At 46.6% G+C, this 144,179-nt stretch overlaps 1 protein-coding gene and 1 long non-coding RNA gene across 2 annotated transcripts; one reads left to right on the top strand and one right to left on the bottom strand.

Moving 5' to 3' along the window:
- Nucleotides 1-54,194: 54,194 nt before the first annotated feature.
- Nucleotides 54,195-142,267, bottom strand: LOC142774759 (uncharacterized). The gene is made up of 2 exons (XR_012886541.1): nucleotides 141,891-142,267; nucleotides 54,195-54,717 (listed from the first exon to the last, which is right to left on the bottom strand). It is a non-coding gene; the product is annotated as an uncharacterized LOC142774759 (long non-coding RNA).
- On the top strand, nucleotides 54,407-71,836 carry LOC119186782 (dehydrodolichyl diphosphate synthase complex subunit DHDDS). Its single transcript, XM_037435195.2, has 6 exons — nucleotides 54,407-54,649; nucleotides 55,782-55,924; nucleotides 58,594-58,716; nucleotides 60,346-60,450; nucleotides 69,440-69,662; nucleotides 71,656-71,836. Exons 2-6 carry the CDS (start codon nucleotides 55,830-55,832, stop codon nucleotides 71,809-71,811), a joined length of 702 nt encoding a protein of 233 aa, XP_037291092.2. The 5' UTR covers nucleotides 54,407-54,649; nucleotides 55,782-55,829; the 3' UTR covers nucleotides 71,812-71,836.
- Nucleotides 142,268-144,179: the final 1,912 nt, after the last annotated feature.

Genomic DNA, 144,179 nt, shown 5'->3' with positions numbered 1-144,179 from the left:
CGTAGAACCTCCATCAACAATTATTATTTCCGTCCCTACGGCTTATCATTCATCATAAAAAAAACGCAACGAACACTGTCAAGTGTGAGCGAATGAACTAGGTGATTGCAGTCAACGGGACAAGTTGCTGTGGTCCCCGTGTGCTCAGATTTGGGTGCACGTTAAAGAACCCCAGGTGGTCGAAATTTCCGGAGCCCTCCACCACGGCGTCTCTCATCATCATAGCGTGGTTTTGGGACGTTAAACCCCACAAATCAATCAAGCAATCAATCAATCAATCAAGTTGCAGTGGTCACTGGTCTTGCAGGCTCAAATCCTCTGGAAGTCACTCCGTCTTCCTTTTTCATTTAGTTTTTTTTAATATTCACAGCTTCATTGCTAAAAAAAACTAAAACAAGACTGATTTAGAATACTGGACATACTTTACCGTCAAACAGCGGTAAGCTAACCCTGCTTGATATCACGTGTTCGAGAAAGCGTGTTAAGTGGTGTTCAGAAAAAAAACTTTACACTATATACAGAAAACAAAACTTTCATCACATTCCATTAACAAGGACACATACACATCGGCACATCTATGTGCCACGAAAAACATTACTATGTTGCAGGCAAGAAATTATTGCTATTATATACTTGACAATGTTGGCATACATGTACAAAATGGGGGTGGGAGTTTAGAAAAATGGGTTAACGATGCAGAGTACTTGGCAGTCTACAATGTGAGAGAACAAAGCCTCCCGATGCCGACTCATCACCAGTACGAATACGTGCATGTTTAAAAAAAATGCTCGACTATTTAGTGTACGTGTATTTAGTAGAGAGAGCAATAACCTGTCTCGGTAATGAAGGCATCAAACGATGATCATTGTTCCGCAGTTAAGAATACGTGTGTTTTGAAAAAGTGGTTAACGATTTAGAGTACTTGGTACTCTACTACATAGGAGAGCTGAAAGCCGTCTGTTGTGACTTCCTTTATTCATCCCTCGCAGCAGAATAGCAGTAATCATCATTATTGAGCCTCCTCACGAGACGCTTGGCCTCGTGGCAGCGCCGGCTCACCCTTGTCTTTTTTTTCTTCTTTAGTTCCATTAAAGCCTTTTATCTGGCAAGACGTGTTTTGCTTGATGTAAGCCGCTCCGCAGCAGAAAGGCTCAGAGGTCCAACACATGGTGCCGAAACCTGGGACCTTTGACGACGCCCACATCATTGACGTTAGGAGCCGCAACACCTCGGAAGACGGCACCTGCGATCTTGGCGAGATACATCGACTGTGGGCGGCAGAATGGAACGACATCTTAGACGACGCCACAGCCTGCGTTCCCAACTAGATGTCCTGTTGTCCGAGGCGGAAGACCACTTGCGAGGAAATCAAGCCGTCACGGCAGCAGCAGTAAGTGTATTCCTCGACCGAATGAGCTCATTTTATGGTCAGATAGAGAAAGTGGATGAGGGAATTTTCGAGGAGGCGCCAGACGACCTGTTGGACAGCGAGACGTTAGACGCTGGAGAATACCGCGACAAGGTTGTTACTCTCACAGCGAATCTACGAGTCAAGCTGAATGAATTTCTGGCTCCTCCAGCCCAACTACTTACGAACGTTCACCCGTTATCATCTAGCAAAAGCAAGCTTCCCCAAGTAGAACTCGTAAAATTTGATGGTAACCGCAGACTATGGCCGAGATTTTGGACGCAGTTTACATCAGCAGTCCACAACAACAGCGAGTTAAGCACAACTGACAAGTTCAACTACTTGAACAGTTTGGTTACCGGAGCGGCCGCATCGGCCATATCGAAATTACAAGCTACCGAAGAGTGAGACGCTATTGAAATTTTAAAGAAGCGTTTCGGAGATGAACAGATGATTGTGCACGACCATTTCAAAAGTTTGCTGGATCTAAAGCCGGTGTCGTCATCAGCAGACGTTCGTAAGCTGAGGCAACTTTACGACAAGGTACAGGTTCATATTCGAAGCCTCAAGGCGCTTGGCACAAACTCGAAAACTTATTGCTCCATGCTTCGGGAAATCCTGCTAAGACTTCTACCGATGGACATGGTGCTGCGTTTTCACGAGATGCACAAGGCATCCTCGTCGGCTGCATTCTCTTCGAATACGCAAGGCAATTCAAACCGTGTAATGGTTCCAGAAGATAACAATCTTCGAATGCTTCTGGAATTCTTCGAACTTCAACTCACTTGTCGGGAAGCTGTTGCTGAACAAGACGTCACAGAAACTCGTCGAGCCCCAGATAAGGGAGGACTAAAACACAATCATTCACGTAACGTTTCCACGACTGCTGCTTTACAAAGCTCAACAAAAAGTCCACAACAATCCCTGTTCTGCCGGTCTGAAAAGCATTCTGCCGAAGCCTGTGAAACGAAGAACATCGCCTTCTCAAACAAAAGGGAGATGCTCATCAAAGCTGGAGGATGCTTTCGTTGCCTAAAGCAGGGCCACATGGCAAAAGATTGCAGAAGCCAGTTAAAATGCGGCAAGTGCGCAAGAAGGCACGGAACATCTGTTTGCGTATCCGACGACATCAAAAACGACAAGAAGGTGATATCTGCATCGGTCAATCTGGTGTACAAGCAGGCAAGGTCAGTCGTAATGCTCCGGAGTCTGACATCCACCGTATTGGGCACCAAATCATCCGGTCGCTACCGAGTCCTTTTTGATGGCGGAAATCAGCGAAGCTTCATTACAACTAAAGCTTATGGAAGACTTGGATGCGAACTAATAGAAGAGGAAACGTTAGCCATCGGTGTGTTCGGGGGTGATAACATACGGAAAACCATAAAGAAGGTACGTGTATCGATTCTCCCTGTGAACCAGAAGCTTCCGATTTCAATAGAGGCGCTGGTGGTGAACACGATATGCACTGAATGCATTCCGGTACCAGAAGAAAACGTTATAAGAGAAATGAACAAGATGCACTTGGATACGCGAGCTCTCTCTTTACAAGGAGTTGAAGACAAACAGATTGCGGTCCTTATCGGATCAGACTATTATTGGGATATAGTAACGGGTACTGTGAAGCCTGTGTTCGAAAAGTTGAAAGCTGTCAAGACGAAACTGGGATGGACTGTGCAAGGACCATTGTCTACTGCAGCCGATGTTACACAGCGTGCCAGTATTGCAGTCCTACGATCCACAGTGACCGAGCAAGATATCTCGAAATTTTGACTCGTTTCTGGGATATAGAGAGCACTGGTATTCAGGCCGAAAATGAAGAAATGACGGTCGCTGAATCGGTGCTGGCAAATTTTGAGAACAACATCAATAAGAAAAGCAATCGATATGAAGTGGCGCTAGCGTGAAGGAAAGGGTTGATCTGAGTGAAAACTACGCAGTTGCACTCAAACGTCTGCACAGTTTGACGAAGAAGCTTAACAAAGACAGTGAGCTCTTAAAACAATACGAAGCAACTATTCGAATGTACCTCGAAGAGGGAATGCTGAAAAAGTACCTCCAAAAGAATACCAATCAATTGGACCCTGGTATTATACGCCACACCGAGCCGTCATACGAGAGGACCGATCTACTACGAAGGTACGCATCGTGTTCGACGCTTCGTCTCACGAATCCGAGATAAGTCCTTAAACGACAATCTAGAAGCCGGCCCAAATCTATATTCCGACGTTATGACGCTACTGCTTTGTTTTCGACGCTACAAGATAGCAATGAATGCTGATGTTGAGAAGGCGTTCCTTCAAATTGGCCTGCAAGAACACGACAGAGATGCACTTCGCTTCTTGTGGTTCAAGACTTCACCTCAAGTGGACAGCGCACTGCCGGAAACAGAAGTTTAGAGAATGACAAGAGTGCCCTTTGGAGCTACTTCAAGTCCTTTCCTATTGACTGCAACCTTAAAGTACCACTTCAGGTCAGAAGAAAATCGCTTTCCTTCGAAAGCCCGGCTATTGCAAGACTCCATATATATGGAAGATCTCTTTACTGGCGCTGACACCATTGAACAAGCTATTCAAATGCATAAAGAGATAATTGAAATCTTCAAAGATGCTCCAATGAAGATTCGTAAATGGGCCAGCAACGACTCCGTTGTATCTGCCGTCTTCGTACAAGGAATCACTTCTGCCGGAAAATCACTTTTTTCACCTTCTGGACCTCTGAAAGTCCTGGGACTTCATTGAAACAAACAGACGGATACCTTTTCGTTTAGGCCCCAGGATATTCTACAGTTTATGAAGGAGCATCGAATTACCAAACGCTTTGTGCTCCAAGCTGTTGCAAGGATCTACGACCCTTTGAGTTTCTGTCACCCTTTATAGTAAGGGCGAAGATCTTCCTACAAGATCTCTGGAGGGAAAACCTCGGCCGGGATGACACCATGCTAATGAAGCTGTGAGCTGTCTGGAAAAAATGGAGCAAGGAGGTAGCCATGCTACATGAGATCAGTATTCCCCGGTTCCTCGCAGCAGGCAGCGAAGGCGCTTATCAAAAGGCAGAACTGCACATATTTTCCGACGCTACTGAGTCAGCATACGGTGCTGTAGCCTACCTTCGCACCGTCGACTCAAGTGGTACCGTCCACACTATACTATTAATGGCAAAGACAAGAATTGCACCGTTAAAGACGGTTACCTTGACGAGGCTGGAATTAATGTCAGCTTTGCTTGCAGCCGACTTATATGCCTACATCATCAAGAACTGCGACCTGGGCATTGGTGAAGTAACATTTTGGTCAGATTCCCAGATTACCCTTTGCTGGATTTACAAGGTCCCCGTTTTTGGAAGGCATTCGTACGGAACAGGACGCAGGAGATCAGAAATTTGACAGGAATTCTAGATGGCGATTTTGTCCCGGAAAAGAAAACCCTGCAGATTTTCTCACTCGAGGCTTGACTGTACACAAACTGAGTAAATCACAGTTGTGGTGGTATGGACCCGGATTGCTTGCCATGTCTCATACATTCTGGTCTGAATTCAGGGGAAACCTTGACCTCGAAAACGGGAAAACTCGAGGCAGCTGAGACGGGGCCAAAAATCAATATCCACGCTGTTAACACGAGAACGTCGATACCAACGCTGATTGACAACGAACGATTCAGCAGCCTCACAAAACTTGTTAAAGTAACGCCATGAGTTTTCCTTTATGTTAAAATTTGAAGAAGGAAAGCGATGGGTTCGAGGAGCTGTCTGCTGAAGAAATTCAACAGGCGGAGTGCTACTTGTTTCGCATAGAACAGAGAGCTCACTTTGGTAATGAAGGCAACTGCGTCGCAAATGAGAATCCGATTCCTTCCCAAAGTCCAGTTGGACAATTAAGATTGTTCCTCGACAACAACAGGCTGCTTCGGGTACAAGAAAAGTTTCAGATTACGGACGACTCGTACGGTTCTCGCCATCCAATCCTCCTACCGAAAGACTGTCACCTCGTTACTTTAATCATCAATCATGCCCACGAAAAAGTCTCCCACGGAGGAGTACGAGACACACTGACTCAAATAAAGGAACAATGCTGGATTCCACAATTACGACAGCTGGTGAAAAAAACAATACGACAGTCTGTAATCTGCCAACGCCTACAGTCTAAACCAGTTGAACAAGTTTCACCTTGTATGCCCCGTTATAAACAAACGCCTCCGTTTTTTGTAAGTGGAGTAGATTTTGCGGGTCCACTTTACATCAAAGGGCATCTTCACCAGCGCTCTTACATCGCTCTTTTTACTTGTGCTGTAACGAGAGCTGTCCACTTGGAACTTGTTGAAGATTTGACGACGGTGGCTTTCCTTTGTGCACTTCGGAGATTCATATCACGTCGAGGCTTCTGCCACACAATGTACAGCGACAATGCCCGAACCTTCGTCAAAACTTCCAAAGATCTAGAGATGCTCTGGCGAACAATTCGGCATCCTAATGTACTTGCATATTTCTCTTCCTCGAAGATTCAGTGGAAATTCATTTGCCCGAGTGCTCCTTGGTGGGGCGGGTTTTACGAGAGACTCATACGTTCTGTGAAGACCTGCTTGAAGAAAATGCTTGGTCGACGTTTGGTAAATCAGACAGAGTTGGTCACTTTACTAACGGAAGTGGAAGCAGTAATGAATTCTCGGCCTTTAACATATGTGTACAATGATGTGGATGAGCCGTGCCCCCTATCTCCAGCAGATTTTCTCGTTGGAAGAAGACTGACAACGCTACCACCTTACGACCTCAAAATAAAAACTGAGTCGACCAACGATCAACTGAAGAAACTTTGGAGTAAGAGAAAAGAGGATCTGCAAACTTTCTGGTCTCGTTGGTTAAAGGAGTACCTCAATGAACTCGATAATTACACATTCAACCAAGCAAAAAGAAATCACATATTGAAGGAAGGCAATGTAGTTCTACTCGGAGAAAAACTTTGTCCCAGGCAACTGTGGACCTTCGTTCGCATAGAAGAACTGATCGGTGGACGTGACGGCATCGTGAGGACTTGCTTTCTACGCTTGCCCGACGACGCTGTTGTGAAGCATCCTGTGCAGCTACTGTACCCATTGGAAGCCACCTAGCGTCATCTGTCGGCGCGGGAGACTGTTGTGACTTCCTTTATTCATCCCTCACAGCAGAATAGCAGTCATCATCATTATTGAGCCTCCTCACGAGCTGACGCTTGGCCTCGTGGCAGCGTCGGCTCACCCTTGTCTTTTTCTTTCTTTAGTTTCATTGAAGCCTTTCATCTGGCAAGACGTGTTTTGCTTGATGTGAGCCGCGCCGCAGCAGAAAGGCTCAGAGGTCCAACACCGTCCCTTAGGCCTTACACTTTAAAAGGCCGTCTACTCGGTGTGTTTAAAAAAAGTTCATTCTATCGTGAGACGCAACAAACATATGGAACAAGCGTCTATACAACAAGCAAAATAACAAACAAATTACAAAGCACAACATCCATGACACATTTTAAAAAATGACCAAATCCCTAGGGTGTCCCTAACACATGTTACTAATGACTACATACACTACATATATACACTAATCATAATATGGACAATGTACATGATGCTATATGTAAAGATTTTACAAGACTTGGTGAAGATGTTAGCAAGTGTATACAACAGGTATCATGATTCGCGAAATTTACATAATTCACAGCGTTAAAATCAAGTGCATATGTGCATGAACTCACACCCATACGGGCCACACACAAACACATAGAAATAGCAAAACACATACAGATTGCATGCACTAATCAGACACTGAGAGGTGACTTGGCTATAGGAACCAGGCCAGGTGGAAAACTAGTCGAACACGTCTGTGAACTACGGACAGAAGGCGGCATGACCATTGTCGTAGAAATTGTTCCTCCCTAAGGAAGAACAATATCTCCGACAGAAACGATAAAAGTTCAGAGTATAAGCCTTCCAGAATCGGAAAGAAAGCACAACGACGATGACCTGCCGCAACAGCCTCGCACCTATAACGCCACAAACAAAAAGTTCCCGCAGCTATTAAAAGGCGTGAAAAGCGACCGCGCAAGCAGCGACCAGATGTGACAAAGCGATTAACACCTAGGCCACGGAAACCAGTGTTAATGGCCTTCCAACACACATTTGCAATGACACATTGCTGCAGCATATGCTGGTTAGACTCATGTAACGGGCAGTTAGGACAAGGGGAAGATGGGACCATGCCCCACTTCTCCAGTGTGTTCCGTGTTGGGAGTACTCTCCATTCAAGACGCCACATGAAGTCACGGAGGTGACCAGGCAAAAACGATGCCGTTATCGTGCTCCACGAGACATAACTAGATCGTGCTAGACGGGCTGGAGGAACCAGAAGAAGCAGACGAACCGCCGTTGTGTTTACAATGCGGCTTTCGAGAATGCCCACATCAGGACAAACCTGCTGCGCGTGTCGATAAAATGCTACTGCCGTTGAGTAAAATGCAGGCACGTTAAGTGTTTGCGGTGCAGAATTAAGTCATGCATCTGGCTGTAAATGGCGTATCTTGGTGCATAAAAAATAGCTGGCAAGCTCAAGCGCGGGACACTGATCACCGTGCAACAACCGAAGTAAGAACCGTAGGGCAAGCTGCCGGCAGCGAACAGATACGGATGGGAATGCTAATCCACTGCAGTTTCTGGGTTGCCAGAGTGCTGCTCGGCAAACCAGCTCTGTTCCACCTGACCAGAAAAATCAGCCAATGAGGGATTGCAACGACCTATAGTGATTCGTAGTAGGGGCTGTACGACATGAGATATGTACTATGCACGGCCGTAAAACACCGTCTGTGCTAAATACCTTCTTTCGAGCATCGGTAAATCATACTCTTGTCAGAAGACATTGCAACAGAAGGCGACAAAAGCTTTGTTGGAATTCCTATGCGACATGGACTTGAACAAGCGGCTGTAACAGCAATGTCACACACCGCGAAAGACAAGACTGGACTATGACTGAGTGTGCGCGCGCGTGCTGCCAAATATGCTGTGTTTATCTCTCTTCCCTCTTTCCTCTCTACCTTCCATCTCCCCCATCCCCCTGCCATTCGAATGGTAGCAAACCGGCTGCCTATAGGCTGGTTAGCCTATAGCCTTTTAGCCTTTTCCTCCTATTTTCCTTGCTTCATACTCTTGCGCTTCCCGGACGTGTCGTTTTACAACTTCGACCACTGAAACTCACAAAGAGGCTGATATCCCGTTGCAAGTATAATCAAGCCCCAGAATGTGACTCGAGTCACTTATTTGAAGACCGAAAAAAAACAAGGACTTAGGCAGGCGCCTGGGGAACCAATGAATGAATATCGAAATTTTGAAAATTTTTACGCAGCGTCTAAAATCGTGCCATATTCAGCCAAAAGTTGTAGGCTACGGGATAAACTGTCCTCATTCTTCAAATACAACGTGATGTCATCAGTAAATGCCGTCACCGTCACGGCACCACTACTTGGAAGAGGAAGGCCTCGGACGTATGGATCAGCAATTAGTGAGCAATGGTTCGAGGCTGAGTACAAAAAGTGCAGGAGATAAAGGACAACCCTGGTGAACCCCACGGGTAACAGGAAATGGCGCAGTCTCTAAACCATCAAGAAACAACGTGCTGCGTATATTTCGATACGCGCTTCTGAGAATCTCAATGAAGTTTTGGGAAGAACCAAATGCTGCCATTACGCTAAATATAAATCTATGTTCTAGGTGATCGAATGCCCTTTTTTGGTCAAGTGAAACCAAGAGTCCCCTTGCTGATCTTGCTAACGTGTCTGCAATTATATCACTCGTAACAAAGAGAAGCTGTCGATTTCTCTTCCAGGAATAGAGCATGCCTAATGATGAGCTCTTAAGGAAGGCATCAGGCTTCTCAAACGTCGATTGATATATAACTGCTGCGAAAGTTTTATAATCAACGTTCAGGGGCGTTATTGGTCTCCACTCCTCTGGGTGAACTCATGAGTCGTGTTTAGGTATTAAAACAATTCGACCATCGCAAAAGCTGCCAGAAAAATTTAAGTTCTCAAAACAGCGGAAAATAACAGAGGTGAAAAGAGTGCCAATGTCGTCTCAAAACTACAAATAAAACTCAACAGGCAAGCCCTCCGGCCCGGGGGCCGAGCCACGCTTTATGGAAGACAGTGCCTCTTTCAGTTCGTCAGCGACGGACTTGTGCAAAGTTGTTCAGCTACTTATAAATTTGAGAGAGCCTACTTAACATTGCGGCTATCTCGGTGGTACCGCGATGTTTTGAAGTTGTCGTACGAGCCATGTTAGCAAAGTGAGCTAGGAAAGCTGATTGATCACGTGCCGGCGGCAACGCAGTTGGTAAGGATCTGGCGGCCTGAGTTCCCAGTGGGCTCGACGGGTTGAGAAGCGAGCTTTTCGCAAAGCGCAGAACCTCAGGGTGAGAACATGGATTACGTCTGCAACGCCAAGCAACAGCCGTCAACGACGACGATGCAATAAGGCATTGAAAACCACCCCGTAACTCTCGATGCCATGCGCGCATCTATAGGGCGTTAGCCGATCAACCCGCAGAGCCATACGCAGCTTTCTGGCAGTGTACGCTAGTTCTTCGGACGTGCGGCGTCTAAGGGCACGCCCTGCTACTGAGCAGCGTAAACGCCACTGTGTCTTGAGCGCATCCCTCGGGATCGGACCCCAAAATAAAGGCACGCAAGCTTCTAGATTAACTGGATCGTGAACGCGCGCCGTGCAGAATGCGAATGTCAAGACGCCAAGGTCTCACTGACGATAAAAAGTTGGCAGATCCCACGTACAGTGGGATTCGATGATATGCGAAGCATGAATGAGAAATGTTGATATGCCACTTTGAAATCAGCACAACGTTACGAGGTGGAGGTAAATGATGCCCTACATGACTACCGTGTCATAATTATCACTTTCGGGTGTGTCGTGTACCTTTGTCACCTATTCCCGTTACGTGATACCAAATTTAGTATATGTGGAGCTAGCTAACTGGCCGCGAGCACGCTATGAGCGTGGTATGTTGTCATGTTCTTACATGACACGCTTGTCAGGATTATCATGTTTGCACCAGTCATATACTTTGTCATCCATTGACATGACGTAACACCAAATTTGCTACATGTGGAGCTACCCATAACGGCCGCGAGTGCATAATGAAGGGCCCAACATACTCCAATGTAGCGTTGACGTACGCGCACGTTGGGCACAGCGACGCTACGTTAGCAAAACGCGAGCACTCTATAGTCTGACGCTAGGCGCGACCAGCGTCCGTCGGCGCGGCCCAACGGCAACCAGCGTGAAATGCGGCATGCTGCATTTCGCGCCGATGCCATAGAGTAACATTACTCTATGCTGATGCACTACCCAGACGACACTGCGTCTCCTTCTTTTCGTGAAGGAGGGACGCCGGATGCGCTGAAACGCGCATGCGTCAAAGCAACCCAGCGCTGCGCGCGCCTGCGAGTATATGGCAGGACCGGCGCCTGGCACGGCAACGCCGGCGTGACGCGACGAAATGAATGCCGGCGAGAACGCGCACCGCGTCATGTTGAAATGTATTGGTGCCTGGACCGTGGCATGTAGTCATGTTCTCACCTGAAACGCATCACATAATGATTATGTTTGCACCAGTCACATACCTTCATCATTCATTGGCGTCACGTAATGCCGAATTTGGCATATGTGAAGCTAGTGAAACGGCCGCTAGTGCATGAGTGTGGCATGTAGTCATGTTGTTATATGACACGCATGTCGTGATTATCATGTTTGGATGTGTCATTTACCTATGCTGTCCGTTCGCGTCGCGTAAGACAGACTTTGAAATGGCCGCAAGCGCATCATGAGCGTGGAATGTAGTCATGTTGTTATATGACACGCGTCTCATGTTTATTATGTTTGCACCCGTGTCATACCTTCGTCATCCATTAACGTTCCGTAATACCAAATTTGCTATAAGGGAAGCTAGCGAGACGGCCACCAGCACATCCTGAGCGTGGCATGTAGTCATGTTGTTACATTACATGCATCTCATGATTATCATGTTTGCACCAGTCACACACCTTCGTCATCCATTCACCTACTATAATACCAAATTTAGTATATGTGACAAGCGAAACGGCCGCGAGCGCATCATGAGCGTGGCATGTAGTCATGTTGTTACATTACATGCATCTCATGATTATCATGTTTGCACCAGTCACACACCTTCGTCATCCATTCACCTATTATAATACCAAATTTGGTATATGTGACTGGCGAAACGGTCGCGAGCGCATCATGAGCGTGGCATGTAGTTATGTTGTTACATTAAACGCATGTCATATTTCTCATGTTGGGGTCTGTCACTTGTTTTCGCCATGCAATTATGCCATACCATACCAGTTTTGCAACATGCTATGTGAACGAAACCACCGCAAGAGCAGCGGGACCATGACACGTAAATGCATGTCATGATTTTCATGTTATGACTAGTCAAATATGTTCTTCATATAGTCATGTTACGACCCAGTTTGGGATCGATACCGTTATCGAAAGGTCAGGAGAGCTAAAAGTCGTAGGCGGCTAGATAGATAGATAGATAGATAGATAGATAGATAGATAGACAGACAGACAGACAGACAGACAGACAGACAGACAGACAGACAGACAGACAGATAGACAGACAGACAGACAGACAGACAGATAGATAGATAGATAGATAGATAGATAGATAGATAGATAGATAGATAGATAGATAGATAGATAGATACGCTCAAAGTTGCCGAAGTTCGCTAAGAAATGCTTCGCTTTAAAAAGGGAAAGCAAGCCTCGAGCGTCACTGGTCGGTGGTTCAACATAATTATTTATCTATTTAGAAAATACTGTGGTCACTGAAGACCAGGCAGGTGGGAAACATTACCAAGAAGAATGTATGGAAACATCGAAAAAAATTGAGATAAACAAATTTGCAAGAATACAAAATGGGTGATACAAGAATGGTAACAAAAATATAGGAATTTCTATATAGGAGTAAATAGTGGCAAAAACGAAGTGATGCCTTAAAGCACGAAGAAGAATAATATACGCAGCCAAATTTATACATAGAAACGCCTGAAGTATTACAAGCATAAACAGGGGATGATGGTAATGTTACTACATCGGAGTGCGATACGTAAGAAGCTAGCGCGCTCGGCACATAGAAACGATCCAACCAACTAGACGACGTGCTACGCCGCCAAGTCAAGGCCTATTTTGGTCCATGCACTAGTCTGTTCGTATCTATCAAAGAGAAATGTTGCACCAGGCGACGCAGCTCTCGCGCGTTCCAATCAGAGCGACCCCATCCTGGACCTTGCATGTCAGCTCGTGTGTCTAATACACAATTAAAGTCTCCAGTGAGTATGACATGACGACCGTCTAAAAAATACACGTCCAGGTCACGGAAAAAATCGTTAGGCATTGTTGCTCGAGCTGGCCCGTAAATACAAAAAACACGCATCTTGAAGAATGATAGGATGCAGTCAAAAGCCAATACAAGTCCAATCCCGTCATAGAAAATATGAAGATTCCACAGAAGAGCAAGGTTAAATAAAATTCCAACTCCACTGAAGCGAGATGTCACGAAAAAAAGTAGCAGTCTTAATTAAATGCGCGTTTGAATGCACGAACGTGGCCAATAGTTTAAAAAAAAACGGTTTCTTGTAAAAACAGAATATCAAAATGTTCTGCTCGGGCTAGGCTGATAACTTGGGCAAGCTGTACTGGGTTACGGAACCCTTGAACATTTAAAGAAATTATTTTCAGGGTGTGAGCCATATTGAAATGTTTGTGAGTGACTGACTTGTTCGTGTTTTTCGATTCAGCACCCCGGGGATCTGTCCGGGAGAAGTGCAGTGTAGACACTACACAGCACATTACGACCTTCTAGAAGAGGGTCGAGGTTTCTTCGGTTGCTGGGACTCGGAGTGGCTATCCTCCACGGTTTCCGTCCGAGCTGGTGCCAGACTTGTGAGCGCGCTTGACATCTCGCGGGGCTTGCATTTTGACGTCACATCCGTCTAGGCTAGAAGAGAGTCCAATACTACTGTCGACTCCGAGGCTGAAGCTGCTGTCTGACGAATCAGACAGTGGTAGGGCTGCAGCGTCAACGTTGTCGAAGTTACCTTGATCACGGATTGCTTGTCGAGACGCGTCAGTTAAGAGCTCCGATGGCGTCTTGCTACTTGTTCAAGGAAGTCGCGAGCCTGGCTTTCGGAAGGAGCCAATGGGCTTTGCTCATTCGATTTCGATTCTGTCCCTGGCGAAACACTGGTGCCCGTAGACCTCATAACATCGGCGTCTATTGAGCACACAGCTGCTAGATTTAGCGACGAGTCCGGTGTGTCGGTGCAACAAGCGTTTCTTTCTCGGCTTGAGCCAACGTCGAACATGGCAGGCCATGTTTGCCTGGGACAGACACGAGGTCAACCACGGCGGCTTTTCTTATCGGTGAGATTGGCAAACATGGCGCGCTTGGGTTGGCCAAGCTGCGCACTTTTTTGTCACTTATAGTGGCTTTCAGAAGCGAGTCCTGGAGTGCTTCTTGTACAGCTCCGGGTTCTCAATCATCTGCTGCCGTTGGTGACGCGGATGCTAAAGTATACAGGAAAGGTCCCCGCAGCAGCATCTGAATATGAACGACGCACCGGTGGTAGGTTCATCATCTCCACAACGTCGGCAGGGGCGGTCGCGACCTTCGCCATCCTTGGCTTTCGTGTCCGTGCACACCACAGCGAGCACAGAATGGTGCGGCGCACTGTGCTCGATAATGACCCCTAGAGCCCATGTTTAGAAAAAAGTGGTTAACGATTTTGAATACTCGGTACTCTACTATGGGAGAGCATAAAGCCATCCCGTGTCCAGCCAGAGGAAATCGCTTAAGTGTAGCGCTTACTGCTGGAGCTGGGTTTACAAAATAAATGCTTAATGATTTTGGGTACTTGGCACTCAACTAAGGGAGAGCAGTAAGCCATCCCTAAATAAGAATACGTATGAGTTGCTACTGCCGGAGAGGGGAGGGGGGTAGAAAATGTAGGTAATGATTTAGATATACTAAGTATACTATGGGAGAGCTTAACGCCATCCCGTGGGAGTATGCAACATGGAAATTGTCAAAGACTAACGAGGCGAGTTCTTCATCTTTCACGCAAATAATTACGGACACTCGCTCTACACACGTTTACTTAAGCAGGCTTATCTTGCACGACCGTTCCAGCAGCTCAACCTTATCATTCAAATTATGACTAGTTATTTTACCGACAACACGTTATTGTCGAGCCATTTTTCCACAAGGACATAACATGTTTCCGACATCGTGCTTCCTCTAACCAAGATCGTTAAGTGTGACAAATATTCCGCACAAAGTACAATTCTTTTTTCTAACAGAGCATGAAACGCCAAGTCTTCCTCTCAGAATAATCGCTCTGTCTCCAGGAACTATGGTATGTTACAAGTAGGCAAATACTGGAGATCCTAGTTTTCTCATATTAGCTAGAGGCGGCTCTGGCACTCTGGCACTACTATCGTTAAAGGAGGATTCACACGAGGGCACGGAGGAGGAATTTTCTCAGCGGACGGTGCATCACGTGACGTGCGCGTCATCGAAACTTGCCGTCCTCGCTTTATCCGCTCTCGTCCGCCGCAGCACGGATGAAAAAGTATCGCCCCTATTTCGTTTCGTCCGTTTGACGATCAACTGCCCTCGATCGAGAGAATTCAGCGTCAAATCTGTCAACATTGATTGGATTGGCACGGCTAGAAAGCAAGCTGCCAGCTTAAAAAAGTACGTGTTTTAGTTTTTTGGACACGAGCAAATGTGTTTTCGTGTGACACTGGAAGAAGCGGGTGGTTTTTGGTCGCATCAGCCCGCTGCGGAAGCATAGGAGTCGAGAGTATGTACGAGGATTCTGCGAGCGTATACCTCCGGCTGTGTGCGTGCGACGTCTTGCTGCTGCGCTGGATCAGACTAATCACGTGACTATTCGGTCCGCGGAGCAGAGCGAGTTTGCCCTCGCGTGTGAATCCAGCTTAAGCGATCGTGGCTAGAGCACGGATTTGCCTAGTATTCGCGCTTTCAGGCTTCGAACGCATTTGTGACTTCGGCAGGCCCCCTGTACCTTGTGAATTGGCGTTACGCGAAGCATGCGAAGGGGAAGGGACCGTGTTGTAGTTTTTTGTGCAGCGATACCTCATGATATGACAAAAGATGTATGTATAAATGTTACACGCACATACGTATGTTGAAGAGTAGCAGATTTCTTTCCCCTTGGAAAATGATGCTAACGGGAACATGAGTATTAGCAGCTCCAGAAGGGATAAGCAGGTATGAAGCGTTGTGCTCGCGAGGGTCGCAGCCCTTGACACTGCTACATAAATCACCTTTAACACATGGCATCTAACTACATTTTACGTTAGCCCGACGTGACGGCTGTATCATATCAGTGCATATGTAATGTTTATAAAATTGGACAACTAGCCTTGCGACCGTAATTGACGTTTCACGACCATAATTAAGGGTCCATCTCGAAGGTAGTTCCGACACCTGCCATGGCTCTGAGGTAGAACACTTAATTACCAACCATGCAGAAAACTTGCGTTCAATTCCAGCTGGGACCTGACATTTATTCTTTGCATTCGTTGGGTCAACACTGCCGATGTCGGGTTTTTCTTAACGCCCGCGTGTTAAAATTGCCCATTACAGTTCGAGCCGGGAAACAGGGGACAAGGGTTAATCTTCTCTTCCCCCACCCTGCCTAGAAGCAACTGCCAGACTTAAAATAAAGTTTATTTGATCATTTCTCGTCACTCCTGCAGCTGGGTAGATACTAAGTGTCAATCACTTATGGCACATACCCGCATACTAGTGACACATACCCGCTAGCGGGTATGTGTCACTCTCTGGGGGGAATGTTTGACGACGTACGTGACGGGATTATGACATTATTCATGTCTTGACCACGGCGTCATATCTATCAGACCAGCTTATACCCTTTCATACTAACTTTGGTTCACTCCAAGTTAAAGGGGTGGTCACAAGAGCACCCAGATGTAAGCGGATATATATATATATATATATATATATATATATATATATAGGCAGGCATAGTGGTTGAGTGGCCGTAGCGTTGCATATAGTCCAGTAGATCCTCCGTGAGTGGTCACAACGTGGTTTATTTCGACGTTTCGGCCTAGAGTCTGGCCTTCATATATCAGGAAGGCCAGACTCTAGGCCGAAACGTCGAAATAAACCACGTTGTGACCACTCACGGAGGATCTACTGGACTATATATATATATATATATATATATATATATATATATATATATATATATATATATATATATATATATATATATATATATATATATATATATATATATATATATATATATATATATATATATATATAAGTAGATCCTCCGTGGGCGGTCACAACATGATTTACTTAGATGTTTCGGGCCTAGAGTCTGGCCTTCCTGATATATATATATATATATATATATAAATATATATATATATATATATATATATATATATATATATATATATATATATATATATATATATATATATGCGATAAGTGCTTGCAGTTAACGAAGAAATGCTTCGCATTTGAGAGAACAGACCGTTGTGAACTTCGTGGCCCGATACGAATGGTCGAGCCTAAAAAATTCGGATGTTGAAGCGTAACGGCTAAACTTTTGTTCATTGTCATCTGGTGACAAAGCGGCTCCACGCCAGGTGAAGCTAAACGGAGCCGAAAGCATGAAAATCAGACAAATCCATTTACGACCCATTATTCATATGCTCAGTGAAGCACCACGCGTTGCAGCCCCCGTAGACACTAACGCTAAAGTTCCTTGAAAGCGTGGCTGTTTGGACTAGTTGGTATGACGTGACGGTAGAAATAGCGCGAGAACAGAACGACGACAAAGGGACAACAGCAGATAGCGCTCGTCTCCTTGTTGTCCCTTTGTTGTCGTTCTGTTCTCGCGCTATATCTACCGGTGCTGGAGTTCCGTCCAGTGTATTATAAGAATGCTGGAGATATTGCCATAATTAACTACCCTGAACATGGCAACAGAGCTGGGGCGTGCCCGACATTTCTTTTTTTTTAGATGCGAAGCAGCCTTTGGTTGGGGCTTGTTCCTTGACCGTCGTCTTAGCAACGCTATAGTACGCGGAGCGCACACTAGATGACTCTATGGTAGACCACTTGCTTTCAGATTCAGATTCAGTAAGGAAAAATCAGTAGTCGTGGTTTTTAATTATAATGAAGGTAGTGAGCTTAGAACACAGCAGGTCACGCTTGAGATAAAAGATAAATACAAATATCTGAGCGTATGGATAAGCAATGGGGCCAAGTACCTAAGGAACACGAAATATACGTGACGACTAAAGGTAACAGGAATGCAGCGTTGATGAAAAACAGGGCACTGTGGAATTACAATAGGTATGATGTTGTGAGAGGAATATGGAAAAGGGTCATAGTTCCTGGTTTTACGTTCGGAAATGCGGTCTTGTGCATGAGATCAGAAGATCAAGCAAAATTAGAAATTAAGCAACGTGGAATAGGTAGGCTTGCCTTATAGGAGCTCACGGGAATACACCAAATCAGGGAGTACAAGGCGATGGAGATCATTTGAGGGCAGGGAAGCTAGCAGCAAGATAAAACTTGGGAAGCGATTGATAGAAACGGGGGAGGAGCGTTGGGCTAGGATGGTATTCAGCTACTTGTACATGAAGAATGTCGATACAAAATGGCGGAAGCGAACCAGAAAATTGACTGGTAAATACTTGGAAAAGAGCAGGGGGTCAAACCAAAAAGAATTATCGGTTAAGAAGAAGTTGAAGGAAACTGAGACCGATAGGTGGAGAATTGGCATGATTAAGAAGTCCGCACAAGAGATCTATTGATAAGCACCTAAGCAGGAAACTGACAAGGAAGAGAGAGAGAGAGAGAGATAAAGATGCAAGGAAAGGTGCACTGGGGAAGGGATAAAGGGGACAAAAGAGGTTGCAGAAAGATGAGAAGGTACACACTATCACGAGCACACTCAGGGAGCACACAAGGAAAGAATCTATGATAATACTGGGGGTAGTTCTCTACTGTTTGAGGCTAGGACGGGACTCCCGAACCAAGAAATATCGGGCCAAATACGAAGGGGTACACACGGTATGCAGTGCATGTGGAAAGGAGGAAGAAACTGTTGAATACTTGAATATGTTCTATGAAGGGCTTCACCCTCTAGTTTAGGATGATGGCGCAGAGTTTTTCAAAGCACTGGGTTTTAAGGACAGGGAGGGCAAAATAGACCTTAAGTGGGTAGAATTCAATAGGAGGTTATCTGATTGGTGGCTAAAGTCAAGGCGCGAGTGAAAATTAAACCCTTCACTTCAAAGTACCAGTCCTCAACCTCACTATTTAAAGGGGGCAGAAAAGATAAATCTAGTTTTTGGTTCACTAAGTATTACGGCTTGGTGGCACTAACCACCGCCCATTTTAAAGGGTACAGCCATATCAATCCATCCTTCCATCCATCGCTCGACTCCATCGCGTGCTCTGGTATTAGTGGAGACCGGTAGTGGCGCTGCACTGATCTGCATGATAAAAGTGCTTACTCCTCCTGGATGGCTCTAAGGTTTCTAAAGTGCGCAGCAGAGATTCCAACCTATGACCCCCCGCTCCATGGCGAGCTGCGTTAGACAGGTCTGTCACGTGCCACTCGTTGTTTTTGTTTCGTTTTGTCTTTCATAATAACACGAAGCATTTACCAAGGTGGTTAAGCGTTTACTTCTGACCATCCGCAGATCTCGGAGGCGGCTCAGCGTGTACCTCCGGCAAGACGTACGGGTGCGAAAGGCGCGCAATAAAGCAACGTTTCTTTTTGTTACAACTAACGTTGAAACGCCCACTTATAAGTGGCCCATTGCTGTACCAAGGCTTTACGCAATCGTGACGTGGAACGCCGGCCAAGCAAGATTTCGGAAGCCATCGCAGTGCAGGATGAGTAGAAAGGGCACTCCATGCATGCACCCCAGTGTTCAACAAAAAAATCACAGCATATCCACGGAGTAAATGATGATGAGTGGGGCGAAGCGTCCGCCAGCCCGTCCGTGCGACCATCCGTGCGTTCATCTGTCCATGCGTCCGTCCGTGCGTCCGTCCATTCATCCTTCTGTCTGTCTGATCGTTTGTCCATCCGACCGTACGTCCGCGCGTCTATCCATCCTTCCGTCTGTCTGCTAGTCTGTCTGTCCGTCCATCCGTTTGTGCGTCCATGTAGTGAACACTCCAAGTACCGCCCTTTCCCATCTCGCATCCCCTGTGGCATCCCCTCTGCGCACACACACACACACACACACACACACATGCACGCACGCACGCACACACACACACGCACACACACACACACGCGCACACACACACACACACACACACACACACACACACACACACACACACACACACACACACACACATGCGCGCGCGCATCGAACGAAACAACGCACGCTTCATTCTACAAGGCTTTGCAGACGACGACGTCGCCATCTAGTGAACACTGCAAGAACTAAACTAGAGGTGGCTACATACAGGCTACAGGGGACGCACAGCCCACGCCCTAAGGAGCTTCGCCCCTAAAAGGCGCTGGCACTGCAGTCGACACATGTAGCGGGCTGATCAAACACAAAAAAGTAACAAGTTTGACAGTTGTCAGTTCGCGTCCGTCCTGTGTATACCCGTGCCTTACTTCCGAGCGTACATCTTTGTTTTTCAGCAGCTTGGAGCAAGTGTTGAACTATGACAGTTGCTCGTGCTCCTCTGGCATATGTTCTTTCCGTGCGTCCTTTGCGCTTGAGCGGCGCGCAGCAGGTATAGAGTTGCTTACCGTTCATGGTGTGACATTCTAATTTGTTGTTATCGCATTCATTGTTTCGCCCTTGTAGCCGAACTATCCTTCTTTAAATACGTCCAACAACTGCTGCGGAAATAAAACAGCGCATTTGCCTCAAGTATTACTGTGCCGTGACCGACAACATACTGTATCTGTAACCACCACCCGTTTCCCTATTTAAGAGAAAAATATTTAGAGTGGCACTGACACGAATTTTTCAAGGTGAGCTTACTCTGCCATAAAAATCACCTGTATGCAGAGCCGCATCTACACAAGTGTGAAGCTCTTTAAATGCGGATCACTTTACACATTGCGATATTTTATTTCAGCATCCACTGATGCCATTTTCACATGACGCACCCACTGAAAACACGAGGATCACGCCTTGCAGTTTTTAGTACCAAGTCTTGTAACTTAATTTTCTGGTATGGCTATTGCGATGACGTTACAGGTATAATTAGGCTGCTGTATAACAGCTCCCACTGCAAAGATAAAAGGGGGGGGGGTAAGTCAGTGAACAGGATATAATTATATAGGAGATATCTAATCCCCACAGGAGACACGACGCATAGCGGTTCCACAGCATAGCTTTTGTGCATTAACCGAACAATTCGATAAGTACACCGACGAAGGCGAAAAATCGAAAGGTTTTAATTGAGAAAAGAAAAGCAAATGAATGCAATAATGTTAGGAGAACTTCGCGGGTGTACTAGCATGATCCTAATTTCCTTTCTTTTTTTTTTCGTCAGAGCGCCATTGTTCGAGACGCAAGTTTTCACCATCGAAAGTTACAAGCAAGAGGAGGTTGGACGCTCTGCTTCGTTGCCCGTAAGTGACTTCAAAAGATGCATTCCTAGAGGTGGCTTATAAAGATGTATGGAAGGGAGCATATGGAAGGAGTGTCGAGGAAAGGGTAGTGCAATCTCACCGCGATCAAAGTGGCTTTTGGTGAAACTCGTTCCCTATCTGGAACAGATGGGAAGCACCTCAAAGGGAGCAAAGAAGGGGAAGTGAACCAAGGGAAGGGCATCGGGAAGAAGGAAACAAGAAAGGCGTGTGCAGGCGAATTCCCAGATCTCCATTAGGGCGTAATTAATGGAGCCCCTCTCTGCACCGTCACCGGAGGGCGCTAACGAGCATCCCTAAAGAGGGACGCCACAGAGCTGTCTTTCACTCTCTCCTTTTTTCTGCCCCCAATCGACGACACACGAGCCGAGCCGTATAGCTCGGTCAGTGTCGAAGACGGTCGGGGCTTCGATTGTGTCCGGTGGGTAGCCTTGATTAATGGCGCCGAAGGCGACGGCTCTGACACCTTTTTCTTTTTTTCCCTGGCTATGTTTATGTGGACGGGTATAGTTGGCACCGCTATCTGATGGCGTTGCTCTGAATACCGTGTGGTCTGTCTATATGTTAACTTACTGTGAGGCTTACAGAAAGGGTGAAGCTGTTACTACTCCGCGATGAGTGATTGAGTTCATGTGTGTATGTGTGTGTGTTTGCATGTGTGTTTGTGCGTGCGTGTGTAAGTGTGTGCGTGCGTGCGTGTGTACGCGCGTTCGAGGGTGTGTGCGTGCGTGTATGTGTGTGTGTGTGCGTGCGTGCGTGTGTGTACGCGCGTTCGAGGGTGTGTGTGTGTGTGTGTGTGTGTGTGTGTGCGTGTGTGTGTACGCGCATTCGAGGGTATGTGTGTGTGTGTGTTTGTGTGTGTACGCGCATTCGAGGGTATGTGTGTGTGTGTGTGTGCGTGTGTGTGTGTGTACGCGCGTTCGAGGGTATGTGTATTAGTGAGATGTGCGAGTAAGCTAGTGTTTCGCAAACTGTATGGCATTTAAGGGCAACCCTATGAATGAAAGGGAGCTTAATTACGCTGCACGGATCCCTTGAAACAACCGTCTTTTCAAGTCATATACTGCGACATGCGGAACAAGGATCCTTTCTTTGATTGGTTAAGACATCATCAGAAGCTGAAGCGCTTGCCAAACTTTCCGTGAACATGCTTCGGCAGTGCCTGCGCTGACAACGGTCACTGTTACTGAATTCTATACAAGGAGAGAAAAAAATGTAAATATGCCCTGTAAGTATGAACACGCTTTGAATACTCCTCAATCTTTGCGCACAAACCAACGACTTCGTCGACAGCATTCAGATTTCCTCTCGCGTTGACACAACCTAATAACGCATTTTCCTTCGCAGCGCAACCGTCCATCCCGTCTCACATCAAAGCGTGCATTTATTCGATCCAAACGCCCGCGCACGGCACAACAAACCACTTTTTAAGAGCGCGCCTACGCCCTTAAAACGCGCGCGGCATTCCCATCTTCCCCTCCGACCCTCCATTTTCCCGCTTCTCTCCCAACGTGCCCCCTCCGATGCACCGGGCGTTCTTCTCGTCTCGTCCCTGTCGTGTACATTATCGAACACGTCGGCAGGGTCGTTCCGGCAGCGCCGCAGGGGAGAGCTTCGGTGACACAACCTCCGCACGTAAAGAGCACCATGACGACTCCCGCGCGTCCTCGTGTGGCTTCCCGGAGATCGCGGTTCTTCTCTTTTCCTTTTTCGAAGCTTGGAACGCGCGCGTACGCAAAGCGCAGGGAAAGAACACCGGTGCTGGTGGCGGCGGCTTCTTGGCCCGACGGCGCAGCTCCGGGCGACGTCGAGAGACGCGTGCTTGTATGCATGGATGCGCGCCTCCTCGTGCTGCCTGCATGCTTCACGCGACGCTTCCCGCTGCGCGATGGGATGGAGATGTCGTTCAAACGGCACCCTCCATCACCGACTCCTCCCCACCCAGTCAACGGCTCCCTCGTGCCCTCCCGGCTGTCTTTCCGACGCCTGACAGTGACGCGACTGCTTTATATCAGGGCCTTAAAATGGCCTCCCTTTTTACTGTACACCGTTATCATCTCTCTGTCGTCGCGTTGTTCAGCGATAGGCTCGTATCGCGGCTGCATGTACACTTGCGGCGTATAGAACATGCACTCCTTCGCTTTCTCCAAATCTTCCCCTGCTTCATTTTCTTTTCCTCGCCGAGGGTTTTTCTCGCGCCATCAGCAAGTTCGACGAAGCCTTCTCGTTCACTCGTGTCTTACGATGTGTGGGGTGAGAACGCTGCCCCCCCCCTTATTATGATCGCTTTCAGTTCGTGTCTGTTGTATTAGACGCTACTCTCTGATGTACATAGGGAATAAAAGAATGGAGACTCATTTATGTCGTAAGTGTCAAAGTGACCTGAACCGAGTGGGAGTCAAACCGGGAGACAAACGGGGAGATATCTCGAAAAAGCTTCTGTGGGTGTACTTCAGTATTTTTCCCCTCTGCGGGTGTACTTCTGCGGATGTAATTCAGTTGTTTGTTTTTATTCTTCTTCGTGTTCTTTCTGCTTCTTTTTGTACCCATTGGGCTGTACTAACGCAGCAGTCAAGTGCTGAGTGCAATAGCAAGACAACTTTGCTTTGTTTTCCAGAAATTTTGCATCTCAATCACCAATCAGGAGGCCACTAAATTCTCCTGAAGCTAAAGGCAGAGATAACGGTCTAAGTGTATATATACCTGTCAACACCCATTTTCGAACAGAACGCCAAAAAGAGAACGTCACCAACATCATCATCACTTTATCTATTGCGTGTCCTCAGGCATGCCACCCTTTTTTTCTATTCCCACCTTTCACTGCGAACTGAACTGAAGCCTGAACCACGTGTGTGATAAAGCTCGACAAAGCAGTTCACTTGGTTATCTATTAAGTCAATACTCTGCTGCCACAACGAATGTTCGAATACTACTCTATTCTGACATTAGTTTCTTTTTTCGCTTTTGTTTCTCTTATTTCAATAGATAGTGGTTAGGGACACCAGTAGCGGTGGCAACAACTATGCAGTGCACCACTGGTCCACAGAGGCGGACTGTCTGGTGGGAGATATACGTATATTTCATTGCTTTCCACATATCGGTCTTTTGCCCCGCCGCGTTGGTCTTGTGGCTAAGGTACTCGGCTGCTGACCTGCAGGTCGCGGGATCGAATCCTGGCTGCGGCGGCTGCATTATCGATGGAGGCGGAAATACTGTGGGCCCGTGTGCTCAGATCTGTGTGCTCCTTAAAGAACCCCAAGGGGTCGAAATTTTTGGAGCCCTCTATTACGGCGTCTCTCATAATCATGTGGTGGCTTTGAAACGTTAAACCCTGCATATCAATCAAATCAAATAGTCTATCAGTTGTCTGTATGAGCTCGTCATTGCTTCCCCAGCTTCCTCTGCAGTTTCTTGTTTGTATTTAATGTACTCGAAAATACTCGTTAACGGGTGGGGGCCCGACCAATCGGAGAGCCGCACATCTTGCCCGCGACTATCCGAATCCAGCAACCCTACTCTCAAATGAGGTCGAGTCCCGAGTTTCCCTTCTAGGCCGTGGACGAAGTCGTCTCGCTGCGGTGGTGCTTGTGAAGAGGGAAGTGGCACTAGGGGGGGGGGTCGCACCGTGGGGCGCGGCCCGCAGAGCTATTGACTTCCGTCCACCCCCTTGGTATACGGTGCACTCACGGACCGCGCTCCCCACTGCTTCCCTTCGCGAACGCTTTCATTTTTTCCCCTACGACGGCGCGGCGACCAATCGGGATTCTCGGGGAGACCCCCCCGGTGGGAGGGGCCCCGCTGAGTGCAGGCCACGCCCACAGCGGGGTCCAGCCGCCGGTGGCACTCGCAGAGTTCCGCGCGGGACGGAAGGAACGGCTATTTTTTGCTGGCCCGGCCATGGACGCATCGCCGGGCTTGGTCGGCCCCATGGCGCTCGAGTTTGCCCAGGCGAGTCCGGCTCCGCTAGCACGCTTTGAACGCAGAACTTCCTAAGGCACCGTACATGACGTTACATGACGTCATCTTTTACACGGTCACGCTAAGGCGATCGCGTGACAAGTTCTGTCACACTCGGTACTTATACGCTTATATGACGTAGAACAAGTTGACAGGGCTTATATCGTAAAGTCATGCCATTGTACTATGCATAATTGGATGGCTCGAGCTAAATGATTGCGTTAATCAAGCGGATTCGGTATCTTGCTTCGTCAGACGCAATGAGAGCAGGACTTATGCATCGGTTAACTGTGCTGTTATAATCTTAACCTTTCCAAGGAATAAGCTGAAAGTTTCTATAAAGGTGGAGTGAATAGTTTATATATGCACCTAATGTAACAATGTAACCCAAGTGATGTTTGCCCAGCAGGACTGACGTGTATAACGTAAGTCCGCTTCGATCGCTATACAAGTGTTGCCTGGAGTATCATCAACGTGTGTGCTGCAACTCGACACGGTCCTCTGAAGACGGCTACGGATATCGACAACTGCCATCGATGCGTCCACGTGTATACAACGACGTACATCTTCAAAGACCGAGTGTGACAGCGTCTCACGTCGAAGTGTCACTGCACTGCATCTGTATTCTTCACCATCGCCAGCAGCAAGGTCAATCAATCCCAAGGATATTTGAAGACACCCTCGTTAAGACGTCCACCACAGAAACAGGACGCCGTGGGAGGTTGTTAATCAAGGACCTTATCAAAGTATTGTATCATCAAAGTATTGCGTGGTTTCGAACACGATAGCTTCTGGTCGCCAAGACGACCATATACGTGCGCACGTCTTTGTTTCACAACCAGAGCGTGAGCCCCGGGAAGGATTTGTTGTGCTTATAACGAATGAAATGTTCCACCGAGAACTACCACATGATGTTTGGACAGGTTCAATGGCAGCGAGCGGCAAGGACTATATGCGAAACTCAATATCGCCTTGACCACGAAACTGTGATGCACCACCTAAGTACTATACCTGTAGACCATGCATGTTCAAGAAACATAATGGGTCCATGGAAGTGCTTCTTGGCAGCATCTAACACTATGCGTCGAAGGACCCGCAGCGAACTTGAGCTAATTGTCCCTGTTTCACCTGAATGAAAATTTCAGCTTTCTTGTGCAGCAGCCTATACGTATGCTGTGCGACAATGCCTGGTTCCTATAGCCGTATAGGTGATTGTGCGACTTGAACAGGAGTTTCAGCTTCGTTCGGCTGGAACGCACAGGCATGAATCTAGATCAAGCCGGACCCAGCACGACGAGCTTGAGGATTTCATGCAGTTTCATGATTCTTAACACCAAACCCCGTCATGAGAACGTCGTTTTTCGGATTGTGCCACTGGACAATTATATGAGCAATCTTCGATGACGTTATACGTGCAGATCGGGGACAAATGTTTGGAAACCATGACTGTTGCAAGAAAGAAGAGTTTATTCCATAACTTTATACTGGAGATATAAAAATAACCTGGAAAAGAGTGCATGTATAAGCGTGTGCTATCCGACGAATGAAGTGATTGCCCTAATTCCAAGTCTAAAAACCGGTGTCTCATTAGCCTGTTTATCGCTGTGAATGACTGCAGTTCGGTCAACGATCTTTATAAAAACAGGAGCCGTTGAGACGTACCGTGCACTTTGCAAGAAATGTACGATTGTGCTAAATTAATAAACGATAAATAATTGCAAAAAAATGGGTACGAGAGATACAGGAGAAGTCAACCAGATCTGCAAATTAAAATCTCGTGCACTTTCTGCACAATTAGTATGCAACTACACATAATATTGTAGTTTCAATGTGAACGCGCAAAGTGCGTATAGGTGCTATCATTTATGTTAACGCATTGCAGACATCATTTCCTGCGTCTTTAATGGGCTTCATTGATTTTCGCACGAAGCCAGTTGCTTAATTGTGCAGCGCTAAGACAATCAAACAGATATAATCACACCTGTACATTTTAAAACAAATTGTTCGTATGATAGTTTGAATAATGAACAATCGTGCTGGACTGAAAGAACAAGACATGCTTCGTTTGGTAAAGAGCTTAGTCATCAGCAGACTAACATACTCGCTACCCTACCACAACATGAATAGAGAGGAGAAAGAAAAGCAGACAAAATAATAAGGATGGCGTATAAAGCGGCTCTGCGACTACCACAAACACTTCAACTGCGAAGCTATTAGCGCTCGGACTTCACACAGTAAATTTTTTTACAATCTTAAGGGTGTAAACTGGCTTGTCGCCAGAGCAACACCCTATGGGTGTTTTCAGATACACCCTACTGAAAGGGTGTTAGCTGAACACCCTACACGAAGGGTGTTCAGCAAAATGTTAGGGTGTTCAACACCCTTCTAAGAGGGTGTTGAAAGGGTTTGCGACCTTTGAGTAACGCGTTATTCGAAGGTCGCAGGTTCGGTTCCTGTCCATGGCAAGTTATCTTTTCACCCACGTTTCTTTCTTCACATTTACATTACAATTCGGACTTATAACTTCCCCTATACTTTCCTTGGCAATATTGTCTGTTTGATCTCATTATATATATATATATATATATATATATATATATATATATATATATATGTATATATATATGTGTGTGTGTGTATAAGCAAACTTACTGAAATGCAATGATATTCCTCAAAGCCTTCTTTGTAAAGCCGACTATACAAATTTAGACTGCCTTGTATAGTTATACAAATAAATACAAATATTTAGTGTTAAATAGCATAAACATCTCGGGTATATCAATTGGTGGCTCAGTGAGTCGATACAGCAAGGGTGCTTGGTATGCACACATTTGTGTAGACACACAAACACATTATATTGAGAACATTATTACCCATAACAGTGCACACGTCTCATGCAGGATGCAGACATATACATATTTCAGCAACTTAATTTGCAGTTGCACTTGGTATTGCGAAACCATGCGAGTTCAGCCTCACCTAGTTCATTTCAAACTTTCTGATTATACAAAAATAACAGACCTGCTTTGGTAGGCATCGTTTCCACTTATTGATAAATATCTTTTCCCACTTCCTAAAAGTAGACATATATTGGCGTAAGATAAATGTCAAGTACACGTACCACAACACAGATTTTCTCTCAACTGAAAGCAAACACATTTTATTATATTTCATACATACTACAGTTAGAGCAGTTTGCCGCCAATATTCGAACAGGTAAGGTCAGTGGCTGAAGAAAGATGATTAACAGATCAGCCCTCGCCCTATGAAGCTTCACCACATGTTAAAATTTCAAGTTTTATTTTTCAGCATCTTTCTAGGCAATAAAGACAGCATCCATTTCTCAAAAACACACTCTTCATAACAAAATCAAAATGAGAGCCGACAGGTGGAAATGCCTCAGATAGGCTGACCAAAGTTTCGATAGGAGAACCTATCTTCGTCAAAGGTGCCTAGCCTTCTCATCCTTGGCATATTAGTTTCAAGGGGGTTAGTAAAGACGTCATCTCCTGGTCGTGGCATGTGTCCCTGTTGGCAATCGTAGCCTGAAAAAAAACTATAAAGCAGAGGAGTGCAGTCCTTGCTTCATTTCAAGTTGGGTGGTAGTGATTCAGAATGTTCTCAGAGGGTGGAGAAAAAAAAAGAAAAAAAAGGAAACGCCCAAAGTAGGAGCGGTGTGCTGCCAATGGGTGGCCGCTACAGACACGAAAAAAGCGAAGAGCTTGAAAGTTCGAAGCCAGCAGACAGTCCCCGCGTTTGGCCACCACAAAGGGTTGCCGACGATAAAGGCCTATGCTGTTCTCGAACATCTATGAATGGGACTCGTAAGAAAGCGGTTACGAAAAGGCGCGAGTGAGAAGCAGGCGGCTACCTTTAAATGCTAAGATTCCAAAGGTAAGCGACACCAGATGTGTTTGGAAGACCACGTGTTTATTGGGGAAGGTCATTGGTTAAAATATGCTTTCACTATCCCCATAGGTGTCCCGCTCAACAGAATTGCCTCAAGAATTTGGCGGCATGTTGGCAGAGAAATAGGCAAGTTCGGAATGCAAAGGGAATAAGCAACTACGAGAGAAACACAAAAAAAAGAAAAAATGAAAAAAAGGGGGATTGCTGGTAGGCGACACGCTAGCGTTAACAAACGAGGAAAGGAAAAAGAGACGCAGAGAAATTTGTGCCTTGGCAATGACTTAATGGTGCACGGTAGGAGTGTTTTTTGAAGCGACAAAAGAGGAAAGCTGTGGTTGAAAGGTTCTGTAAAATAAAAACTTCGTAGTTGTGTGTATATAGACACATGTATATCTATAATTAAAGTTTTAAAAATTTAGAATGAATATTATTATCACAATATGTAGGTTAGGAGTGATTTCATGTTATACCAGTTATGTCTATTTGAAGGTTGAACGTTTCTATAGTCCCTAAATATGGCCGCAATTATGCAATGGCTTTCAGCGATTCCAAATTACCACGTGCAACATTGATTCCTGATGGGTGTAGGGACATATATTTGTGTATAAATTATGATTTCATGTATTTATTCTCTCGTGGTGACCGGAAATTATTTTGTAGAACATAAAGCTTTGCTTTTTAGAAAGTGTGGTCCTGTTGGTAGAAGTGACCGGCTACTACTTTCGGTAAATTGTGCTTTGTGTTTGCACGGTGGCGGTTCAGTCTTACGTGAATTGGCGGCCCACTTTCGCCTATATAATGTTTTCTACAGCTGGCACACTCAGAAAAGTATATTAGGTTGTCTAAAAGTGCAGGTGAAGCTCTATGTGACCTTGTGAATGTAGTCAGATGCTGTGCTTTTTATGTTGGTAGCCGGCTGTATATATTTGCAGGGTGAGCACCTGGGCCGGCCACAGGTATCAGACGTCCTAGTCTAAGTTTGCGTGAACAAGCATGTCTTTAAGTTAGCGTTGCAAATGCCACGTGCCACGCATTGCTAATTCCCGCAAAACTTAAAGCAAACACTAGGACGTCTGGTCCCTGTGGCCGGCCCAGATGCTCCACCTGTAAAAATATATAGATGGCTAACAACTTAAAAAGCACAGAACTTGACTACATTCACAACGTCCCATCGATCTTCATCTGCACTTCGAACAACCTAATATACTGTCTTAAGTGCGCCACCTGCAGACAATATATAGGCAAAACTGGGCAGCCAATTCACGTAAGACTGAATGGCCACTGTGCAGACACAAAACACAATTTACCAAAAGCAGTAGCCAGTCACTTCAACCAACAGGGCCACAATTTCGACCAAGCAAAGCTTTATGTTCTACAAATTTCTGCTCACCATCAGAGAGGAAATACATGGAATGATATTTGATACACAAATGTAAGCCCCTACACCGATCACGAATCAATGTAGCACGTCGCCATTCGGAATCGCTGAAAGTCATAGCATAATTACGACAGCATTTAGAAATGAGAAAGGTTCAACCTTCAAATAGACATAACCGGTATTACATAGAATCGCTCCTAGACTACAAGTTGTACTATTGATGTTCTCTCAAAATTTTTTAAATTATAAATATAGATATACATGTGTCTACATACACACAACTACGAAGTTTTTATTTGCCAGAACCTTTCAACCACAGCTTTCTTTCCTCTTTTGTCGCTTCAAAAAACACTACTACCGTGCACCATTAAGTCTTTGCCAAGCCACAAATTACTCTGCGCCTCTTTTTCTTTTCCTCGTTTGTTAACGTTAGCGTGTCGCCTACCACCAATCCGCCTTTTTTTTTCATTTTTTCTTTTCTTTTGTGTTTCTCTCGTAGTTGCTTATTCCCTTTGCATTCCGAACTTGCCTATTTCTCTGCCAACATGCCGCCAAATTCTTGAGGCAATTCCGTTGAGCGGGACACCTATGGGGATAGTGAAAGCATATTTCAACCAATGACCTTCCCCAATAAACACGTGGTCTTCCAAACACATCTGGTGTCGCTTACCTTTGGAATCTTAGCATTTAAAGGTAGCCGCCTGCTTCTCTCTCGCGCCTTTTCGTAACCGCTTTCTTACGAGTCCCATTCATAGATGTTCGAGAACAGCATAGGCCTTTATCGTCGGCAACCCTTTGTGATGGCCAAACGCGGGGACTGTCTGCTGGCTTCGAACTTTCAAGCTCTTCGCTTTTTTCGTGTCTGTAGCGGCCACCCATTGGCAGCACACCGCTCCTACTTTGGGTGTTTCCTTTTTTTTCTTTCTTTTTTCTCCGCCCTCTGAGAACATTCTGAATCACTACCACCAAACTTGAAATGAAGCAAGGACTGCACTCCTCTGCTTTATAGTTTTTTTTCCTTTTCCGGCGGCAATCGCCAACAAAGACACGCACCACCACCAGGAGATGACGTCTCTACTAACCCCCTTAAAGCTAACATGCCAAGGATGAGAAGAAAAGGCACTTTTGACTAACATAAGTCTTCCTATCGAAACATCAGCCAGCCTATCTGAGGAACTTCCACTGTTCACCCAGACTATCCCACTTTTCACAACAGTTTTTTCTGATCCTAAGGCAGTTTTCAAGGCATTCGAAACTGGCTGTTATGGGCTGTTTACATAAGCTCTGCACACACAATTTAGCCATCTGATGTACAATATGCAAAGTATATCAGAGTGACTTGTTGGGCTTTACACTCTTACAGAGTATAAAAGAAGGAAAATTCGTTACTTCATATCTAACTCAGAATACGTGCAACTATAATTAGCTCTTGCAAAAAATTAGGAATGTAATAAGCACCAGCACACTTTGCAGAGCTGCTCAGAAATGCATCTTGATAAAATAGTTAAATATTGCAGTAAATTATGAATGCAAAAACACAACACCAGTGCACTAGTAGAGATGCCTGGTTGGCACCAAACTGCTGTATTTAAGATGCATCATGGAAGCAAGACCACAGCCCACAACTAATATACGCTTCAAGTAACCATTGACTGCTAAACTGAAGGCCACAAAATCAAACCATGGCTGTGGTGGCTGCAATTTCGATTAAGGAGGAAATGCATGACACCTGTCTGCTTAGACATGGATGCATTTAAAGAACCCCAGGTGGTCAAAATATCTGAAACCCTCTACTCCAGTGTCCCTGATAATTATATCGTGGTTTGAACACGTTAACCTCGGTAAATATTATTCTCATTACACTTGACATAAAATAAAGCAAGCAGATATTACTATGTAGTTGAAAAATTCACCATTCAACCCCCCGATCCAAGGACTCGCGTTACAATACTCTAGTATGCCTTCTATCAGTTATCATTAACAATGTTAAACATGAGTATGTATCACTGTAAAATATCCGACATGGTTTGGTATTGGCAAAGTTAGGTACGATGAAGTATGACAGTGGGAAAACACTTGATTGTATTTATGAATTGAACTTCCCAAAGGCAATGAAATAACTACAGTGACAAAAATCTATTAAAATAGAATATTCAGTGAAGGTTACACTGAAGATAAAATCATTAATGTGCTACTTTTTATCACAACACAAAAAGTGTTTTTAAATGGCCGATTGCACATAAGGCATCAATTAACATGACAAGCAAGTCTGGCGAGCAACACACTCAGGAGATCTTGGAAAAAACAAAATATCCAATAAAGAGCTCAGTAAGCAGCACTGACACATTCTTAACTGCACTGCCTAGTTACATTGAATTTTAGCCTTAAGAACAGAAAAACACATTGGAAGATTGTGTCCAGGGGGACACAAAGTAATAAAATAATGCTGTCATGTGGCCTATCAACCAAAAATATTGAAATTTTAGTAACGCAAATAAGCAGGTATGTTCGCATTAAAAAGTTGAAGGCAGTCGTGTTTCTACACAGTCCCACTTGGAAAACTTTTTTGATTATGTTTATGCTCCTAGATATCCCGTTTGAAAGTTTAATTTTGCTTTTCATGATTACGCATGCAAGGCAGTGAGGTTCAGCAAAATATCACTCCATAGCAGAACGAGCAGTCGGCTCTTGTTATCGCCAGCGAATAGCAAGGGTAACCATTTTAATGTTTGCCCATGCCTTCCCCCGACGGTCAGATTAAATGCATGAAATCAGAGTGTGCTAGTGCTCACTGTCCTGCACACATAATAATGCAAGCCGCAACTAAATTTCCAGCAGGATATCTGAGCACAGGCATGCTAGAATTCTTACAAGTGATAATATGTAGAAATGTGACTGGCTCAAATATTTAACACACACATGATCTCCTGCTGTGGTCACTATTAAGTTGATTAATAAAACTTAATGGCACCGCTGACAGTCATAATTATTGTCTCACATTGCATCCTCCTGAATACATAGCTATCAGCAGAGGTGGCTTTACATACATAACTTACAGCGCTGACTTCTCTTATAAGTAAAAACAAAAGGGTTAACTTTGAACACCCTGAACCTTTGTGCTCCTTGAATACAGCTATCAGGTGGCTTTCTGCAGCTCGCTTTTCAGAAGAAACAGAAGCCATGCGCCACTGATGTGCACCAGCAGTCAAATTTTCCACGATCCACCCTTGATGATGGGCTAGTCCAGACGTCCCCCACACTCTCTTCCTACGACCAGCATGTATAGACTGCGAGAGAAACAAAAAAAAACAATTTAGTCATGTGTCTGTTAGCGAAGCAGAATTTGGAACTCAATTTAGAATGATCTGGAACGTTGTGTTTTAAAAGAGTAGGATGTACGAAAACTAGACATGCTACAACAAAAACATCCTCAATGTTTTTGGCGGACATAGCTGCAACCTTACGAAAGAATATGCATTTTTCACATAACAGATGTGTCTCAAAATATACTTGAATAGCGCTCATGCATAGTGCGTATACATGCCAATTCATTAATAGGGCAGCGCGTACATGACGGTATGCGCTTTGATCAAGTATCCATTGGAGGTAACACATAAAGTTATATTACGAATTTTAGTTTGAACACAACTAATGTAACTTTCTTTGGGCTGCCTACATTAGGACGATTATGCCGATAACATAGAAAATTGGTTTCACTAAATTACTATTGTCAACTGCTAAATTATGGATGTTAATTCAATGATTCCAGGTGGCTAAAAAGGCAGTGCCCCTCACTCATCCCTAACATACACCTCATTACAGGCTGTCTAATAAATATTGGGAAAAAGTGTGGAAAAGTTAATACAACGCATCCATCTTGAGCTAAATACCATCCCAATAAGGCATGCAAGCTTCTGCAACGATCTCTAGTAACAAGAATACTGGAAGGCATTGGTCACGATTTAGCAATACACAATAAACGTTTGACGAGACTGATTTCTGAAGTTGTGTGATTGCGTCAATGCCAACAGCTTGGAAACATGCAGTCTATATTCATGATTGTCAGATGAACATACTGTCCAATTTTCCATTTTCACAGCAACACGTGCATGCCTTATGTATGCATACTATGATGTATAACATTATTGCAAGTTTTGAGCGTTAAATGATATATTCGTTTCTCCAAACACCACAGATCCCTTCTATAACTGTAGCGCATGCCTATAGAATTTACTGAAGCTTGTCATCTGATGTGATGACAAAACAACATGCTGACCCTAATTGAAAGCATGACGTTTTGCCCCCCCCACCCCACACACAAAAGCCCTATTCACAAGTGACAAAGACTGTGCTTTTATTCGTGGCCAGTGCGTGGTTTTTTCAATGTTTTCATGTGTCTTTCTGACCAGATCGGCATAAGCTTGTAATCTGTTATTAAACGCCGTTGCAGGTGATGGTCTAAACTGTTCTTACTGTTCGTACAAGTAAAATTGCTTAGCCCCGCCACGGTGGTCTAGTGGCTGAGGTACTTGGCTGCTAACCCGCAGGTCGCGGGTTCGAATCCCGGCTGTGGCGGCTGCATTTCCGATGGAGGCGGAAATGTTGTAGGCCCGTGTGCTCAGATTTGGGTGCACGTTAAAGAACCCCAGGTGGTCGACATTTCCGGAGCCCTCCACTACGGCGTCTCTCATAATCATATGGTGGTTTTGGGACGTTAAACCCCACATATCAATCAGTAAAATTGCTTAGCAAAGTTTGAACACAAAGTTTGGGCGAGGCACATACAATATTTAATAAACCACCACAAAATAATGAAATCTAAGCATAGCGAAAACAAGCTGAATAAAATAAAATGTGCTCTACCGCATGAACTACTGATCGAATTAGGGCTCGCACAGATAAGCTACAGTTATTCGGCCCCAATAAGCCATGAAAATTTTGTTCGGAAATACAGTTCAAGTTTAACGAACGGCTCAAAATTCATGGGTTTCGAACGCATCAGACAACCTATGTTGCGAGTGTATAACGTAAGCTCAGATTTGACTAAACGGGCTGCATAAACACCGAAGCGTACATACGTGCAAGCCTTGCGAGCCGTACCTAAGACAAGGCAGCATGCTGCACGCGTACTCGAATAACACGGTAGTTCAAAAATGCGTGCCGGCGTGGATGCATACACCGGCATACGTTCGGCTACCCGCAGCAATTTCTGATAGCAGTTTTAAAAAAGGGCGTACAACATATGAAACTTTTCAAACTGCTTTGGACGTACAACATATGAACCCTTTGACTCCTGTAGCACACAATATGAACAGGCATGCAAAAAAAAAAATCCTCAAGTTAAGAGATCCAAACATACGCGCCCTAGGCGTAATCAACGCTTACAGCTAACAAACGCCGTCTTCGCCCAACAATTATTTAACCAAAATATTGGTCCATCGAGAGCAGGGCTCCCTGCCAACACCACTGCCGACAGAGGCGAGCGCCGTCACAACTCGCACAAATCCGCCGCCGAATTCCCACTGCGCAGGCACGCGCCATGTGCTTCACACACCGAAGCATGCTTGAATCGAAAGAAAAAGCTCGCCCACGCTTGACTTCCTACAAAAACACCTTCATCCTGATGAAATGACACACACAAACAGGTTCGCTACGTTAAAAAACTTCACTTATCGCCCACATGGAACGAAAAACGTAGCATGGCGTCGTTATCACGCTCTCGGTGTTGACAAAGCGCAGACAGCAGGAATGTGGTACGTACCTGGCGAGTGTTCCAAAATGCGACGCCACACGTCCTCGCTTGAGTAGAGTTCATCTTCGTAATAGGCAGCACCGGCAGAACACAAAACACGAACGCAGCGCGCAAGCACACCTCAAAAAACGAGAAAAAACGATGCAGAACAGACAAGCTGCAGCGCCCGACCAGCGAGCAAGCACGCCCAAACATGTATTACAGCTCCGGTTGCAGCTCCGCAGACGTACAATGGCGCAATAAAAAGCTTTAGTAATGCGTTTAGGTACGAAAAGTAAATGTACATACATATAACATAAAAACAAAGGGGGCAAAATATTTTTATCTTTACAAAAAAACGAAATTAACTTATGACTAGCGCGCGAAGTTTGAAATGCTTGCAGGTACAATGCATTTTTAACAAATGAACAACAGCGGTAATACTCACCTAAAACACTCATGTGTTTGAATTCAAAATGTACTATTGTTGACGCACACATTTACACACAAAATTTTATTGCAATGATTGATGGTGCCTATGCATAGGCGTGCCCACCGCGGGGGAAGGGGGGCGGGGGCAGCCCTTGGTCACTTAGGGGACAATGTCAATCCCTATAGCTCGACGTAAGTTTTTTAACTCGACGGGGGTTGCAGCGCCCCCTGCTGATCACCTCATACACCCCCCTCCCGAGGGGATGTCAAGCAGAATAGATAGCAAATACAAATTTTACGGCGTGGGTCGCAGTGTCCCACAACACACACACACACACACACACACACACACACACACACACACACACACACACACACACACACACACACACACACACATACATATACATATATATATATATATATATATATATATATATATATATATATATATATATATATGTATATGGGAAGGGCGAGAGGCGTGTCACTCCCTCCTCTCGTACCCTTCTCCCCTTCGCTTCGCAAAGGCGCTGCGTGCACTGACCGTGACATTCTGACCTTTATTTCTTCACCTAAAGAACCACTTCCCGTGCTCCAGCATGGTTGCAGAAGGTAGTGCATTGTTTTCTTTTTCGACCAAGCACGTCTCGTCTTCGATAATCTTGTGAAAACAACTTGCACTCGAACGGCTTTTGACCGAGCAAGGGTTTTTTGTAATAAATTGAAGCTTTTTTTCTCAATTGCTTCTACACATGAATATGTGCTGTCCGTAGATCGTGACAGTAGCCCATTATTTTATTCACATATAATGTGGACGATATAAAGTGGCAAAGCATGTTGAATCGTACAGTGCGAGGAGAAGTTAGTCTCTTTTACATTTTCTCAATTATTCTTAGTGTTCTGTAAAATTTGTCAATGCCTCAATCAATTCCTTGATTTATTTCATCCCTACGACATTGTTATCTTAGGAAAGGCATGCATTCCTTGCGCTATGCGTGCTATTTTATTTGCAAGCATGGATGCAGCTCGATTTTTGCACGTGCACTCCAGCGCCGGTGGTCTGGTGCTTATGGTGCTGAACTGTTGACCCGTAAGTCGCAGGATAGAATCCCGGCAGTTCACGGCGGCCACATTTTTAATGGACGAGAAAGAGTGCGAGACCTGTGTAGTTAGACTTAGGTGCACCTTAAGTAACCCCAGGTGGTTTAAATTTTCGGAGCCCTTCAGTACAGCGTCTCTAATAATTATATGACAACTTTGGGACGTTAAACGGAACAATTTTTATTCCAACAATTATAGGTGTTCTTCTGTTCCCCCTTCTGTTCTTCAACACCCTCACGAACGGCATAATAACACCCTTTTGCCAATTACACCCTTCTCTAAGGGTGTATACATATACCAGCAAAGAAAAGAATGTTACATTCATTCGAAAAGGGTGTAAATCTGCAAAACACCCTTTTTACACCCATAAGCGTGTAAAAAGTTTTACTGTGCACAATACATTTGATGAGTTGGCTGAGCACAAGAAACCACCCAGATTAACCGCCTGCTACCGACGCCAACTGGCAGAGAACTTCTTCAGAGGATCCGCCTCGGTGAACAAGTACAGGCACATGGAAGAGCTAAGAAATTGTCGTGCTCAGTCAGAGCCTGGTACAAAATATGCCCCTATACTGAAGAACATGGACCCAAGTTTACATGCTGGAAGACGTAAAGCAAGAGCCGCTTACATAGATAAAAAAGACAAAATATTTGATTACTGCGAGATTTACTGACACTGCACCATATCAGGCAAATGCAAAGAACATGGTGGCCGTGGTCACATACCGAAAAGTAAACGTCACAAGTTGTGCCTCCATAGTCCAAGCCTCTATCACAGAAGCGGAGGAGATAGCGATCACGCTGGCAATCAAGGAGGGCAGGGAGCAAAAATCCCCAATGACAATAATCACATATTCGAAGGCTGCTTGTAGAAATTACGAATAAGGTAGAATATGTATGAAGGCCTTCTAAATTATAACCAAAGCTCATAAGGACTCCCCAATTGAATACACCCAAACCATTATCTGGGCGCCAGGGCACGAGGGCGTCACCGGGAACTATAGTTTGCGGATGAGGCGGCTCGAGGCTTCACAAATTACCAAGCTTCCTTGCACACTGCAATAGAGGATCCAACGCCCCTAGACCCTAACTTTGGTACAATTTTTCAGTATTACAGGGACAATAGAAAAGTGTATCCAGCACCGCATAAGAAACTCACAGCAATGGAATCGGTGGCATTACGCAGAATCCAAACAAACACATACACGAACTTACACAGGCTGCATGTATTCTGTCCCACAGCATACAAAGATATATGTCCGTGGTGTGGGGCCACACCAACTCTGTTTCACATCACGTGGGAGTGTACGCATCACAATGAAGAACACCGCAACATAAACAACACAATGGGAGGCACTGCTGCCCAGCTCGGCCACTGTTGATCAGCGCTGGCTGGTCCAACGGGTAGATATGATGGCTAGGGCCAGCGGAGCCCTGGAATAGGGGCCCGACTATTTGGAATGCTCCGCGTTATGCGCAAATAAAGTTTTCTCTCTCTCTCTCTTTCTCTCTCTCTGGAGGTGAGGGGCAGCGGGGAACTTCAACGAGGTGACAGCAAGAACGCCTTTCTCATACCTCGTACAAGGTCTCTTTGTCAAAGGGGATTGGACATTAGAATTCTAGAAACATATCGATAGCCATATATAGGATGACTAACATCTACACACCCTGATTCTCGAATACGGTTTTTTTTATGGTTATGTTTCACCACGTAGTGACCTCATTGGTGGTCGTACACACGTCGACAGCTTGAAAACAAAATACACATGCTGACGAGGCGTGATATAGTCACGAAGTGAGAGATTTTGACGGTGTCTGCAAGGCCCTACGTAACTTTATGTAGCTAAAATTGCATACATTGTGTGTCAAGTGGCTCGATGTCATCACACAGCAAGCGTCCCAAACTTTCATTGAACGAACGTGTCCGAAACGTGCAAATGTTTCGAAATTCATAAACATTATCATGCTGAAAGTTTGGCAAAAAAATTAAACGTGAAGCTTTGGCCTTCATTTGCGCTTTCAGGAACTGTGTCATGTCCAAATTGATGGAAAATGACAATATAAAAATTGCTGGTGTCTGACGTGCAGAAAGCCCAACATGATCGTAAGGCGAAGCCGCAGAGGAAAGCTTCCGAGATTTTGATTGCCTGGCAACCTTGAACTTGCAACAAGCCTTTAGAATTCCACCGCCTTCAATACGAGGACGCTGCAGATGAGATTCGAACCCACGACCTTCGGGTCGGCAGCAGGGCGTCGTAACCACAGGACCACAACAATGATTAGTTGCAACTTAGTACTGAAAAGTTACTGAATTTTCGAACTACTGCCAGGGTGCGGAAATTCCCTGCACCTGCCATGTACGCGCCCTCGTATGCTGATACGCAGGGGCAGCGCCGCTTTTACCACTGGCGGCTGCCGGACATCCAACTAGGAATAACTCACGAACATTCCTTTCATGACGTCGTGAGGTCCCCAAAGAGAGAGAAAGGATGAAAAACCGAGAGAAGGAGGGTTGCCGCGAAAGCCCTCCTTTCTCACTTTGCATGCAAGCGAAATCCGCTCGTGACTTTTTTTTTTCCAGGTTCGCTGGTCGCTTGGTTGTGCGTCCATTTCTAAATATTTATTAACTGTTATTTATATTTTGTTCCTGTGTTGTGAAGTGGCGAAAGTTAAGCTGAATAATTTCTCAGTGAGGTAAAACTTGATCGGCACAAATAAAGTGATTTTTTTTATTGCACGTCTAGTATTAAAGAAAAACAGAGACATACACGTAGTATGAAAGTATCAGTCCATAAAAGCAGCTTCAATTTACAAGTGACATATGGACACAATGAGCAAACATTGAACCCAGAATTTCCAAAGTAATGCAAAAGTTATCAACAATCCTCAGTAGGACACGTCGTATATCACGCAATCACGTTTGTTATGATGGCGCACATAGTTTTCTTGCAGAACTTCCCTACCAAGTAAGACTGAAGTTAAGAGGCAGAGTGAGGCTTGATACGATGAGAAGTTTCATACGATTGAATGTCATTAGAAACATTGTTTCGACAAGTTCACTTGTCCTCGTCAGGTCAACGTGCTGCCCTGATGAAGAAAAAGTTCACTTGTCCAAACGTTGGCTATAGCGGCAGTCCCTCTAAAGATGTTTAAAAGCATTTAGTCCATCACATGCGTTTGAGTGACAGTATTAGAAGTAAATAATAAAGCCGCGGCTACATGAATTTTATGAAAAGGAATCCACCTATAGTTAGTTGGTACATCATTTTAGCTACATGCCAAAAGTAACAAAAGGGAAAACTATGAGGCTGAGTCAACAAAAATTTGAGCCTTTCATTAAACGCATTTTGCCATCAGCAGCTTTGCTGCCGTCTTGACCAATTATTCTAGCGAAACTGCAGGCTCGCAGAGAATTGGATTTACTCATGTACTTAAGGAAAATCAATACCTGCTCAAAAATTCGGTCCCAATACTTGTGTTCACCCGTTTTTACTAGGAAACTTGAAAAGCATTCGCGGAACTGGAAATACCCAGGTTAACTCACCGCCAATCTGCGAAAAACACGCGTTGCCTGATATAGTCATCTTCGTCGAATGCATGCATGGTTGATATCCTCGGCATAGCTCACTACGGCATCTGTTCTTTGCACGCTGTATTTTATTTTTTCGTATATTGCACCCCGACCGAGCGGGATAAATAGGCGTGATCCCACTTGTAATGTCTCTGTGTGAGTGCCGAGGAGCCGAGGGAAGTGCTACGAACTTGTTAAATCAACCACTTCCCGCGCTTCACTTGATTTAAAATTAACGAAATAAGAAATAAAAAAGCCATATAAACAAAAGAAAAGTTCTTCACAGTGGTATCAAATTTCTTTACTTGTAAGAGCTTGTGAGAACCAACAAATGCGAACATCCTCATCAAACTCGCTCTGTTCAACCAGATCTCCGCACGCCCAGCAACCATTACGTGCGCACATGTTCCCTTGAAACCGAAAATATAGCGCTGCGTTTCCAAGGCCCGCTATCGCTATGTAGTGCGACAGGCCTGAAATAAGTGCAGAGCTTGGGAGCCTTGATGATGATGATTGCGGCCCATATGAATGGCTCACGCCCAATCCGTTTGATTTGTCTTACTCGCTTCTCTTCGGTTTTCTCTTCCTTTATTTTAGGGGCGAAGCTCCCTTAGCCGTGCGTCTGTACGCATATGTCCCTCTTGGTGCGTAACCGCCTAGTTCTAAGCCTCACTCAGCAGGTGTGGAAGGACAGACAGACAGACAAACAACGGACGGACGGACGGAGTACTCATGGTTTGCCGATAAAACTCTCCGAAGCTTCGCCCCACTCATCATCATTCACTCCGTAGATATACTGCAATTTTTTTTTCTCTCGTCAGCTCTTTCTCTCTTTTTTCTCTCTGTTAATTTCCATTTCTTTTTAGATATACAAGTTGATTTTTTCTTACTCTTTCTGTCTTTCTTTCCCCTTGTTACCCTTATTTCTGGCTCTCTCATCCTCGGTATTTGTGGTTTTTTTCATTTTTACCCTTTTACTGTTAATTTTTCCTTTTTTCTTTCCTTCACTCTCTCTATTTTTCTTCTTCTTCTACTTTTCAATGTCCCTCTTTCAATATTTTTTGTTACTTTCTCCCCTCCCCTCATCCTTACATATCTTCTCCCTTTCATTTGTCTATTGCACCTTTTATCTGCACTATACCATACTAGGCTATGCGACGTTCTGCTGACTCGTAATTTTTGTCAAGTGGTTACAACGCTCATAAAAGACAACGGGGTAAACGTGTTTTTATGCCGCCTCACCAAGAATCTTTGTTTTTTGCCACGATGTTATATCTTTGTCTTTCGTTCCATTTATTCTTTTCTCTCTCAATTTTTCTCTTCCTTTCTCCCTGCGTACTCGTGTTCTCGCCCATCAGTTACTGCATCACGTGCCGGTTGAAATCGGCGTACGCGTTCTGGAATATAATTATAGGATGGAAAAGGGTGACATACAAAGCGCGCGCGGGTTCGTGACAATAATAGTTTTCTTTTAACACCACACGGACTAATGGTCGCTGTAAATATAGTTCCACTGTTAAAAATGACTCATCCGTCTAAACTGACTTAATGTGTTCCTCTATGCTTAAGTTATACCGTTAATGTGATTGTCAAATTACATTTTTTATAGCTGCTGGTCCAGCGTTAACGACAACACCGCGTTAACAAACTATGTATTGTGGCTTCGATTGTACACGGAAGCAACGGGTCCGGGAGTAATCGGCTGTTCAATCTGACGAGGTCGGCCACCCGAGCAGCATACCGAATATGCGGATGAAGTTGGGCACACCGACCTACCGCCACCACGATAAGAGTGTTGTATTTCGGACGGCGGCGGAAAGAAAAATGCCACCGCCAATAACATCACAGAGTCGAGTGCCCTAGTGAGGGGAGGAGCGGAGGGGGAAATGGGCCGATGGGTAATAACCGCGCGGTACAGTTGGGCTGGCAAGCTACGCGCACAGTCGGCGCAATGAACGTTCCAGCACCAACAGGTAAGCGAACGGAATTGATAATTATTTACGAATATAGTGAAGCACTACACGTGACATGCGCCGTGAAGAGTGGTGCTTTTTTGTATACGTGGACTTTCTGATTGCAGCTTTTTATTCGCGAAGGAACAATGCACTTCCTAGATCTTGCGTGTTTTTCTTTTATTAAGGGGCAGGGGGAGGGGTGGTTGTGATTTTTCATTTTTTTCTTCGTTCTTTGTTTTTTTACACTGTTAAGTCATCTCATACTTGTGAAAGGAATGATGAGAAGCTTACACACCAGTATCCCAGGTACGGAAAATCTGCTCATGATACTACTGCGCCGACTCCGAGAAAGTGCTGAGATTATATGTTGTAATATATCTTCTACGTTTTGTGTGCGTGCGTGCGTGTGCGTGTGTGTGTTTGAGTTTGTCCTTGAGTGTTTATATGCGGGTGCAATTTGTATGACGTGTTCAGCGTTAACGTCACGCTATGATTGACATGCCTAGTAGAGGCTGCCCTCTACTGGGCCATTTTGACTACTGCCGCTCTCAGTTTATTCAATGAGCACCCAATTATCATCACATAGATACACAATAAAAAAAACGTTTATAATTGTCCTTACTTCTTCATGCCAGAATAAGGCGATGTTAATGAATACGTGTCATGGTCGTGTTATATGCAAATGACTAAATAAAGCTACAGGCACCGACAATCCCCGCAGTGTTCTATGCGACCACCTTGCAAGTACCCGGGCACTGCCCACAGACTCTGCCTCTTATTTATAATAAGGGCAGCTGTACATTTATACACCAGAAATTGTTTGCGTACAGTGGTCACGGTTGAAAGAGGACCATTTCCGCACTTGCGTTCGTTTTCACCATCTGCACTTCGGGTCATATTCACGTATACTCGACCAGAACGTGTAGATTAGACCCAATATAATCTTTATACACCGGATTCAGCGCGACATAGCGAGGTTGTCTCGAGCAATAGCGCACATCAGTCATGTTACAAGAAAAGTTTTATTCTTGCTTTGAAAGCGTGAGTTCTGTACATTGTGCTTCCGATTATTCTTTTAATATTCCGTTTCTTTTCAAGATTATCTTGTTTCTTGAGTGTTTTTCAATACTGTTATAATATCATATTAGCCGGACAGCGGGCTCTAGTTATAATATCTGGAGTTTCATGTTCTTTCACCACGATATGATTAAGAGAGATGCGGTATATAGTGAAGGGCTCCGGAATCTTTGACCATCTGGTGTGTTTGAAGCTGTACGTGTCGCGTGGACTTTTGTTGTGTTGTTCTGAGAGCCGTTTGCTTGACGACATGCAAAGGTAACCATCGGGTATCTATCAATTCAAGCTGATGCTGCGAGTGACGTACCATCGCGCATAGCTGGAACCAGCAAGACAGTCGTCCACGGTGTGCCCCCGCTTCCTGGATTGGTACGACGAACTTGAGTGTAGCCATACACGCTGTCCACGGCGATCACTGCACGCAGACGTGCGTCTGCACTGCAACATGCTCATCAAAGCGCGCCCTATGTCACGATTTCTCCTGTTCTGCACGTTTGAAACCTGCTTCGCAAGTGGCGACAGACGTATAGTGTCGTTAGAAAGCTAAAGAACACCCTACTCCAGCGTCATGATTCTCCACAGAGACCACCACTTTGGGAGGAAGTGGTAAACGCTTCGTCCTGCAGCCAGGCGCCTCTGCTGCCATTGAAATGCCTTCCACTCCAGTTCCAGAAGCTACCACGAGGAAACTCGACTAGCCGCAGCCCCAATACCCTCGGCGTTCGCGCTAGCTTCTGCTCGCCCGCAAATATTGTGCTCTACTGGCTGTGAACACCACGTGAGATCAAGGTACTTGGGCCCGTATTCACAAACCAAGCTCAACCTTTCCTCGAGTTTTCCTACTCGGTTTTAAACTTTTATTGCGCATGATAAACAAAATGAACCAGTCTTGTCCTTGTCTTTCGCCCTGTTACCATTTTTGTGCCTTTATAACGCATGTAGAGAGTACAGGAAGTTGAGGAAAACGTGAGGTAAGGCCGAGGTTGGTTTGGGAATACGGGCTTTGGTCTCACGTGGTGTTCAGGTGAAATATGTGTGACGCTCTAGCGTGCTTAGAGGGAACCAAACAAACAGTCAGTCGCAGTGAGCTTCCACCTCCGGGATGAGTGCGATGAGCTTGTGTGAAGCCATAGACGCTGACTCGTGAAGACGGGGCCCAGCCATGTATATCTGAGCCGTGTGTTTTATTAAATAGTTCGTTTAGTCCAGCGTTTTCCTTGGACTGGCTCGAGCCTCGCGAAGAGGTTCGCGGGACCATCAAAACCACTTCTCGTGATTCGTGCAAGTTGGGAAGTGGTTTCGAACGTGCCGATCAGTATAAATTGTGTCATGGGGACACACTTTGATGGGCATGTTGCAGTGCAGACGCCGGTTTGCGTGTAGTGATCGCCATTCAACCAGTTGTCCTAATTGTAGCCGCATATCCACCACTTTCATTCTTGCTTCAAGAAGATCTGTCACAGCCAAAAGACACAATAGGGCTGCCAGGAACAAGTGGAAGTAGACAACAGCATGTATGCGGCTTCGACGCTGGTAAGGATTTCTAATACGCTTTCCGTGCTGTTCGCCAAGCTTCTCTTCTGAGAAGAGCACGCACCAAACAGGCTAACCGTAGGTGGACGTGGCGCAGTCCTAACGGCAAAACTAAAAATGAAACAGACTTCATTCTTTCTGTACACCCAAGCTTTGCACTGGATATATGAGTAGTTACCAAGATCCGATGCAGTGACCATAAAATGGTAAGAGCACAAATTGACCTACATTTAAGAAAGCATCGACATAAACGGATACGCAAGAAATCAGTTAAAGAGTTAGCGATGCGAGTCAAAGTACAGGAATTCAAAGTTTCATTTCAAAGTATATTCCAGGCACTAAACGAGCTAACCGACCTTATCGTGTACACAATGAAGGATGATTTTACTAGTATCATAAAAAAGTGTGCATTTGAAGTCATAGGTAGAGTCAATATACGGGATACTGGAAAACTATCTCTGGAGATGAAAAATCTCATTCGGAAACTACAAACCATCAAGGTCTCAAATGCAATCGACAAAATAAAGCTGCTGGAGCTTTCGAAGTTAATCAATGGGCGTAGGATAGCCGACATCAGACGGTATAACATAAGCAGACTTGAGCTGGCTGTGAAGCGCGACAGAAGCATAATAGCTGTGAAGGCAAACCTGTGCGTAGACAAAACCGGACGTATGCATTAGAGACAAGGAAGGCAATGTCATAAACAATGTGGATGGGACAGTTGAGGTGGCGCAGGTTTTCTAGAGAAAGCTGTACAGAAGCCGAAACAACCAGGATGATATCGCAAAAAGCAATAATATATAGCCCAGAGAAATTCGACATCCTACCTGTAACGTCTGGGGAAGTAATGAAAACCCTATAGAAGGAATGCGAAGAGCTAGGAAAAGCCGCTTGTGTGGTTGAGGTAACAACGGACCTGCTGAAAGATGGCGGAGAAATTGTGTTAGGAAAACTGGTCACCTTGTGTATGAGGTGCCTCTTTACGGGAAGGGTACCAGAATTTTGAAAGAGCGCCAACATCACCTTAATTCACAAGTATGGAGACGTCAAGGACTGCAAAAATTACAGGCCGATCAACTTACTGTCCTTTCTCAACGGAAATATGTACAAAAATAATCGCTAATAGAATTAGGGCGACATCCATTCCATCAACTCATTCAATCAACTAAAGAACAAAGCAGGATTTCATACAGTCTACTCCACAACAAACCATACTCATGCTATCAATGAGGTGAGAGAAGAATGCGCGGAATGCAACCAACCGCTATATTGCCTTCAGAGATTACGAGAAGGCATTTGCTCAGTCGAGACATTAGCAGTTATGCAGGCGCTACGAAATTATGACTTTGAACAACCCTACATAAACATACTGAAAGAAATATACAGAGGATGCACAGCCACCATAGTTCTCCATAAAGAAAGCGACCGGGTCCCGATAAAGAATAATGTAAAGGAGATAGACACGACCTCTCCAACACTATTAACCGTGAGATGAAAGGGAGTTTTCATGGCCTCAGACTGGGAAGAGTTAGGCATAAGAGTTAATGGGGAGTATCTTAGTAACCTGTGATTCACTGATATTGGCTTGATTAGTAACTCTGTGGACAAATTACAGCTAATAGTTGCTGAACTGAAAACAGCAGACGAATAGGTCTGAAGATTATCATGCATAAAAGTAAAGTACTATGCAACAGTTTCGGCAGAAGAGAGCGCTTGGCGATAGGTGGAGAGACGCTGGAAGTTGTAAAGGAATGTCTACTCTACTTAGGATAGGTAGTAACTACGGATACCAACCATGAGAGCGAAATAACTAGAATAATAAGGATGGGGTGAATCACATTCAGCAAGCATTCTCAAACCATGAATCGTAATTACGAGAAGGCATTTACTCAGTCGAGACATTAGCAGTTATGCAGGCGCTATGAAATTATGACTTTGAACAACCCTACATAAGCATACTGAAAGAAATATACAGAGGATGCATAGCCACCATAGTTCTCCATAAAGAAAGCGACCGGGTCCCGATAAAGAATAATGTAAAGGAGATAGACACGACCTCTCCAACACTATTAACCGTGAGATGAAAGGGAGTTTTCATGGCCTCAGACTGGGAAGAGTTAGGCATAAGAGTTAATGGGGAGTATCTTAGTAACCTGTGATTCACTGATATTGGCTTGATTAGTAACACCGGGGACAAATTACAGCTAATGGTTGCTGAACTGAAAACGGCAGACGAATAGGTCTGAAGATTAGGTCTGAAGTACTATGCAACAGTTTCGGCAGAAAAGAGCTTTGCGATAGGTGGAGAGACGCTGTAAGTTGTAAAGGAATGTCTACTCTACTCAGGATAGGTAGTAACCAGGAATACCAACCATGAGAGCGAAATAACTAGAAGAATAAGGATGGGGTGAATCACTTTCAGCAAGCATTCTCAAACCATGAATCGTAATTTTCCACTAACACTCAAGAAGAAGGTATATCAGCCGCATCTTGCCGGTACTTACCTACGGAGCAAAAACGGGGAGGCTTACAAAGAGGGTGGAGCTTGAATTGAGGACGATGCGGCGAGTGATAGACGGGAAAATTATATGTGTAACCTCAGGAGACAAAATCAGAGTGGGTAAAGAAACAAACCAGAGTTAAAGATATCATGATTGAAATCTAGAAGAAGAAATGCATGGTCTGGGCATGCAGTGCATATGCAAGACAACCACTGGTCATTAAGAGTAACTGATTGGATTACAAGAGAAGGCAAATGCATGATAAGGAGGCACAATGTTAGGTGGGCCAATGAGATTTAAAAATGACATCATATCCATGAGGTGAATGTTGACGAGTGGGGCGAAGCAGACGGACAGACGCTTCGCATCACTCGTCATCATTCACTCCGTGGATATGCTGCCACACCGTTTTTATTGAAATGCGATGCTATGCAACGGGCCACTATATAGGACGACTCACGGCGTAAGGAGCTCCGCCCCTAAAATTATGCTTGGGCCGGTCTCGGGCTGGTGGGCACAAGCAGCCACTACAGTGCTTTCAAATAGTTGCTAATGGTTTAGAGTACTTGGTACTCTTCTATGGGAGTGTGAGAAGCTGTCCCGTGAACCTCGCATTTCATGAAGCCGTAGTGTATTTAGAAAGAGTGGGTAACGATTTAGAGTACTAGGTACTCTACTATGGGAGAGCACGCAAATTGAGATGGCGCATGAATGTGAATAATTGCTTAATGGAAAGTAACAGGAACACCGAAAGTCTTCGAAATGACACCAGCCAGGTGCTAGTGGGATATCTCGATTTTCGAAAAATCTTTTCTCTAGTAGTTACTGAAATCAGTTTGAATTTCGCTTCCGCAGAATTGTTTTCTGATTTGCGTGTAACCTTTACTGATATTCTCATATTGCAGGTGGAAAAAATTGCCCGCAGCTTCCCTCGGGGGAACACTGAGGAGGATGCAGACCATATAATTGGTTAACGGGGTGTTAAAGTGCGACTTACTTGGGTCGATGGCTAAATTGGTTAACGTGGTTGTGAAATGGGGTGTTAAATTGCGACTTACTTGGGTCGATGGCTAAATTGGTTAACGTGGTTGTAGGAGGGGGTGTTAAATGAGTGAACACGTACACACGTATGCGAAAGGGCGGCGCTGGTCGAAGGGACGTCGATCATTGTGTTTGTGGATTCGTTGGAATTCATTTCACTGCGACCTTGGACGTCGACGCGCCGTACAAACCAACCGACGAGCGGCAACTGAGCGAGCGAGCGCCGACCTTGAGTATATATACAGCACGACGGCGCATGCACTGTCAGCTGTTGAATGTTCTCGAAGCGCAACGCCACATGCGCGTCCACTGGAGAATCAGGAGAATTGTAGATGTCGAACGCGGTGTGTAGAGGAGGAAGGGTGCACAGATGGTGGAGGAGTGAAGCGCGCGCGGTGTGTAGAGGAGGAAGGGATGCACAGATGGTGGAAGAGTGGGCGACGGCGCGACGGCGCATGCGCGCGCGTCAGCTGTCGAATGTTCGAGAAGCGGTGCGGACGGCGCGGACGGCGCGGACGGCGCACTACAAGGCGCGAGTATAAGATGCTCCGCATCTAAAAAATATTAGTCGGTTATTCACTCATATATTTTGCCAAGCTCCGTGGTGAGGTTTTATGAGATACTACGGGCCCAACCTTTGCATCACTCGGTAACGCATTTATTCGGGCTTGCTGGCATTGATTGAATGCTTTCCTAATATTATACACAATCTTTTGAGTAAAAAAGTCACAGCGTATATACTGAGTGAATGATGATGAGTGGGGCGAAGGTCCGAAGGGTTCTATCGGCAAACCATGAATAATGTGCTGGCCACGTCCGTCCGCCCGTCTATCTATCTATCTATCTATCTATCTATCTATCTATCTATCTATCTATCTATCTATCTATCTATCTATCTATCTATCTATCTATCTATCTGTCTATCTATCTATCTATCTATCTATCTATCTATCTATCTATCTATCTACGTGTCTGTCCGTCTGTCTGTCTGTCTGTTCGTCCGTCTGTCCACACGCCTTTCTGTCTCTATGTCTGTCCATCCACATCCGTCCATCTAGTGAACACTTCAAGTACCGCCATCTCGCATCTTTTCATCGTGCATTCAAGATATACAAGTACCGCCATCTAGCAGACATTCCAAGGACTAAAACGAGAGGTGGCTGCTACTTACTGGAGACGCCCGACCCACGCCATAAGGAGCTTCACTGCCAAATGTTCGCAGGTATAACGTGGCAGCGGAAAGCACAAGACCACGTTGATTGGCGGAACATGGGAGTGACCTTTGCTCTCACTGAGCGTAATCAGGCTGCTGCTGCTGCTGCTGCTGCTGCTGCTGCTGCTGCTGCTGCTGCTGCTGCTGCTGCTGCTGCTGATGATGATGATGATGATGATGATGATGATGACGACGACGATGATAGTGTTGGTGGTGTTCTTCATGGTACCCTGGCATCACGCAGTACACGGGCCTCTACCATTTCGCCTCTGCCGAAATGCGACCACTGCAGCCAGGATCAAACCCGGGGGGACCTTCGGGTCAGCAGTCGAGCACTGTAGGCACTGTTCCACCGAAACAGGCCCGGCTCTAACGTGTCTCACCTATTCACGTTTTTCATTTCAATCAAGCTCAATTACTTATTATTTCACGAAGAAGACAGCATTAAAAGTAGAAGCTCAGCAAAGCTTCACTAGGCTTCTCAGCATGTGTGAGGGTGCTGACACCTCCTGTATAGTGTTTCGCGCTACGTAGCACGTGTGCCTCGCACGGAAGCCCTATTTCGGGGGTGACAACTAGTGATGATTGATTGATTTGTGGGGTTTAACGTCCCAAAAGCACCATATGATTATGAGAGACACCGTAGTGGAGGACTGCGGAAATTTCAACCACCTGGGATTCTTTAACGTGCCACTAAATCTGAGTACACGGGCCTACAACATTCCCGCCTCCATCGGAAATGCAGCCGCCATAGCCGGGGGCGACAACTATTGAACGGTAGGTGGCGTTGTGTTCGCGAGCGGTGATCACCACTATCATTATCATGGTTGGTAGAGTGATAGCGCCAGCGGTGACGCCTGGCGGGCGAGAGAGTTCAGCGAGTCTCTTCGGCTAGTGCGGTGGTTTCGTTCACTTGATATGTTGCAAAACCAGTGTGATATGACATGACTGCATAGTGAACACAAGCAACAGACCCTAACATTAAAATCATCATATGTGTGTCATGTAACAGCGGGACTACATGCCACACTCATGATGCACTCGCGGCCGTTTCGCTAGCTTCGCATATGCCAAATTTGGTATTACGTCACGTGAATAGATGATGAAGGTGTAACTGGTACAAACGTGATTATCATGAGGTGCATGTCATGTAACAACATGACTACATCCCGTGCTCACGACGCGCTCGTGGCCGTTTCGCTAGCTTCACATGTACCAAAGTTGGTATTACGGGACGTGAATAGATGACGAAGGTATGTGACTGGTGCAAACGTGGTAATCATGAGATGCGTGTCGAGTAACAACATGACTACATGCCACGCTCATGACGCGCTCACGGCTGTTTCGCTAGCTCCACATTACCAAATTTTGTATCACGTGACGTGAATTAATGATGAAGGTAAATGACACATCCAAACATGATAATCATGACCTGAAAGTCATGTACGGCACAATTTGCCTCCGCCTCGTAAGGTTTTGTTGATTTCCTTCTGCATTCGTTGATCAACCTTCTGCATTCGTGCTTCGCATATCATCGATTCCCACTGTACGTGGGACCGGCGCATTTTTTATTTTTTTATTGATAAAAAGCAAACGCTGAAAACAGACATACGTTTTTTTTGCATTTCGTTCCTGAAAATTTAGCCGCAGAGGGTAGTAGTCGAACCCGAAACCTCGTGTTTACACAGCGTTGCACGTCCCACAATACGTAAGGACACCACGGCAAGTCGAAATTGCTTGTGTCCTAAGTTCAGCGCGTGCTCATTTATGCGCGTACACGTGTAAGCGTTTTCGCGTGTATGTTTTTGCAGGCGTGCATTTGGGTTTTTCTATGCTTGATCGTGCGTGAGCGAATGTAAGCACGTTATTTCAAACTCTGAACACACGTCTACCTGTGTGCATAAGTGTGCGGGCACGTTTACCCACGTGAATGCTTATTGCTATTCGATCCGATGGTAATGCTTGGTGTATCAACTAAACATGTTAAGCGTGATGCCCGTAATGTACAAGTAAACACAGCATTTATGGATAACTTAAACTGAGTTATCGAAAAATTTTCATAATATAGGCAACTTACTTGGACCAAACCATGCAGGTAGTAAAGAACGCAACAATGAGGGATCTCTGACTTTCAACAATCGAGTAATCTAGAGTGGGATAATCAGGGTTAACAGTGGAAGCGCTTCAGACTGGCTTCAGACCAAGAGTTGTCGTCATCACAAACCCCTTTAAAACTAACACGCCAAGGATGAAACGGCGTCTTTGAAAAAAATAGGTCATCCTATCGAAGCGTCGGCCAGCCAGTCTCAGACACTTCCACTGTTAACCATGACTATCCCAATACGTTGTTTCCACCTGTCGGCTCCCATCTAGATTTTAGTAATCCAGAGGGGGCTTTCGCAAGGCTAACATGGCAGCTAGGAATAACAAAGTAATCGGTGACTAATGTTTGGCGAAGCAGGATAATAGTTGATGCAGGGCATTCTTTTTCTCTTTTCTATAGGTTGACTTCAAGACTGTGGTCGTGTTGTTCGTGTTCGCCGGCAACTGGTTTTCGCTGATAGGTTATTCTAGCTCACTATAGCATTAGAGAGCGGGGGGTCGTAAGTTTGATTCCCAGATACGAATATTTTCTCGTGTTTATTTCTTTGCTGTCTGTTCGTGTGCATTTTACTACGTCATATCTGTGACCTAAATATTTCAGTGGAGCTGTGGTGGACTCTGTTATAAAAGGGTTTTCTGTTTATAAAAGGGTTTCCTGTCAAAAATTAACCAGCTCCACTTCGATGACCCCGATAAAGCACCGACGCTCGTGGCCTTCCCTTCATCAGGATCATCGAGAGGGAGACGAAAAGACGCTTTATTATAAAAACTCATTTTTGACGGCGTCGATATACCGCTGGCATGCTGCTCTGCGTAGGGATGAGGTAAGGGACTAAAATACTTCAGAAGAGAGAGAAGAAAAATATAAAATAATTTATATAAATACATCTGTAGTGTCCGAGTTAACCAGATAGAACTATTTACAGTTGGGCTATGACGCATACTAAGGCTTTCCTTTGTGAGATACTATATTAGAGCCTTCATACAAGGCCAATCTCGGACAGGTAATTGACTAATGACTTCTACCCAACGCTGTTGTGAATGCATTTTTATGTCTCGCAAGTTCTTCAGATATGTTGTATGACAGCTCTTTAGGGAATTCTCTTTGTGAAGCTTATAACGTAGCAGTGCTGTGACTATGGCAACGCCGACGCCATTTGTTGGTGTAACTGTTGCAATATTCCTCCATAGTGGAAGCTGTGTATTGTGGTATTTACCCAATTCCTGTGGTGCATACCAGCTGATGATGCCCACCTGCGTTACCGTGGATTCCAGACATCAAAGCCTCTACTAAGCACAGCATGGCTCATATAAATTCTGTCGGGACCTCAACCAGCGCAATATTCCGAAAGTTATTGATTGATATGTAGGGTTTAACGTCTCAAAGCAACCATTTGATTACGAGAGACGCTGTAGTGGAGGCAGGGTTCTTAAACGTGCACCCAAATCGGAGCACACGGTATTCCGAAAGTGAGGAACAAATTAATGCACGAGACGAAAGTAGACAAGAGACTGTAAAAAGCTTTTGAACATTCAAGGCGTGTTTTCGTCGGCATCTTCACGCTCACCATTAATACTTTCTCTCCGCTATCTCTCGGCCCTCCCCTGTTCGCAACACTGAGTAGCCAGTCTGAAAATTGATACGGGTTGATTTCTTAGTTTTTCTGTGGCAATGAACGTCTATTTTTTTCTTTCCCATAAAACAACAATCCCCCTTTCCCTCCTCCAGGAACCCAGGGCGTGAAGAAGGACGACATCACCATCCCATCGGCCGACGAATTGCTAGAGCACGAGGGGAGTCCGCTGTGGCGTGACCAGGTGGCCAGGTGCCAGAGGGTGGCCGTGTGGGTCGTGTCACTGGGAGCGGTGCCTGGGCACGTGTGCCTGGTGCCCGATGGCCACAGGCGCTTTTCCAGGGACACCAGCACTGACCTGCGCCGGGTGTATGCTGTTGGGGCGCACAAGTACGCAAAGGTAGGTGGGCGTCCAAGGCGAGCGTATCCATACTCGAGCCAGTGGGGCAGGTGGATGGGAGGTTGTAGCTACCCCACAAAAAAAAGAAAAAAAACACACGCTATCTGACTGTCACGTATACAGAAGACAGAATCTCTTTAAGCATGTAATATTGTGCGGTAGAAGTACAGAATCGTGCAAGGTGTCAAAGATTACGAATTTCGCAACAGGTTGGTGTGTTAAAGGCCCGCCCAATACAGAGTGCTCAAACATGTTTATATAACCATCAGCAGCAGATGTATAAACAAAGTGAACTCTGCGCAGGTTCGCGTGTTGCCCAACGGCAGTGTTGTGGGTCCTTGCCAGTTTTGCAAAATAAATAGTATTGCTTAGTGGGCACCAAACAACTGTGCCTGCAGCAGGCGATTGAGAAAATACTCTTAGGATACACAATCCCCGCATTTTGCACTTCATTGCTGGCAGTGCGGCTGTGCAGCTGAGTTTAACGAAACCGCCATGTTGATGAGACATAGAGACAGCGCACGCGTGAAATTGCTGAAGCGTGTGAAATAATAAAGCCGGAGGAAGGTCTGTGAGCCAACCTTCAATCGCTCTCACAGATGCTCAGATTGCGTATCTACAGCATACTTGATTACGTGTTTGGTATAGGGGTGTAAAGGTTTTTTTATGCCTTCATGTTTGCATATATATTACAAGTTTTCTTCAATTAAACTTTAAGTTGTTAGGCAGCGCTTGAGTCGTGCACGTTCTTGTTTTTTGTTGTTGTTGTCCTTTTTATGCGCTGATTGTGAAAAGGATGTTAATTGTAATTGGCTGCTTATTACCTATAACGTGTGCAAGGCAGATTCTAAAGACAAAAGTGTTAAAATTTGGCAGAAATTCAGTAGGAAGAGAACAACACAACAAATGTTCGACAGAACAAATGTACAATGCACAATTGGTCCAAGGCCTGCACAGGTACGAGCTCGACTCTTCCCCACAACATAAAGAAAGCAATCGAACGATCAATGATCCTGCAAGGTACTAATACTTTTAAAGCAACAATCACGTGCACAACACTGGAGTTCTCATTACTGTCAGTGCAGGGTATCTATCTTTGTTAGAAAATTCAATTTGTTTCTCTTTTGTGCAGGTGCGCGAGTGGTGGTTCCGGGCCGGGGTGGAAGTGCTGAGCGTCTTCATGTTCAGCGTGCGGAACTTCAGCCGGAACTCGTTCGACATGACCTCCGCGCTGAATCAGGCTAATCAGATACACGTCGACATCGTGGACAATGTGTGAGTGGGGACTCAATGAAAATGTCGATTCGCTGGCGCTTGCTATTGAGCGCTGTACATACTTTGTATGCGACATTGTGCTCCCGTATGATTTGTTAGTAAAGCGCTTGTCTATAGAAAAGTCGACAGCGTAGAAAGGTAGAAGGAAACGGGACGTCCCACTCATGTTGGGCGGGACATTGCAGAGTTCATCGCTCTTTGCTTGGTCTGCTTCGAAAATAGAGTACTGCGAAATTTTAAGGAAAACCTGCCGCGATGATGCAATAACTAGGCGTCTGTGAGAGAAAGCAGCTTGTTTGAATACCTGCGGCAGACCTGGTCATGTATGAAACGCGAATGTAAGAGCTTTTCTGGAAAATACTATTAAATAATACGAAGAGACGCCGAGAAAACTAACATCATTGCAGATCCACTTCCGCCCTTTCTGTATGTAAATAGCTCAATTAAACACTTCATTTTCACTTAGAACATATATAAATTGCCGTCCTCGAATGATTTTGTTGGTGATTTAAGAGCAATCTCTAATTGACAATGAAAACGATACTGGAAAAACGCTTCAGGTTTGTCGAAATAAGTGCGGCTTATTTAACGTACTTCGCGAATATTTCTGCATATTTCCAGTGAAACTGTCATAGCGCAACCATCAGGGACGGCGGAAAAGAGGGTGTGACACACAAAACTTGTGTGTCGTATTCTTTTGTCCGCCGTTGCTAAAGTTCATGCTATAACAGTTTGAAGAGCGTGCCAACTGGCCCGCACATACACTGTACTTCCTGCTTTCTTTGTTTTTGTTTTTTCGCGTGCCTTATGGTTAAGGTTAAGAATGTTGTAGGTAGCCGGCGGATCTAGCTTCGCGCGCATTCCGAGCCGCATTTGAGTGCAATATGTGCACAGCTGGCGTTCTTTTCTAATGAGGCAAAGTGTAGATATTCTGCTCTCTTGCGTGCAGCACCACGCACGAGTATGAAGCAACAAGCTGTGGGGGACACCGGGTGATAGTGTTAACCACAAGGGGTTTCCTTCGCTCGCACCTAATTGAGCGCATAAATGTCCTCGTATTTCGCCTGCATCGAAGTGCGGATAAGCTTTGATGGGGAATTGATTGATTGATTTGTGGGGTTTAACGTCCGAAAACCACTATATGATTATGAGAGACGCCGTAGTGAAGGGCTCCGGAAATTTCAACCACAAGGGGTTCTTTAACGTGCCCTCAAATGGGAGTACACGGGCCTACAAAACTTCCGCCTCCATCGGAAATGCAGCCGCCACAGCCGGGTTGTGATCCCGCGACCTGCGGGTCAGCAGCCACTAGACCACCGTGGCGGGGCTCGATGGGGAATTGAACCGACGCCCTAAAGCATAGCAGCTCATAAAGCCTTATCTGTTAGCTATAAAACGATGGGTTTAGTCCTAATGTGTTCCATATGCGTTCACCCAGAGTGGCGGTCTAGTGGTGAGTGTTCAATATTCGGCCAGAAAACTGTGGGATCGAATCAAAGCCACGGCGGCCGCATCGCTATGGAGGTGAAATGCTAGTTATTTAACTTTCGTGGTAAAAGAGTTTGAAGAATAGGGACGGGGTAAAGCACATTCGGCAAGCATTCTCACACCCCGAATGGTATACCACTAACCCTCAAGAGGAACGTAACAGCTGCATCTTACCAGTATACTGACCTATGGAGCAGAGATCTTTACGCTTAGAAACAGGGTTTAACATAAATCAAAGACGACGCAGAGAGCAATGAAATGTAAAATTTTAGGTGTAATCTTAAGAGGCAGGAAGAGAGCAGAATGGGTCAGGGACCAATACAGTGTTAAAGACGTCATAGTTGAAATCAAGAAGTAATGAACATGGGCTGAACAAGTAGCGCGTAGGTAGGATAACCGATAATCATTAGGGTAACTTACTGAATTCCCAGGAAAGACAAGTGCGTGATGGTGATAAAGAAAACCAGGTAGGCAGATGAGATTAAGAAGTTTCCAGGTATAACGTGGAATCATGCTGAAATCATAGGACCGGGTTGACTGACAGACATGGGCGAGAGATTTGCCATGTATGGGAGTAGTCAGGAAGTGAATGATGATGATGATGAAGGGGATGAAATGCTGGAGGCTCATGCATATAGATATAGACATAGGCGTCGCAGGGCTGCCCTCCAGGAAAAAGGGGGCGAAGGTTCGTCACAGCGCACCTCTCTCTATTAACTCAATCTATGGGACAGACTGTGCTCCCCCCTCTGTACGGGGGCAAGTTTGCACCCCACCCCTCTTAAAGCACTGGCAAAGGTGCCCCACGCCCTTCCGCCTTGCCCGTACACACACCTACGGACATAGGTACATGTTAAAAGAACCCAAATGGTAAATCTTTCGGAGGCTTAAATAACAGTGCTACTCATCATCAGATCTCTACGCTTTGGTTGGTAACAACTTTGTTAGAAGTCCGGCAGAGCTTTCGCCGACCTGGCCTTAGGTCTCCCGCGTGGGGGCGCCAAGACCTTGCTTGACCACCGCCACGCGGACCTGCTGCGCTGAGACATAAAATATAAATTTTACCTTCTTATGCATCATTCTTACTTACATGATCTGAGCGCCATCTGACAGCAATATTCTGGTGTGGTTAAGCACTCTTGTCTGTGCCCGGTAATCACGCTATCTCCTTCCTCAATCAGAGACGCGTTCCGCGCCATGGGAATGCGGTCCTGCGCTTGCGGCGACCTCGAGCGGCTACCCGAGGAACTGCGCGCTAGTCTGGCTCGCTCTGAGATCGCCACGTCGAGCATACGTGAGAAGAGGTAAGTGTGACGTCATCACACATGCCCGTACGTTCAAGAGCACACCAGAGTTATCTAAATCCTCTGGCTAAAATTTATACCGGAGCTGTAGGTTCCTCGCATCACTTGCTAGGATCTGTTCGCTATCGTTGTTTCACGGATCCCGCACAACATTACCACAGAAAACAAGCGAAATATTCGTGTCACAGAAACACTTTCGGTCATACCTATTTCAACAAATTGCAATCACGTGAAAGCAGCCAGTCAATCTCTTCGATTGTGCGACAGCTTCTTCCTTATTCTATAGTCATGAATGAAGTCGATGTCATCAAACTGACCGGTTGACTCCATTGTGTACTTAAGAAACTCATTACTAATCAACAGCCGTTTTTCATATTTCTACAGCCTCGCCCTCCCCTATCTAGCCAGAAGACGTTTGTGCCTTGAAGACGACATTCAATTTGTTTCCCTTTCAGGAACTGCTCATTTTCAACTTTTGGTATTAAGCCAATATGTTTTGAGGCCTCCTAAGTCGCAAGAACTTCATCGTCAGTGACTTCGAGCAATTTATGCTAAATATGGCAACCTCAGAAAAATGGTTCACAGTATGTTATCAAGACGCCACATGTCGCAAAACTTTGTGACGTTACGTAATGACGCCATCACAACACATCGCCTCTTGGTCAAAGCTGGGCCGATTCCGCAGGCATCGTAAAACCACTTGAGGTGCAGAAAGCGATCGGCGGAAGGAATCAATGTAATCGGTTGGGAAGAAAATCAAGACGACTTTTGCTTTCCTTCAAGACAAGTTCATATGGGTCGTAAAACTTTTAATAGCGTATTTGTTTAAGCTAGATGCAATTTTGGCGGTCTTTCGGCTATGTGCCGTGAGCCCTACCATGAAACAATCATTAAACTGATGTGTTCTACGGAGGTTGCGTAACTCCCATTCCTCACCACTGGCGCACTAAAAATTTTAAAACTTCTTCATTACAAAGAGAACATTAGGCCCAACAAATGACCGCGAAGCGATGGCAGTGATCCGAAGACCCCAGTAGGCACAATGGGAAAATGCTAGGGAACGGGGAAGGAAATGGCGGCTGGCAGAAGAAGCTTCCGAAATGATGGAAGCCCTACGGGAAACGAAGATGTGCCCACAGATCTATGAGAGGTGCGAACGCTTGGTTCCAGCGCGAATTTATGTCCCTGGAGTTTGGACATTCGCGTCGTGTGAGTGAGTGCCCGTGGTTGAACTCGAACATCTCCGCACTGAGAATCAATGTAGAAACAACCTAGTGTCACCTGCTTAAGGGCTAGAAACAAGCTATTATACAAGCAACCAGATTAGTCTTCAGAGCAGTAGAGTTTTGCTGTTTCAAACTATGCGCGGCTTAGTGTAAGCTTCGGCTGTTTTATTTGTTCTTGCCTGTGTGTGCTTGTGTACGTGGGTGTGCGCATTTGTGCGCATGTGTGTGCGCGCGTGTGTGCGCGTGTGAGTTTGAGGACTTTCACTGTTAAATACTGTCGCCCACTCCTGCCTAAAACCTGAAACTCAGGTCATAATTCTTTGTATCAGCGACCGAGCAAGTAAATAACGACATAAGTATATTATTTTTTTATTTAACTTTTTCGTTTCTCTGTCTTACTCAGCCTCAAAATACAAATGTCGTGTGCCGCCTACAATACCACGTACCAGATGTCTCGGATGGCTCGGCACTTGGCCACGGCAATTAAAGAAGGAATCATCTACACCAAGTAAGTAATCTTAAATGAGTTCAAAGCTAGAGTCATACACAAATTGAGAAATCCGGAAAAGCCTCGCCCAGACGACCGAAGCGCAGCAGCCAATCGTCTATACTGTTGAAGAAATACTCATGCTCGTGCACTCAGCGTTGTTCTTCGAAGGCGAGATCACCAACCGTCCTACTCATGACGTCAATCTGGAGTTCGCATGCATTGGTGGAGCAGGCGTGCTTGCGTTAGACATTAAGGAGAAAATGCCCCATACATCTAAAGTTGTACCCTACTATAATTAGGAGGCCTTGTTGTGTACCAATCAACCAAAATCGGGTTTGAAATGTCGTTTGGTGAAATACACGTTATAAGTGTCATCCCCTATTGTAGAATACGAACCTTAACGCATACATTTGCTGTAAGAAGACGAGCCGTGCACCTTACGTTTTAGGGGCGAAGCTCCTTAAAGTGGCACCCGTTCGTCCCTTGTAGTAGTGCGTAACATGACTTACGCTTTGACCTGCAAGGTGGTGCCGGTTGGAGATTTTCTTGTGCGTTGTTGAACAATAAAAAATTCGCAACGTGCGCGTTAACTAAAAGCCGAATTTTCCTGTCTCTCATACCCCGTCAGCAGCCGTTATCATGTACACTGAACATTATCTGACAAGAAAGGGTTGCTACGTTATACTCGCTAGGCGTAACCTCCTAGGTAGAAAGGTTTAGCGAGCGTTGGGCCGCAGTGCCACGAATACGGTGAACTAGTATATAACATGAAATCGAGGTGGTAAAAGGTGGCAAGTAGACACGAAGCGCAAGCCGTAAGAAAGTGTGCGTGTGCCACCTCTCGTTTAGTCCTTGGAATGCCCGCTGGATGGTGGTGCTTCTATATGCGGAATATATGGCGAAAAGATGTGAGATGGTGGTACTTGAAGTGTTGAATAGGTGGATGAACGGACACACAGACAGATGCATGGTCGGACGCACGGATGGCTGCACGGACGGATGGACGCATGGACGGACGCAGGGGTGGATGCATGGAATAACGCAGGGACGGACGCATGGATGGACGTGCGGATGCACGACAGACGCACGCACGGACGGGTGGATGGACGCATGAACGGTCACACAGACGGACGCATGGACGGACGGAAGCAAGAACGAATGGACGGATGGATGCTTCGCCCCACTCTCCATCATTTCCCTGCGGATATGCTGCCGTTTTTTTTCTTCTTTTATACGCTTCGGCTCATACACTTTGTACGCGTTTCATAATCATGTCATGACTTTCGAGCATGAATTCTAGAAAATGATAGTACTATTATCATCGAAAATCAAAATAAACAGTTTGCTATCGTCTATCGTAAGCAGCTGCCTTGCAAGCGTGTTTTCCAGCACTTAGGCACCGTTTTGTGGCTCCACGACATCAGACGAGCGGGCATTCAGATGTTTGTGGTAACGATAATCCCACTCGCCCCCACAGACCACGACACGGGGCATTATGCGATGGCAGTGCGAACTTTCCAGGTGCCAGGAAGAACTCACAAAAATGTACCGTCGGCTGCCATGGCAAAGTGGCTGATAGACTTCCGCGGAGAGTGTTCCTGCACGTGGTGTGCGCCCCGCCGTAGCCAAGGATAAAGGCTTGAAGTATTCCTGTTATTTGAAGTATTGGTATTTCACTCCCGACTAACTTTTTTTTTAATAAATGAATGTAAGGAGGGGTTGGTGCCAATGCGTGGCGCCGGCTACTCCTCTTCTCTTGCACAAAAGTCAACATCGCACATTTTGTAGCAAACACAAGGCTATACATATGTACATAGCACAACACTTACACAATGATTTCACGTTTTTCCACACTGAGTGTCCACATCACACAGAAATGGGTCCACACTGCGTAGAACTGTGTCCGCACCACACTGAGTTTGTGAAAAAAAACAAAAAACAAAAGACAACAACACAAGTAATCACGCCAATTTAAGTGTTCACACAAAAACGTGAAAGTTCAATAAAATGTCTAAGGTGATCTTGTCGCTTGAATACGGACATGTTTTAAGAAAGGTTTTCCCAAAAATATCGTAGTCAAGCAGGAAAATTTTGTTTGACACATACCGCGGTTAACATTTGTTTTTTGTTTAGTACTTTTGAGCTATTTCTGATTCCTCCAGAAAGTGAACGACTGCACGTGCTGCAGTGGCTTGTAGCTTTCCTTTTGGCCCAGGACCCAAGATTTTTGCAATTAACGGAGGTCGCTTATCCAAAGAATTGTGTTTTTGAAAAAGGTTCTTTCGAGGTACGTCATGATGTTTACATTGCAGAAGAATATGCTCCACGTCTTCTTGAGCTTCTCCACATGAGCAGGTAGGACTGCCCGCTTTCCTTATTCTATACAGGAAAGCCTTCGTGTAGGCTATACCAAGTCGAAGCCTATGGATGGATGTTTCTGTCGATCGGCTAACCTTTAACGGAAAATTCAATTCTATACCGGAATCATTGTTATACAACAGAGAGTTTTGCGCACCATTTTCGAACCAGGTTTCCTTAGACAGTTGACGGCTCATCTTATTTATTAGACACCGTGCATTGCTCATCGATAGAGCTAGCAGTGATATATTATTTTCTTGATGTGCTGCACGTGCAATGTGATCAGCAATCTCATTTCCTGTGATTCCACAGTGGCTTGGCACCCACTGGAACATAGTGTGGTTTAAATTATTTGCTATAGCGTACGTCCTCTGTATTTCATATTCGAGCTCACTAGCTTTGTTTCCCAAGCTGATTGATTTTAAAGAAACTAATGAGGACTGTGAGTCACTGATAACTACCCATTGAAGTGGACCTGGCTGTAAACATATGAAGCGTAAAGCACAGAGTATTGCATAGAGTTCTGCCGTTGTGGATGTTGTGAAATGGCTGAGTTTAAAAGCTTTTCTCGCTTGGTATGCAGGTACAAAGAATGCCAACGTAGAGCTTCGATTCAGACATGATCCGTCGGTGTACACGTGAATATATTCTTCATAGTTAGTATAAAGGTGTGTTAAAGTTAATTGCGTTATTACTATTATGGGCAGATCGTTCTTACAATTTATTCCCGGAATCGAAGTTGTAATATCTGGGATAGAGAGTCTCCATGGTGGGTGGGATGACATTGAGGCCAGTATTCGTGCGTAGACAGTAAACTCTTGAATTCTACAATATTTTTATGCATTCTTGCAGCTGATCTCTCCTGAATAGCTCGCTATAGGGGAAGATTAGCGTGTTGAGTTGCCAACCGAAGATAATGCCGGCAAGTTTCCGTAAATGTCATACCATGGAAAGTCGGTTGACGAGACTCCGCAATTACTAAAGCACTGGCAGACGTTCGCGGTACACCAAGGCATATACGAAGGCTTCTGGCCAATAAACTTTGAATCCTCTCCTCTAAGTTACGTGATATCCCATGTAAAACCGGGGCAGAGTAAGCTACTCTTTGTCAAATTATTGCTGCATGTACACGCAATAAATAGGAACATGAACTACCCCATCTCGCTCCGGTCAGTCGACGTAATATATTGAATAGGGAGTTGAATTTGTCCTCTAATGATTTTATCTGTGGTGCCCAACACAGACGTCTATCTAAAATAGGCCCTAAAAATTTGTGGTGCCGCACAAGTTGTAAGCAAAGAGTCTATCTGAAGTTTGAATTTCTTAAGGCATTATCCTTGTGAACGGAAGTACAGACGTTTTCTCATGGGAAAGAATCATGCCTCTGCTCTTAAAAAAGCCATTGATTATTGTCAGCCCATCTTGAAGTTTTTGCTGAACTGCTTGAATTCTCGTGTCTGATGCCCAAATGCACAGATCGTCTGCATATATGGAATATTTCAAACTAGTAGGTAAGATATGGAATACTTCAGCCATAACGCAATTAAATTAAAAAATGGGCTTAGTACGCTACCCTGTGGGACGCCTTGACTAACTTCATGCTCTTTATTTTTACTGTCAGCCGTGTCAATGAAGATTTTCCTGTCTCTTAAGAATTCTGCAATCCGTCTTAGTGTCCTGCCTACTACTCCTAACTGAATTAAACCGTGTAGTACATGAGCGTGACTGGTTGTGTCAAATGCTCGCTTTATATCTAAAAATACAGCAACGACGATTCTTTCACTGCTCCTCTCATGATCTACATAAGTTACAATGTCTAGAATGGCAGTCATGGTGCAGCGGCGTTTGCGAAAGCCTGCCATATTTTCTGGAAGCACATTCTTACATTCCACCCACCACTGAAGTCTAGCGCCTCTCATCTTTTCCTTAAGTTTACAAAGACAGCTAGTCAGGCTGACAGGACGGAAAAAATCTATGGGGAAAGGCGTTTTTTCGGGTTTGAGAATTGGGACCACTCTTGCAACTTTCCAGGTGGGTGAAAGGCACTCTGTTGTCCATGCATTATTAAACATCTTCAACAAAGTATATGTGGCCACAGGACCCAGGTTTTTTAATGCTGCATATGTTATCCCATCAGGACCAGCTGCTGTCTTCTGTTGGCACATTGCAAGAACATTATTTAATTCTCGCAGTAACAATGAATGATCTAGGTCATCATGATGTCTATCGAGAGAAAAAGTAATCAATGCTTTATTATCTCCAACAGAGTTAATGTATTGAGGCGTGTGCCCGGCTGCACTAGGTCGTGTATTATGCCGACAAAATTCGTCCGCAACGGTTGTTTCCGGTACATTCTTCACTAAAGCTGAGGCTCTAAATGGTTGTTGGTGTGTTACTGCACCCCCTTAAAGAGCGTAGAACATTCAATAATTTTGACTCGGGTGTTAATGGCGTTAGTGAAGTGCAGAATTCCCGCCAGCACTTTTTCCCTAGTCTATCCAGTTGTCGTCTCATGCGGTCATGCGCTCTTTGACAGTCGCGGTAATCTTCAAGTAGACCCGTGCGTCTGTATTTTCTTTGAGCTCTGCGGCGAATGGCCCTAAGTATTTCGTATTGAGCGTCTACTCCAACGTAACCTTCAGGAATTTTAACGAACTTGGAACACTTATTTAATTTGTTTTCTATGAGTGAGACTAAGCTGTCAGTGTCAGTAACAGTATCAGCTTGATGTGATATGTGATAAGGAAATGCTTGCCAGTTAGTTATCTTTGCTGAGGGCCTATATTTGGTAAAGCGTAGTTTTGGATGCTGTATTAGGATAGGTAAATGACCACTACCCCTTGTTTCAATGTCTGTTCGCCATGACGCCCCAGATGCAATATCATGTGAGCAGAGCATGCGGTCTAGGCAACTCGAGTAATTGAAACCTCGTAGGAACGTCACTGAACCGTCATTTAACAAGCATAATGAACTATCCTGAATTGCTTTTTGTAGGTCCTTTCCGCGATGATCGCAGTACGCACTTCCCCACATGACATTGTGAGCATTGAAATCTCCGCAATATCTCGTAGCTTTCGTGTATGTCTAGAAAAGAGATGTCAATGCAGAAAGCGAGATATTTGTGGAAGGCTGGAGATAAACGCTGACTACTGTTATATTTATTCGACCAAATCTAACCTCACATGCTACATATTCTGGATGATCCGATGATGTAGCATTCAACTGTACTGATGGCAGATCTTTTCTCACACATATCATCGCTCTGCTCGGTCCTGTAGATCTAGAGGACATATACACAACGTAGTTCGATAACCGAAAAGTGGTGTCTACCCCGGCCTCTGTAATACATAACACTGGAAAGGAGCTCTGAGCCACAAATTTTCGGAAGTCTGCACACTTAGGGCTAACACTATTCGCATTCCATTGGAAGATTGCGACATTTTGATAACAATTATTCATGTTTTGCCTGCGCAGTGACTGTTGTTGCTAATTGTAACACTACCTGTTCCTTCGAGAAGATGGCTTTGACCTCAGGAAGGTTGTTAGCCTGTGTGATCGAGGCTAGTATGGCTTTTAAAGCCGAGAATAACATTGGTATGACAAGATGAGCTATCGACACAGAGGAGTTTTCTGGTTGCGTTACACTTACTGGACGCGAAGTGCTAGTGCTTTCTTAACGTGGTTACTTTTCTCTTGAGGTCCCTCCTGAGACTCTTTTCGAGCTTGCTGCTGGCTTGTTGATGTCCCCGCACTTTTGCCTTGCTTTCGTTGTCCTCTCGCAGCTTGCGCGTACGTCATTACATGGTTCTGGCGTTTAGGTGCTTGCGGTCGAGGAGGCAATGCAGGGTTCGTGGTGTTCGTGTTGGGCTCAGGCGCGTCATGCTGTTGCGTGCGACCGTAGATGATGTCATGTTGACATTGAAGAGAAGCCACCTTGTCCTATGGGCATCCAGAGAACGACGCAGCGTGGGGCCCCTTGCAATTGGCACACTTAGGTTGTGTTATCGATTTGCAGTCCTTGTGATCGTGGTCTTCGGCGCATATTTTGTAGCGCCTTGTTCCTCGGCAATTTTTGCCAAATGTCCGAACCTCTGACAATTATAGCAGCGTCTTGCTGGGCCAAGGTATTCCTCAACTGGATGGCTTGTAAATCCAAGGAATACTTTCTCTGGAAGAGGTCTGTTATATCTGAATTGTAAAATCACACTTCTCAGTGGGTGCGATGCTACAGTGCAATCTTCTTGTTGCATGTAACGAGTCTGACGTCTAGCCGACATCATTCCTGCCTCTCTTAAATATTCTGTAAGTTGTCCTTTTGTGTACTCTAGAGGCACATGTCTGATTTTGCCTACATTTCGCATGTAAGACTCCGGAATGAATGGCTTTACCAGCAAGCAGCCACCTGCGCACAAGACAACAAGCTCTTGGCTGAAGCAAGAGAGCTCACGGTGACTGAGAAACTTCCATCTTTGTTCACTTGGAAAGAACGCACTTTCTCTTTAGCAAGTGCAACAATTTCCGAGGCTACAACGTTTGGGTTTACTTTCCAGAAGGTTTTCATTTCCTCTATTGGTCGGAATACCACAGGAATTCCCTCAAATCTACTCTTTTTATATGTCACTTGAGTGAAAGGATCTGCTTCCTCATTAAATTCAATATCTTCATCAAGAAAGGAGTAGGTCGATGTCCCCTCCTGCATGTTGTTCGTATGCTCTTCCACTCTCACCTTTTTCGCAGAGCTTACTTCGTTCGACATGTCTTCAGGTTTCCTCATCGCCTCCAAAACGAGTGTTGGTGCCCTGATGTAAGAAACCATGGTATAACCAGGTTGACTCACACGCTCGTCGGTTCCGAAGCCACGCTGTGGGAAAGGTGGCCCTTGCCATGCTTGCACATCCTGGCTGGTTCCGTCCGCCACGGTGATGGTGAAACGTCGGCGTTCAGTACGGTCACGCCACTTTCTGCTGTCAGGCGTCACAGCTGATGTTGTCCTCAACACTGTAAATAGCTTTTCACGGCTGGAAAAACCTAATTTGCAGGATCACAGAAAGCAAAGAACGTTCTGCTATCACTTCGTCTTCGTGGTCCCCGACTAACTTACTGCATATCAATCTGGGGCACGACCGCACAAAAAAATTATAAGAAGCTGATTGCGCTGCAAAAAAGAGTCCTATGGGCATTTGAAGGTTATCGTGGACCTTTACAGAATTTCGGAACACAGCCTTTTTTTATCAAGTGCTCTATGGTAAAGGCAAATCAGGTGTACTATTACAAGTTAATGCAACATATGAAACAAAACAGGACGCACTATATCACGGATGCACCCACCAACTCACGTTACAGCTTTAGGCAACACTATCTGAAAACACCAAAAATAGGAACAAATTATGACAGACAGTTACAAAGTTACCAAGCACCTTCACTACTCGATAGAATACATGAATTTCACGACGAAGTTATGGAAGCGTCAAGTGAATCATTTAAAAGATTGCTAATTTCACAAAAAATTGAGTTTGTCTGACAAAGCTGCTGTGTGTATTTTCAATTACCGTGCCTTAAATTCAAATTTTAGTTGTTGACTAGGGGGCAAAATGACCTATCAGTGTATTATGTAGCATTTTTGTGTTTCTTTGCAGACATACTGTATTTATTCTCACTTTTCCAGTTTTTTGTACACAAGTTCTTTTAATTTCGTGACTATTCAGTGGAATATGTCCGTACAGTATACTTTGTATTGACTTGTGCTATCTACGGCCTGCGTGCCAAACTGTCGTAGGAGCAGAAGCCTTTGTCACATGGCCTTTAGCCTCTGCTTCCTTTCTGTTATAATCAGAAGAAATAAAAACAATTCAATTTACCTAACCGTTAAGTTATGCTTAAACTTATCAATGTTATTCTAATACTTAAGCCGTCTCTGACGGCGTTTGTTGTGGCAGAACGGCTGAACTTATAACAAAACTTGATACTCGGCGAGATGACGCGTTGCTTTCGGCAACATTACAGCACGAAATCATACATTTACAAAAACATTCCATGTATCTCGTTCTTGTGAATGTCTGGTTTAGCGCTCTGAATTCCCACAGGCCAGAGGGGTGCTTTGACAGCGTTTACCACCCTTTCCGAAATCCTTATATATAGTATGCACATGCATGCCCTTACGCATACAATAAACACGCATAGACATGCAAAATGTCAGCCTCCCCTTTTCCACCACGAAAACGTTTCCTGGTAACGGCCTGGCTAACCCGGTAAAACAGTTAACGTCCCAATTATTGTGACACTCTGAAGCCTTTTCCCGTTAAGTTTACGCAGTGACACATGCACTTGTAATGATACTAATAATAACTGTTGTAGTTGTACTTCCCAAAGCCAAAACTTGATTATGACACGCCACAGGGGAGGGCTCAGGAAATTACAGCCACCTGGTTTTCTCTAACGTTCACCTGAACCTAAGTATAGACCACCAGCATTTTTATTACCGTCGAAAATCCAGCTACCTTCGAGTCCGCAGTCCAGCAACACAACCGCTACACTACCATAACAGGATCCCGAGGTGGTCTAGTGGAGTGTTTGGCAGGACTTGTGGACAGTGTTGGGTAGGAAGATGCAGTTGCGATCAATCTGTGCCAAACAAATGGCATGTTCTCAGGGACCTGACTGCCGCGTTCCTGGACGAGTACGTTTCTCTGACCGAGTGTCCGCCGGCCGAGCTGTTTCTGCGCTCGGCGGGAGACCAGCGCTTCAGCGACTTCGAGGTACTGCAGTGCAACTACGCCCACTTCCACCTGGGTTCCAAGAAGTGGCCCGCCGTGGGCTTTGGCGACTGGTTGCGAGCCATGATCGAGTTCCAGCTGAACTGGCCCGCCATAGAGGTATGCGCTTTGTTGTTTTCGAAAGCTGCGGCCCATTCTCAGATATGGATTTCCGTGCAAAAGCGAATGTATTATAAAAATGTAAGCCGCCAGGTATGTATACGGTGGGTTTCGATGCATGATCCATGTCATCCTGATTCGTATTTCATTAGGTTTACTTCACTAAAGATTGACAGTCTTCCCAAAAAGTGAATGTCCAGCGAAGCTGTTTCACGACCATCTTCACAAAGACGAATTTGTTCCTTTCGTTGCGCGTTGCTTTCTTGCTTCTCTTGCGGTGCTCCTGGTGTCTTCGCTTTGCGTGCTGAATGAACTGAATGAGTCACTCAGCGGGTCTTCCTTTTATGTACGAAAGCGGGAAACGCAAGCGCGGAGATTCGAAGCCCGCGTGTGTAGTGCAAAGCAACTTCAACCTAATCTTCACCGGGAACGCGTGGTTAGATGCTGCCATTCTTCGCAGGAGGTTTATCAGCCGTCACACAGTCTCAATGCTTGTCTAGGGGTTTTCTTTATCGTAATGAATACTGAGCTATATGTTGTATGCCTGATTGCAAAGAAACATGTGTCGTTTGCCTTGAATCAGCTCTAAATGGCTTCTTGTGGCTGTTACGTAACATGACGTCAGATCTTAATTTGTGATGACACGATGACAAAACAAAGTTTCCCGATATTTGACGCCATGATAATGCCGCATGGTGACGTCATCATGTGATGGTGATGATTACTTGCATCAGTCCTACCCGACGCCGTGGGTCTGTGGCAACCGATGGTCAAATTTCAAGTTGTATGAGTGATCTACGGATGTCGCTTTAAATGTTTTCAAAATAGTTTGGCAGGTTAGAAAGCCTACTTCTACGATGAATCACACTGTACTACGAGGATTAGGATCAGGTATGCTTCTTCTTAGGCTAGTTTTCTGTCACTCCAATTAGAAGACAAGGATAAAAAAATGCCAAGAGGTCTGCAGGAGTTGAGCGCAGTTGGTTACGCCCAGCTTGGCATCGAGGAGGGTGTTATGCCAGTAACTGGGAATGCAGATATACCTCGTCAAGTTTTCTTTTTGTACTCAGATTTTTTCATTCAATATAGCTACATTATAAGAGAATTATTCCTACACTACATGAGAAGTCGCAATAGCTTAGACTATTTTCCACCTATAACAACTTCGCGTGTACGGATGAAGAAGCATGACTACCACGTCCAAGATAGCACGGGGACATCCATTCCCCACTTCCCTTTGAAAGATGCGTCGAAATAACATTCCCAGGAATTTACTATTCGGAAAGTTTCAATAGACCTATTTGTAGCATGAAGCATGTTTTCTTTGGTCTTGCAGCTTACCTTAAAGCTTCGTGATGACCAAACGTTTTACTCTTCAAGCCCCATATTGATTGATTGATATGTGGATTTTAATGTCATGGTGAAGAGCTCCGGTTAATTCGACCACCAGGGGTTCTTTAACATGCACCCAAATCTGAGAACACGGGTTTACAGCATTTTCGCCTCGATCAGAAATGCAGCCGCCACAGCCGGGATTCGATTCCATAACCTGCGGATCAGCGGCCGGGTATCTTAGCGAGACCACCGCGGCGGGAAAGCCCCTTATACACACCAAGCAGCAAGGTTATTAAAGAAGTATCTTGGTGTGGGCTTCTTGATACACACTGAAATTTAAGGACAGCCTTTAGTATTAATACCGGACGTCTGTGCACCATGTCCTGCTATATTTGGTATGTCAACTCAAAAATGTTATTTGTTTTCATGAGGGTACACATTCCTGCACGCCGAAATAAACTAGTGGTTGTTAGTAAGTGCCCTGTTTTGACGCCGCTATTCTACGTGCCGTCTAAGCGCTGTTCATGAAAGTCAACAAAGTCATTGTCTACACAGGACAGAGGTCGGCCGAAAAGAAAAGAAGGCAAAGAATGCCTCGGTTTAATAAATGTACTCTCACAGCTGCCTTTAACGCTTCACCCTCCTCTACATTTTTCAGGCTGTCAAGGAGAAGCACGCTAACATGACATCTTATGGAAGCGGCAGATCGGACCCCGAGCAAGTCATACGTCAGCGCAAGTTCCTGCGGCACGTCCACGTTGCCAACATCCTCAACATGGAACGGCTCACCGGCCTCCACAACGGTGTGATGTAAGAATAAAGTAATATATCACATCGAACTGTTGGAATCTACATGCAGCGAAGCTCTTGTACATTTTTCACATTTCGCCCAGAAACAAAGACGTCAGCGAAACTCCTTAGAGTAAAGAAAAAAAAAATATTGACCGCGTATTTGCGTTCTTCGCTGCAAATCTCGTCGAACAACGAAAGTCTTCTGCTGGAGATTGTGCAGAACCCCGGGCAACTGCCAGGTGGCAGCACCATATCGTCGGCAGATTGCTTTTTCGTGCATAGCACCGCAGTTCCAACGTAGCGTAAGAAACGCTATGCTCTACAGAATTACGTGTCTATGTATTTTCTATTAAAGGAACACCACATATTACTTACGCATTGGTGTTGTGCCTCAGATACGCGTAATATTTGCTTTTTGATCGACAATGTTCATAAGGCTGTGGTCCTCCGGTTTCGTTGCGGTGCTCATCGGTTGGCGCTGTCGCCGTTTGTGGATTCTTAATTATTAACAGTGTTAGAAGGTAGCCCTCATCTAAACGGTTTCTTGTGAAGCTTCAGCAATTGAAGTGGTTGCGCAAATAAAGGCAAGCCGAACAAAATTAACCCAATCAGTGGACCTATCTGCGAGGTTGAGTGCTTCTAGAAATAAAATAATAAATTAGCGGAAACTTTTTACTCCCGTAAAAGGCATCCCGTCACGATATGTTTGCCAACGCAAAGCAGGTGATATTCGCGCAACGCATGCTTTGTCCATTGTCAGAAGTACTGCCATCGAGATTTACGTAACCGACACGTTTTAAACACTGCTAATGGTATACAGTTTGAAAATGTACAATTTTATGCCAGCAAAACTCAACGTCTTGACGGCTGCATTCTAGAAGCTTGTTTCCTTTACTGAAGAGACGTTGAATTCTACACAAACCTTTGCGATTCTGGGACAGCGTGGCTTATGCTGAGAAAAGGTTTTGAGAAAGTCCAATGGTTAGCATCTAAGACATTAGTTCCATTATCGTCATGCAAGAAAAGAATAAAGAAAAGAAGGACCTGACGTTATAGGATACCTTACATAAGACTCTACCCACTTTTTTCAAAACACATTTGCATTACACCTACTGTGGAGTACCTCAGGGAGGTGTTTTAAGCCCCACATTGTTCAATGTTGCCCTCATTGGTCTGGTAAAGGTTCTGCCAAAGTCGGTGTGCCTATCCATATACGCCGATGATATTTGCCTCTGGAGTGCTGCAGTTACTCGCCCTCAGGTGCGTGCACGAATACAGCGGGCAGCAACCCTCACAACAGCCTACCTTCAGAAACAAGGCCTAAATATATCAACTGTGAAGTGCGCGTTGATGGCGTTTACACGCAAACCAACGACGCCATACCCTGTTTACATCAATGGGCAGAGTGTCAAATATGCACGGACGCATCGTTTCCTGGGCATAATAATTGACAGAAGTCTTTCGTGGAGCCCGCATAGTGCGTACTTGAAGAAGAGACTGCTATCTATTGTGCATATAATGAAATTCTTGTGCGGGAAAGCATGGGGAACTTCTGTGGCCTCCATGCTACAGCTGTACAGGGCCCTATTTCTGGGTCTATTGCGCTACAGCTTGCCGGTACTGACTAACACTTGCAAATCGAATACTCTTTAATTGGAGAGTTTGCAGGGTCAGGCACTGCGTATCTGCCTAGGACTGCCCCGATGCGCTTCTACTTATGCCACAATCATGCTTGCCAAAGACCATCCGGTCAGGACATATAGAGTTGTGGATTGCCTCAGAGCGCACATTCGACATGCTAGCCGTGTCCCCGACCACCACTTGGCCCTTCTACCTTCCGGAAGACCAGGTGCTACGTTTTCAGACGTCATAGCCAAGCACCTAAACAGCATTCCATCAGGATATACGCCAGCTGCGAGAATGGCATGTCCTTTGTGGTGCCTCGACCAGCCGCAAGTACGTCTAGAAATTCCGGGAATCAAAAAGAAAAGCAATCACTCCAGAGTAGCATTGAAGCAAGCAACACTGCTATTATTACATGAGTTGTACTTAGACCGAACGCAGATATACACTGATGGGTCCATCTCGTCCAGCAGCTCATCAGGTGCCGCTGCAATTCCGGCTGCAGCAATGACAATCAAGTTTAAGTTGTCGCATATGACTACATCTACGGCATCAGAGCTTGCTGCTATAAGGGCTGCTTTACAATATCTCGTTCAAGAACGTCCAGGAAAATGGGTCATAATCTGCGATTCGAAGGCAGCGCTTCAGAGTTTGCAGTCTGCCATGCGTAGGAGGAGTCATGACCAAGTGGTACAAGAAATAAGACATTGCCATCATGAAGCTCTAGCACGAGGGCATGATATTGTATATCAATGGCTGCCTGGACATATCGGTATTACCGGAAATCAATTAGCCGATGATGCTGCCCGCTCAGCCCATGAAGAAACCCGTGTAGTCCCGATTCCTCTATCAAGGAATGATGCAGCAAGACAACTTTACCTGCTGGCTCGAGATCTCACACGCACGTTCTGGTAGTCTACCAGCTTCCAAAGGTGTCAATTTTATGAACTGGATCCTTCGCTCAAGCTAAAGCTGCCATCACAACTTTCCCGCTCCGATGCGACACTGTTATGCCGCCTTTGGTTGGGTGTTGCATTTACAAAGGTGTACTCCTTTCGCATTGGTATGGCAGACACTCCTACATGCGACTACTGCGGAGCTGAAGAGACCATCGAACACGTGCTGTGCAGCTGCGCTTGCTACGACACACAGCGCTGCCAGCTCCGGATGGTTTTGAATCAACTTGACCCCGGATCATTTTGTGTGCAGAAGATACTAGGACCTTGGGCATCTGCTTCAGTTGCGCAGAAAGCAACTAAAGCACTGCTACTTTACCTAAAGTCAACAAACCTGAGCGACCGCCTATAGACTGTGTGTGCTCCCCGAGTGTGCTCGTGATTGTGTGTACCTTCTCATCTCTCTGCAACCTCTTTTCTCCCCTTTATCCCTTCCCCAGTGCAGGGTAGCAAACCGGATGTGCGTCTGGTTAACGTCCCTGCTTTTCCTTGTATCTTTATCTCTCTCTCTCTCTCTTACATAAGACTCACTGATAACGAACACAGGCGAAGTTGCCAACTACATAGACGCATTTCATTCAAGAGGTCATTATTTTTTATTTTTTAGAACATTTTACACTCGCGAACAATGCCACATTACTGCCAGTTCGAAAAATTACAGAACAAACAACCGAGTATTGCATTTTCAGACAACAAGAGATGTCATTTACGTGGTCGCGACCATGTTCTAAGAACACAATGCTTCAAAATTTGCAAGTTTGTTCTGATCAAAATGATTCAAAATGTTTTCCAGAATATAGTAAGGCGGTCTCCTGAGAACAATTTAAATACTTTTGACAAAATTGAGAGTGCGGCCTGTTATTATCAATTTTTAAATTAACCGACAGTTTTGTTTCTTAATGTTTCAAACAACAAAATTTATATCTTCAGAAGTTACTACAAAAATCAAAATGCATGGAATAATCACTCACATACGGGACTGTCAGTGCTGCAAATATGAACAAGCTATGACGTTCACAGAAACAGAAATAGCACCCCACAAAAACGAGTGAGTTTCAGAAACATGACGTTTTTCAAAAATATTGAAAAATAGATAAGTTGCCCAGAATTAGAGAAGATCAAGTGGGCTATTTCTCCATTACTGCTATGTGTGCTACGCCGAAAAACATTTCTGATGCAAAGCTTGCGTCGCTGTTTGCATTATCTCGACTTCACGAAAACGCACTCTTCGTAAAACGGTCGTCGTCACCCGGCGATGCTCCTTTGTTCAAAATTTTTCTTATGCCAAAATAATATGCAAGTCTGCGCTATTTGGCCATACGGGCATAAGATACAAAATTACGAGGAAACTCGGAGACACCAGTACACCGCGTTTTCTGATCTTTCTTGGAATCGAATGAGCCCCTAGCATCACCCCATTAGGATCGCAATTTCAAAACAATATGCAATTGTGCGCTATCTGGTCATGATTGCATAAGAGACAAAATTACGAGGAAACTCGGAAACACCAGTATACCGCGTTTTTTTTATCTTTCCTGGAATCGAGTGACCCCCTAGCATCACCCCGTTAGGATCGCAAAAACCTCATCCAACTACCCCTTCAAACTGTTTACACCCACCCTACCACCTTACCTCTTACAAGCAGGCACCAATTCTTAACCCCCCCCCCACTCGTGACCCCCCCCTCTACATTGCGAATTGTGGAAAAGCCCCATGGGAACTACATACAGCTATTTCATGCTGTGACGCAAGCTTTTCCTCCGGCGGAACGAAACAGAAACAGGATAGAATAGTTGCTTATTAACCTGTGCAACTCACTCGTCCAGTTTAGAAACTGCCTGGTAAGATAAAGCAAAATAGCGAACAAAAACTCACTGCTCTCTTTTTCTGAGTACACCAATCTATGAGGCAACAAATGCCGAATCATTGTGTCCCTCAGCTGCCACGAGATGGCGCCGTACGTCGACTTGAAATTGAAGCCCCTTTTTGAATAAGGTGTTGGACGTGCACAGTTTCTCTTGCTCGCCGCTGCGCACGAGGAAAACCCAGAAAGGAGGTGCACATGTAGCCGAAATCAAGTTCCTTCCTCGATTGCTCAAGAACTGACCAGCCTTTTAATAAAGAAACCGCTATAGTGTTCATACACTCCCACATCCATCAAACCATGCATAGAGGCTACGAATGCTGAATTGCTGTATGCCCAGTGAGTCACGAGATGGAGCCATGCGTCCCCTTTCAGTGGTTCCGGGGCTTAGTTTTGGGAACTCAGTGGTGTGCATGAGGTCGGAGGTGCAATCAGGAATGGAGGTGAATCAAAGTAGTGTAAAAGTCCTCGCCAGAGTAGTTGAATTACGAAGTCTGCCGTTTGTTTACGAATTGCAGCTCATGATTTCTGAACTGGATACGGAAAGCTTAAAAGTAGGTCTGAAAAATATTATGCACAAAACTAAAGTAATGTGCAACAGTCTCGGCAGAAAACAGCACTTTGCGAATGGCGGAGAGACGCTGAAAGTTGTAAAAAATTATGCCTGCTTAGCACAGGTAGTAACCGCGCAGCCAATACCATGAGAGTGAAATAACTAGAAGAAAAAGATGGGGAGGATCACATTCGGCAAGCATTCTTAAATCACGAATGGTAATCTATCACTAACTGTCCAGAGGAATGTATACAACATCTATATTTTACCAGTACTTACGCACGTAGCAGAAACATGGTGGCTTACAAAGAAGGTTCTGCTTAAACTGAGGACGACGCAGCGAGCGATGGAAATGAAAATGATAGGCGTACTTTAAGAGACAAGAAGAGAGCAGAGTGGGGGAGGGAAGAAACCGGGTTTAGGGTATCATAGTTGAAATCAAGAAGAAGAAATGGACATGGGCTGGGCACGTAGCACGTAGGGAGGATAACCGCTGGTCATTTAGGGTAACTTACTTGATTCCCAAGGAAGGCAAAGGCACGATGGGGAGACAGAAAGTTAGGGAAGCTGATGAGATTTAAAAGTTCGCAGGTAAAACGTGGCAGCAGAAGGCACCAGACAAATTTGATTGGTGGATCATGAGAGGGGCTTTTGCCCTGCAGTGAGCAAAGTCAGGCTGGTGAGGATAGTGATGATGAAGATGACCACTTGCGAAACTACGTTCCAAAACGCGCACATGCAGTTGGCCCGGTGTTTTGGGAGTTGGCAGAGTGTCACACCATCTGGAAGTCACGACACAGAAGACCAAAAATTCGTTCAATAGTGAGTATCAACAGGTGGCGCGACAATCTGCTGACTTCCAAGAACTGGACCGATGACGTGTCCGGATTTCGATACATGGAGGGTAAGGGGGCTTTCGCAACTCGTACGATTGAATAACTTTGACGCCTAGCTTACGGCGCTCATGGGAAGACAACTAATGAGGCTGGAAAGTGCGATATGGTATGGAAAAGTTTTGAGAGAGGGGTGCTTAGACCAACACGAGGCTAGAAGAGAGGCTAAAGAATATGAAAGAGAGTGTATGAGCAGAGAAAGTTTTCCGTTTTTTCCTATTGAAAAAGCGTTTGCATACAGTTGAGAAAAATAACTAGCTGTCTACCGCTGTCAGCGTAAGCGATATGACAACAAATGGGCCAAAAGTCAGAGAGGCGGAGAGTAAACACTGAAGGGCAGGGATGGAAAAAAATTGTCTGAATAACTACCAAAATGGCAAAAATGAAAAAAATGGGGGGGGGGGGGGGTAGGGCACTAGCGTACAATTTTTTTCGGACAGGGGTCGAATGCTCAACCATACTTTACGTATGTTCGTGAGCGCCTTTGTATGTGTGTGAATACATATACGCAAACAATATTACGCAAGCAATATGAGTGTGGAGAAATTCCGTAGGTGTAAGTTCGGACACGAGCCCACATGAAGCGTCACGTTTTATGGCAACAATGGAAAGCTGAACAGGCCCGGGATAGAAATAACTAGCACACGGTAACGGTACTACGGTACTGCTGACAGGAAAGTAAAGAGAAAACATAAAAAGATAAACTGTTGGGAAAATAAGGACAGTCTGCCGTAAATAGGCAGAGAACTGGGCTGTGGATTTACGTTATTTTCTACAGTGACATCGATTTAATCTAAGTAGACAATAGATTAGGCCAACGATTTGTTTTTTTTTTTTCGTCAAGCCTGTAGTGGCCCACATTTCACCACTTCGTTATGAAAGGGACGCTCACAGCATCCATGCACCAATCCATTCAATGGTGAACATGCCCACGTAATAAAGCACGTTTTCAGAGTAATCTACAAGTCACCGCCCCTTTTTTTAAAGGGTGACTAAGGTACTCGGCTGCTGACCCGCAGGTCGCGGGTTCAAATGTCAGCTGTGGCGTCTGCATTTCCGATGGAGGCGGAAATGTTGTAGGCCCGTGTGCTCATATTTGGGTGCACGTTAAAGAACCCCAGGTGGTCGAAATTTCCGGAGCCCTCCAATACGGCGTCTCTCATAATCATATGGTGGTTTTCGGACGTTAAACCCCACATATCAATCAATGAATCAATTTTTTAAGAGGGGAGCTTGCATATACCCACCCATCAAACGAAATATGTGTGTCTCGAAGTAATGCACGATACACAAGGTGTGGTCGTCTAGAACTTCTTACTTAAGGGAAAAAAACAATTCATTTTATTTTCCAGTGCCACAGCTAAAAATAGGTGCACTTACAGACATTACCATGACAATCCTAAGAGAGCGCTTTTGAATCATATTTGTAGTTAATTTTTAGGTCATGATTATTCCTAGGACTCGACCACACAGAATGCCAGGAGAGCCTGGGTCGGGGTGGGCAAATTTTCAGGTGCTTTTCGGAAGAAACTTTTTTTCCATCAACCCTTCACGAATCATGCCTCTCATATTTTGCGGACAGCATTTGGTTTCTTTATCCACAACGACCATTTTCGCAGTATACTGTGCGAAAATTCCATATAAAAAATTCCTTTTCACCTGGTTAAACTGGACAGGTGGGGTCATCTAGTGGAGCCCCGTTGAACCAAGCACACCCGCTATCTCGGAGGCCATGACTAAAGATTTTTAATGACCGTTGTTACTGTTGTGGCTCCCGCTACTTTCGCTCTGCTGCTACTACATGCAAACTATTGAAATACAAGCTTTTTTCTCGTTTTTTTCCAAAATTTTTAGAAAAAATTAGAAAAGAAATACTTTTTTTATCCTGTGGTAATATTTTATTGCCAGGTTTCAAAAGCGATAACTTTCAATATGCATACATAACAGAAATGAAATACTTTCTTTCTTTTAGCAATCGAATATGGCATTTAACAGTTTTAAGGCCTGTGCATCACCGCGAACTTATTTAGCTCTTTATGAATGGTTGCAGCTTCCTAGAATTGTTACGGCAGTTAAAACAAAGAACCAAAAAATATCTACTTCGTCGAGGCTTCATCTATAAAACATAGATTAAGATGGTAAAAAGATCAAGCTCGAACTCTTATTCAGAGTCAGTATGACTGGCCTCATCTGCAGCTTTCTTCATCATGTCAAGATGTCGCATTGGGAAAAGCGTAGGTGCTATGTCAAGGCTTACATACAGCGAGTGCCCGTTTCCCGCCCCCGGTCTCCTCGATACGTCAGAAATGAGCCCAGCCATTGCAGGATCTGCATGCACATCGCTTTATGAGCGTACTTCCACCACTGATCGGAATGGTGCACGAGAAAAAGTAAAAACATGAACAATAACCCTGTACCAGGACATGAGAAACCGCCCCCAAGCTGACCACACCCGAACGAAACAGACTCAAAATAGACTGACGGTGGAGCTGAATTTTTGTGATGTCCATGGCGACTGGTTAGCCGTCATTTTGTGTTTTGGTATCATAGGCGATGTTTAGGTTTCTCGCTGAAAGCTTAGTGTTGCCTTTGCTTTATTTCTGTCGTTTTACCGCACGGAAATTTCCGCCCAATTTTCCAACTGTGTGAAAAAAAGAAAAAAAGTGCCAAAATTTTTCTGTTTAAATGCGAATGCATTTCTGAGTCGGGGTATGTCAGGCGTCCGTCGGTGTCCGCGAGCCGGCTGTTATCTCTCCGCTCCCACTCCCTTTCATAGAGCAAAAGTTGCGAGCGCACGCACTTATCCTCGCCACTAGAAACTTATGCAGGAGGTGCGGGTGGAGTACCAGAGAGTGAGTTGAGAGGAGGAGCGCACTTTGGGATGTGAGGGCACTCGCAACGCGGGAGCTCGGCGGAGCTCTTACCTGTATGAAGGCGGGGTAGGAGAGGGTAGTGCACTGCTTTGCCACTCCTTCTCTCGCCGTTCATTCTCTCTCCTTCCTGCGCCTTACTCTCCCGTCAATTCGCTCCTACGTATATATAAATTGCGAAAAGCGCACCTCACTCTTGACCGTTCGCTGACGGATAAATGTGTAAATAAGTGCTAAGAGTGCAATCCTGGTCTCGCGAATAATTTACGCCGTTAAAGTTACTACGTCACGTACTCTCAGCCAAAGAAATGTATTCGCATTTTCTAACGATTCTCTTCGGGGATGTGGGGGCGATTTACTTTCCCACTTCGCACCTCTAGCTGCTACTAGTGTCAGCGGCCACGCAGTAAGGCGGGGTAACACTGTGCATGGTACCAGTGATATGATACCGCGACTTTGGGATGGTGATTCGAAATGCGCTAACAAAATGCAGACCACTAAACGCGATTTTATTTCAATACAGGCACTTACTTCTCACAAAAGTAGCCATACGAGGTTTTCGCACCTCTTTTTTAGCAATCAACTTCGACTCAATATTTGTGTTTAGTGTCCCTTTCAGTTAACACCTGAATGAAGACAGCAGAATAAATCGAAGGTCTGTTCATTCTTTGGCTTGACTCATATATAACAGGACATCAGATAATAAAGGTGAAAAAGCATAGAAGATGTCATTTGTATTTTTTAACTAAAAGAGGCAAGAATGAGATAGTGGTAGGTCACAGTGGAAGAAAAAAATAAAATGCCAGCCAAAGTTGAGGTCACAATTTTTAGTCCAACCCTTTCCTTTTTTTTGCACTAACCTTATTTGTCCTACACTTTACTTTAAAAAAACACAAAAGCTTTATATTAGCTTCGTTATCAGCTGACTTCCTCCGGTACCGTGTCAGATATCTCTAACGAACGCCTATGCAATGGTTAAATGTTACGGCCTTCCACACACACTCATACACGCACACATTATTAACATTTTGTTTGTTAGCCGATGTCAGTAATCCAATCCGTTTTTTTCCCTGCGCGTGTAAATAAACAAACGGTATATATATATATATATATATATATATATATATATATATATATATATATATATATATACAAGGAAAATTGAGTTATTTGAAACAGAAAATCGATATTGTTCATATAATTGTGGGGTTTAAAATTCCAAAACCACATTGTGATTATAAAAGACGCCATGGTGGAGACCTCGGAAAATTTCGACCACCTGGGCTTTCTTAATGTGTTTCTCTGTCTAATTACAAATGCCTTGAGCATTTTCGCCTCTATCGAAAATGCGGCCGCAGCGGTGGGGTGTCGATGCCGTGACCTGCGGGTGAGCAGTCGAGCACCATATAAATTAGACAACCGTAGTGGGGTTAACAGAAAAGCGAGCTGAAAAAGCAAGCACATTTCAATAGAGAAAATGTGTTCACCTTCAATGCTGAAGCGCTTAATAAATGCGAAGCATTTCTTAGCGAACTTCGGCGACTTTGGGCATATCTATTCATCTATCTATTTAGCCGCCTATGACTTTTAGCTCTCCTGGCCGTTTCGATAATGATATCGATACCAAACTTGTTATGGCATAACATGACTGTATGAAGGACATATTTGAGTAGTCATGACATGAAAATTATGACATGAATGTCATGAATGTCATGACTTACATTTCATGGTCCTGCAGCTCTTGCGGTGATTTCGTTCACATGGCATGTTGCAAAACTGGTATGGTATGACATGATTGCATAACGAACACAAGTGACAGACCCTAACTCGAAAATCATGACATACGTGTCATGTAACAACATGACTACGTGCCAAGCTCATGATGCGCTCGCGGGCGTTTCGCTAGCGTCAAATATGCAAAATTTGGTATTATATATGCGGTACGTAAATGGGTGACGAAGGTATGTGACTGGTGCAAGCATAATAATCATGACATGCGTGTCATGTAACATGACTACATGCCACGCTCATGATGCGCTGGTGGCCGTTTCGCTAGCTTAAGATGTACCAAACTGGGTATTACGCAACGCGAACGAAGACATAGGTAAATGACACATGCAAACATGATCATCACGACATCTGTGTCATGTAACAACATGACTACATGCCACGTTTATGATGCGCTCGTGGCCATTTCGCTAGCTCACCATGTGCCAAATTTGGTATTACGTGACATCAATGGATGATGAAGGTATGTGATTGGTGCAAACATGATAATCATAGGATGCGCGTCATGTGAGAACATGACTACATGCCACAGTCAAGGCGCCAATACACTTCGACGAGACGCGGTGCACGTGCTCACCGGCGTTCATTTCGTCGGATCATGCCAGCGTTGCCACGCCACGCCCCAGTCCTGCCATATACTCGCAGGCGTGCGCCACACTGCGTTGCTTTGATGCATGCGAGTTTCAGCGCGTCTGGCGTCCCTCCGTCACGAAACGAGGGATACGCAGTGTTGTCTGGGTAACGCATCGGCGCGAGTTGCAGCATGTCGCATTTCGCGCTGGTTGCCATCGGGTCGCATGGACAGATGCTGGTCGCGCCTGGCGTCAGAATATATAGAGTGCTCGCGTTTTGCTAGCGTAGCGTCGCTGTGCCCAGCGTTCGCGCGTGCCAACGCTACAATGAAGTATATTGGGTTGTTCATGATGCGCTCGCGGCTGTTTTGCTAGCTCCACATATAACGAATTTGGTGTTCCGTGACGTTATCGGATGACAAAATATAGGACTGGTGCAAACATGATGATCTTGAGACACGTGTCATGTGAAAACATGACAACATACCATGCTCATAGCGTGCTCCAGGCCATTTCGCTAGCTCCCCATATACTAAATTTGCTATAACGTGAGGTGAATAGATGACGAAGGTAAACGACGCATACAAACATGACAATCATGAGACAGAAGCCATTTACGGCACCATTTACTTCCACCTCGTAACGTAGGGCTGATTTTAAAGTAACATATCAACATTTCTCATTCGTGCTTCGCATATCATCGATTCGCACTGTACGTGGAATCTGCCAATTTTTTTGATGTGTTAGAGAACGAAAAACTTCATAACAACATTTTTTATAATGTTTTGCCTGAAGGTTGTGTAGGGCACAAAAATAAATGTACTTTCTGCATATCATTTTGTCACCTGTTGTAATCTAAGTTCATAACAAAGTTAGAAATGTACCGTCTGCAAAGAGAAGGTATGGAGGCTCTTGGAAAATGGTTGAAATGTGGTCTCTGTAAACTTGTCCTTCGAGAGAGCTGCCAAAAGCTCACGTGTAAAAGTGTCAGCATGACCCTGAATTGTGCGGCCAATGGACGGCTTTAAGCTCTCCCGTAGTAGAGTACCTAGTACTCTGAATTGTTACCTGCTTCTTCGTGAAAACGAAAAAGGATACAATGTATAGAAAAACACATGCGAAATTTGCTTTTCTGAACTTAGGGTAACCCACTGCATTTTCTTTTTTTTTCTACATCAAAGCATTTCTTAGCGAACTTCGGCTGCTTTGAGCGTATCTATCTATCTATCTATCTATCTATCTATCTATCTATCTATCTATCTATCTATCTATCTATCTATCTATCTATCTATCTATCTATCTATCTATCTATCTTATATTCGTAGTTTGCGTCACTCACGCGGCGCAACACTTGTATACGGACCGAAGTATCTCCTTAGAAACTTTTCGGAGAGGCCACAGCGACGAACAGGGGTCCAAACCCAAACTTGGTCTATCAGACTGTAAGTTACGTCATTTTGGCGCACGTTGTAACGTCATGCATCGACCTGTTGCTGCTGACTAATGCGCAGCCGGGCGAGCTGGTGAGTTTCCTCGGCCCACTCTGAAAATTATTTGGCGTCATTTATTAATTTATCAGCGTCTTCACAAGGAAGCATAACATCCAGCATCGTCTGAACTTCGCGGCTTTGGAGAAGGCGAAACGTTGTGAATAGCGTTGTGTTTTGAACAGCGGTGTTATAAGCGACCGTCACATAAATCAAAATGGGATCTCATGTTTTGTGTTGGACTGTGATGTACATGGTGAGCTCGTTTCTCTGCGAATGGTAAGCAGTCGTCGTTTCATGCCTAGTGTTTCTTAGTCGAAAAACTTCATCCATAAGCTCTGCAGTGAACAGTGTTCCTCTGTCGGTTATCACTGTATATGGAGCACCATGGTACCGAACAATGTGGCACATGAATAACTTCGCTACCTCAGAAACCGTGGCTCGTGGTATCGCCTGTGTTTCAGCATAGCGAATCAGACAGTCTGTTGCAACAATGACCCATTTGTTGCCGTCGGCCGATAGAGGAAATGGGCCCAGAATGTCTATGCCGACTTGGTCGAATGTCTTGTGGGGTGGATCAATTGGCTGAAGTAATCTAGCCGACTTGCTTGGTGGCGACGTTCAACGCTGGCATTGACGCCAGCTTTTGACGTACGGCTTCACGCTTGCCAAAAGTCCAGGATAGTAGTACGTCTCGCTTGCTCTGGCAAGCGTTCGCGAGTAACCTAGATGACAATATGTGGGCTCGTCATGACGCGCGGAGAGGACTTCATCCCGCATCCCGGAACGGCGACGAGATATACCCGGCTCATAGAGCAGGCGTTTTATTGAAATAGTAACTATATGGACACTCTCGGCTGCACTTCACCACCAGCGTCGGCGTCATGCACCGTATATTTATACGTCTCTCTCTCTCTCTCTCTCTCTCTCTCTATATATATATATATATATATATATATATATATATATATATAGGCAGGCATGGTGGCGAAAATGGCCGTAGCGTTGCAATAAGTCAAGTAGATCCTCCAAGAGAACGGTAACAACGGAAGTGTTTAATTCGACAGTTTCGGCCAGAGTCTGGCCTTCATCAGGAGTCATGGTACATTCTGTTTGCGCTCACATTTATAGTATTTTGGGTAAAAAATGAGAGGGAAGGAACGAAAAAAAAACAGAAAGAAAGAAAGAGTTTGAAAAACGAGAGAGGAAAGGATATCCAGAAAGTTCCAGGTTCCACTGTGCTTCGCGAGTGGCGTCGTCAGTGTGTATTTTCTTAGTATTGCGTTCAGTGCAGTTTGGTGGCGGTCCCTTTATTGTAGACGGGGCCTGGCTAAGGTAAGGGCTTGCGTGTCGCGAAAAATGCTTTTTTTATTATTATTTTTTTTTTTTTTTTTTTTTTTTTTTTTTTTTTTTAAAGACCGTCACTAATTCGGCGTCGGGGACAGCGTTCCGAGGCTCCAGGAAGTCGGCGCGGGAGAAAATGTTTCTTAAGGCGCTGTCTGTCGTTTTGAATGCTATTTTGCTCTGCGAATCCGCGTTTGGGGGTTTTAATTGTGTATGGGGTGGCCCTTCTATATGTCGGGCTTTGTTGTCGAAATGCAGGAAGGGTTTCCAAACTGCGAGAAAGGACGTTTGAAGTGATTGCTATTTTGTACTGGGAAACCGCGTTCGGGGCGTTTAGTTGTGTATGTGGATGTCGGGCTTTGTTGCCAAAATCGGGGAAGGGTTGCCAAAAGGCGAGAAGGGGCGTTTGAAGTGATTGCATTTTGTTCTGGGAATCCACGTTCGGGGCTTTTAGTTGTGCATGCGGTGACCCTTCGACAAGTCGGGCTTACAACTATTGTTCGGTTATTCAGAGAAATAGAAATAGACGACAGTGGTTCACTGAAACACGCAAAGATATTTGTAGTTGTCCAGTCCTCGTCGCCGCCACAGTGCAAACGCGGATTCGCAGAGCAAAATAGCATTCAAAACGACAGACAGCGCCTTAAGAAACATTTTCTCCCGCGCCGACTTCCTGGAGCCTCGGAACGCTGTCCCCGACGCCGAATTAGTGACGGTCTTTAAAAAAAAAAAAAAAAAAAAAAAAAAAAATAATAAAAAAAGCATTTTTCGCGACACGCAAGCCCTTACCTTAGCCAGGCCCCGTCTACAATAAAGGGACCGCCACCAAACTGCACTGAACGCAATACTAAGAAAATACACACTGACGACGCCACTCGCGAAGCACAGTGGAACCTGGAACTTTCTGGATATCCTTTCCTCTCTCGTTTTTCAAACTCTTTCTTTCTTTCTGTTTTTTTTTCGTTCCTTCCCTCTCATTTTTTACCCAAAATACTATAAATGTGAGCGCAAACAGAATGTACCATGACTCCTGATGAAGGCCAGACTCTGGCCGAAACTGTCGAATTAAACACTTCCGTTGTTACCGTTCTCTTGGAGGATCTACTTGACTTATATATATATATATATATATATATATATATATATATATATATGAAAACGCAAAAAAAGCAAAATTCATAAAGACTCCGGCACGTTGAATGGAACGTGGGACCTCTGCGTCTATTGCGAGGTGTTATTCACTGAGCCACCGGAAGGGACCTCTTTCGACGCCCAAACGGCAAGCTATTAATATTTATCATTTACCCGTGTTGGCAAACATGTCGGGGGGGGGGGACTAGTGTTTTCAGCCTTATTAGCGAGATGGCACAGTGAGCACGTGGCGGCTAGTGTGCCTCGATACCCGCTCCTCTGCTCGGGGGCGCGCACATCGAGGCACCCTAGTGGCGGCTCTCATCTCTCACGCGAACTTTGGCTCCCGTAGAGAATAAGGGGGTGTACGCTCGATCACGAGCCCTTATCTTGCAGTGGTGAAGACCATCCGTCTTGGCTAGCCTTTGAGTTTCACCGGAACAATTCTGTTGTAGTAGCCTGGCGCACAAAGGTCACCGCAATCGCCTCCGTTTGTGAAAAGCGTGCGCTGTTCAGACACAGCGAAGTATCAACTGAAATGCTTATACGTGTTCATCTGTACCTGTGAGTACGTTTCGTGCGTTATTTGGGCGTGAGAAACGCGGGGCACGTTTCGATCTGCTTGCCATTCTGCTCGTGACCTTCCAGCTAGTTGCTATCATGTTCATTGCTTCGCCTTTTCGGCAAAGCTGCGACTTCTAAATGCGAAGCATTTCTTAGCGAACTTAGGCGACTTTGTGCGTATCTATCTATCTATCTATCTATCTATCTATCTATCTATCTATCTATCTATCTATCTATCTATCTATCTATCTATCTATCTATCTATCTATCTATCTATCTATCTATCTATCTATCTATCTATCTATCTGTCTGTCTGTCTGTCTGTCTGTCTGTCTGTCTGTCTGTCTATCTATCTATCTATCTATCTATCTATTTATCTATCTATCTATCTATCTATCTATCTATCTATCTATCTATCTATGTATCTATCTATCTATCTATCTATCTATCTAGCCACCTACGATCTTTAGTTCTTCTGGTCGTTTCGATAATGGTATCACTACCAAACTTGGCATGACATAACATGACTGTATGAAGCACATATTTGACTAGTCGCAACATGAAAATCATGACATGGATGCTATGAATTTCATGCTTTAGATTTCATGGTCCTGTCGCTTTTGCGGTAGTTTCGTTCGCATGGCAGGTTGCAAAACTGGTATGGTATGTTATGATTGCATGGTGAACACAAGCGACAGACCCTTACATGAAAATCATGACATGGGTGTCATGTAACAACGTGAATACATGCCACGCTCATGATGCGCTGGCGACCGTTTCACCAGGTTCACTTATAACAAATTTGGTATTACTTGACGTGAATGCATGACGAACGTACATTACTGGTGCAGACACGATAAACAAGAGATGCGTCTCATGTAACATCATGACTACATGCCACGCTCATAATGGGCTCGTGGCCGTTTCCATAGCTTCACATGTACTAAAACTGGTATTACGCGACGCGAACGAACGACATAGACGACACATACAAACTTGATAGTCACGACATGCGCGTCATGTAACAACATGACTACATGCCACACTTATGACGCACTCACGGCCGTTTCACTAGAATTACATATACCAAATTTGGTATTACGTTACGTCAATGGATGACGACGGTGTGTGACTGGTGCAAACATGATAATCATGAGATGTGTGTCATGTGAGAACATGGCTACATGCCACAGTCAAGGCGCCAATACATTTCAACGTGACGTGGTGTGTGTGCTCACCGGCGTTCATTCCGTCGGGTCACGCCAGCGTTGCCACGCCAGGCACTGGTCCTGCCATATACTCGAAGGCGCGCACCGCGCGGTGTTGCTTTGACGCATGCGCGTTTCAGTGTCATCCCTCCGTCACGAAATGAGGGAGACGCAGTGTTGTCTGTGTAACGCATCGGCGTGAAATGGAGCAAGTCGCATTTCGCGCTGGTTGCCGTCGGACGCGCCGACGGACGCTGGTCGTGCCTGGCGTCAGACTATAGAGTGCTCGCGTTTTGCTAACGTAGCTTCACTGTGTCCAGCGTGCGTGCGCGTCAACGCCACATCGGAGTATAATGAGCCCTTCATGATGCGCTTTTTGTATACAAAATTTGGTGTCACGTGACGCTAATGGATGATGAAAGTATATGACTGGTGTAAACAATAATCCTGACACGTGTGTCTTATAAGAACATGACAACATACCACGCTCATAGCGTGCTCGTGGTAGTTTCGCTAGCTCCTCATATACTACTTTTGGTATCACGTGATGTCAATAGATGATGAAGGTAAACGACATATTCAAACATGAAAACCATGACACGGAAATAATGTACGGCATCGTGAACCTCCACCTCAAAATGTTGCGCTGATTTTAAAGTGACATTAGCTTTTCTGATTCGTGCTTCGCATATCATTGATTCCCACCATACGTGGAATCTGCCAATTTTTCTCTCTTATACAGGACGTTATCTCGAAGGCAGAAAGATGTCACGATGCGAGATAGATGGCGAGGTATAACGGTGCTACGACTCTCTAAAGAATCAATGAGCGGTCGAATCTCTTCATTCTCTCGCTGCCGTCTGCTCAAGTTCGATGAGCTAAGGGCGCCCAGGAATCCATCATTGTTCTCTTCTTTCTGACTGACTAAATGTACGGGCGCATGCGACAGTGTATCAGCGTCTTCGTGCTTCCGTCGAGACTTATAAACGATGGTCGCATCAAATTCCTGTAAACGCAAGCTTCACTGGTGCCAGACGTCCTGAGGGATCACACGTGTTCACCAACCAGCAGAGGGCATGGTGGTCCGTCACCACTTTGAAAGGATGACCATAGAGGCATGGGTGAAACATGGGGATCGCCCATACTACTGCGAGGCACTCTTTCTCTGTGGTCGTGTAATTCACCTCGGTACGGGACAGTGAGCGGCTGGCGTAGGCTATGACTCGTTCTTGGCCGTCTTGAAGCTGGACGAGCACTGCGCCGAGGCCGATGTTACCGGCATCAGTGTGCACCTCTGTGCAGGCATCATCGTCAGAATGCGCAAGAACGGGGGCAGACTGCATCCCATGTCGCAGTTTGGCGAAAGGAGCCTGTTGCTCGGTAGCCCATACAAACGGTGGGTGGTCTCGTGTCGATAGTAGTCGATAGTAGGCGCACAAGCCAAAAAACGCCGAACAGCCTTTTCGTCTGTAGGAGGCGGAAACGTGGTACAGCGGCAAGTTTGGCAAGTTTGTCGGGATCGGAGCGGACTCCTTTTGCGTTCACTACATGGCCAATGAACTTGAGCTCTTCATAACCAAAGTGACACTTCTCCTGTTTTAGTGTAAGATCTACTGATCAAATAGCCTCTAGCGCACTCCTGAGGTGGTAAATATGTTGCTGGAAAGTTTCAGAAAAAACGACTATCTCATTAAGGTACAAGAGGCAAGTATTCCACTTCAGACTAGTTAGCACAGTGTCCATCATTCGCTGGAAAGTTGTGGGCGCTGAACACAAACCAAAAGGAAGGACTCGAAATTCATACATGCCGTCCGGGGTACAAAGGCCGTTTTCTCGCGATCTCGCTCGTCAACCTCGATCTGCCATTACCCGCTTTTTAAATCCAAAAAGGAAAAGTAGTGAGCGCGGCATGATCTGTCTAACGAGTCATTGATGTGTGGCAGCGGGTACACGTTCTTTTCAGTCACGCTGTTCAGCTTTCGGTAATCGACGCAAAAGCGTATCGTTCCGTGTTTCTTTTTGACTAGGATGATCGGAGAGGACCACGTGCTGTTGGTAGGCTCGATTATGCCGTCGTCAAGCATTTCTCGAACTTGCGTACGAATGGCTTCTCGTTCCTTCGTTGACACGCGGTAGGGCTGCTGGTGTACTGGGTGGGAGTCGTCCTAAGTGATGATTCTGTGTCTAGTGATCGAAGTCTGGCACACCTTAGAGGAAGCAGAGAAGCATGACTTGAATTCAAGTAAGAGTTTTTGCAGTGCTGTTTGGTTTTCTGTTGAGAGGTCAGAATTAATGTCGACATTGTTTATAGACGTACGGGCGGCCACTGCTGCGTCCGACGTGAAGCAGGTGGGAATGGTTCCTCATTTATCGGCAAAGGCTAGCGAATTACCACAAAAAAAGGTGTCGGTAGGTATTCGTTACTAAAGTTTGTAACCAGTAGTTGAAATCGGCCATCACAGAGCTGTATGATACGCCTAGCCACAGAGACACCTTGAGTCGGCAGGTGCTCAAAATTACTTTCCGCAATCGCTTCACCAATTCGCAATCCACAGCATGTGACATCAACTACAACACTGGCACTTGGAAGGAGCGTTACACATTCAGCAAAAGCACGTTGAATGTCGGCAGTTCGTATGCTGTTGGTCGTCCTGCTTGTCGATTGCTCGGTCGGCTGAGAAGGTGATGTGATGTTCTTGAAGATCAATGACATGTCCATGCTCCTGTAGGCAGTCAACACAAAGAATGGCGTCGCGGGAACATTAGCGGAGCACAGGGAAACTTGCTACGAAAGTAAAACCGCAGACCCGTACTCTACTTGTGCAGGTTGCAAGTAAAGAGGCGGTGTGGCCACCAGCCATTTGAATCACGGAGCCACGCCAGGGCGTGCTTACCTTCTTCAGTAGTGTGGTTATTTACCCGCTTAGTATCGAATAGTCAGTGCCGGTATCCACTAATGAACCAACTGCATAGCCATCGATTAGGACCAGTGTATCCAGAGAAAGCTGCACATACCGTTCAGTCGATTCTACACCCTTGCCTGTTAGCGTGGATCGGAGGTCTTCAGCAGGTCTACTGTCAGCGACCTCAACTCCAAAGGTCGCTTTCCCTAGCTTTCTTGGCGGGGATCACGCGCCAGTATGTCGCTGAGGCGGGGATGAAAAGCACTCCTGTGACGGTGAGCGCGTCTGCCGTCCAGATGGCGGTGGCATGCGCTCCTGAGCTAGGTAGTTTCCAATGTCCCGGGGTCGCTTTTCATACCGAAGAGGCGCTGAATATACCTAAAATCCCGCAGCCAAAGCCGCCGGTGTGGCCACTGGAGGTACAAATGGTCCGCTCTACTACAGTGGAGGCACAGAATCCGGCGATCAGGAGTGCGCCAAACATGAACTTTCCGAGCCTAAGCGTGTCTATCGTGAAGGTAATGCGCTGGTTGCTCGGCAAAATGTGCAGGACTGCGGTAAACGAACGGCGGCGGCGTGCGTGTGTTCTCGTAGTACCGGAGCGGCTGCACCGGCGGAAATAAAACCGAAGGAAGTGCCTGAACGAACAGCGGGGAATAGGAAGCAGGGTGCTTCAAGGCTTCCGCATAGGTCGCACGGTGGTAGTCAGCCGGAGCGGGTGTGGCGTTATCCAGACTCACTGGGTCACAAAGGGCCTTGTGCAGCTCGTCCTTTGCGATGCCTGCCATGGAACTCACCATAGAAGGTTGTGGTGGGGCGGCAGCCTTTTGAAGCTCCTCGCATACTACAGAGAGGTCGCGCAGACACTCGGTGTTGCTTTTGATAGCCGTGAGAACTTGAGCAGTAGACGTGTTGTTCACATACCGCTCATACAGGGTGGATCGATGCTGCTGGTGGTGGCAGAAACATTCATTGCCACTTTAAATCACGGGGGCGGAGCCCCCTCATGGCACGTCGGCGCTCCCGCATGGTGAGAAGGCACCCTTACAAAGCAAAGGAAAGCCCATGAAGTTCGATCCTCTTCATGGCGCACGAGATGACCCGGCGCTGATAAAACGCAGAAGTGCTGGTCATCATGGTCTCCCAGTATGACACTGCCACAGCTGGAGGTGGGACATGTGGGACATGTGAGGAGTATGCGGAGGAAGTCTCGTGGTTTTCCGCACAGTTTGCACGAGGAGGGGAATTGGTCCATGTAACGTGCGTTTAGTAATATGGGGTATGGAGCAGTCCGAGTTTTTAGGCGTCGCCAATGTGCGGCCTGCGCTATGTTTAGGGATGGGGCTGGGGGTGTGTATATTCTTCGTTGAAACCGGTAATACCTTAGAATATCATGAAAAGAGAGCAAGTGCTCCTCTACCTGTGGAGAGGGCTCCATTTCTCCTGCCCGGAATGTGAGACCTCAGGCTATAGAATGAGCCTCCTCGTTGCCAAGGAGGCCGGCATGTGCTGGCGTCCAGATGAGGGTTGTGGAATGCTGATGCTGCCAGAAGTGTAGCAAGCGAGCAGCGGTACGGGATATCAAGCCATAGGCGTAGTTCAAAATAGCTGATTTTGTGTCGCTAATGATTATGGTGGCGGATGCCAAGACGAGAGCAAGCGCGATAGCTGCCTCTTCTGCCTCTGTGGAGGAACTTGTGACAATTGAGCACGAAGTTAGAAGATTTGCGTGATTATCAGCCACCGCAAGGGCCATGCGTGATACTGACGCATATTCCGCTGCGTCCACGTAGACCACAACCTGGTCCTCGCCATATTGTCTCTGGAGGGCCTGAGCCCTTCCTTGCCTTTGTGCGTTTCTCATCTCGCACAGGTTGTATGTTCTTCGGGATGGGAGTACGTTTTGGTGAGAGCGGAGGTTAGAAGTAATGGGGATCCCTCAGGTGATTGTGTAACTGCGGCTAAGTTTATTTGAGACAAGAGAGCACGGCCAGCCACCGAATTAGACAGATGACATCTTTGGGCCGTAAAGGTGGCTTCAGCGAGTTCCTCAAATGTATTATGTACACCAACTTTGAAAAGTATGTGAATGGATGTACTTGGGGGAAGGCGCAGAGCCGTTCTTGTGCAACTCCGTAGAAGCGCTTTAACCCGGTCTCTCTTCTTCTGTCGGAGAGGTATGTAAGGGAGGGCATACGTGTTGCGGCTTACGATGTAAGCCTGGGTGAGGCGAAGCGTGTTTCGCCTGCGTATACGCCAGCGCGACTGTTCGCTCTGCGGCTAATCAGTCAAGTGGTCTGCTGAGCATGTGTTTGGAGAGTCTTAATGACTTCCCCATGTGCGCCATGGGAGTAGAGAACTAGCCCTAGCACCGAAATTATCGAGACAAGTTGATGGGGTGGGCAACTAGCGTGAGAGAGATAGGGGAATGGCTGAAGTATGTTGCTTCGGTCGGTAAAGAAAGAGCTCCGATTTGGAAGGCGAACAGGTAAGGCCACGTTCTCGAACTTATGTGTCGATGGTGATTAGTGCCGACTGTAAGTGTTCTTCTATTTCGGCGTCACTACCACGGTTTGCCTAGACGGTGATGTTGTCGGCGTAGAAGCTGAAGTGGATGTCGGGGATATGACCCAGTTTTTGGAGCATAAATAGAATAGGTGAGAGAACTCCCTGAGGCGTAACACGTGCACCAAGCGTGACGCCTTCAGGCTGTGATCGCCAAAAGTAAGTGTTGCTGTGCGGTGGCTAAGGAAGTCTCGGAGGTAGTTGTACGTCTTTGCGCCGACTCCCAGGGTTATGAGGTTCTCTAGGATAGCTGAGTGCACAACGTTGTCGAATGACTTTGTTAGACCTACTGCTAAGATATCTCTAATATGAAAAGTTTGAGAGTCGAGAAGGTGGTGTTTCAGTTGCAGGAAAACGTCCTGAGTGGAAAGCTCAGGGCTAAATACAAACTTGCAAGTAGGCAAGAGATTATTGTCTTCTAAGTACTGGCAAAGCCTGGTTTGGAGTACATGTTCCATGAGTTTGCCGGCTCAAGAAGTGAGGGATATGGGCCTGAGGTTAGACGTAAGGAGAGGTTTCCCCGGTTTAGGTATAAAGACAACCTTGGCCTCCTTCCATTGTGTTGGGAGGATGCCCCTTAGCCAGCACTCATTAAAGTATACAGTAAGGAAGGCAATTGATTGGTCGTCGAGATTATGGAGTGCTTTGTTGTGAATACCATCTGGACTGGCGGCTGAGGAAGTGCTTTGTTTCTGTAGTTCGGCTCCTACTTCGGCTACTGTAATTAGTTGGTCGAGGAGCTGATTAGGAGGGCCTGTATAGTCGGGATGCAATACGGCAGTTTATGTTGTGAAGTACTGATTTCGACATTCCTGAAGAAGCTCTGGTGGAGGTTTATCGCAAGTATATAGGAGTTTGGTGAGGTTGTGTCTTTGGTTAGTCTTTGAGTTGGATCAATTGAGTGTCTGAACAAATTCGAAGTCTGAGGCAAACTCATATTGTCATTTAATTTGTTGCAGAGTGATTCACTGTTCTGTCGTGAAAGAGTGGCTGCATGGGTCTCTATCTCTTTGGTCAGGCGTGCGAGGCGACGTCTAAGAGTTCGGTTCCAACGCTGATTTTGCCAGCGTCGTTCTAGGCTTGCTTTAGCGTCCCATAAATGCAGTAGACGGGAGTCAATTGTGTCGCTTGGGCAGTCTTCTCGTACTAGACGAGTTGAGGATCGGACATCGCTACGAAGTTGTTCGGGCCATTCAGTGATCTCCATGATACAGGCGTGCTTGCGCATTGCCCTATAGGTGCGGAAAAAATCCCAGTTAGTGAAAGTGGAACCTCTGGGAACCCTGCGGGGTAGTTGCATATTTAAGAGAATTTCGATAATGTAATGGTCACTACCCAAATTCTCTTGTGTTGCACCATGTGGTATGAGGGAGGCGATGTGCGAACGTGGGGTCTGGTGTAGTGTATTTGCAGACACTATTCCCCATGCGTGTCGGAAAGCAGAATCAGTGAGCTGGGAGAGACCGGCTTGCTGCGCTGCTAACCACACCCGACATTCTTTCGGTGTGTTGGGAGGGTAACTTCAGGTGATATGTGGGGCGTTGAAACCTCCCACGACAAGTAGGGGACACTTATTGGCTGTGCGTTTCGCGAGCGGAAACAGGCGCTGGAAGTTGCCAAGTAAGCACTTAGGGCTGCTGTATACATTCAGGAAGAAGAGGCTGTTAGCCCTGGCATGTTGCGGGACAAGCTCAATTAGGTGGTGATCAATGTCTTGGACTGCTAAACAGTGGGAGATGGTGTTAATTGAGCGAATAATTAGAAACGCCACCCGAGAGGATTAAGAGATTGTGGGTGTATAAGAAGTATAGCCAGGTAAGGTTATTGGATTGGAGGGTTCTTGCAGGGCAAGGATAGCGGGTCCCGCAGCGCAAGATAGCAGTTGGACAACATGACGCTTCTGGCCAAAACCTCGGCAGTTCCACTTCCAGAGTGTCAGGTTACGGTTTGTAGCTGCCATCATGAGAATTGAGAAGGGGTGTAGCTGCCGCGTAGGATTAAGAGTCGTTAGCGACTTTAGAGAGCGGGTTCTCTTGCCCTCCAGCTGCTTTGGGCTTCTTGCGTTTACTAGGGGCCAGATCTTGCTTTGAAAGGCGTGTTGCGAACAAATTGAGCTGTGATTCAAGATTGTTGTAGTGGTAAGTCAATGATTGAGCTAACGCATCAAAACGATGATTAAGCGCACCATTATCTGTTGTTAGACGGATTCCGCATCTTTGAGCATTGTGCATTCCTGGTTGATGCTAGTGATACCGTCCTGCAATTTCGCCTCAATTTCGCCATAAAAGTGAAAGACTCGAGCAGGGTCGGTATATTAGCTAGTGAGCTGTGCGTGGAGGGACGCGGCGTTGTGTCCTGATCTGTGTGCCGAGGAAGTTGCGTGTCGATATCTAACTCGACCGAATCATAAGATGATGTGGCGTTGACATGGCTGGGTGTAAAAGATATGCTAGAGGCGGTGGTTGGGTTGGGCGCAGGAGGTTGGGATGTAGTAGAAGTTGGGTTAGTCGGAATGGCATGGCTTGTGTGCAGCACTACGTATCTGGGCCTCCAGCTTCGCGATGTGTTCTCGAAGGGCGGAGGCTTCAGCTCGGGCTGCTTGAGCTTCAGCTCTGGCTGCCGCTGCCTCCTCCTGAGACTGGCCAGAGCGTATTGTAGACTGGAAGTCGCTCCTGATGATGGTGGGTGCTTGGAGGAAGAACGGGGAGGGCCCCATTCTTGTTTAAGCAGCTTGGTCCAGGCTTGATTTCGTTGGCTGGGCTGAGTGGGCCCCGGCGACATCTTGGGGGAAGTTACTCCGTGTGCAGACGGTTCTTGTCGCTGCATTTGAGGTTGCCTTGTCTGTTGGCGTGGCTAGTGAAGGTTGCGTCATTTGCATGATCCAGTGCCGGTAAGCTGAGAGCCTTCACACAGAATGCACTTAGGCGTGCAAGGAGGTTTTCGGGGTGGATGTTGGATGTGTCACGCATTCTATTTACGTACAGACCTACTGGAAGGCCGAGGATTGCCAGAAGAGCGAGGAACGCCAACAGGCCGAAAATACAAAACAAGCGCAAGCTCGGGTCGCGCGTGTGCACCAACGCTGTGGCTCGCCGTTTCTTGCTTCTTCGACGTCGTTCGCATAGTCCCCTACAATGGCCCCCGGTTAATAGCGTAGCCAACCTGGCGACTTAAGGCGTAGTCACTATAGCGGGGTCGTAATACGGCTTCAGGCGACTCGCATGCACAATTTCTTGGCCACGACGGCGTAAGTCATGAGACTGTGTCAAAGGCTCAAATCTCATAATTGACTGGTGACGTACGAGCGAGAATGCGGTAGGGCCCGTGGTATCGTGCCAGTAATTTCGACGAAAGGCCAGGAGTGCTCGGTGGAATCCAGAGCCAAACGAGAGCACCAGTCGTGAAAGTAGAGAGATGTCGGTCGGTGTCATGCCGTAGCTTCTGGTGGCCTTGGTCCTCGGTTGTCAGTGAACGAGCCAATCGTCTGCAATCTTCTGCGTACCTGGCAACATCAGAAATTGCAGTGTACTCAGAGGAGTCGGGCGTGTATGGGAGGATAGTGTCCAGCGTGCACGATTGTTCGCGTCCGTACAACAGAAAGAAAGGGGAGAACCCTGTTGTCGCGTGCGTAGCGGTGTTATAGGCATACGTGACGAATCGAAGGACAGTGTCCGAATTGGTCTTGTCTGCAGCTGTGTACATCGTCAACATATCACAGAGAGTGCGATTAAATTGTTCTGGTGGCCATTCGTCTGCGGGTGATATGCTGTCGTCATGCAATGAACCATGTTGCAATGAGCGAGCAACGCTTGAATGGCGTCAGACAAGAAAACACGCCCCCGGTTGCTCAAAAGTTCGCGGGGAGCACCATGGCGAAGAACAAAGTTGCGCAAGATGAAAAACGCAACTTCCCTCGCGGTTGCTGCGGGTAGTGCTGCCGTCTCCGCGTAACGCGTGAGGTGGTCCACTCCGACAATTATCCACCTATTTCCAGAAGACGACGTGGGAAGTGGTCCGTATAAGTCGATACCGACGCGGTCAAACGGACGCGCTGGACAAGGCAGAGGCTGAAGTGTACCCGCAGGGCGTTGAGGTGGGACTTTATGTCGCTGGCATGCAGTACAAGCACGTACGTACTTGCGGACAAATGTGTACATGCCGCGCCAGTAGTACCGCTGACGTAGACGGTTGTACGTTTTGAGAGCGCCGGCGTGAGTGCTTTGCGGGTCGTTGTGGAAAGCAGTACAGATTTCCGAGCGCATGTGGTTGGGTATCACTAACAGCCACCTCCGACCTTCAGACGTGTAATTCCGCCGATAGAGGAGGTCGTCTTGAATATCGAAATGTGTGGCTTGACGGCGGATAGTTCTTGAGACCAAATTAGCTAACGGATCAGTCAGAAAGGCGAGGAGTTGGGAAATCCACACATCTTTGCGTTGTTTCGATGCCATTTCTGTGAAGTCGATTAGTGTTATGACAGCTGAAGAAGGTGACGAGGAGGTTGGGTCAGCCGGTAGCGGCGAGCGGGATAATGCATCAGCGTCGGAGTGCTTGCGGCCGGATTGGTATGCAACACGAATGTCGTATTCCTGTAGGCGAAGCGTCGAACGACCAAGGTGCCCCGACGGGTCTTTGAGCGATGATAACAAGCATAGAGCGTGGTGGTCCGTGACGACTTCGAAAGGACGGCCATAAAGGTATGGGCTGAACTTCGTCAAAGCCCAGACAATTGCGAGGCACTCTTTCTCCGTGACGGAATAATTACACTCGGCTTTCTTGAGGGTTCGACTCGCGTAAGCGACCCCGTATTCTTGGTATCCTGGTTTTCGTTGAGCCAATACCGCACCAAGACCGACACCACTGGCGTCGGTGTGGACCTCCGTAGGCGCATCGGGGTCAAAATGACGTAGTATTGGAGGTGATGATAATAATTGCCGAAGCGCGGTAGGATTCGTCGCACTATTTTGACCAAGCAGAAATGCCTTTGGAAGTTGTCAACAGGTTGGTAAGAGTCGCAATGATGGAAGAGAAGTTGCGCACAAATCGACGAAAGAATGAGCACAGGCCGATAAAACTTCGAAGCGTCTTGATGGCATTGGGCTTTGGATAGTCGGCCATGGCGCGGAGTTTCGCCGAATCCGGGAAAACACCGTCTTTGCAGACGACGTGACCCAGTATAGTGAGCTGACGTGCGGCAAAATGGCACTTCTTGATGTTAAGTTGAAGGCCAGCAGAGGTGAGACACGTGAGAATAGCACGAAGACGAACAAGGTGAGTCGAAAAGTCGCAAGAAAAAACGACAATGTCGTCTAGGTAGCAAAGGCACGTGTTCCACTTGTAGCCGCGAAGGATGGTGTCCATCATCCGTTCGAAGGTAGCTGGGGCGATGCATAGTCCAAACGGCATGACGTTAAACTCACACAGCCCATCAGGTGTTATAAGTGCAGTCTTCGATCGTCGGTCACAATCAGCCATTGGAACTTGCCAATATCCTGAGCGTAAATCTAAAGAGGAGAAATATTCTGCTCCTTGCAAGTAATCGAGAGCATCGTCGATGCGTGGCAACGGGTACACATCCTTCCGAGTTATCTTATTGAGCCGGCGATAGTCGACACAGAATCGGATGGACCCATCCTTTTTGCGCACGAGTACAACAGGGGACGACCAAGGGCTCTGCGATGGCTGGATGACACCACGCTTGAGCATATCGTCGACTTGTTTGTTGATAATACGGCGCTCTTCCGCTGAAACTCGAAATGGTCACTGGCGTAAGGGAACATGAGTACCGGTGTCAATGTGGTGCGTGATGTTCACTGTGCGACCCAAAGATGGTTGAGCGCAATCGAAGGCAGAACGAAACTCTCGAAGAAGGCACAAGAGTTCCCTTCTTTGTGTCGGCGATAGCTCAGCGGCAACAGAGGGCTGGAATGAGTCTGGCGTGGGCAGTGTGGCCACAGGTGGCGTCATAGCGTTGAGCTGGAGGTGAGCTGGGTGTTCGGTGAACTCCAGAGGGCGCAAGAGGTCAACGTCTTGTATGTTACCCAAACATTCTCTGCGAAGTAAGGTAACTGGCGAAGATAGCGAGTTCGCGACGAGCATGGCGGTAGCACCAGATTCCACGGTGAGTACGGAAAAGGGCAGGTGTAGTCTACGTCGGCGGGTAAATACGTCAGATGGAGTGAACAAAACAGTTCCGGCAGGAGCGGCCGCACAGGTCAAGGCTGCAAGGGTGGATGTTCTCGGTGCTATTTCCGTGTCTGCAACAACGACAAGTTTGTAAGCTTTAGAAAGAGAATTCACCAAACAAGATGTTGGCAGCGGTGTAAGGGCAACATCTGCACGTGAGCAATCTATGAGGGCCCGATGACGTGAAAGAAAGTCCCATCCAAGAATGACTTCGTGGGAGCATGATGCCAGCACAAAAATTTCAATGGCATAAAGTTCACCTTGGATAATGACACGTGCAGTGCACACAGCTGTAGGTTCTATGCTCTGCGAGTTTGCCGTGCGTAGCATCAGGCCCGATAGAGGCGTTGTCACCTTTTTCAACTTGCGGCATAAGGTCTCACAGATTATGGAAATGGCAGCCCCTGTGTCGATAAGCGCTTTTGCGGCGGTCCCCTCAACATTGACGTCAATAACGTTTTGCGGCGAGAAAGATGGAGGCCTTAAGCAGTTCGAATTGTATGCAGCTGTTGCCTCCGGAGCTGCAGCGATCAGTTTCCCTCTTCCGTAGCAGGTCGGCGACGCATAGGTGACAGGGAGCGTCGTCGGGGCGATGGTGACCGATGGTTTGCGTAAGGTCGATGACCGTCAGTGGTGTACCTTGATGGCGTCCTAGACGACGACGCCATTGGCCCAGCCACGGTGTCAACTGGAGGGGGATCTCGGTGACAGTGGCGGGCGACGTGTCCAACGATACCACAGGCGAAACAGATGGGCCTATTATCCGGCGTCCTCCAAGCGTCTGAGCGACGGTAAAATGGAGCTGAAGATCTCGCGTAAGGATACGGCGCAGCAGTTGGGGTTGTAGGCACGACATAGGGTGGCGTGGCAGGTTGAGCATATGGCATACGCTGTTGCGTAGGCCGAGCAGCGACGGCGGCGTACGTGAGAGGCGTAGTGACTGGTGGTTGCTGTTGCATCGGCGGAAGGGCCTCAGCGACTTGGGTCCGAATGACGTGCTGGAGGTCCGGGGCCAAAGCTTGCGCGGGCTCATGTGTCAGTGGCAGCAGTGACAGCTTGCGTGCCGCACGTCGTTCAAAGACGTCCGTGATAGCAGTCTTGAATGCAGACCACGTAGTAATGTCAGCTGCGTGGTTATTAAACCACAGTTGCGCGGTGTCCGCAGGGTAGAACGTGACGTAGCCCAGCTTACTTTGGTCGTCCCATTTGTTACTTGCGCCGACTTTGTCGTACCTCGCCAACCAATCTTCGACCTCCAACTCAGTGGAGCCCGTGAAGATAGGAGGGTCTCGTTGAGAATGCACGGTGCCGCAAGTGACATGGACGGTCGAAGGTCCCACCTGGAGAGGCGTCTCGGTGGCCATGTTCATGTCACGTAGAGGGGGAAGCTTACGGGAGCGAAGTTCCAGGTTTGTACGGGAGTCCACACACCTCCACCAGATGTCACGCAGTTTATTTACGTACAGACCTACTGGAAGGCCGAGGAACGCCAGAAGAGCGAGGAACGCCAACAGGCCGAAAATACAAAACAAGCGCAAGCTCGGGTCGCGCGTGTGCACCAACGCTGTGGCTTGCCGTTTCTTGCTTCTTCGTCGTCGTTCGCATAGTCCCCTACAGATGCCACAACGTAGGCAAAGATTAGTCTTGGGGCTTGGGCATACGTCATGACGATGGCCCGGTAGTCTGCAATTCGTACAGGCATCCGGACTTCCACGGTATGGAGATCAGTGGTGAATGGCTCCCATGTATTTAAGGGAATGCAATACCTCATTGGCGAAGTTTATGACAATGGAGTGCGTTTTCCTGATTCGTCATGCTGCGAGTATTGAGTATTCGGGATTCCGTTTGACCAGATCTTCGTACAGCTGAGTTGGGGTCTCGTCGTCAAAGGCGTTTGAGATGACTCCTCTTGTAGCTCTTGGGGGGGGGTGCCACGTAAGCCACGCAAGGGTAAGCATGGTCGCCAATGGTCAGTGAAGTCAGCGCCTTTAGGAGCTCAGCTGCTGCGGAGTGTGTTGTAGCTGCAGTGAATGTATTGTTGGTAGGGTGTATGCGCAGACATAAATAATCAGGTAGAGTGATTTGGAGTGCAGCGTGCACTGCCTTCATGAGTCGAAACATTGGGGCATCTTAGAGTTCCACTTGACCTCACGGACGAACGACGACGCAAATAGCGTTAGGTGGGAGTGGTGGAAATTGCTTGCTGCGTTGTACAATGATACGCATCTGCTTCGTAGCAGGTGGTAGGTGGGCCGGCGTTTTGCGTCTGTCAGTTACAGCTGCTTCTACGCACGCGATGCTCCTGGCGTTCGGGTTGGCCGCCTTGGAGGTAGCGTTGGGTTGCGAAAGTGGTTTCTGTAAACAAGCTGGTCGAGAGGCATAGGCTTCGTAGAGAACTGGTGTCCAATTGCCAGCCTGGAACTCTTCAGCAGAAATGGTGATGCCCTCAACCGTTACTTCCATGATAACGGGAGGCGTCACTGGCAGTGTCGACGAAGGAGCGGAGTCTCAGAGAGGCTTAGCTCAGATGCTCGGCGGTTCGGTTCACAAAGTGCCCGTTGCACACAGAACGTCAGAGCTGGCCCGGAATGGGCGTCATCTCTGTCTTCCTCGGACCCTTATGTCGCTGTTCGAGCAGGTTAGTGACCGTAGAAAAGGTTGGGTAGGAGTAGCACGCATCGTTTGCCGGAGCCGACGTTACAGGCATCCGCTCACGCTGGCCCCCTAGCGGCGAGTTCGATCAATGCTGAAGCATCTTTTCCATCATGACGGCCTCGGACAAAAACTCGGCGACCATTTTCGGCGAGCTCCGTACAAGGCCAGCGAAAAGCTGCTCCTCAGCTCCCGAATCAGCGAACGCAACTTCTCGTGTGTCATTTCCGGATGAGCCCGTCGGAACAGGTGCGTCACATTTGCGACATGGGTCATGACAGTTTCATTGGGCATTTGAATGCGGGCCTGGATCGCTCGTTCTACTCGTTCGTGGCGATCAGCACATGTGTAAGTATCCAGCAGCTGGCGGTAGACGTCATCTGTTCCCCATGGTTCAAGTACCACGTGCGTGCTCCATCCTCCAAGTAGAAGTACGCACGCCGTAGTTTGGATTCGTTCAAGGCAGCCACGCACTCGAAGTCGACCAACCAGCCCTCGATGTCTTCGAGCTCGGTGCCACGAAACTGTGTCGGAACCTGTGGACTTTCGAGGAGGTACCCAAACGCCTTTGGTTTTTCCGTACCTATTGAAGTAGTTTGAACGGTCGTGCTCACCATACTGGTGTGAACTGTAACGTCAGCTTCGGGTGGTAATCCCCTGATGCTGCAGCTGGTCCGATGAACGGGAGTGGTGACTCGCGCTGGGTTCGTGGTGTTGCTTCCAGGAGGGGCTTGAAACATCCCTGAGAGGACATCCAGCCCATCCACCAATTGTCACGTCGGTCTAGGGGTCTAGAGAAGGTTCATCGAGGTCTGGGCAACAGCTGTCTCTTACAAAGCGCGTCGGTTTGGCTTGTTCACCAGAGCTGGAGCGCGAGGGCACTTCTTTCTTTAGTGGTGCGAGTCTTTGCCCTGGCATACGACCCACTACTAGATGTAGGTGGCAATATCAAGATTTATTTCCGCAGTGACTAAAACCTGGAAGCCGACTATGAAATAAGTTTTTTTTCCACGGTGATAGTGACCTGTAGATCGTCTGACGGAAAAAAGGTACTTTAGACCTGCCTCATCTTCCTAGCTTACCCGAAGAAAGTGCTATTAATCACTTGCAATAGGTTGGAAAATTCGACACTATTTAATGCGAGCACTATTTAGCAAAGTCGCGTAACTTTATTTCACGTGAAGCAGCGGGCTGCAATCGAAAGGTCCATGGGCTGCATGTTTGGGACCCATGCTTGATCGTGAGGAGAGTTGCTGTGTTCAGCGTGGCGTTTCTTCACTGCCTGCTCACTTCGTCTCCGGTAGTATATGCGTTGACGTAATCCCTCTTCATTTCACTGATTGCTTTGGCTATCGACGGCACGTTAGACTCGGACACGCCTCCTGAGGCTTAGGTCAAGAGCAGGCTCCCCATTGTTGCAGCTGAAATCGAGACTTTGCATCTACTAGCCGAATGTTCAGTTCAGCTCAGTCTATTATTATTCATCCAAATACAAAGGTTTATGATTTCTATGATGCAATGGTCATAATATATTACGCAATTATGCAATGGTCATAATCGACACAGGGGCCGCCGTTTCCATAATCTGTGAGACCTTATGCCACAAGTTGAAAAAGGTGACGACGCCTCTTTCGGGCCTGATGCTCCACACGGCCAACTCGCAGTGAATAGAGCCTACAGCTGTGTGCACTGCACGTGTCATTATCCAAGGTGAACTTCATGCCATTGAATTCTTTGTGCTGGCATCATGCTTCCACGAAGTCATTCTTGGATGGGACTTTCTTTCGCGTCATCGGGCCATCATAGATTGCTCACGTGCAGAAGTTGCCCTTACACCGCTGCCAACCTCTTGTTTGGTGGATTCTCTTTCTGAAGCTTACAAACTTGTCGTTGTTGCAGACACGGAAATAGCACCGAGAATATCCACGCTTGTAGCCTTGACCTGTGCGGCCGCTCCTGCCGGAACTGTTTTGTTCAATCCATCTGACGTATTTACCCGCCGCCGTAGCCTACACCTGCCCTTTGCCGTACTCACCGTGAAATCCGGTGCTACCGCCATGCTCGTCGCGAACTCGCTATCGTCGCCAGTTACTTTACTTCGCGGAGAATGTTTGGGTAACATACAAGACGTTGACCACTTGCGCCCTCTAGAGTTCGCCGAACACCCCCCTCACCTCCAGCTCAATGCTATGACGCCACCTGTAGCCACACTTCCCGTGCCGAACTCATTCCAGCCCTCTGTTGCCGCTGAGCTATCGCCGACACAAAGAAGGGAACTCTTGTCCCTTCTTCGAGAGTTCCCTTCTGCCTTCGATTCCGCTCAACCATCTTTGGGTCGCACAGCGAACATCACGCACCACATTGACGCCGGTACTCATGCTCCCTTACGCCAACGACCATATCGAGTTTCAGCGGAAGAGCGCTGTATTATCAAGGAACAAGTCGACGATATGCTCAAGCGTGGTGTCATCCAGCCATCGCAGAGCTCTTGGTCGTCCCCTGTTGTACTTGTGCGCAAAAGGGATGGGTCTATCCGATTCTGTGTCGACTACCGGCGGCTCAATAAGATAACTCGGAAGGATGTGTACCCGTTCCCACTCATCGACGATGCTCTCGATTGCTTGCAAGGAGCAGAATATTTCTCCTCTTTAGAATTACGCTCAGGATATTGGCAAGTTCCAATGGCTGATCCTGACCGATCGAAGACTGCATTCGTAACACCTGATGGGCTTTATGAGTTTAACGTCATGCCGTTTGGACTCTGCAATGCCCCAGCTACCTTTGAACGGATGATGGACACCATCCTTCGTGGCTACAAGTGGAACACGTGCCTTTGCTACCTAGACGACATCGTCGTTTTTTCTCGCGACTTATCGACTCACCTTGTTAGTCTTCGTGCTATTCTCACGTGTCTCACCTTTGCTGGCCTTCAACTTAACATCAAGAAGTGCCATTTCGCCGCACGTCAGCTCACTATATTGGGTCACGTCGTCTGCAAAGAGGGTGTTCTCCCGGATCCGACGAAACTCCGTGCCGTGGCCGACTATCCGAAGCCCAAATCCATCAAGACGCTTCGAAGTTTTATCGGCCTGTGCTCATACTGTCGTCGATTTGTGGGCAACTTCTCTTCCACCATCGCGCCTCTTACCAACCTGTTGACAACTTCCAAAGGCATTTCTGCTTGGTCAAAAGAGTGCGATGAATCCTTCACCACGCTTCGGCGGTTATTAATATCACCTCCAATACTACGTCATTTTGACCCCGATGCGCCTACGGAGGTCCACACCGACGCCAGTGGTGTCGGTCTTGGTGCTGTATTGGCTCAACGAAAACCAGGATACCAAGAATACGTGGTCACTTACGCGAGTCGAACCCTCAAGAAAGCCGAGTGTAATTATTCCGTCACAAAGAAAGAGTGCCTCGCCATTGTCTGGGTTTTGACGAAGTTCCGCCCATACCTTTATGGCCGCCCTTTCGAAGTCGTCACGGACCACCACGCTCTATGCTGGCTATCATCGCTCAAAGACCCATCGGGGCGCCTTGGTCGTTGGGCGCTTCGCCTACAAGAATACGACATTCGTGTTGTATACCGATCCGGCCGCAAGCACTCCGACGCTGATGCGCTATCCCGCTCGCCGCTACCGGCCGACCCAACCTCCTCGTCACCTTCTTCAGCTGTCATAACACCAATCGACTTCACAGACATGGCATCGGAACAACGCAAAGATGTGTGGATTTCCCAACTCCTCGCCTTTCTGACTGATCCGCTAGCTAATTTGGTCTCAAGAACTATCCTCCGTCAAGCCACACACTTCGTTATTCGAGACGACCTACTCTATCGGCGGAATTACACGTCTGAAGGTCGGAGGTGGCTGTTAGTGATACCCAACCACATGCGCTCGGAAATCTGTACTGCTTTCCACAACGACCCGCAAAGCGCTCACGCTGGCGCTCTCAAAACGTACAACCGTCTACGTCAGCGGTACTACTGGCGCGGCATGCACACATTTGTCCGCAAGTACAAACGTGCTTGCACTGCATGCCAGCGACGTAAAGTCCCACCTCAACGCCCTGCCGGTACACTTCAGCCTCTGCCTTGTCCAGCGCGTCCGTTTGACCGCGTCGGTATTGACTTATACGGACCACTTCCCACGTCGTCTTCTGGAAATAGGTGGATAATTGTCGGCGTGGACCACCGCACGCATTACGCGGAGACGGCAGCACTACCCGCAGCAACCGCGAGGGAAGTTGCGTTTTTCATCTTGCGCAACTTTGTTCTTCGCCATGGTGCTCCCCGCGAACTTTTGAGCAACCGGGGGCGTGTTTTCTTGTCTTACGCCATTCAAGCATTGCTCGCTCAGTGCAACATGGTTCATCGCATGACGACAGCATATCACCCGCAGACGAATGGCCTCACAGAACGATTTCATCGCAGTCTCGGTGATACGTTGACGATGTACACAGCTTCAGACCAGACCAATTGGGACACTGTCCTTCCATTCGTTACGTGTGCGTATAACACGCTACGCACGCGACAACAGGGTTCTCCCCTTTCTTTCTGTTGTACGGACGCGAACGATCGTGCACGCTGGACACTATCCTCCCATACACGCCCGACTCCTCTGAGTACACTGCAATTTATGATGTTGCCAGGTACGCAGAAGATTGCAGACGATTGGCCCGTTCACTGACAACCGAGGACCAAGGCCACCAGAAGCTACGGCATGACACCGACCGACATCTCTCTACTTTCACGACTGGTGCTCTCGTTTGGCTCTGGATTCCACCGAGCACTCCTGGCCTTTCGTCGAAATTACTGGCACGATACCACGGGCCCTATCGCATTCTCGCCCGTACGTCACCAGTCAATTACGAGATTGAGCCTTTGACAAAGTCTCATCACTTACGCCGTCATGGCCGAGAAATTGTGCATGTGAGTCGCCTGAAGCCGTATTACGACCCCGCTATAGTGACTACGCCTTAAGTCGCCAGGTTGGCTACGCTATTCACCGGGGGCCAATGTAGGGAACTATGCGAACGACGACGAAGCAGCAAGAAACGGCAAGCCACAGCGTTGGTGCACGCGCGCGACCCGAGCTTGCGTTTGTTTTGTATTTTCGGCCTGTTGGCGTTCCTCGGTCTTCTGGCGTTCCTCGGCCTTCCAGTAGGTCTGTACGTAAATAAACTGCGTGACACGTGTACCTGTTTCCTGCAAACTGGGAGACAAATGACGATGCTTCAAGATCACGATGTATTTAATCTGAAGCTATCTTTGCGGACACCAGCAGGAACAGGCGCCATCATCTTGTGCTTGCTGCGCCATCATCGTCTTCTCCTGGTCGGAATTTGGTAGCCCGTACTACTGTGCTACAGCTTTAAATAAGCCTAAATATGTGCCAGACGCCACTCTCTGGCAGTGAGAATTGATTAATACACAATTTCGTCTGGAAGAGCAACTCTACTCTGCATCGTCATGTGGAACCGAATTACTTTCTGGCTTGAGGAAGAGCAATTCTACTCTGTATCGTCATGCGGAACCGCATTAAGCCGGATGCACAACACTCCAAATATCCAAAGTGTGCTATTTTGTATCAAACATCGGACAGTGGAGCAAATTGAGTACATGTGTATTTTTACAGCTACCCTCCTGAGGAAATACGACTACCTTACCGGAAACATACTGAATTCTCTTCAGTGCTAATTTTATATTGAATAATCATTTCGAGATTTTACGACCAAAATTTATGAGATCGGAAAACGCAAAAAAGAACATATTTCCACAGATTTCATCACAGGAGTTCACGCAACACGTTCTTCAAAAGTGTTTAGTTCTTTATTTATTTTTTTGATTACAGTCATGTTATGGACCCTGCACGGGACACAGATGGTCATAACACTCAGCTGACGATCGATTAGAAGAACAAAGGCGTAAAATAGCGAACAAGAACAATAGCCGTATGTTGCTGAATAATTGTTGAACAAAGAGTGGCAACCCGAAGACTCAGTGACTGCAATGATGTTATTTCAGTTACAATAATAGTTTTTTTCCTGCCTATGTTTTTCTGCTTCATTCTCCTAATACTGCGTTTCAGGACTGCCGAACAGCCGCCTATGCCCTCACCGACTCTGTCCGTACTCGTGGTGTCAATCCGTGCTTCGATTTCTACCAGTTCTGCTGCGGACTCTGGAACGTATCGCAGCAGGGTCTCCAGGATGGCGGCAACCACTCGGGCACTTATCAGCAGTGGCTGGAAGATCGCTACGTCGCCCACGTGAACACCAGGATGCTGGAACTACTCAAGTCGAAGAACACAGACGATGACGACGACAGAAACGATCCTTCCCCACGCAGGGTACTAGCTGAGTTTCGATCCCAGAGCGGTACACCAGGAACCTCAATTTTCGGGTGCTGCACTGACACTTTAATGCATGTGCGGCGAGTTTTATTTGGTAGAGTGCTACCTATTTCAGTTTTAACGCGAGAACATAGCGAATGTTCTCGCTCACATCCTGAATGTGAAACGCTGCTGCAGCCTTCGTACTGTCCGTCCGCTAACGTCACGATCGGACGTCCTAATCGGGTTCGATCCCGGAGGTGAAATTCGCATTTAGATGGAGGTGAAATGCTAGAGGCCCGTGTACTGCGAGTCTGTGATTCTGTAAGATGTCGAAACACAGTTAGCAACACCAGAAGTACAAAATTTCCGGAGCCCTCTGCTACGACATCTCTCAAAACCGTATCGTAGTGTGGAAGAGCTAAAATCTAGATATAATTAATAAGGTGACCAACACTATATGGAGAGATCTTACACACCAGAACGTACCAAAATGTTATGCTATTGCTCACGCTCTTTTGTTACAAACATCCTATTGTTGTGCAATGGTGGGGAGTGTCAAGACCTTGTGCAATTCATGAGACTCTACTGCCAACTTGATCAGGCAAGGTACGAAATAGTTTTCCAGAGATTAGAGAAGCATACAGCTATTCGTAGATATGCAAGAAAATGCACACACATCCAAGGTTAAATATTCACGTGTGTACTTGCTTTCGTGCATTCACTGATTTAGCCATGAACAGGTGGTACTGCCAGCTGCAAGTCATGGGACCGAAAAGAATAGTGAAATACATACCTGTATAATTGTAAGAAATGGTGATTGTGCTGTTGTTAACCGTGAATCAAGTATGAGCGGCCGAGTTTTAAAGATTGTGCATGAAATTTCCATCTTCCGATCGTGGTGGAAGTTGTTTAATAGCAACGCAATGTCACGTCCACAAACAACGATATACGTGAAAAGGGTGATCGCCAGTTTGCCACTTCAATAAAACAGATTGTGCACATATGTTACTTAAACGTGCGGTTATCGGAGGTTTTCAAACATAGCAGATTGTGACTTAACTTGATTTTAGCAGCGCACCAGAAGACGAGGAATAAGAAGAAAAGAATATGCACAACACGGATCTTCTATGGTGAATTACACTAGGAGAGCTGGTGCACTCAACAGAACGCTGAAAGTGCTCTCTTCAGAGCCGGTGTGTTTTAGTGGTCGAACAGGTGCAGGAGTCCTTTCATTTATTGGTTGAGCGAGAGCACTTATTGGTTGAGCGAGAGCACAGGTGCAGGAGTCCTTTCATTTATTGGTTGAGCGAGAGCAGTTTGTATAGTGCTCTAGCTTGAAAAGCGCAGTGGGTGCAGTACAACGAGTCACGTCGCCTCTGAACGTCACTGTCTCCCATTTTTTTTCAGCCGGTGAGTGCGGTGGCAATGGTTGGAATCTTGTGTAGTTTAAAATCACTGTTCCCCGGCTTTTTTAAGCGGGGTGACGATGACAGCTGAACGTCTGCCAAATGCGTCCTTGCACAAATGTACTATGTACTAGGCTAATGAAGTAGTGACTGTCCGATTTCAGGCGTATTTTGCTGCTGTTCCTGTCACATGGTCTCCGCACTCATCCCGGTCTCACCTTCTCTCCGGGAGCGGGCCGCATTTCACTGGCAGATCGTGTGACCCTGCTCTCCGCACTGCTTTCCCCCACTCCCCACTGCTCTGCCCCTCTACTCCTGTTCTCTCAATAAAATTCATTTGTCTTCGTCCCCCAGTTCGTGGCTAAAATAAAGATGAATACGTAGCAACTTGCTTAAGTTTCAATTCTCATGCAGATTATGACATGGTTTATTGATTTGTAGGTTTTAACGTGCCAAAACCACCATATGATTATGAGAGACGCCATTGTAGAGGATTCTGGAAATTTCGGACACCTGGGGTTCTTTAACGTGCACCCAAATCTCAGCACACGGTCACAGAATTTTCACCTCCATCGCAAATGCAGCCACGGCAGCCAGGTTCAATCCCGCGACCTGCGGGTCAGCAGCCGAGTAGCAGACTACCATGGAGAGGCCAGATTATCACATTGGGAATGCATACCAACGCTGTGAACTTGTTACAGGATCACTTTTGTTTTCAATTTCAGGTGGCCAGATCGTACCAAACTTGCATCGCCTTTTTCGCGAACACGACCTCCAAAGGTCAGCTCAGCTCAATGTGGCATGCTGCTAAATTGAACACGGACGCATGGATGCAGGTGTCCACCTTCTCAGCGCTCTTCCAACTTATGATTTGTGGAATTCTGGAGAGCCACCTGCCGTCTGCTCTGATGATTCACAGCCATAAAGATGGAACAGTTGACGTGTACCCAGGCAGCCCAATTGACTTGTACGGGTAAGCAAGCGTATACGATAGCAACGGGATTAGAAGCTTTAGTTGGGCGTATGTAACGAGCTTACGTAGGCAGCATGACTACGGGAGAGAAATTCGCATGCGCAGTACATAACGTTTCTATTCTACCGATACGTGCATACGTCCGAAAAAAAGGCCCGACACACGCAAACGTAACGAAATGTAGTGCTGGCTACGATACTCTTTCAGGAGATATCAAATCAAAGATCAGTCAGATTGCAGGATGGCACAGAGCGTAAAACCATGGATCCAACTATTGGTTTTAACTTGAATGCCAGTAGCCGTTAGCACGGTCGCTTTCAGACGATGACGCAAAGAAGCGCCGGGAATCTGGTTAAGCAAAACTTGAAGCTGGGCGAGTTAACTCATATTCCAAGGTTAACAGGTGTGCGCAAATAAAGGCAGACACAGCGCCTGATGCGGCTCTCCCTCTCCGGTCTTTCCGTGTCCTTGTCTTTACTTGCACACACAAGTTTTCCTTGAATCGCCCGAAAGCTGTTTCGTTTTGCATGTGACACATCGACTTGAACGAAACGCATCTCGGTACGGTCGATACGATCAATTAAAAGTGTTGTAGAGTGCTTCGCTTGCAGCATAAACAACGTATCGTGCTGCGTACGTAGGACGGTTGGGTACGCCCAGTTCCTGACTAGGGACATTAATATATGGTGTGGTAACGTATAGCCTCTCACTGTGAACGTTTGGCTCCACTGTAGTTTTCCGTTTGCATTAGAATGCGCTACAACCCACCACTTTGTTCTAGTGACTAAGGCACTCGGCTGCTGACTCGCACGTCGTGGGATCGAATCCCGACCGCGCCGGCCGCATTATTGATGGAGGCGCAAATGCTTGAAGCTCGTCTGCTTATATTCAGGTGTACGTTAAAGTACCCCAGGTGGTAAAAATTTGCGGGGCCCTTCACCACGGTGTCTCTCACAATCATGTGGTGGTTTTGGGACGTTAAACCCTAACGATAATTTCGGACTCGCTCACTGGATTTCGTGCCGACCGGTTGTGCCCCCGCGATCTCCGACAACAGCGCAGCTCTGGCCGACTGGACTCGCCCTACGCCATCTCCTGACGTCGACAAGAGCTCGCGCCAAGTGGTGCCCCGTCCTCGGACTTCTGTGACCGTCCCCATCTTTCCTATCTTCTCCTTACTTCTGTCATTCACTGTCCCTGCGCCTCGCCTTTTCCTTCCTCTCTCTCTATCTCTTTACCTTCTAATCGTATCCTTTAAATCCCTCCTTTACCCCCAGCCCTCGTGAGCTACCATTGAGGTGTCCTCCCCCTGAGGGACAGTGACGGGGTCCACTTTTCTCTTCTTTTAATTTAAAATCACTCCCCTCCCCCAATTATTACATTATATTTAACGCGCTGGCGTCACTATGTAGCGCAGTTTGTAAGCTTGCTGCTTCTTTTTCGTTCTCAGCAATGCCTCTGATCTGACGAGTGCGTTGCTAGACGAGGCCTCCACTCAACTCGGGATACAAGACATTTGGGCTCTAAACATCCACGTGAAACACTTGGACAAAGCTGTACGCGCGTTCGTCCACTCAGCGCAAGTGAATGTTACGCCCTTGCATTCAATAGAAAGTGACTCTCTAGACCTGGACGAAGAAAATGTCAGGTGAGCGAAACAAACATGTTCATTTTTCGCGGAAATAATTTACATCATCGTTTGGCTGGCACTGCGAAAAGGCCATCTCTCTCTCTCTCTCTCTCTCTCTCTCTCTCTCTCTCTATATATATATATATATATATATATATATATATATATATATATATATATATATATATATATATATATATATATATATATATATTGTCACGTACCAAGAGCCGTAGAGAAGGGACAGGAACAGCGGGGCAGAATGACACGAGCGTGTATCTTCGAAACGAGGCGCTAACCACACTTCTTCGTTCTCCTTGCCCTTTTCGGCTCGCTAGGGCTTGCCGGCTCACAACTCTCGATGGCATTATTCCCCCTCCCATTAGAGCATCGACCCGATGCTCATACACAAGGGGACAGCAGGGTCGGTAAGGGGAAAAAAAAGAGAAACGGTAGCTATAGTGCACAGGGCATATGCAGGTGCAAAAAAAATTGTCTGAGGTTGGTCATAAGAGAAAAAAAAAACCATTAACAGAGTTCACAGTTCGTTCGAGACCGAACGGGCAATGTAAAAAAAAACGAAAATGTTTGCTGCCCGGGCATAGTAAGACGAGTATCACCGCGTAATATAAGGTTTTAGGCGGACGACATGCACAATCTCTGTTCGTGGTGAGTGGCGCTGTGTCGTTGCCGAGCCTCCGTCTGGAATAACTTCATAGTTGACCTCGTTCAACCGCCGTAATACTTTGTAGGGTCCGAAGTACTTGCTCAGGAGTTTTTCGCTCAGACCTCGCCGTCTAACAGGAGTCCAAACCCACACTTGGTCGCCAGGTTGGTAGGAGACTTGTCGGTGGTGGATATTGTACCTTCGGGCGTCTTCACATTGCTGCGATCTTATGTGCACGCGAGCTAATTGACGTGCTTCCTCTGCACGCTGAATGTAATCATCGACATCGGGAGTTAGTAGCTCGTGCTGGTCGATGTCACAAGGAATCATAGCGTCTAGCATGGTTTGCACGTCTCTACCGTAAACGAGGCGGAAGGGTGCGAACCTTGTCGTTTCCTGGGTTGCGGTGTTGTACGCAAACGTTACGTATGGCAGGATTTCGTCCCACGTTTTATGCTGCACATCCACGTACATAGAAATCATGTCCGCCAGCGTTTTGTTCAGCCTTTCTGTTAAGCCGTTACTCTGGGGGTGGTATGCGGTTGTCTTGCGGTGGTTCGTGTAACTGAGCTTGAAGATGTCGTCCAACATTTTAGCCGTAAACGCTGTCCCTCGGTCAGTGATGATGAATGACGGGGCACCGTGACGAAGCACAATGTGGTGCATGAAAAACTGGGCGACTTCAGATGCTGTACCGCGTGGCAATGGCTTCGTTTCAGCATAACGTGTCAAGTAATCAGTTGCGACGATGATCCACTTGTTTCCGGAGTGAGACATAGGAAACGGTCCAAGAAGGTCCATCCCAACTTGGTCAAACGGCGTACGCGGTGGATCGATGGGTTGTAAGAGGCCTGCAGGCTTCACAGGTGGTGACTTGCGACGCTGACATTCGCGGCATCCTTTCACGTAGCGTTTGACACAAGCTGCGAGTTTTGGCCAGAAATATAGCTTTCGAACCCGGTCGAGTGTCCGTGAGTATCCCAGGTGGCCGGATGTCGGCTCGTCGTGGCAGGCTAATAGGATGTCATCACGAAGGTCATGAGGGACGACTAGAAGATAAGATCTGCTGCCAACACCAGTGTTTTTCTTGTATAATATGTCGTGTCGTAAGCAAAATGACGGCAACGTACGGGAAAGGGGACGAGGAACAGACGCGGTGCTGCCTTCTAAATGATCGATGATGGGTCTTAACTCGGGGTCCGCTCGTTGCTTACTGAGGAGGTCCGCCCCACTGAGAGTCCCCAGAAAGGTGCTGTCGTCTTCTACAGCTGTATGGTCGGACTCCAGAGGTGTTCGTGATAGCGTGTCGGCGTCTTCATGCTTTCTACCCGACTTGTATACAATGGTGATATCGAACTCCTGAAGTCGCAGACTCCATCGTGCTAATCGCCCAGAGGGGTCTCGGAGGTTAGCCAACCAACATAAAGCGTGGTGATCACTCACAACTTTGAATGGGCGCCCATATAGATAAGGCCTGAACTTTGTAATCGCCCATATTACCGCGAGACATTCCTTCTCTGACGTTGAATAGTTGGTTTCGGCACGTGACAGAGTGCGGCTCGCGTAGGCAATCACACGTTCAATCCCATCTTGTGTTTGCAGCAGGATAGCTCCGAGACCAATGTTGCTTGCGTCAGTGCGCACCTCTGTGTCAGCGTCCTCATCGAAATGACCGAGTAAAGGAGGGGAACACAATCGATGTTGCAGTTCCGCAAAGGCAGTCGCTTGTTCGTCAGTCCACTGAAATGGGGTGTCGTCACGCGTAAGTCTGATGAGAGGCTCCGCAACCTTAGAGAAGTTTTCAATAAAACGGCGATAGTAGGCGCAGAGCCCCAGAAATTGCCGAAGACTTTTTTTGTCTGTCAGAGCTGGAAAAGAGGCCACAGCGGCAGTCTTCTCGGGATCGGGCCGAACGCCTTCAGCGCTCACAACGTGACCGAGGAACTTCAGTTCATTGTAGCCAAAATGGCACTTCTCTGGCTTGAGGGTAAGGTCAGCGGATCGTATGGCTTCAAAAACACTCCGAAGGCGATGAAGGTGCTCGTCAAACGTTTTTGAAAAGACAACGACATCATCTAGATAGACGAGGCAACTTTTCCACTTGAGGTCAGCGAGAACGGTATCCATCATTCGTTGGAATGTGGCCGGAGCGGAACAGAGGCCGAATGGGAGCACTCGGAACTCATACAGGCCGTCAGGAGTTACAAAAGCCGTTTTTTTCGCGGTCACGTTCATCGACTTCAATTTGCCAATAACCACTTTTGAGGTCGATTGAGGAAAAGTACTTTGCTCGCCTCAGCCTGTCAAGAGAATCGTCCACTCGAGGCAACGGGTACACGTCTTTCTTTGTGACGTTATTCAGCTTCCTATAATCGACACAAAAGCGAAGTGTACCATCCTTCTTCTTTACAAGGACCACTGGCGATGACCAAGGGCTACTTGATGGATGTATTACACCGTCTTGAAGCATTTCCTTCACTTGCTTTTGAATCGCACGTCGTTCGGTTGGTGAAACGCGGTAAGGCTGTTGCCGTATAGGGTGCGCGTCGCCGTAGGTGATAATACGGTGTTTGGTAATCGATGTTTGGCGGATTCTCGATGAACGTGCAAAACAGGCGTGGAATTCTATCAACAGGTCGTTAAGCCTTCGTTTGTTTTCGTCAGAAAGCGCTGGATTTATGTCGACGCCCCGGAGAGGTGCTTCGGTATTATCGGTTGCCTCGGAAGCAAAACACTCAGTCACATTAGTTGCTGGGTAGGCATAGGCGATGACAGTACCAGGGAAAAGGTGTCGGCGCTCGTAGCTGAAGTTCGTAACAAGTACCTCGCAATGGCCACCCTGAAGGTCTACTAGGCTTCGTGCTACGCAGACACTTTGGGAAAAGAGCAGGGATCGATTGCTCTCCGCCACCATTTCACCGTGTGCTGATTTGTTACCAGCCACTTGAACCATAACACTTGAGCGCGGTGGTATCGTCACAGCATCGTCAATTACCCGCAGACATACTCGATCGTGGTCGGGATTATGCTCGGGTGTGGCGCTTTTTCTTGAGAACGTGACGAGGCGTTGTCGAATGTCTATGATAGCACCGTGCTCCCTCAGGAAGTCCATGCCGATGATCAGGTCTCGAGAACACTGACGGAGAACGCTCAAGCTGATAACAAAGGTTGAACCACGAATCTGTATTCGTGCTGTGCAAACGCCCAGTGGCATGACGATGTGCCCGCCAGCAGTACGAATTGGCTTGAGGTTCCAAGGCATCGTCACTTTCTTTAGAAGAGCAGCCTGTTTTTCACTTATTATAGAAAAATCCGCACCCGTGTCAACTAAAGCAGTGACTTTGCGACCGTCGAGCAGCACTGGAATATCTAATGAAACCTTTTCGGAACCAGCTGGTGTCGTCGTCGTCGGGGAATCGTCCTTTTGCGGAAGCGTCGGTAGGAGGCCTTGAGCTTGTCCAGTATGAGCGGCCTCGCCCCCGAAGGTCGCTGTGGTTAGTTTTCCCGGCGCGGACTGGGGGACCGACCCTGCGCCACGCTCGAATAGGTGCGGCGATTAGGAGAAAATCGCCGCGGTGACGGGGAGCGTGACTGGTGCAAGGATGATGAAGTTCCGCGCTGTTGAGCCACATACTCTTCTATATCAGGGGGCCGCTGACCGAACCTGGGTGGTGGTGAGTTCGTCGAAAATCCACGTAGTCCAAGTTGCCGGTAAGAACAGTGTCGGTAAAGATGCCCAGCTTCGCCACAGTGGAAGCAGAGAGGACGTCGATCAGGCGCACGCCAGACGTCTGATTTTCGCGGGATCGGGCGAGGTGCGCTGTAATATGGCGCCGCTTGGACCGTCTGCAGCATGGCTGGGGCCACGGTGGGATGCGGGATTGTGGGTGTTACAGGTTGCTGCAAAGCTTGAGCATACGACATGCGGGGGAAGTCACCGGGTGGTTGATAATCCCGCATGCAAGATGGTTCTCTTAAAGCATGCTGGACTTCATCTCGGACAACGCTGGAGAACGAAGAGGTAGGGGGCTGCGAGGGCACTGACAGCTTCTGGAGTTCTTCGCGGATGACTGAACGTATGAGCTCTCGGAAAAAATCCATTTGGCCACCGAAAGCTCCAAAGTAGTCCGTAGTTGAAGCATTGACGTGCCGCTCGTATGACGGGGCCCGGTGCCTAAGGGTGCTTTCGATGGTGACAGCTTCCGTGAGAAATTCTGACACAGTCTTGGGTGGACTGCGTACAAGTCCACCGAAAAGTTGCTCTTTCACCCCGCGCATGAGGTACCGTACCTTCTTTTCTTCTGGCATGCCGGGGTCAGCTCGGTGGAAGAGGCGCGTCATTTCCTCTACATACATCGCAACCCCTTCATTTGGTAGTTGTATGCGGGACTGCAGATCGCGCTAAGCTCTCTCCCGACGGTCAGGGCTTGCATATGTCGCAAGAAGTCGGCGTTTGAAGTCTTCCCATGATGTAAGAACACCTGCCCGGTTCTCGTACCAGACACGTGCGCCGTCCAAAAGACTGAAATAGACGTGCCGCAGTTTGTCTGCGTCGTCCCACTGGTTGTGCACGGCAACGAACTCGTAATGAACGAGCCAATCTTCCACATCCTCAAGAGCAGTGCCATGAAAAGGATTTGGCGTTCGCGGTGTGAGTAAGGTGCAATGGAGTGGCGTTGTGCCGTTCGTACCGGTTGGGTTGGTGTCGGCATGGCTGGTCGGAGCTGCCATGTTGTTTGCGAGCAGTCCAAACTCAGGGGATTGCCCTTGGATCCTTCTGCTGGCGCGGTGCACAGGAGTGACCACCGGTACGACGCTTGTGTTCCTGGTATGTGGAGGGGTACGGTGCATAGATTACCCAGCACCTCCACCAGTTTGTCACGTACCAAGAGCCGTAGAGAAGGGACATGAACAGCGGGGCAGAAAGACACGAGCGTGTATCTTCGAAACGAGGCGCTAACCACACTTCTTCGTTCTCCTTGCCCTTTTCGGCTCGCTAGGGCTTGCCGGCTCACAACTCTCGGTGGCAATATACATATGTATGTGACGCTACGATGGATGGGCGACGTGGCCCGGCTCATACGCCATGTTTATTCTATTTTCACTTCTTCCTCCTCTACTTCTACTACAAGACACTGCCTTCCTACGTCACAGGATTCCCCCTCCCCCCGAAAGAATGCGCAAGTTACAATCAACAAAACAACAAAAAGCATAAAGTGAAGAATGTCAAAATTCGCGGTAGTTCGATTTCAGGAGGGAGTTTCTAAAGTCGCACAAAAGCTTCACAGTATAGGGCAGCAGTCCGGTTAACGCAGGAGTTCTGGTGGGCGAGGCTGATGGTTGCGTCCTGGATAACACAAGAATGCTTTGGACGTGGAGATAGCGGAAATCGCAGCCGGCCTTCTTGTGAAGAACAAACGAGGTTCGAACACCTTGCAGAATGGACAGTTCAGATATCGTAGGCATCGAATTCTTCGTCGTGGCACAGGTCGTGCAGGCAGCTTGCGTGCGCGTTGATCGAGGTTGATTGGGCGCTGCCTGTATTTCTGCCGAGTACAAGGGGTGCTTTTGTGGTTTTTGGAAAATTTTCTATGGCGATGTCGCAGATGGTTTGATGGAAGGCACATTCTTGATCTTTGGTGGAGAATGTGTCCACCACGATGGGCCTTTTCGCAATGTTCTTTGAGCCTTAAAAGTGGTTTCGATGAGGTTTCCTTTCGTCGTTGACAATGTTGAAGTATACGCTGACGTTGTAGTTTCTTGGTTTCGTCGACTTGCTTGTGGTGTGACATTGATCGTGCTGTGTCAGGATTCTTACAAAGTCCTTCGCAGGCTTCTACGACGTGAACCAATGCAGATGTTTCCGGCATAAAACAATGCGCGGGGTTTCGTGCACTTGAATCTTCTGTATTCATAAATCGTTCATTGTTGGTGGTTGCCTGAAGATTAGTTGTGTCATCAGAAGTCGCACCTCTGCTTTTGTTTTCATTGTTGGCAGTGAGGTTTTATACTGGATTCACGTCACTTCGATCTTGTAATTGATTAACACTAGACGCTTCTGCAGAAGACTTTCCTTCACAAGATGCTGATTGTGAATGCTTCTGTCTTTGTGGCACTGCTGAGCTGAATGCCAAGTCAGTTTGCAAAGAACGCATGCGGCATGAAGTATTAAATGCATCTCGGTCATTAATAGCGGATTCAATTCTTTTATGCAGCGGTGAGTTGAGCATTGGTGATATATCCGCGGATGAGGAACCAGGTGGAAGGTTGGGAACACGACCACGTGTCTTTCCGTGAGCATGTGGCTAGCTTCACCTGACGGGAATTGTAAATTCATGCTCTCTACTCGAGTGCGTGAACGCTGCTCATGACTGCGATGACTGAGTTTGAATGCACTGAGAGTGCGTGTGCTAATCGAATCTTCATTATAGTCTTGAAACCAGATGACCATTCCTTCTTTTATCTTTTGCCAAGACTCGTCGTTGTCGAATATGTGGGTGAGGTAAAACTTAAATGCCTCACCGGTGACATAGTCGCTGAAGTTCGCAACCATTTCCCGTTCCGACCAAGATGCAGCGGTAGCGTGGAGCTTGAACAGGTCGAACCAGTCCTGTACAGGTCCATCGTCCGCTGCTCCGGTGTACTTGGGGATGGGAAGGTCGGTCGATGGTTCTGCCATGATGCCGGTAACTGCTTGCACTTGAGATCACCTCTTCTGTGGTCGATATTCAGTTGAGGCGTACTGCAGGTGGCTTCGTGAATGATGTGTCGAGGTTGATGAGTGGTGGCCAGGTCTTCATCCTGCCGACTTGTGTGACGCTACGATGGATGGGCGACGTGGCCCGGCTCATACGCCATGTTTATTCTATTTTCACTTCTTCCTCCTCTACTTCTACTACAAGACACTGCCTTCCTACGTCACATGTATATATATAATTCATTGATGTGTTCACTGGCAATCGTAAAAAGAAAATTTAACAAGGAGTAGAAGTGGTCGATTGCTTATTACAAACACTGCATTTTTAAACCTCCGAATTTATTCTGACAATGAGGTTTTCGCTAAGCCCGTAGCTCAACACCGTATCAAAGCCCTTCTTTATTCTACCTTCACGAGAAAGTGGTTACGCCATAAAGAAAAAAAAACAAACCTGTGATGTTGCGGTTAACAGGAGCTTAGAAAACTGCCAATGTCATTAAAATTGTCCCACTATGCAACAAAAACAAAGCCATTGCGTTATAAACCCATTCCACGGTGAGATTCTAACCTCAGACAGAGCCAGGACGCTTTTCTTGTGTAAGACGGTTCGTCATTAACTCAAGCATTGGGCTGCCGACTTTAGCTGTCACCAGCACTCACTGATCATCACTACAACACGATGAAAGTGAGGAATCACGTCTAATGATTGTTCAGAGTAATCACCAAGTGTGGTGTGGTACGATTAGGCAAGTCAGTCATATGTTCTTGAAGGATTCAGCGGGAAAAGATGTGTGGTCAATACTTCGGGCAAACGACACGTGTAACGATCAATACTTGAAATTTACGCACTGCCTCAGTATTTCAGCAATGAATTCAATTTAGAGTATTTGACATGATGGTAAAATAACGCTATCTAAAACAAAGTCTCCTTTTAGGTAGTCTATTAACATGCAGCTCAGAAAATTATTAACGTAAGTGATGCTGTTAAGAAACAGCAAGACGAGTGTGAAACATCCTGCCAATAAAAAATACCAGTAATAGAGTCAGTGCGCAACTAAAGCAGCCTACACCCTTACGAGAGTTTCACCATGCTAACACCCCTATACTAAAAAAGGATGTACAATATCAAAATGCCCATATCATGGACTATTGCCATTCACCTAAACATGTTTATCACTGAGAAACTGAATAAAAAAAATAAAGCATGCCGGTAAGAGAGCATGTCAGCACAGATGACATCGATATAGAAGATTCACGTATGCTCCGAACTATGAATACAACAGAGCATGCTGTAAATGCCCCCTAGACCAAGATCCCGCGCTGCATAGCCTTAAGACGACCGCCTCAAATACATACCGATAACATTCATGCAAACGAACAGGCAGTCACATCAGAAAAGATTTAGGGGTTGTTATTAGTGGTAAGCGTAATGTATATGTTTAAAAAGAAAAGTGACACGCTACGGTCCATGGTCTAGGGGCCAAGTCACTCGTCTGCTGACCCGTATGCCAGCTATGGCAACCGCATTTTCAACGGAGGCGAAATCGCTTGAAGTCCGTGTGCTCAGATTTGGGTGCACGTTAATGAGCCCCAGGTGGTGGAAATTTTCGGAACCCTCCCCTACGGCATCTCTCGTAATCATATGCTGGTGTGGGGACGTTAAAACCCAACAATTAAAATTATATAATATAGAAGAATGAAAATTGCAGGAGAAGTTAACTTGCCGTTGACAGGGACCGAACCTGTGACCTTCGTATAGAGAACGCATCAAGTTAGCCAGAACGAGAACATAACTATGAACGCAGGAAACAGAACAGTAGATTAACTCGTGATTTGCGCCCTGGGAAGAAGGTTCCTAAGAACCTATTGAAGGCAGCCGCCGCGACTGGGTTGGGAAGCAAATGTTGAGGTGGAAATCTGAGGGCTCGTTTTTTCTTGTTTGGCACAATTACAATGAAAACTAACGCACTGTTGTGCCAACAATAGTTGTGCCATTGTTGTGTCGAAGTCGGCTGGCCGCGACGCCGAAGAAGAAGAAGAACGAAATGCCGCAGCACGCTGGCGCTGCCCGCGCCAGCCACCCACGACGTCAGCGCGAAGCGCCAACAGAAGAATATCCACCAAGAACAAAAGCTTGTCACCAACCACAGCAGATGTTACTGTATGACCTTCAAACAAAATCCCGTAAATTCCCACTCGTTTCTTCCTTCCTAGCCTCCTTCGAGAGATGGTGCCATGCCAACAGTACTTGGCATGGTCATGCGGGTTGGACTTTGAATGAGACAAGACATGCAATGAGATTCAACTCAAAACAGGTTTATTTTGGCTCAGCAAGTTTTCAGGATTGCATCCAAGCCTTTCGTTAGTCATTTTCACTGTACACATTTAATGTCACTCTCATAATTTTAATACGTATATCGTTTACCAGTCTTTAGTGCGAGGAATATTAGGCCCCTATACAGCCAGTCACCACACTCATTACTCACTTCCTTTGTCTGATGTACTGGCGCTCTTTGGCCATTACATGGACCTTGGGCCAAGAAACACTATATATAATTAACAATGACTACATACTAATATTACGGTTATATAATTGGCAATAAATCTGCTTTACAGGTAGCACCTTCGTGATTACATCTACTCTGTCTTATGGCGGAGCTGGCTATATTTAAACCACCTATCTCAGATGCTCTGAACTCGCCACAATTAGCGTGCCGTAATCCGGAAATTTACTGCCGCAAGTACCGGGAAGAAGGTTAAAGGGCAGAGTTTGGTGAGGAACGTTTCGCCAAACGTAGTCACTTTGCATATCCCATATGTCGTTAATTTTTGAAGTAGATTTTGCTTCAGTATTCGAGAAACATATCCCTATACTGATCTCAACAATGATTTGAAAGAGGTCGTCGATTGTGACTAAGAGATCTGTACCATGCTTTCGTTTGAACAAATGCATCACTGCATGGGGTGCGTAACGAAAAAAAAACCCTCCAGACGAGTCTCGTCTCTGCAGCTTACCCCAACAAAGCGTTAATATTCGCCATAAGAGATGTATTATCACAAGTACCATTTGATATAGTCACAAACATTTTGTTTCTTGTGTAGCTGTGTGTCGCTGTGTAAACGTCTTTGTTTTTCCCTCTCAATAAAGTTTCTTTCTCGTCCTTTTCAGCAGGCTGCATGGGGCTACCGCACCGCGTGTTTGAGGTCCCTTCTACTTACCCTGGCTGTCCACGTGCGCTGGTGTGCGGGATTGAGTGATGTGTCACTTTTAGTATCGTCTGTGACATGTAACAAGATCTAGACATAGCTAGCCGAATTGCATTTGCAGCGAATTTGCAGCCGAATTGCAGTGCAGCAGGCCTATATATAGCGCATTCCAACACCGGTGAGCCTCATAATGCTTTATCCTAACACATTTTTTTTGACCTTCCCTGCTTTTTCAAAACACACACCTGATAAAGAATCACTTTGCATTTGGATAAAGCTGCACAGAAGAGTATTTACTCATTTAGCTCTCTCGGGTCAAGTAGAAAAAAACAGGTTTCTCGCATTACGGATACCACTTATGCACGCGAGGCCAGAAGGGGTGATCACGCCTGACGGCTTTCGCCTTTACGAAGAACCCGCAATCGTTATTTATCAAAGTCACGCGGTGATTTTACATCGTAATCTATATACCAAATGAAATATACAGTTGAAACTATATTTAACAAAGTGATTACCCTGCTGAAAATATTCGGTTAGATCTGGAACGTCGTAAAATGAAGAAATCTGATATTTTTATCCCGAAGTTGCATTGTAGCAATATCCAGTAGCTATCATGGCTTCACAGCTTTGTTGTCAGCGGTAACACACACCTGTGCGTCCTAAGTCTTCGAGGGCCGCCCGAGGATGGCTCGGACAGGGGAGTACTAAATCATGTCCGGACAATGCAGGCCACGTAGGCGGTTACATAAAAAAGTGGTGGAATTCTTCCACTGTACGTTGAGCTATCACAGGTTAACGATCTGCCATGACGCAGAGTACGAATGAAGTGACTGTGCTAAGTAGGTAAGCGAAAACGTTTTGAGGAGATAATTAGTGCTGAATAAATCACTAAAGAACGAAAGTAACTACCATTACCGCTAGCTATGTTCCCTGTACGTAAGTGGGCAACCGACGGTGTAGTGCGTTGATCTGTGCACGGGCGTGGCGTGCAGCCTGGTAAGAGTAAATCAATGTTACTAAGGTGCCTCTATGTTTTATTGTGATACAGTGCGGGCCCAGTTCCGGACAAATACCCGTATCTGTGAACACCAGAAAGAAATCACCTTCTCTTTGCTCGTTTATACCTAGTGTGAGCATTTTTCATACGCGTCATCTTATATGTACATACTCATCATCATCAGTCTGACCTGTGTTGTGGGGCAGAGGCTCGGAAAGTAAAAGATGTGTCTTGCAGCAAAAAACGTTGCCTTACAAGTGGTGGAGAGTGCTTTGCGGTCCCCTGGTCCTCTCCCTGTAGCGCTTTTTCGTTATCTTCGACTACGAACCATCCCTGGTGCTCCGGTTGGGTCGCCGTCTGCGCAGTCAGCCTACGGTCGCAAGACGAGCATTACAACATGGCGCCATCCACCCCACCTGCAACCCTGGGAATGCCTTCTTGGACTATCACCGCCCCTCAAAAAGATCCCCCGATGTTCGTCGGCCTTCGCGGTGAAGACGTTGAAGACTGGTTCAGTTCAGTTCAGTTCAGTTTTATTTCCTTAAAGGCCCCCATTCAGGGGGTGTTACATAAGGGGTGGGATTACAATTCAAACAGCGGAGATTCAATTAACATTGCAAACAAAAAATTGAATTAACATGGCAGATGATCGGTGAGGCGTTCCAGGAAGGTAGATGATGAGGCAATTGTGACAATGTCGTAGGGCAGGCCGTTCCAGTCTGAAGCTGCTCTGAGGAAAAACGATGCAGCAAACGTAGTGGTGCGTGATGGCGGGCGGGCAACTTGAAGTGAATGACTGGTGCGGTGGGAAATGCGTGAGGCGGCTGTTATATAAGGAGCTTGATTGAGTGAAGAATAAAAAAACTTATGATAAAGAGTTAGGCTAGCAATGCGGCGACGATAAGAAAGGAGTGATAGGCCAGATTCATGTTTCAATGGTGAAATGCTGATGTCATATGAATATGAGGAATGGATGAAACGGGTGGCCCGATTTTGAACACCTTCCAAGGCAGTGATTAGGTATGCTTGATGGGGGCTCCAGATGGCAGATGCGTATTCTAATTTTGGTCTTATAAGCGATTTATACGCGAGTAATCTAACATGTGGTGGGGAAAGGCGAAGGTGGCGTTTAAGAAAACCCAGTGTTTTGTTCGATGCTGAAATGATGTTTGTAATATGGGCGCGCCATGATAAATTAGAACAAAGGGTGACTCCTAGATATTTATACGATTCTACTAATTCGATACATGATTTAGAAATAGAATACTGAAAGCGAGAGGGATTGTGACGACGAGAGAAGGACAAGAGTTTGCATTTAGTGGGGTTGAGAGTCATTAGCCAAATATTACACCAGTTTATTATATTGTTAAGGTTGCTCTGAAGGATGTGATGGTCATGACAATTAGTAATAGTATGATAGATTACGCAATCGTCAGCGAACATGCGAATGTTACAGGAAACATGCAATGGTAAGTCATTAATATATATTAGGAATAGGAGAGGACCGAGAACAGACCCTTGTGGGACGCCTGAGGTGACTGGGAGTGGTTTAGACAGGTGGCTGTTAAGATAGACAGATTGCGAGCGGTTAGTTAGAAACTCCTCAAGCCACCTGAAGATGTTAGGATGCAAGTTTAGTTTTGAAAGTTTCAGTAACAGACGCTGGTGAGGAACCTTGTCGAAAGCTTTTGCAAAATCAAGGAATATTGAGTCGGTTTGGATATTACAGTCGAGATTAGTCTGTAGGTCATGAACGAATTGTGCTAATTGGGTTTCGCAAGAAAGGCCCTTTCGAAATCCGTGCTGTGAAGGATGAAAAAATTCGTTGGAGTCCAAAAAATTGAAGATTTGTGAGTAGATGACGTGTTCCATGATCTTACAAGGCACGCTGGTTAATGAAATGGGGCGGTAGTTCAAGGGTGAGTTTCTGTTACCTGATTTGTAGACTGGAACGACCTTGCCCGTTTTCCAATCATCCGGCATGATTCCTGAGGTGAGTGACTGTGAGAAGATAAGACATAAGTATGCTGCGCAAGTCGATTTCACATTCTTGAGGAGTTTCGAGTTGATGGAATCCATACCAGCTGATGAAGAAAGTTTTAATTTGTGGATTATAGATGAAATGCCTTCTTCGAAGAAGGTGACAGCAGGCATGAAAGTTTCTACGCTAAATGATGGCGACTGTGAGGGCATGTCAAGTTCAGTAGTGAAGACAGATGCGAATGCTTCGTTGAATATTTCTGCGCAATCATGGTCAGTCACTGTCTCGTGTGAATCATTCGTTAGTTTAATATCGGAAGGATGTGTGGGGTTTAGAACTTGCCAGAATTGCTTGGGGTTCCTGATTAAGAGATTAGGTAAGTCTATATGGTAAAACGAGTATTTAGCTTTACGAACAGATAGCAAATATGATTTTTCAGCTTCGATGTATTTTTGCCATGCAGTAGGCTTGCCGTTGCGTTTGGCGGTACGAAAAAGTCGTTTCTTTTTGTTTTCAAGTTTTTTTAAATGCCGAGAAAACCATGGTTTATTGCGGTTAGTTTGAAAAGTAATCTTCGGGATAAACATCTCAGAGAGGTGATTTACTTTGTCCTTAAAGATCAACCAGTTGTCATGAACTGAGCGCGTGTGAAATGTAGATTCATACTGATTAAAAGAGTTACTGAGATCTTCAGATATTGCACTATAGTTACCCTTATCATAAAGAACAATTGTTTTATTAGTCGTCTGTTTTTTGGTCGAGGTAAATGAAAATAAAGCATGTATGACCTTGTGGTCGCTGATCTCAGGAAGGTAAGTAATAGATAATAGGTTTTCGGGGCTATTGGTTAATATCAGGTCGAGAATATTTGCTGATCCTCGTGTGACACGGGTTGGTTGGGCGACTAATTGTGTAAGGTTAAAGTTGAGACATACATCGAGGAAGTTTTTCGCCTCTGCGTGACATGATAATGTAGAAGTAACTATGTTTTGCCAGTCAATATTAGGGTAGTTAAAATCACCGAACAGAAGAATGCGAGCCTTTGGGTAAGCGGAAGTAAGTTTTTGAATGGAATTGTTCAGATGACATGGAAAATTTGGATCCGTTTGCGGGGGCCTGTAGCAGACGCCAAGTAGGACAGTTACGGTGTTAGTACGACAAATTAGCCACAGGGATTCGGTATCGGAATCGACGTTAACAACGGAGCAAGATATGCCCCGATGAACTGCGATAAGTACTCCGCCCCCCCGTGAGCCATTTCGGTCATTTCGGTACACGTGGAAGTCCTGTAAGTCAGTTAATATTTCCGCATCCGTTATATCGCTGGTAAGCCACGTTTCTGTTAATACGAGTATGTTGCTTTTTGATGACGAGATAATGTTGGATATGAGTTCACGTTTTGGAAGAAGGCTACGTATGTTAGTGAATATTACGGAAAACGAGAGAACATGACATGGGGAGGCCGTTTGGCGTTTTATTGCTCTTTGTTGGCGGGGTAACCGCTATGCAATTTCCTTGACCATGTGTGATGATGCGTCAAATATATAGCGCTTCGACCCGACGTGCAGTATTTTGAACCGCAAGGAGAACTTGTCCGAACGTGCTTTTGCTAATGCAAGTAATTGCTTGCGCGCATATTGAACGGGGCGGGAAAAGTCCTCCCCGATGCTGTAGTTAGTGTTCTTCAGTTTCCTGCCGTTTGATAAAAGTGCATCTCTGGTTTTGTATGATAAAAATTTCACAATTATGGGACGATTTCGGTTTAGTGAATGAATACCGAGACGATGTGCGCGTTCTATGTCGTTAGGCTGCACTGTTAGTCCAAGGTTATTGTTGCAGATATCGATTATCATTTTTTCAGATTCAGCCCACGTTTCATTCCTAGTGGGGTCAGGGATGCCGTAGAATAGAAGGTTATTCCGGCGCGACCTGTTTTCAGCGTCATCCAGGGAAGTTTCTAGCTCTTGAATTTTTTTAGTCATGTTGATTACGTTAGCCTGTGTTTTTTCGATATCATTTCTGAGGGGAAGAAGAGTTTGGTAGTGTGTTTCGAGATCGCCCATTCGTTTGTTTAAGTCTGTTATTCTTTTATCCGTTGTGCTTAGTTGAGATTTCAAACTCTGAACTTCGGCAATCAGCTGGGCCTGGCCGGCACTTAGCTTTTGTAGCTCAGTAAGAATAGCAGCGTTTCCGTTAGGGCCAGGATTAGTTTCGACGTCACCCGATAAGATCAGCAACGAGTGAATCATATGAGCACACTCAACAGCAATAGCAATACAGCAGTGGGGGCTCGGGAACTGCACCAGGAAGTAATTACTCGACTTTTTAGCGAAGAGGACATACGATTTACTAACCTGCATTGCAAAGGTAAGTGGATTAGATGGCTGCATTGTGGTGCAGTCACCGAGCCCACGAAGTGGCGTCAGCGGGTGATGTTCCTTTATACTTGATGATGCTGTGGTTGATGACGATGCGGCCTTCCATAGCACGGTGATTTCCGGTGATAGTAGTTCCTCCGACGTAATATCCGGTGGGGACGAGCAGTTGGTGCGTAGTAGGCGGCAGGAGCCTGGCTCGCTTTCGGAGCCCGGCAGCACCAACATAGATGACGCCCCCGAGGATAGGCCTATCATGTTCGACAGCTGCAGGCTGGCAAACACAAGTATGGTCGTCTGCATTGCAAAGGTAAGTGGATTAGATGGCTGCATTGTGGTGCAGTCACCGAGCCCACGAAGTGGCGTCAGCGGGTGATGTTCCTTTATACTTGATGATGCTGTGGTTGATGACGATGCGGCCTTCCATAGCACGGTGATTTCCGGTGATAGTAGTTCCTCCGACGTAATATCCGGTGGGGACGAGCAGTTGGTGCGTAGTAGGCGGCAGGAGCCTGGCTCGCTTTCGGAGCCCGGCAGCACCAACATAGATGACGCCCCCGAGGATAGGCCTATCATGTTCGACAGCTGCAGGCTGGCAAACACAAGTATGGTCGTCTGCATTGCAAAGGTAAGTGGATTAGATGGCTGCATTGTGGTGCAGTCACCGAGCCCACCAAGTCACCGAGGTTGGACGAGTACGACCGTGTGAGTGCGCTTAACTAATGGCATGATACTGTCAAGCTGCCCCGCATACCGTTCTGTCTGACCGGTGTCGCTAAGACATGGTTTCTCAACCATCAGCTGGATTTCCCAGACTGGCCTACCTTTAAGCAGCAGCTCCGTCAGATATTGGCCAACCCTTCTGTACGTGCAGACATCGCCAAACGGAAGCTTGCTGAACGTGTCCAGCACTCCGGCGAGTCCTATACTTCATACATTGAAGATGTTCTTGCCCTACGCCGTCGCGTCGACAGCTCGATGGCGGAGCATGACCGCGTTCGCCACTTGCGCAAGGGCATAGGCGCCGTCGCATTTAACGCTCTGGCGGCAAAGAACCCGACCACGGTCGCCGATATCATCAGTACGTGTCAGCGACTCGATGCCCTTAACTGATACGTTTACCACCTGAAACAGCAGATATCAGGCCAACGCATGACGGTGAGCTCCGTGCGCTGATACGGTCCATGATCCGCGAAGAGCTGCAGCTCCAGGCCACCTGGTCATCTGGTGATCTCCGCATGACGCCTTCTGCAGGCAGCCTCCGCAAAATTGTGAGGGAGGAACTAGCGTCCATGACGTGTGAGCAAGTTCCGAGCTCGCATACCACTCCAAAACCGACGTACGCTCAGGTGGTTGCAGCGTCACCTCCTCAGCAATCACCACAGTATGGGTCAACTATGCAGCCTTCACTAAATGTCCTCGCCCCGAGAGCAACGCCTAATTCTTTTCAAGCCTGGCGTCCATCTAGACCAATTTGCTATTATTGCGGAATACGTGGCCACATCTCACGGTTCTGTCGTCGACGTCAACAAGACGAAAGGCGTGGCTATGGTGACTTCGAGAGGGAGGAGTTTGCCCCTGCTCCACAACATCGTCACCCATACTAACTGTACCAATGCAGCTCACCCTCTCCACAACATTTCGATGCAGCCAGTACCTTCCGCTCCTTGCGCCGTCGCTCCCGGTAACCTATGCGCCGTTCCTCGTCACCACTTCGTCCGGCTACCACGGCGTCTGATCATCGCCCGGAAAACTAAACAGTGCAGCTTCAGGAGGAAAAGCTGCATTTTGCGGACTGCATTGAACTCCTCCGGAACGCCCCTCAAATGTACTTTCAGTGTGTGTTGAGGGTATATGGACTGAAGCCTTGGTGGACACAGGTGCATCGCTCTCAGTTATTAGTGTGGACTTGTGCTCCCGTTTGCGCAAAGTGAAGACACCGTATGATGGCCCTCCCCTTTGCTGTGCTAATGCGGTTTTTGTTCAGCCTTCTGGTGTTTGCACTGCACAAGTTTTTATTCAGGGCATCCTTCACCATATACAGTTCTTCGTTCTGTCATCCTGTACCAATGCGCTCATTTTAGGATGGGACTTTCTCTCCTCAGCTTCAGCCGTGATATCTTGTCGTCAGAGGGTCATTCGCATGTCAGATACTGTGCTTTCGTCTGATAACTATGCCCATAGCCAGCGTTTTGTCACCGCTGATGACTGTTTTATTCCTCCAGGTAGTGAGCATATTCTGACCCTGACATCAGATAAGATCAGTACTGGTGATGTGTTCATAGCACCATGTGGACGCTACATATCTGGTGGACTTACCATCGCTCCTAGCCTGGTGCGCTTTTGTGATCGCAGAGCATTAGTTACGGCAGTTAACCCCACTTCACTGCCTGTGGCACTGCCCCAGGGAACCAGTGTGGTTTGCTTCACAGATACCGAACCACTTTCTCTGGTGCCCCTTCACGCAGACTCACCATCTTTCTCTACGAGTACTGATGACGATGCTACGACGGCTGCTTTAACAGCCACAATCACGATAGCGCAAAAGGAAGAACTTTTGGGTATGCTTCAAAAACACAGCGCTTCATTTGATGTATCTTCCAAGCTTCTGGGTCACACTTCTGTCACCGTGCATCGAATTGAAACGGAAGGCAATACAATCGTACGCCGCCACCCATATCGAGTGTCATCCGCAGAGCGGAAAATCATCGAGGACAACGTTGCTGATATGCTCAAACGAGATGTTATCTGGCCTTCGTCCACCTCGTGGTCATCACCTGTAGTGCTAGTCCGAAAGATGGATGTTTCGGTACGATTCTGCGTCGATTATCGAGCACTTAATACGATCACGCGTAAAGACGTCTACCCGATGCCACGAGTCGACGACGTACTCGACTCTCTGCAAGGCGCTGAATTTTTCTCCAGCCTCGATTTACGGTCTGGTTATTGGCAAATATCTATGCACGAAGCGGACAAAGAAAAAATTGCCTTTACAACATCAGGCTGGCTGTACGAATTCAACGTCATGCCATTCGGTTTATGTAACGATCCTGCAACGTTTGAACGCATGATGGACACAGTTCTACGCGGCCTAAAATGGAAAACATGTCTTTGTTATCCAGATGACATCGTCATTTTCTCATCTTTTCGTCAGCATCTTGATCGTTTGGACGAAGTTTTGACGTGTATTTCTAGTGCTGGACTTCAGCTCAACACAAAAAATGCCATTTCGCCAACTAGAACATCAAGGTGTTGGGCCACCTTATCAGCAAAGATGGCATTCGTCTGGATCCTGACAAACTTGCTGCCGTGATACGCTTCCCTCGGCCAGAAAATCAGAAACACCTACGAAGTTTCCTGGGCCTGGCATCGTACTTCCGCCGCTTCATTAGTCATTTTGCTGCGATCGCGTCGCCACTGCACAAGCTGCTCACATCCGTATCAACTTTCGCTTGGAACGACGACTGCGAGCGTGCCTTTCAAGCCCTCAAGAATGCTTTAACGTCCGACCCTGTTCTGTGCCATTTCGACGAGAACGCACCTACATGTCTGCACACCGACGCGAGCAGCCATGGCATTGGAGCAGTTCTTCTACAGCGGGACGCCACTTCACGGGAAAGAGTTATAGCATATGCTAGTCGTGCTGTTACGGCTGCTGAACAGAACTACTCCATAACTGAGCAGGAGTGCCTTGCTGTCGTTCGGGCCATACAAAAATTTCGACCATATCTTTACGGACGCCACTTCACGGTTATTACAGACCACCACGCCTTGTGCTGGCTTTCGACACTGAGAAACTTGTCTGGTCGCCTCGGTCGTTGGGTGCTCCGCCTACAAGAGTACGATTTTGACGTCATCTATAAGTCTGGCAAAAGACACAAAGATGCATATGCTCTCTCTCGCTGCCCCCTTCCGCTTTCATCATCAAGTACGTCAGCTTATTGCTCGTCTGGTGGGCAAGGCACTGCGTCACACCTCACATTATCACATCTTGCGGTTATCGGCACGCCGGCTTCAAATCGCTACACCGAGTTCGCCACACGCCAGCGTGATGATCGATATTGCAATCGCATTATCCAACGCCTAAATGGCGTATTACCTACTCCTAATGCTAGATTGCGCCGACAACTACGGCAATTTAAGCTCGATAACAATGTGCTCCATCGTTCTGTTTACACTACTGATGGACACCACTGGGTTCCAGTACTTCCGCGTTCTCTACGTTATCAAGTCCTCGAAGCCTTTCACGACGACCTAAGTGAGGCCACTTGGGATTTTACAAAACACAAAGCCGCATCAGAAACCGTTTCTTCTGGCCAGGCATCTCTACCTCTGTGGCCAAGTACGTTGCATCTTGCCATCTGTGTCAACGGCGGAAGCGACCAACTTCGTCTCCTGCTGGCCTTCTGCAACCTATCCCGTGTCCCGAGACTCCATTTGCCATCGTTGGTATAGACCTACTCGGACCTCTCCCCATCACGCCAGCAGGTAATCGTTGGATTCTGACTGCTGTCGACCACCTGACACGGTACGCAGAGACTGCTGCACTACGCACAAGTTCTGCTTCAGACGTCGCAGACTTCTTTCTCAACGCCATTGTATTGCGTCACGGTGCACATCGCGTCCTCCTGAGTGATCGCGGCAAGACGTTCCTGTCCACCATAATGAAGCCCTGCTCACAACCTGTGGCACAGTACATAAGACGACGTCAGCCTACCATCCCTAAACTAATGGGCTGACAGAGAGATTTCATCGGACACTAACAGACATGCTGTCGATGTACATCGTACCAAACCACACCAACTGGGATACAATTTTGCCTTTTGTGACGTTTGCCCATAACACCGCTGTTCAAAGAACTACTGGCTACTCGCCTTTCTACCTCGTGTACGGCCGTTCACCGACATTCACCATCGACGTCTCTTTCCTAAATGTGCCAACCGACGCCTCGACAACCGTATCAGAGCAGTTCATCACAAGACTTGAAGAATGCCGGCAAAGGGCTCGCCTTAATACAGAAGCCAACCAGCAAGATCGCAAGCAACGCTACGACAGCTCTCATCGTGACGTCTCCTTCAGTCCGGGGGATGAAGTGTTGCTTTATACGCCCATTCGTACTTCAGGATTGTGTGACAAGTTTCAGTCACGCTTCATTGGACCATATACAATCAATGAACAAACGTCCCCAGTGAACTATCGTGTCACTCCCACCGACATTTCTTAGGATCGTCGCTGTCGTGGTTCGGAGATTGTCCACGTATCGCGTCTGAAGCCATTCGTTCGACGTTCCGTTTCCATCTAAGACGCGTCCGGGCTGGCCGCTTACGCGTGGGGGGAAAATAAGTGTGAGCATTATTCATACGCGTCATCTTATATGTACATACTCATCATCATCAGTCTGACCTGTGTTGAGGGGCAGAGGCTCGGCAAGTAAAAGAAGTGTCTTGCAGCCAAAAACACTAGTAACACTGAGTTATTTCGGGTGTGGGGGTGAAATTATCGCTCTAATTCTAGTTTATGGCAGCACTGCACTCTGCGATTGTTTGCCCTCAAATGTGAATGTCTCAAATAGATAATATCGTGACATTTGGTTTCGGTTGACCCAGTTTGGACCACATGTCAAAATAATGATTGATATGTGGGGTTTAACTTTCGAAAACCACAATATGATTGAGAGAGACGCCGTAGTGAAGGGCTCTGGAAATTTCGACCACATGGGGTTCTTTAACACGTACACAAATCTGAGCACATGGGCCTTAACATTTCGCCTCTATCGGAAATGCAGCCGCCATAGCCAGGATTCGATGCCGTGGCTTGCGGGTCAGCAGCCGAGTAACTTAGCCACTAGATCACCACGGCGGGGTAACACATGTCAAACTAATAATGTGCCCTGCACGAGATGGGTCTTGTAGAACTTTATATTTTCGGCCACGCTGAGTGCAAGTAAACTGTGCTGGATATTGGTCATTTGTTGTGTGGAAGACGTTGTTCATGCACCGCTACGTTGTGACTTAGAGATTTTGTACCATGCTTGCCTTAGAACACGAGCATGAAAGTTTCAGATACCTGCGAAAAGATGAAACATATGGGTGACATTAAGTGCACAAGGCTATGTCACATTTATATGATTGTTGACAAAACTCCCCTGGTATGCTTACAACTGCTCACGCCAAATCATTTAGCAGGAACAGATTGATTTGGGTAAGCTGATGATTCGGGATGTGTTAAATTCTGCTGGACAATAATTAAGAAATCGAGCTGGAGGAAAGAGAAAGCGAGTGTACTTTCCTGCCTCAAATTTTCTTTTCATTGACGTCGTGCTGCAGCTACCGCATTAAGAAACCGGCTTTGCTCTTACCTCATAACAATGTTACTTGCACAGACTATATCTGGTACGTTATATACTGAGGAGTACGTAACGTATACTTCCAGGTGGATGCCCGTGCTCGATGTATACGCCCCATCGTCCTCATCCCAGCATCAACTTCGGGCAACTAACGTTGATGCGATCCTCGGTATTCTCAAAACACTGGCAAAAAGCAAGTTCGAGGCCGCGCGAGTGTACTTGCTTCTCGTTCAGTTCGCCCCCTTCATAAGGTTCGCCTCGGAGACCAAACGAGAACCGCGACTTGAAACCAAGGATGTGCAAAGAAGGTACGGCAATTGTCGTCCTATGCAGGCAACCCCCTCGTTGGACTCTCGTTGACTTTTAAACACTAAAATCATGTCACTAGATTACACATGGTGAAACTATGGTAATGCAGGTTGTAGCAACGCATGATGTTCATCTCTGCATTAAAGATGAAAGCTCAATGGGGCTTTAGGCACACGTCACTCAAGAAGGCAAACTCATCTCTGCACTCACGTTAGTCAAGAATAGCCACACTGAGCAGTACAGATGTTTGGATCTACACTCCTAACTCCTCATGCGAACTCGTTTCCGCGTTTTAAGTACATTTTTATGGTTTGCTCGTGATGCACGTCATTGCTTCGCATCTCGCTTCCACAGTTACGGCACATTCACAATTGAGAAGCAAAAACGAAAGTGCCAGAGTAGCCGGAAAGCCACGTTCACGCACGTCGAAAACGTTCACGTTTTTTCTGCATCTCGTACATGTCACCGCCGCCTTCACCACCTTGAGAATTCATTACATTTTTCCTTTTTTCTGAACATTAGGTTTTATACCACATTTCAGGTATGTATTCAAAGCACTGCAAAGGAACAGTCTGCACTTTTTTAAACGTCGTTTCTGGAGCTGCTTAGGCAGAAACGACACGAGCGGGCAGCGGCGGTGGTTTCAGCCGGCTGTAGAAAAGCGAGACACGTGAGGTCATGTCGACTCGCTGCAGCTGCACTTTTTTCAGTTTCCGGTGTCTGCGGCGATCGTAATTAAAACCGGACTCTCGACGATGGCGTACTTGTCCAGGCCATGTGCTTTGTCGTACTGCACGAGCAATCAGCATTTACGGTGGTGCGAGCCACCACGGACGCCTTTGCCGCCATGTTGAATTTGGAGCTGGTCGTTGACATCCCGTAGTTTGGGTTAGTGGCACCAGTGCAGTAAAAACCGTGCAGCTTAAAGGTGATCCGTCGCCGCATGGCGCAAATATCAATCTACGACTGGTTTGTTTGGCGCCGGCCTCGGGGCGTAGTTTTCCGGCCTCTTAGGCGACAAAGTGAAAGAACTTCAGCCGAGTTTTGCTGATTTCGCTCCCTTCGAGGCCAATTGGGAACGCGCCTTTCGACATCCGGCTCTTACGGAATCCGGAAAGATCACCGCCGACCTCCTCAGCCGAGCAACCAACGTCCACACCAGTTCACCTAATGTAGGTGTAATAAAACATTTAACTAGGTAGCTTGTATCGCATGCATTCCGGCGGCGAAACATTGGCGTTGTCTGCGAGCGACAATTTCACATAGTATACGATTCCCTGCGTGGCGAGGTTTTCTTACATACTATGTATATGTTAGTGCTGAAAACTGTTTCGCGATTTATTTACCTATTTTTTAAGTGCAAAGTGCTTGCAGCTTCTAAAGCATTGTTGCAGAGTGGCACACACTGGGTAATATATACTTGCATAAAAATTATGTACATGTAGACAGAACAAAAAAAAAAGAATAAAAGAGAAAAAATGTTGCTACGGCTGCAAGCAATGTTTCAGTGGAGAAGCAAACAATCTCCAGAGAAAGTTGATTGCACCGGAAAATTGTGCGATGAAAAAAAAAGAACGAGCATTTGTTGGCGTGTGTTATGCAAAAACTTTTTTTTTCCAATTCAGAGGTTGGTCACTTCTGTGAGCTAAGATATGGGGAAGTAAAGATAAGATTCAATATTTATTTTCACCACATTCTAAAACGACTTTGAAAATAATGATTTCTATTCTGACATTTTTTGCAGGTACTTCGTAGTGCCCACCATAATCTCTAAAGTGCAGTAGCACTAAACGAGAGGTCATTGTTACAACTGACAAGACTGGCAGAATTTTTTTTGTACCAGGCTGAGCATAATAGATAGGGAATTAAATTGTGAGACCCAAGCCAGACGGGCTTATTTGAACATAGGTCTGACATTCGAAAGTTAAACTATATATACTTATTTTATTTTGAGAGAAGCTAGTTACGTTTAACAAAATTTAACATTCTGTAGGATAACTACATCATCATCACCGGGCTTAGAACAAGTGAGAGTTGATGCACTTTGGATAACTACTGGATAACTACATCATACTGGATAACTACTGGATAACTACTGGATAACGACTGGATAACTACATCATCATCACCAGGCTTAGAACAAGTAAGAGTTGATGAAAAATAAACACCAAGGCCTTTATATTTGATCATCGGTTGCTCGCGTTAGCTGACAATGTCATTGGTGTTATTCAACAGGTGTGAATAATGTCAACAAGTGAATAAGATATGTTGATGCTACACACCAGCGCACCTGTAGTGTGAAGATTATCAATATAGCATGTAAAAGGGCGTAACTGAAGCGTAGAATTGGACCATGCGTACAAACATGCGAACTGTGGAAAGGGGTTGTTCTAAAGGCCCGCTGATTAGAATGGACTCATAATTATTCATAATCAGCAGTATCATCACCAAAGCGTACAGTTGTGCGTGTTATCTTACGGGGTCATAGGGGCTACTTCGCCAATTAGCAGACGCAATTCGGCGTAGTCAGCACTGCGCAAGTGCACTTGCAGCATACATTTTATAAGAGAGCTTCAACGACCCAATGCTAAGTGCGCGAACATTCCTTTCCTTGTGGAGCGAAGGGTGCACAGAAAAAAAATAAATGATACGGCGATGGCGGAGTGTTGGCCTAATAAGCTCCGCTCCCCCAAAAAAAATGGAGTGAGTCTATCTGCCATCCGAAAGCGCTCTTCCACGCAACGCACAGCCCCCAGCAAAAGCCGCTGGGAATAGGCCGGAAAAACCACTCCCTCAGAAGCAGGACAAGTGGGTCAGAATGGCGTATGATAATATATGATAGCACAGACAAAGGACTTGGAAATTAGAAGGCACATTCAAGACAACATATATAGCGCTAACTTGGCTAACTGCACTATCATACATTAGGGAGGTTTAGAATAACGTTCGCAGGCGTTGCGGGCGTTGCTTTATTTGCGGGCACCATATGAGTTTTAGAATAGCGTTCGCTCCCCCTTAGGAACGTTCTACGGACTTTCACCCTGACCGCAAACCCAAACGCACAGAAGCTACAGAAAGCACTTCGCAGGCCTAGCGGGCCGCGATCGCCGCATGCTGTTTCGGGATTCCTGCGGGCGGGCCGCAAACGTGAATGGTGGCTCACGTTACGACGCATGTGCAGTAGCAGTGAGCGCACCGCAAGAGCTTGTTGTGCGCTATTTTAAACCTCCATACTACAGAGTTTGAGAATTGGGGGCCCAAGACACTGGGTCCCCCAAGCTTCGTTGCGCAGGTTGCTCTTGCGTTCGCACGATCAGAAGAGTTTGAGAACTGGGTTAAACGCAGGCTGCATTGGGTCAAACACACGGGGCGCCACCGGTGGCCAAATTCGAAATTATGCGAGACGCGGGAAATACGGCACCATGTATCCAACTAGAGGAGGTGTTGATGTATCGCACTGCGTCCGCTTCGTCTCGCTGGCGATCCAAGACGCCTTGGTGCCCCACCCTTCAGCACTGTGGAGGCTACAGGACCCCAGGCCAATAGAAAGGGCGATTAACTTCTCCACATCTATTCATTCGCTCGATGTCGTCTTCCCACCTCTTCACGGCATTTGTCCCCCGAATTGTCTAACACACACACTTTGCAGATAAGGCTGGTTTATTAACTTAAAAAAATGGCAGCATATCCACGGAGTGAATGAAGGAGAGTGGGGCGAAGCATCCATCCATCCATTCGTTCTTGCTTCAGTCCGTCCATGCGTGCGTCTGTGTGGCCACCCGTGCGTCCATCCGCCCGTCCGTGCGTGCGTCTATTCGTGCGTCCGCACGTCCATCTGTGCGTCCGTCCCTGCGTTCGTCATTGCATCCGCTCCTCCAAACTTCCATACGTCCATCCGTCTGTGCAGCCATCCATGCGTCCGTCCATGCATCTGTGTGTGTGTCCGTTCGTCCACTTATTCAACGCTCCAAGTACCACCATCTCGCATCTTTTCATCATATATTCCTCATATAGAAGCACCGCCATCCATTGGACATTCCAAGAACTGAACGAGAGGAAGCACACGCACACTTTCTTACGGCTTGCGCTTCGTGTCTACTTCCCACCTTTAACCACCTCGAGTTCATTGTATATACTAGTTCACTGTATTCATGGAACTGCGGCCCAACACTCGCTAAACCTTTCTAAAACCAAGGAGGTCACGCCCAGCGAGTATAAACTAGCAACCCTTTCTTGTCAGATAGTGCTTAATGTACATGCCAATGGCTGCTAAGGGGGAATGAGAGACAAGAGAATTCGGCCTTTAGTCAAAGCGCACGCTGAGAATTTTTTATTGTTCAACAAGAAGAAATCTCCCACCAGCACCACCTTGGAGGTCAAAATGTAAGACTGGTTTCACACTACTACTACGACTACGAGGGACGAACGGGTGCCGCTATAAGGAGCTTCGCCCCTAAAACACCGTAAAACCGAAACAAACAGTCACGTCAGGAACTTGAAGCGTACCATGAATTTGTTGCTCTGCACGCTGAAGATCGGTTGGCGCTCATGCCGGCGGATAACTTTACTCTGTGTCCGTTTCTTTCCGATGCTTATCGTGGTTCTCGCATAACTGCTTCTCCCTTGACGCGTTCTTTCGCGTCTCCCGCTGGATTTCTTCTTTTCTCTCTTGTTTTGTTTCCACCGAAAGAGGATCTGACGCGCACAAAACACTGTGCCATGTTGCAGGACTAATGTTTGAAGATGCAGCGTTCTTGGCCTGGCGACACAGCCCAAGCCCTGCCTCGGCTCGTTAGTCTTAGAACGTGTGGCTAAGCAAGCAGCATATCTCGCTAATAACGACAACACGTACCTGATGTTTTATTCTCATAGTAAGATAAAACAAATCGATGGTGGATTTCACCATTCATTTGTTTCTGTCAGCGCAGTGGGCGTGTTGCAGGAGCAAGTACGGATCGAAGCGGGCGGTCGCTTCTGCATGGATGATGCCATGTTGACTTGCAAACGCAGTTACCGGGAATAAGAGACAAAAATAATTTCATGCGTGCTAACTAAATGCGAACAATAAACGTATCACATAATGATGGGGAGTAACACACACCAAGCAAATGCCAATTTTAGTCAACCCGGTCAATTTTAAGGCATTTATTGTATCTGGGACTATGTATTTCTGCGCACCTGTGTGGATTTTTACAGCCCATAGATTTGGTAGTGCTGAACCAAAGCGTTTACGGCCTTGGGTCAGCACGAACGCAAGAGCCCAAGATTGGCTTGGTTTCTGCGCGTGCGCTCTGGCGCGTTGCAAGCGTATTGGGTCCCCAAGCTCCTTGGGGCCCCAATTTTCACACTCTTTACTAACATGCTACCATACCAACTGTTATGGTATAGCATGCCAGTCAACAGTGTGAGGTATAGGCCGGAAAAACTACTCCCTCAAGAAGCATAACAAGCGGGTACAGAATGGCGCATGATAATATATGACAGCACAGACAAAGGACATGAGCATTAGAAGGCACATTCAAGACAACATATATAGCGCTAACTTTGCTAACTGCGCTGTCATACATTAGGGATGCTTAGAATAACGTTCGCAGGCGTTGCGGGCGTTGCTTTAGTTGTGGGCGCCATATGAGCTTTGGAATAGCGTTTGCTCTCCGTAGGGAAAAGTCTAAGTACTTTCGCCCTGACCGCAAACTCAAATGCACGGAAGCTGCACAAAGCATTTCGCAGGCCTCGTGGGCCGCAATCGTCGCACGCTATTTCGGAATTTCTGTGGGCGGGCCGCAAACGCGAATGGTGGCTCGCGTTAGGACGCATGCGCAGTGGCAGTGAGTGTAACACAAGGGCTTGCGGTGCGCTATTCTAAACCAGCACATTATCACGCTACCATACCAACAAGCCGAAATCGCCACCTTCATTGACTTCAGAACGGCAGGTTCAGATTGACTGAGTGCGTGAAACACCCGCCGGGGTGCGTAGCGCAGGCACGAGAAAATTAGCGGTCCGTTCAACTCACGTGTTGAAGACCTGTTGGCCTCAATGCGGGAGCACGTTCGGCCGACTAATTCTCCGCGGCGATTGCTTCGAGCGCGCAATCGAGAGCAGCGGTACGTAATCCATGGGTCGGAGATTGTGTATCGGTATAAGCACAAGCACAGCACGTATGGTCGCAGCTGGTACAGCCATCAGCACATCCGTATACGGTTGTTGTTGGGAGCCGGCGCACACGTAAAATGGGGTGAGGTGGCTGCCGAGTTTGCGGCGGCGCCGGTGCACTCGTAGAAGGGAGCGAGGTGGGTGCCAAAGGCTACAGTATCCTGAAGCGAGCAGCCCTTCTGTACAACCGCGCCACCTCGCTTGTCGGTATTGTTGGCAGCAGTGCTGGCGTGTTCAAGCGCTTAGCGACATGTCACCAAGTCATCTGAAAAAAATAATATACTCGGATGCATATGCCGGTCCGACCCTCACTTCAGATCGAGAAAATTCCCTACCACCCTCGCCCTCAGAAAAAAGAAACTGTGGCCTACGCCCCTGACTGTACAAAATCAAAAGTAGTGACAATGCTTCTTCCGTAGTGGCACGTTTGCGCAGCCGTTGGCGTGAGCCGCTAGATCATGCACTCTCCGCTAACCACATCCTGGCCGCTAAGTAGAGCCAAATGTAGCAGCCGAGCCGACGTGAATATGGTGTGAGCTGTTGCGCTAACGCATAAATGCGGGGTACGCGCGTGCCCACCTTTATAGGTTGGTCTGAAGAATAAAGCTGAGAGGAGGAATTGGCAGCGAGCACATACGACCATTTTCACTTCGTGCACAATTGCTTTCGCACACGTTCGCGAAAAGAACCTTCACAGCGATAGTAACTATATATACACTGTCGGTGAGTTTTGTCGTCGCGTTAATGTTCAGTTTAAGGTCGAATTAATAGCGTCCTTCATCGGATCATGTGTTCTATGCTCAAGTAAAAGAGCGTGAAATTGGCGGATGAATGCGGATGAAGCAGAGATCAAAGGAGCCAGCCGTAATCCGTCGCACGAAGTGCGAGACCTAGTGCGAATGGCTCCCCAACCAGAGAGAAAGTGCCCCGCCCGTTTTTTGTCAGGAGAAAGAGTTTGATGTGGTACCGGTATAGAGAGGGACGAGAGGGGTGGCGTCGCTTGAAAAGTGACTGCGAACTTTGATCAAAAGGGCTTGGTTGTGAGCTCTGTTTTGACAGACAACAGATACTGCTCGTATGCCTCTGCGGATACTGTGCTTTGACCACTTACATAGTGTTATGACGACAGACAGCGTGCAAATCACTCACTCCCTGGGGTGGCCGTATTCAAGTACAGCGGAATTTTTTACGGCTGCACTAAATCAGATTCACAAGAATCTGCTGCCCGCATTATTTCGTACAGCATTACAACTTTTTCTCAGCTGGTTCATTGCTTTACCCTTACGACAAGACACTTTTTTTTTCGTAAGGCACCTGTTGTATCGAGGTCACCGCCTCTCCAAGAGCACCACCAACACCGACATCATAGCTACTGTGTACACTGTACCTAAGCTCTTCGTTTTAGTTAGGTGATGGTCACAGTTCTTAGTACTGCTTATGACAAACGGTTTTCAGCTGCTTTCTTCTCGGAGTTGCTTGCAAAATTTTCCAGTTGCTTGTCGTTTTCTGTGAAGTTAGTTGCATTTTAACTTAATGGAAATAAAGAGTTCGTTTCGTAAAAGGTCTGGCGTTGGCTTCGTTGGTTGTCAGCGAAAATCATCATATTGTGGGGACGGAAAAGTGGAAGAAGATCCAAATAAAATAAAAATAACAAAAGCTCTGAGTCCGAGTGACGGATCAAAGGCGGGTCGTTTGCGATGCAAGCTGATACTCTACCACACAGCCACGCGTCCGCTTTTGAATACAGTGAAAATAATTTATTCTGCTTGAACATTAAGTGGAAGTAACTTTGATGCTTTACAATCACACGCGTCCTTTCTACATGTATCACAATACAACATGAAATATTTGAGCAATGATGTGTGGTGCGTACAAGCGTGCTTTACGGATGCGCGTCAGAACATGTGATTATTATAATGACTTCATGGTTTAAAGCCGATCACCCACTCCAAAATACCGACACATTCCTCTGCCTATCCTCTTGAGGCCATGTAGTGTGCATAGCAAGTTCAAAAAGATTTAATGCACTAGGTGTACGATGTACGCACTAGCGACCGGACATCGCTGTCGCGTTCAACTCTTAAAGGCGAAGCTGTAGGCTCCCGCAATTTTTTTATCTAGTGAATACATTTATATTAGTGATCATCGC

Source organism: Rhipicephalus microplus, chromosome 10 (assembly GCF_043290135.1).
Source record: "Rhipicephalus microplus isolate Deutch F79 chromosome 10, USDA_Rmic, whole genome shotgun sequence".
Lineage (NCBI taxonomy): Eukaryota > Metazoa > Arthropoda > Arachnida > Ixodida > Ixodidae > Rhipicephalus > Rhipicephalus microplus.
Note: the sequence above shows the minus strand (reverse complement) of the source record. Positions and strands in the feature narration are given on the sequence as shown.

Bases quoted from the DNA above. Each gene is read 5' to 3' on its own strand.
- LOC119186782 (XM_037435195.2), top strand. From the start codon at position 55,830: ATGTTCAGCGTGCGGAACTTCAGCCGGAACTCGTTCGACATGACCTCC. The intron at 55,925-58,593 runs GTGAGTGGGGAC...TTCCTCAATCAG, and splicing joins GTCGACATCGTGGACAATGT to AGACGCGTTCCGCGCCATGG. The intron at 58,717-60,345 runs GTAAGTGTGACG...TGTCTTACTCAG, and splicing joins TCGAGCATACGTGAGAAGAG to CCTCAAAATACAAATGTCGT.